Source organism: Hypanus sabinus, chromosome 5 (genome assembly GCF_030144855.1).
Source record: "Hypanus sabinus isolate sHypSab1 chromosome 5, sHypSab1.hap1, whole genome shotgun sequence".
Classification (NCBI taxonomy): Eukaryota; Metazoa; Chordata; class Chondrichthyes; order Myliobatiformes; family Dasyatidae; genus Hypanus; species Hypanus sabinus.
This window is the reverse complement of record NC_082710.1, coordinates 67,816,553-67,960,731: the sequence shown is the minus strand read 5'-3', so window position 1 is coordinate 67,960,731 and position 144,179 is coordinate 67,816,553. Positions and strand designations below refer to the sequence as shown.

General features: G+C 43.1%; 1 protein-coding gene and 1 long non-coding RNA gene across 8 annotated transcripts; both read right to left on the bottom strand.

Annotated features, from left to right (window-relative positions):
- Positions 1–21,339: 21,339 nt before the first annotated feature.
- On the bottom strand, positions 21,340–27,403 carry LOC132394221 (uncharacterized). 2 transcript variants are annotated; one of them, XR_009512225.1, is made up of 3 exons: positions 25,293–27,403; positions 25,074–25,208; positions 21,340–24,994 (listed from the first exon to the last, which is right to left on the bottom strand). It is a non-coding gene; the product is annotated as an uncharacterized LOC132394221 (long non-coding RNA). The 2 variants fall into 2 exon arrangements; XR_009512224.1 differs by having other exon boundaries at positions 21,340–25,208; positions 25,293–25,507; positions 25,647–27,403.
- A 19,915-nt stretch (positions 27,404–47,318) lies between these two features.
- Positions 47,319–137,892, bottom strand: mfhas1 (multifunctional ROCO family signaling regulator 1). Of its 6 annotated transcripts, none has more exons than XM_059970088.1 (4): positions 134,895–137,892; positions 95,532–95,624; positions 58,518–58,640; positions 47,319–49,085 (listed from the first exon to the last, which is right to left on the bottom strand). In XM_059970088.1, the coding sequence occupies exons 1-4, from the start codon at positions 137,746–137,748 to the stop codon at positions 49,081–49,083; spliced, it is 3,075 nt and encodes a 1,024-aa protein (XP_059826071.1). In that variant the 5' UTR covers positions 137,749–137,892; the 3' UTR covers positions 47,319–49,080. The 6 variants fall into 6 exon arrangements, with proteins under 6 accessions (XP_059826071.1, XP_059826072.1, XP_059826075.1 ...); XM_059970089.1 differs by having other exon boundaries at positions 58,578–58,640; XM_059970092.1 differs by lacking the exon at positions 95,532–95,624 and having other exon boundaries at positions 58,578–58,640.
- Positions 137,893–144,179: the final 6,287 nt, after the last annotated feature.

The window sequence follows — 144,179 nt, the reverse complement described above, 5'->3', positions numbered from 1 at the left end:
AAACAGAAAGCGGCGGTCAGGGTAGAAAATGAGTTATTGTAGCGGTGTGCTACACGCAGCGCTAAAATAACGACTCGGAGTCGGTAAACTGCAATTAAAGATGATTTTATTCGAACTTCACAGCCTTGCTTTAAAGCCTCCCCCATCCCGCCCTCCCTGGGCGCGGATGCTGTAAGGGGCACGTACTCACAAACCCCCGCAGGCTTTTTCCCTTTGTTGCGGACCTGGCCTTTGTGCCGGCGCGCTGGCTATTTGTGAGCCGGTTCGAGTGGGTCGCCTCACTATCACCTTGAGCATGTATTAACCAGGCGTAAGGCAAGGCTGCGTTGGCTCGCCGGATTTGTTCAACCTCTATGGAGAACAGATTTTTGGGGAATGAGACCATCAGAAGGAAGGTATTCCAATCAGAGACCGGAAGGTGGATAACATCAGGTATGCGGACGACACTGCGTTGTTAGCTGACAGCGAATGCGAACTGCAAATTATGCTGAATAAAGTGAATGAGAAAAGCCTTGACTACAGACTAAAAATCAACCCTAAGAAAACAAAATCAATGGTGGTAAGCAAAACAAACACTAAGGACTCATTCATGATGGTATTGTTACAAGGAATGGACAGACATTGAACAGGTGTGAAAGTTTGAATATCTTGGCAGCTGTCTGACATGACGGGAGATGTGAAGTTGAGATCAGAAGGAGAATAGGTCTGGCTAACACCCAGTTCATGAAGCTAAAAGATCTACTACTCAATCGGAAGGGAGATATCCAAAGTAGAATCCGCTTCCTCGAGTGTTACGTGTGGTCAGTGCTGAGGTATGGATCAGAAACATGAAGAAGGATGACATGAAACAAATTAATGATTTTGAAATGTGGTGCTATCAACGAATGTTGTAGATCAGCTGGGTAGGGAAAGTTTCAAATGAGAGGGTTTTGTCCGAAGCTGATAGACCACGGATACTGCTGGAGAAGATCATGAAGTTAAAAGTTGCTTAGTGTGGACACGTTACGCGGAGAGATGACACCTTGTCAGACTTGCTATATGGGAAGGTGGAGGAAAGAAAGGAAGAGGAAGACAAAGAACAACATGGCTGGATAACATCAAGGATTGGACCAAGCTGGACAAGACTAGGGATGTTGTGGACAAGAGCGGTGTGGAGGAAAATCGTCCGCCAACTGGAAATTCCAGATGCAACCTAACGACCATGACGAAGGAGGCATCAGATCTAAAGGCACATTGCTTTGTGGATCCAGAACTAGCTTGTCCACAGAAGGCAAAGAATGGTTGTAGGTGGGTCATATTCTGCATGGAGGTCGGTGACCAGTGGTGTGCCTCAGGGATCTGTTCTGGGACCCCTACTCTTCATGATTTTTATAAATGTTCTGGATGCAGAAGTGGAGGGATGGGTTAGTAAATTTGCTGATGATACAAAGGTTGGGGTGTTGTGGATAGTGTGGAGGGCTGTCAGAGGTTGCAGTGGGACATTGATAGGATGCAAAACTGGGCTGAGAAGTGGCAGATGGAGTTCAACCCAGTTAAGTGTGAGGTGGTTCACTTTGGTAGGTCAGATATGATGACAGAATATAGTATTAATGGTAAGACTCTTGGCAGTGTGGAGGATCAGAGGGATCTTGTGGTCCGAGTCCATAGGACACTCAAAGCTGCTACGCAAGTTGACTCTGTGGTTAAGAAGGCATACGGTGCATTGGCCTTCATCATTTGTGGTATTGAGTTTAGGAGCCGAGAGGTATTGTTGCAACTATATAGGACCCTGGTCAGACCCCACTTGGAGTACTTGCTCAGTTCCAGTTGTCTCACTATAAGAAAGACGTGGAAACCATAGAAAGGGTGCAGAGGAGATTTACAAGGATGTTGCCTGGACTGGGGAGCATGCCTTATGAGAATAGGTTGAGTGAACTTGGTTTTTTCTCCTAGGAGCGAAGGAAAATGAGAGGTGACCTAATAGAGTTGTACAAGATAATGAGAGGCATTGATCATGTGGATAGTCAGAGGCTTTTCCCCAGGATTGAAATGGCTAGCATGAGAGGGCACAGGTTTAAGGTGCTTGGAAGTAGGTACAGAGGAGATGTCAGAGGTAAGTTTTTTATGCATCAGAGAGTAATCGTTCCTATCCATCTAACTACCTAATGAGGTTTATAAAGTTTTTTTTTACTTATTCGTGGGATGTTCCATTCCTAATCTTTGCAATGTTTTTGCACTAGAATTCTGAAGCTGTTATGAAACCCACTAATACAGAACACTATATTTTATCTTGATGCAAGAAATGATTGTGTAGAGATAAACTAAATGTGAATGTACATTATTTCCATTCAGCTGGCTATTGCAGAAATGTTTGTCGCAATCATTCTATTGCTAGTGAAGTTCTAACCTCATTGACATTTTGTAAATAACCCTCTCACTGGGGTCCGTATACAAACTTGCCCGCCAGCTAACTCAGCTAACAGTCACGTGACTCAGTGATGAGAAGGTCACCTCCCCTAAGGAACACACATCTAGCGTTGGTATGATTTGGGTTCAGCTGAGCAGAGAAGTTGTAACAACAATCGTGAATGTTGTGTAAATACTGCCCCACGGAAAGTTATTGTTCACTAGAAAATAACAGATCATACACTGCACAAAATTTACAAAGGAAATATATTTACCAACATTTCAACTTTAATAAATTAACAGAAAAGAGAAAAGGGAAATAAAAGGCCAATTACTTGTAAACTAGTCTAGACGTGCACATAAGCTTGTCTCTGAAGCAGTAAGGATGTTTCGCTTTGATGACTCACGCACTGAACCCATGTTGTGTGAAAGACACCCACTTCCCCGGAGACGATTTTGAACAAACTGGCTAAATCAGGGGTATTATCACTTCCTCCTTTGAACCTTTCATCTGCGCAAAGCATTTCCAACATTCGGGTTTCCCCTTCGTGTGGGATCTCCTGAGCATCTCCCCTTGTGCTCGGCTCTGCAGCTCCTGCAAAAAGACCCCCAAACCAGAACACTGTCCTTCAGAAATCTGATCCTTCCCAGTTCTCTCAAATCTTCCATCACATCCCACTGGGCATCAAGTTACACCACATTACCAAGACAAACCCAGCTGGCTGATACAACATTCCTAAATTGGACAAAATAGCTCTTTACCTTTTGTGTCAAAGCCCGAACACCTTTAACAGCGAGGCAACTGCTTCTGCTAAAATAAAACTGCTGAAATAACAATACCTCACAGCATAGCAGTAGAAATCTTACCCAGGACATTAGGAATTCTGTGAGGGGAAAATAATTAGATTATCTACATCAAGTGGACAATCAAAAGGCTGAATAAATTAATATCTGGTTTAAAAAATATCATAGTTTCTTAAGTCACTTGCTTTAGCCTGAATATTGTAGGAAAATTACCTATGCAATCTTTAACTGCTTGCTTATGTTGGTGTTTTTCATGAAGCTTTGAGAGCAAGATGCAACCTTAGGAGGTCCTGTTAATTGTGTCAAATGGAAACTGGATTTCTGAGCTGTTTGCTGTCTGGGCATTTCCGGTTAAGGGCAAGGTGACTGGCAGCAACTGCTGGGTGTGATGTACCTACAATGGTTTTAGCACCTCAGGCTCCATTATCCTTACTTAAAATGCTTCTAATATAGGAGAAAGAGCTGAAAGGTGAACTTTGTCACATATACATCAGAGCATGCAGTGAAATGCAGTTGCTAGTGTCAATGACCAACACAGTGTGAGGATTATGCTGGAGGGAGCTCGCAAGTAGAACAGGAGTTGCTCTTTTCAGAGTATAACCAGAGAGAGTAATGAGGAGCAGTTGTTGTTGCTGAGTGCTGTCGAGTTATCATTGACTCATGCTGACCCTATGGCTGGTGTACGAGGAGTGATTGATAAGTTTGTGGCCTAAGTTAGAAGGAGTCAATTTTAGAAAACCTAGCACATTTAATTTTCAACATAGTCCCCTCCTACATTTACATACTTGGTCATGGAGCATACAGATCTTGGACCTCCAGAAAGTGTCCACAGATGGATGATTGAAAAGTTCGTGGCCTAAGGTAGAAGGAGATGAGTTATACAGCTCTCATTACATGCACATGCAGGTCAACTCTGAGTGATTGTGCAGAAAGTTTGAAGTTAATAACTCATCAGGGCTAATTGATAAGTTCGTGGCCCAAGGTAGAAGGAGATGAATTATTATCTTCAAATTTTCTGCATAATCACTCAAGATCTGTAAGCTCCACCACCGCTGGACTAAGTGTAAATCTCATTTTTGTGAGACTAATGATAATCCTTTATAACCAGGGGTGTTTGTACATGCTGCAGATTCCCCTTCCCTACCTTTGTGTTTGTGACACTGAACGTATTCAGTTCCACAAAGTCATCAGTATAAAAAATTATTACAGCTCCTTCGGAAATAATTTAAGACATTAAGAAATATGTAGATCAGCAGATTTGTAAGTTGGACGTTCTTGGAACAGCTGATATAAATGAATCTCTTCAAACTATTGGAAGGAACACAACTTGTTCATTAGTTCTTGACCCAACAGGCCATCTACATTGACACCGAAGTTCCTAATTTCTCACAGGTTTAATTAATTCCTGTGTGGCTGATATTTGTTGCCTTCAAAAGATCTCAATCCATGGTCTAAATTCAGGAGGGTAAAACTGATATTCTAATAAAAACGGAAATCACCCTAGAAACTATTAAACAGTGAAAGCAGACAGAGAATTGGATCAAACCTAGATTAAATTTATTGAATATAAAACTCTGCACAACCATCAAATACTGTGAATACAAACCAAAATGATACAATCACAGGTAATGGTCTGGTTTGTACTTTCTCAAATGGTAGTTGTCCTGGGACTGACTGGTTCTACCCATTATGGAAAATTGTCAGCCATCAGTTGGAGTTTCTACATATTAATGCTGATGTATTAAATTGTGTCCTTGGGAAAGAAACTTAAACTTAAATGTAGATCAGCATTATTTCTGGCTAAGAGCAAAATGAAATACAGAACTGGAACCAAAAGTGGCCCACAGTGTATTCCAGGCATGGGCAAACTACGGCCCGCAGGCCATATGCGGCCCATTAAGCTTTTTAATCCGGCCCGCAGAACTTGATGAAATTATATTACTAAACCTTGTTAACGTTTTTTCCCCGCAATTCTGGTGTTTTCCCAATAGATGACGCACTCTATATACATTGACCTTTGTTGAGGTGCAGCGTATTACTCCACATTTGCGCTTTACTCTTTGTTCGGCTCGACCTATTTGTGTGAACAGGCGTTCAGCGTCATGAACATCAACAAAGCCAGCCACAGATCCAAGTTAACTGACCAACACCTCAGATCCATCCTGAGAATCGCCACAACAAAACTAAATCCAGACTTTGATGTGCTGGCTAAAAAGGGAGACCAACAACACTGTTCCCACTAAATTAAAAATAAGTTTCTTCGTTGTGTTATGTAAAAAATGCATTTGAAAATATTTTTTTCAATAAGCCTTACATGTTACAGATCATTTCTGTTAAGTGATGGACATGAGTAGTGCGCAGGTGCACGTACGTTCTCAAAATAAAAAATGCGCTCCAGATCAAATAATGCGCTCCGCATACTGACGCGCTGTCACTGTTCTGTCCTTGTGCTGGTCGTTGTTGAGTTTTGGCACAGGGGACAATTGAATAAGAAGGAGCAGGACAAGTAGACCTGCATCTCCTACCGTTTTTGAAATAAAGACAGTCAGGAGGAGAGTGATGATGATAATATCTTGAAGGATAACAGAATTTTCAGTGCTTTAAAATAATAACTGTTACTATTTAAAAAAGCTGTATTTTATTCATTTAATTTTCAGTGTTTTAAAAGTCATTTCAATAAATAGCTAAATACCATGGGACTTCAAAGACAGATATTTTGTTGTAATGCATTTGTTCATTTTCAATTGAAATTAAAGCACATGTTTTCTACATATCCCATGATATTTTATTTTCTCTTATGAGATGTATTACCAAAACACTCCGTCCATCTGCTCCTGGTCCTGCCCCCCTGTCAAATTTTAGAACCCTTTGTGGCCCACAAGTCAAAAAGTTTGCCCACCCCGGTGTATCCTGTTGTGGGACTTGTACATTGTTGAATACGTCACTCATTATTGTAGAGGTCTATTACATAGTAATATTACTGTTATTTTCTTAAATGTTGTAATGGATTTAAGATAGGAGATAGCCAAGGCTTTCAGTAACCACACATCAATATCAGATCATCGTGAAAATGAGCCAGCGGTTTTTTTTTGTAATTAAACCTGTTCAACTCTAATGTGAAGTGAAACCCATTTGTATTGAATCCTTGGCTCCAGTACTCTACAGAACCGCACAGAGGGATGAACTTGAGACCTTCCTTCGAGTGTTGCAGTTGTTCACTGCTGTGATGGATCCAGTTTTATCCCGGATTTCAAAGTGATCTGAATTTTCACCTGTGAGATGGGAAGCAAAAAATCAACTATCAATCAACCAATGTAAACAGAAAGTTAATATTAAACTTCAATCGCACCCAGTCGGTCAACATAGGATCATGATTATCAGCAAGCATAGAAGTTGACATTTCTATAAATATCATTCGCGTGAGACTGCATGGATCTCTTGCACGTCTGTTTAGTTGGGTAAATCCTGAAAACTATGAAACCCGTGATCTGATAAGATAATATTAGATCATTACAAATATCAGATTTTTGCTATCTCAAGTAAATTTCATTTTGGTATTTGCACATTCACGATCTGATTAACAAAAAGACTGTCACTGTGATGAATCAAAAGCAAAGAAATCCAGAGCAAGTTTAGTGAGTTGGCAATTTCAGATTACATATGAACATAGCCCATCAGAGTTCAACTCAATCTGTTGGTGTCGACCATGATGACAATGTAAACCAAAACAACCCCTTGCATGTGGTTTGTAGCCCACTATTTCCTGTCGATTCATGTGTACATCTAACTGCCTGCTGACTCCACTGACTGTTGTGAATACCGACCCCTCTCTGTGGGTAAACAACAGCCTTTCTCTGTGAGTTTCCTTTTAAACTTCCTTTGACCTTAAAACGATGCCTTCTATATTAGATATTTCCATCCTGGGGAAAAGGCTGTGACTATCAACCCTATCTACACCTCCAGCAGTGAAAACACGTTCGCCCAGCCTGTCCTTGTGGATAATGCTCCCCAATCCATGCAACATCCTGCCTCCATTAAGCCTCCATATCCTTCCTATATTGTAGTCAGAATTGTACACAATACTCCGAATGTGGCCTAACCAAAGCTACATTTCATCTTCACTTTTATACTGATGAAGATGGACAAACTATATACCTTCTTTACCACTCTATTCACCAGTTTCAGGGAACTATGGACACACCCTAAAATCCCTCTGTATGTCACTCCTCCAAAGTATTCTGTCATTTGCAATGTATATTCCTCTTGTGATTGACCTCTGAAAGTGCTCTTTGCTGATCAAGATCTGTTTGTTTTATATTCCTGTCAAGAAAGATGTTGCAGTGAAATGGCCTCATTAAGTTTGTCTCTCACCTTTGGGGAGTAAGACCTGTTGAGTGAGCTGGCTTTCAATGTTTAATTCAGCAATGGAGATTTACTACATTTTTCAAACCTCAGCACTGGGACATATCAAAAATGTGATTGCAGTTAGTGCCCCAATAAATCTCTTTGCTTGCCTGCTTCAGAAGTCAGAACAGTGTTGTCTCACTCTCAAGACTCTCACCTCCAAATCCAGAGTCCGTAATGAAACCTGAGTGTACACTGTGGTAAGCAGCCTGCAATTCCAGAGCTGCCAGTACATCTTTAAGGACAGATTCTCATTCCAATTGATCAATTAATTTTACACACAACTCTAGTTTTTTGTACAGAATGTCTCCTTTCCGAAAGGCAAGTTTGATATTCTAGAGAAAATGTCCAACTTCCTGACTTGGAAGAGTGGAAAATATTTACTGCTTAATATTAGAGCATCTAGCTTTTTGCAAAACTTGGTGTTTTATGTATTTTTTTCCAATTAGAGTTAAGAGTTAGGAACTTAAGGTTCATGTGTTAGAAGCAGGCAACTGACAGTTTCTGCATGTTTCCATTTGATCCCATTTGAAGCAACATTGTCAACTTCAACCTGCACATTAGTAGTCGATCCCAGGGGATGATGGGTTTGAGCCTCTGGTGGACTGTGTCCTCTCCAGGGCGCAAGACTGGGCGGGAAGGTTTAAAAAACCCATACAGTGGCTTCCCCCTCTCTACGTCATTGATGTAGTCCAAGGGAAGGGCAAGCGCCGATACAGCTTGGCACCAGTGTCGTCGCAGAGGTTGCCAGAGTGAAGTTGAAAACAACATCCAACTGCCTTAGGGACCCCGGCTCCAGATTTCTTCCTTGGGGTTTACTCCCGAAGCCTTTCCCATGGGTGGGTATGGCCGCAAGGCAGCGGAAGTTTGAAATCAAAGTCTTCCTTCTCCTAGGCAGGCTGCTGCACATTACGCATCCAGGTATGTGACACTTACAAACATTTCAGCACGTCAATGTATTGCATATGTTTCCACTGTTATTCAATTATTACAGTGAAGACTATGTGCCTTTTGGATTTTACGATCTGCTGTTTTCAACTCACTTTAGAAAGTTAGATTCTTGACCCAAAGTGACCGGAACTCATTGGGCCAAATGGCCTAATTCTGCTCTTATATCTAATGGTCTTATGGCCTTCCAGGCTGAATCTCCTTTTTAATATTGTGCTGCAGTGCTTCAGTTTATGATACTCTGGCTAAGTAGATTCAGTCTGGAATTTATGAAGATCCTATATTATCCTAAAAGAACTGCAGGTGAATCTGTCTGTGTTCTGGCCAGCATTTCCCCCCCAAATGAAATCAGCAAAAACAGATTCTCTTTTTTTGCCCTTACACATTTTGTGATATAAATGCAGATCAAAGGTTTGGGATATGTTTCTCAAGGACAGGAAATAAACATCATCAATTTTTCTCTTTGGTCCTATGGGTGAATTTTATGATTCATTTCCTGAATAAAGTTAATGTGATGGTGCACAGTATTCTGGAGCGTGCAGGCAGCTTTTCGGTGCATTGAGTGATCATCTCCTACCTTTAGCTCTTCTTTGTTCACTGTTGTTCGTGGCTCTCTCTCCTTTATGAGCTTCTTCTGGGATGCTCATGGATTGTATTGAATGTTTCTCTGGTGATACTTTCTGTATCAAAAAGGCATCACAATCAGGTTTATTATCACTGATATAAGTCATGAAATTTGTTCTTTTGTGGCAGCAAAAATAAGTTACAAGAATAATATATAAAAGGAGCAATAACAAGGTCATGCTAATGAATCTTTCAGAAATCTGCTAGCGGAAGGGAGCTAGCTTCTCCTAAAATGCTGAGTGTGAGTCTTCATTTTTCTACACCTCCTTCCTAATGGTGGTAGTGAGGAAAGGGTATGTCCCGGATGGTGAGGGTTGTTACCCTTCCTGAGGTATTGCCTCTTAAAGATGTCCTCAGTGGTGGCGAGGGTTGTGTCTGTGTTGGAGCTGGCTGAGTCTAAAAGACTCTGCAGCCTCTTGTAACCCTGCGTTTTAGAGTCTCCACACCGGCTGGTGACGCAAACAGTCTGTTATCTTTTGTGCTAGATTCCTCCCTCAAGGAATCTTCCTACCTGTCTCTATTCTGTCAAGCCTTTGAAGAAAATGTTCCAATGAGGTCATCTGCACTCTAGAGAACAGAGGGCTAGCCTTCTGCATCTCCAGATTTATGGGAGATCCACCATCCCAGAGATTATCTTTGCTGCATTCCCTCTACACTAGGTGTATTAATCTTTAGGAGAAGTGACAAAATTAGTACATGTAAGGGGTCTCACCAAGGCCTTGTGTGACTGTAAAAGATACCTTTGTGCATGTGCTCATATCCTTGAGTAATAATATTTAACACAACACTTGCTTTCCTAATTGTTTCTAAGGTAATTGTTGAAAAAAATTAATGTAACTAGCTGGCTGTTAGAGCAGGCACAATACACAGCATTAAATCTTTAGCAGGAGCACTGTACTGGTCTACTTCTGAATATTGCTGAGCAGGAATTAGCAGTTCACCATGTGAATGATGTAGTCGTGTGAAAGAAAGGGGTACATTCTGAGTAGCTGTAAGCGAGGGCCAGTTTGAAAAGACGTCCTCACTCATAAGGAGAGCAATAATCACAGAATATCAGTGGTATACAATGAGTTCAGGCACCAATAACATTGCTCCGATGAGTTCTTCATCACAAATGCGTTGCCTGGGAAACCAGAATGAAGGAAGGAAAGTCAAGGGCATCCACCCTTTAAGGTTTCTAGCACTGTAGCAAAGCAGCGACCAAGAGAAACATTTATCCACTTCTATTTGTGCCATGGGTGGAGTGAATAGAGATTGTAAATTATGATTGTTTTTAGATTCCAGTCAATTGACGTACAATAACTACTCAGAATTTGAAAAGAAGTGATTGTACAACTATAATTCAGACAGTAATTGGAAAAAACCACACTTTCCAATTCTTCCCGGTTTTTACTGATTTTAATGGGTTAGCCCATGACATCAAAGTCACAGGGCAATACAGTAGTTGTCCGAGGAATCTGAAGGGTCTTGGTCACACAATCAGCCTATCCTGCAAATGACTCAACCACAAATTTATGTATTGGCATCTTCACAGTAAATCACCTTCCTGAGTGGGGAAGGAAATGACGGTGTTAATTACCTCATGATTCAATAAAGATGCTTTTAAAAACTATATTTTTAAATGTCAGGGTGAATAATAGGTTCCAGTAAGTCACTAACCAGCTCATGGCCTAATGCTGGTTTCCATTTCCCGCTGGCAATCAGACGAGCGTCCAAGTATCTAACAGAGAAACACAGATCTGGATTACTATTACATGAAGTGTCTTATTTATCATAGTTTATTTCACATTTCAATAGTATAATTTAACAGAAAAGGACAGTGGAAATTAAAACTTTATAGACAATAGACAATAGGTACAGAAGTAGACCATTCGGCCCTTCGAGCCTGCACCGCCATTTTGAGATCATGGCTGATCATTTACTATCAATACCTGGTTCCTGCCTTGTCCCCATATCCCTTGATTCCCCTATCCATAAGATACCTATCTAGCTCCTTCTTGAAAGCATCCAGAGATTGGCCTCCACTGCCTTCTGAGGCAGTGCATTCCAGACCCCCACAACTCTCTGGGAGAAGAAGTTTTTCCTTAACTCTGTCCTAAATGACCTACCCCTTATTCTCAAACCATGCTCTCTGGTACTGGACTCTCCCAGCATCTGGAACATATTTCCTCCCTCTATCTTGTCCAATCCTTTAATAATCTTATATGTTGCAATCAGATCCCCTCTCAATCTCCTTAATTCCAGTGTGTACAAGCCCAGTTTCTCTAACCTCTCTGCGTAAGACAGTCCTGACATCCCAGGAATTAACCTTGTGAATCTACGCTGCACTTCCTCTATAGCCAGGATGTCCTTCCTTAACCCTGGAGACCAAAACTGTACACAATACTCCAGGTGTGGTCTCACCAGGGCCCTATACAAATGCAAGAGGATTTCCTTGCTCTTGTACTCAATTCCCTTTGTAATAAAGGCCAACATTCCATTAGCCTTCTTCACTGCCTGCTGCACTTGCTCATTCACCTTCAGTGACTGATGAATAAGGACTCCTAGATCTCTTTGTATTTCTCCCTTACCTAACTTTACACCATTCAGATAATAATCTGCCTTCCTGTTCTTACTCCCAAAGTGGATAACCTCACACTTATTCACATTAAACGCCATCTGTCAAGTATCTGCCCACTCACCCAGCCTATCCAAGTCATCCTGAATTCTCCTAACATCCTCATCACATGTCACACTGCCACCCAGCTTAGTATCATCAGCAAACTTGCTGATGTTATTCGCAATGCCTTCATCTAAATTGTTGACGTAAATCGTAAACAGCTGTGGTCCCAATACCAAGCCCTGTGGCACCCCTAGTCACCACCTGCCATTCCGAGAAACACCCATTCACCGCTACCCTTTGCTTTCTATCTGCCAACCAGTTTTCTATCCATGTCAATGTCTTCCCCCCAATGCCATGAGCTTTGATTTTACCCACCAATCTCCTATGTGGGACCTTATCAAATGCCTTCTGAAAATCGAGGTACACTATATCCACTGGATCTCCCTTGTCTAACTTCCTGGTTACATCCTCGAAAAACTCCAATAGATTAGTCAAGCATGATTTACCCTTGGTAAAGCCATGCTGGCTCGGCCCAATCCTATCATTGCTATCTAGATATGCCACTATTTTATCTTTAATAATGGACTCTAGCATCTTCCCCACTACTGATATCAGGCTGACAGGTCGATAGTTCTCTGTTTTCCCTCTCCCTCCTTTCTTAAAAAGTGGGATAACATTTGCCATTCTCCAATCCTCAGGAACTGATCCTGAATCTAAGGAACATTGGAAAATGATTACCAATGCATCCGCAATTTCCAGGGCCACCTCCTTTAGTACCCTAGGATGCAGACCATCTGGACCTGGGGATTTGTCAGCCTTCAGTCCCATCAGTCTACTCATCACCGTTTCCTTCCTAATGTCAATCTGTTTCATTTCCTCTGTTACCCTATGTCCTTGGCCCATCCATACATCTGGGAGATTGCTTGTGTCTTCCTTAGTGAAGACAGATCTAAAGTACTTATTAAATTCTTCTGCCATTTCTCTGCTTCCCATAATAATTTCACCCAATTCATTCTTCAAGGGCCCAACATTGTTCTTAACTAGCTTCTTTCTCTTCACATACCTAAAAAAGCTTTTGCTCCTTTATATTCCTGGCTAGCTTGCGTTTGTACCTCATTTTTTCTCCCCGTATTGCCTTTTTAGTTAAGTTCTGTTGTTCCTTAAAAATTTCCCAATCATCTGTCCTCCCACTCACCTTAGCACTGTCATACTTCCTTTTTTTTTAATGCTATGCAATCTCTGACTTCCTTTGTCAACCACTGTGGCCCCTTTCCCCCCCTTTGAATCCTTCCTTCTCCGGGGGATGAACTGATTTTGCACCTTGTGCATTATTCCCAAGAATACCTGCCATTGCTGTTCCACTGTCTTTTCTGCTAGGCTATCCGTCCAGTTAACTTTGGCCAGCTCCTCCCTCATGGCTCCATAGTCTCCTTTGTTCAACTGCAACACTGACACCTCCGAGCTGCCCTTATCCTTCTCAAATTGCAGATAAAAACATCATATTATGATCATTACCCCCTAATGACTTCTTTACTTCAAGATCGCTTATCAAATCCTGTTCATTACACAACACTAAATCCAGAATAGCCTTGTCCCTGGTCGGATCTCGTACAAGCTGTTCCAAGAATGCATCCCTTAGGCAGTGTACAAACTCCCTATCCTGGGGTCCAGCACCAACCTGATTCTCCCAGTTGACCTGCATGTTGAAATCCCCCATAACTACTGCGACATTACCTTTGTCACATGCCAATGTGAACTCCCTGTTCAACTTGCACCAAATATCCATCCATGAACATCCAATATACATGGTGGCCTGTAGACAACACCCATTAGGGTCCTTTTGCCCTTACTGTTCCTCAGTTCTATCCACATAGACTCTACTTCTCCTGACCCTATGTCCCCCGTTGCAAAGGACTGAATCTCATTCCTCACCAACAGGGCTACCCTACCCCCTCTGCCCACATTTCTGTCCCTACGATAGCACGTATACCCTTGTATATTCATTTCCCAGGTCTGATCCCCCTGCAGCCATGTCTCCATCATCCCAACAACATCATAGTTACCCATTTGCACCTGAGCTTCAAGCTCATCTGCCTTATTTCTGACACTTCGTGCATTCAGATATAGAATTTTTAGCCCATTTCTCCTCTTTCTGTTTGAAGCTCTGCCTATTGTGCTTAACCCAGCTCCCTGAACTCCCATCAGGCTATACGCCCCTAGAATTTTGTTGTCCTTCCTAAATTTACCTATTCCTTCTGCACATTTAACTCCATGTTCCATCAGACCATCCCTCTGTACATGTGTCCTCCCTATCACTTGTTCCGCCTCTCCTTTCTCTACTACACACTTAATATTCCAGAACCGTGTAGTCCCCACCTGTCCTTTATTCTTCATCTCGCTATCCTCTCTCTCATTCTGGATCCCCGCCCCCTGCAAATTTAGTTTAAACCCCCCCCCCCCCCCAAGAAGCACTAGCAAACTTCCCTGCAAGAATGTTAGTACCACTCCAGTTCAGGTGTAAACCGTCCCTTCGGAACAGATCCCACCTTCCCTGGAAAACAAAGCCCAATTATCTAAAAACCTGAAACCCTCCCTCCTGCACCATCCTCTCAGCCACATATTAATCTGTATAATCTTTCTGTTTCCTGTGTGCTGTTTTTCAAGCTTTATTAATATGTTGTGGTTCAATGATAATAGATCCTTGGAATGAATAGTACAGGAAGAGGCCACTCAGAGCGCTGTGCTTGAACCTGCGAATTGATCACTGTTTTCAATTAGCTTCTGTTGAATTTACCTCAGCTGGACTTTCAGACAGAGTATTCCAGATCATCATCATTTGCTGTGAACTTTCTTTCCACAAAGTTCAAATAAATATATAGTTTACATTTTACTTAAGTTGAAAAAAGTAAACTTTATTAACAATTAAAGAATATATGAAAAAACGGAACAGTGCACAGTGTTTACAGTTATGGACATTACATCCAGTAACGTAAACCTATGTTTTCAGACCATTGCCCCTAATGTGACCCCTAACAATGAGTCATCCTTTCATTATTTGAGGAGTTTATCCTCCCTGCCCTGTAGGGGCAGAAACCCAAACTGGGGTTCTTCCTCACCCAGCCTATGCATTGGCTCCACATTGTTTGCATGTACGCCTGCAGCCTGGAACGTGCCAGTCATTCACACCAAGTTCACGTTCAGCTCGCTGTCTTTCAGCTGTACCTCCGGACCAAGGTGCACAACACAGTACCTATAACTCACACACAAAGTAATATTACCACTAGTAAATGAGGGTGCATTTGTGACACAAATTAAACTGTGTTATGACATTCACAACACAGCACCAGCAATGGATATTAAATTGAGTCAGGTTTTATAAAAAAACATAAACATTTATTAAACTCTGCTCAACAAAAGTGAAAAGTAAACAAATGACTAACTTAACCGGAAGTTAACTGCTATACGGCAATTTAACAAACAGCCAAACTCTGGAATAGTTCTTAAAGTGGTAAATTCGAAAGTCCAAGTGATTTATACAGTCAGTAAGGAGAGACTTCCCTGAAAACTGATTTCTTCGAAGACATGACGTTACTGCTGATCTCAGCCGAGCGATGCCTTGTCCAAAGGATTCACGACAAAGGAAATAAAACGGCTTAAAGGAACTAAACTTTTTGCTGGCGGGTGAACACTGCACAAACCTTCCTGATCTTGCAGGAGTTATCTCAGATGCAGGCCACTACTCCTGAATGAAGATTCAATAAGGTCGATCCTTTACAAAACTGGCGAACGACACTGACTTTACTCAATCCTTCGGGTTCCCGTACTTTGGTAAGGTCTTCACTCTCCAATACTAGACTGTAAAGGTAAAACAAAGGTGCAGCAAACCAAACCGGCAGCGACTGGCGAAACTGCCGGCACGACGGTTTTTACACCTTACAATAGAAAGTAAAACTCCACTTTAAAATGAAACTGCATCATGAGATGAATACGCAGCAAAACTAACTAACGAACTAACTGCGTGACAACAGGGGTTTCCCGTTATATACCTGTTGGAACATGCCATCACATGACCTCACACCAGCGGGAAAATTACATCATGCGACCTCACACTGGCGGGAAAATTACATCACCCCACCATCACAAGTCAATTACATCATGCTCACAAGATACTCAATTACATCATGGTCATAAGACAGTCACAGATACCCACGGGGTATGTAACAAATGCTACTGTCATTTTATACGTGATGAGACCTGGGTGGTGGCAGAGAGTTCAGTAGTCTTATGGCTTGGGGCAAGAAGCTGTTTCCCATTTTAACAGTTCTTGTCCTAATGCTATGTTAACTCCTGCCTGATGGCTGGGGTCAAAGAGGTTGTTGGACAGATGGGAGGAACCATTGACAATGCTTTGAACCCTGCTTAAGCAGCAGTCTTGATAAATATCTGAGATAGGTGGAAGAGAGACCCTAATGATCCTCACAATCCTTGGTCGCGTCTTGCGGTCAGATGCCTTGTCAGTTCCTGTCTCAGATGGTGATGCAGCTGATCAGGAAACTCTCGATGGTGCTCCTGTAAATATTGGTTAGAATGGGGGGGAGGGTGGTGCTCAACTCACCTCAGTCTCCTCAGGAAGTGGAGATGCTGCTGTGCTTTATTGACCAAAGGGATGGTGTTGAGGGACCACTGGGTGAGATTGTCTGATAAGAGAACTCTCAGAAACTCTCTCCACAGAGGACTTGTGTATGTCATCAGCCCACAGTCACCTCTTCGGTCTTGTCCACGCTAAGACTCACGATTCTACCAGCCGCTCTACCTCCTTTCAGTACATTGTTTCGTTGTGGTCATTGATAAGGCTGTTGTGCTGTCGGAGAGCTTCGGTTTGAACTGGGTCGAGCAGTGCATTCGTGCATCAGCAGTGGCTGAGCACACAGCCCTGGGGAGCGCCAGTTCTCAACGTAATGGAGCGAGAGATGTTTCTGCCAACATGGACTGCCTGGGGCCTTTCAGCCCAGGATCCAGTTACAGAGAGAGGTGCTGAGGCACAATGAGCACAGTTTACCCAGCAGCTTGCGAGGGAATGCCCCTGCCCATGGTCAAACTGGACTTCACTGAACTGGTCCCACAACCTATGGGCACACTTTCAAGGACTCTTCATCTCATGTTCTTGATACTTATTTATTTGTTTGTTTATTTATTTATTATTTAGTTTTGTATTTCTACTGCACATTAGTTGTCTGTCCGTCCTGTTGAGTGTGGTTTTTCATTAATCTAATTGTGTTTCTGGCATTTACTCTGTATGCCTGCAAGAAAATGAATCTCAGGGTTGTATGTGGTGACATATATGTACTTTGATTATAAATTTACTTTGAACTTTGAAATATTCAGTTTTAAATTTGTTAAATTGTAAGACCTAAAATGAAACAGCAGGGGAGTGGGAGCTAGCATGTGAATAATGGGCCAGCTGGCCTCCTCCTCCATGGTGTTATTCTGTCCTTCTTTAAAAGATCTTTTGGGATTCTTGATTAACAAGGTGCTGGGAGGTTGCCAACTATGAGTGGGAATGCAGGGTTCGACCCCTATCTTCAACATTTGAGCAGGCTGGTGTGGCCAAGTAACTTACTCCTGTTCCCATTTCATAAACTCATATCATGGTTTCCTCAGCTATAACTGCCCTGACTGTCTTTAACATCCATCCAGGTATTGTAGTCATATACAAATATTGTGCTACTTACTTACTGACTGGGGAAGATTCTCTGTACCATGGAGGTAAAAGGCTTCTCCCAGACTCTGCACTATAGGGCCAGCATATTCCTGACAGCTCGGTCCAAGAACCTGTATTTACCCTCTCAGGGAGGGGAGCCAGCTGGATGACTGATTACGATTTGACATCAATAAAACACATTTTATGCTGCATAGTTTAATGATCAATGAAGTGTTTTTTACTCAGCTTTAACTGGCAGCAACAATTAACAGCTTAAGTAGCTGACCACTTCTCTGTTGTTTAGATTGTGAATGACCTGTGGATGTGGGTGGGGTGCAGGCTAAATGAGTGAGAGAGGATCCTGCCAGCTAAATTGTTCCACGGTTGCTTGTCCAGTGTTTTGATCTTTCTGTGAGCACTCAGCTCAGCCATGAGGTGGAGCTCTTTACTAAAGGAGAGGCTGAAATGATGGCTCTGTTCAAAGTACATTTACTATCAAAGTGTGTATACTTTATACAACCTTGAGATTTGTCTCCTTACAGGCAGCTACAAAACAAAGAACCCAACAGGCCCAACCATTAAAAAAAGTAGATCATCAGACACCCAATGTGCAAAATAAAAGAACAGATCATGCAAACAATAAAATAACATTCACATTGAAGTTGACAAAATTGAGTCCACAGCCACGAAGCCAGTTGCTGATCCAGGAGCCCGTTAGTTGCGGGTCATATCCTCAGTTCAGCGCAGAGGTGAGTAAACTACATGGAGCAGCGAGCTGAACACCGGCCCATACCTCTCCTTTGGCCTTGATGCCCTGACCTTTTCAATCTGGACTGGCATATATTGGCCAAATCTTGGGTTGTTCCTCACTGCCAGACTCAGGCCCTATTGCTTTGATATGTACTTGGTCCCAGGCCCTGGCCCCACCGCCTGTACATGACCATTCCAATCAGGCTTGGCCCTTGAATCAACCTTCGGTTGTTCCTCATTCTTGGGCCCAGGCCCTGCCGTTTTGATATGCTCTCAAGCCCAGGCTCTGCTACCTTGATTTGGACTGCACCCAACCTTTCCAATCTGACTTGGCACTCAAATCAGCCAAACAGCGGGTCTTCCCTCATTCCTGGGCCAAACATTGGCTCATTCCCCACTCTTGGGGCCTGGTCCCACCACCTCGATTTGGCCCGTACCCATCATGCCGCAGCCATCTTGCACCTTCGAGACTTCAGATCACACTGCAGAAATGCCATGTCATACAGGGGGATCAAAAACCCATCCCCAAAGGGGAAGTTACAGGCTATTGACTGCAGTGATTGTTTCCAAGAAAAAGTGTGATTAATACAGTAATTTACGGTGCCTATAAAAAAAGTATTCAACCTCCCACCCCCTTCATGTTTTATTGTTTTACAACATTGAATCACAATGGATTTAATTTGGCTGTTGTCAAAACACTGATCAACAGAAACAGAGTGTTCTGTGTCAAAGTAAAAATAGATCTTTACAAAGTGATTTAAATTAATTAGAACTATAAAACACAAAATAATTAACTGCGTAAGTGTTCACTCCCTTTAATATAACACACCAAATCATCACTGACACAGTCAATTGGATTCAGAAGTCACACAAATAGTTAAATGGAGATCTGTTTCTGGAGACCTGTGTGCGGTCAAAGTGTTTCAATTGATTGTAGTAAGAATACACCTCAATCTGCAAGGTCCATCTGCTGGTGAGTCAGTATCCTGGCAAAAACTACACCATGAAGACAAAAGAACACTCCACGCAACTCTGCGAAAAGTGTGTTGAAAAGCACAAGTCAGGAAATGGATACAAGAACATTTCCAAGTCACTGAATATCCCTTGGAGTACAGTTAAGTCAATCACCAAGAAGTGGAAAGAATACGGCACAGCTGTAGATATACCCAGAGCAGGCCGTCCTCAAAAACTGAGTGACCATGTGAGAAGGGGACTAGTGAGGGAGGACACCAAGAGACCTGTGACATCTCTGGAGGAGTTACAAGTTTCAGTGGCTGAGATGGGAGAGACTGCACATTCAACAACTGTTGCCCGGGTGATCACCAATCACAGCTTTATGGGAGAGTGGCAAAGAGAAAGAAACTGATGAAAAAAACACACATGAAATCTCGGCTAGAGTTTAGCTGAGAGACTTTGAAGTCAGCTGGAAGTTTCTATGGTCTGATGAACCAAAATTGAACTTTTTGGCCATCAGACTAAAGGCTATGTTTGGTGTAAGTTGAACATTGCACATCATCAAAAACACACCATCCCTACTGTGAGGCATGGTGGTGGCTGCATCGTGCTGTGGGGATGATTCACTGCAGCAGGCCCTGGAAGGCTTGTGAAGGTGGAGGGTAAAATGAAAGCAGCAAAATACAGGGAAATCCTGGAGGAAAACCTGATGCAGTCTGCAAGAGAACTGAGACTCAGGAGATTTGTTTTCCAGCAAGAAAATGACCCCAAGCATAAAGTCAAGGCTACACAGGAACGGCTTAACCATAACGAAGTTAATGTCCTGGAGTGGCCAAGTCAGAGTCCTGACCTCAACCCAATTGACAATTTGTGGCTAGACTTGAAAAGGACTGTTCACTCATGATCCCCATGAATCTGACAGAGCTTGAGCAGTTTTGTAAAGGAGAATGGGGAAAAATTGCAGTGTCCAGATGTACAAAGCTGACAGAGACCTATCCACACAGACTCAAGACTATAATTGCTGCCAAAGGTGCATCTACTAAATACTGACTCAAAGGGTATGAACACTTATGCAATCAATTATTTTCTGTTTTATATTTGCGATTGATTTAGTTCACTTTGTAGAGATCTATTTTCACTTTGGCACAATAAAGTCTTTTTCTGTTGTTCGGTGTCAAAAAAGCCAAATTAACTTCCACTGAGATTCAATGTTGTAAAACAATAAAACATGAAACTTTTCTGGGGGTGGGGGGAATGAATACTTTTTATAGTCACTGTGTAGTTTTGATTGATACCAGCAAGTTGTTTCTGTACTTCATCAGCATCATCTTAAACAGGTCTTTGCCATGCAGCTTCACAATATATAGTCTGACTGCAGCACACTGCAAAAGCAGTCCAAAGATTCCACCAAAGCTGCAGGGAGCCACAGAATGTAATAGAGTGAAATGCTGTGAATGCTCAACAAGTCAGGCAGCAAGTAGAGCTATTGGATGCTGGAATCTGGAGCAACAAGTAACCTACTGGAGGAACTCAGCAGGTCAAGTTGAAACTTTGCATTAGCACTGAGAAAGGAGAAGCGAGACATTTTCAAAACAGAAAGGCAGCTCGGCACGGGCAGACATGTCCCATTCACAGATACTGGATGGTCTTCAAAATGATTTTGGCATCTTTGATTTTGCTTCAGATCTCTGGCAAATTATTATTGTTTGTTCATTTTTGTTATTTCAGTACACAAACTGCATTTTCAATGAACCCTTAAAATTGCAAATATCCTCTAATTGCAGAAGAGGTCACAGAGTGAGTGCCCCCTCATTGGACATGTCTATCTTTGTAATAGGCAGTGGTTGGTTCAACTGGATCTGGATGTTGATGGCTGGACCAATGTTAATTGCCTCTTCTGAGCTGCCATATAAGAAGAACAGCCCAAAGGTGTTGTAGTAATAGAGTCAAATATCAAACAAATTGGGAAAGATGCATGATTCCTACCTGCCTGCAGCCCACTGTTAATCCTGAACATAGAGCAACCTAAGGAATAGCTCTAGTCGAGAAACTCTTCACTGAAAACAGTTGTGTCTTCTTACAGATCCGCGCAGAAAGACAGGAAACCCCATTCTTGTTTGCAGTCAATTTAAAATTTATTGCAGTTGACACTGGTCAGACCTTAAGACAAGGATGAAATTGTATTTTTAAATTCATAGATAAATTTAATTATTATTTTGAACATGGAGTCGCTGTAAAAATACACTGTTATGATCCAGTTTACCTTCCATAATTAACTGTCTGCCCACAAACTGTAGGTGTAAGTTGTACAAAGTGGCAGAAGCTTATAAATCGCAATGTCCAACCAGTGCATAGCAGAATCAATGCAGCAATGGATGCTGAACTAATCTGTAATTGGTCGCAGTTGATGATATCTCAGCTCTCACATCATTGTCTCTCCCTGTTATGTTTTGTAACTTCAAAACAAAAAACAATCAAAATAAAAATGAGAGTCCAAAATGTGAGTCTGACTTGGTTTTTACTTTAAGTGAGGCAAGCACATATCACATGGTGGCGTGATGATGTATGCCATTTACATACTTTTACAAATAATTTGCAATGCATTATGTAAACAACAAAGAATGCTTAATCAAACAATACATTTACAATATTACTCAAATATTACTGAGGTATTAAACACACAACACTTCTTCCTGCTTAGCTATAAGCTCCAACTTAATAAGGAATGCATCTCAATTAATATACATATACTATAAATACCATATACTATATAATACAACTACTATATAGACACTCTGAGAGCATAGTAACCATTAAATTGTCCTGTTCAGGCCTAAAGACTTAATTGCTGTGGAGGATTTTTCACTCTTGTGGGATAATGTGTTTCCTGATGAGGGAGGCCAGTCCACTTGGCAGCCAAAGTGTGTGGCTGTGAAAACAACCTCAGATTCTGGGACCTCCTCATGGTGGTTGTAGGAGTTGACCCTGAGACTGCAGGAAGTGGCTCTGAAAGCTCTCAACACCTTTCTTCTCCATTCCTCAGCTTTTCTCTCTGGATCTACTTCGATCCTTGCTTCTTTCCTGGTGCCAACTTCTATATCTCTCTTTATCTCTTCTTTCTAGGATGTATATCATGATCTTGAGAAGGACTATTTAGTTCACTGGAGTATTCTCTTATCAATCCTTCTATTGTTCCTTTATGATGTGATCTCTCCTCTTGGTTTCCTTGTCCTCAACATCACCTGATGAATCCTGTTTCTCTATCTCCATTGACTCTTTTCTTTTTGGCCATCTGTTCATCCAGCTGGGCTTTGGTCTTTGCATCTACTTTTACAAGCAGATTTTTGTCTTCCACTTGAAGTTCATGCAATAACCTCAATGCACACAGAGTAGATTCTGGTTCTTTATACTCACAGAAGCTGAATGCTTGCAACTTTCCCAAAGCTCCTTGAGTTCTCTTCCAGCTTAAAACCAAGCCACATTTCACAAGTAACTGCCTGATTAACATATCAGAAGCTTTCTCAGATATGTTGCTGACAAAAACTGCTCTAGTCAGACCATTGCTTTCTTCACTTTCACGATTCCTTTGAGCAGCATAGTCCTTCCTTGGTCCAATATGCTTTTCAACCAAGGGCACAGAGGTTGGTACCAACAACTTTTTGCCCCTTGTTGGACAATGAGTCATGGTTTATGGCAAGCAGACAGTTATGATATCATCCAGTACCTTTCTTAATTTGCTTTCAGTGGACTCTTTTAGATGTGGCATGGTGGATGGATCTCCGATCAAGTTGCAGTCGTCTCAGCCAATCACACCCAGTTATGCTGGCCCTCTTGTTTTTACCACAGACAAGCCCAATGTGTCTTGCTGCTTGTTCCACTTCACTGTTACAAATCCCATTCCTACAGGAGTTATCTTTTCTCCAGTATAAGTTTTTAGCTGGCTATCTGCAGGTTTCAATTTAATAACATCAAAATACCTTTCAAACTAATTTTGTGGAATGACTGAAACAGCTGAACCAGTGTCCAATTCCATTTTAATTAATTTGCCATTCACTTCTGTGTAAGCCATATTGCTTATCTATTGTTAGTTTTCACATTATACATCTCAAGGCTTCTCAGTCCTGTATTACTCTCATCATTATCAGATTTTTCATCAACATCATGCAGATTAGTGTTCTGAAACTGAAACTTGACTTTTTAGCTTTTTCTCTTCCTTGTGCAGTCCATTTAGTTTTGTTTGCCTGGCATGCTCTTTGTCTGCCTCCTGCTTTGTTGCATTTTCAGCAAGTTTCACCTTTAACTCTGCATTGATATAATGTGTGTGAACCCTTGCATAATGGTAACACAATTTGTTTAGCCAGGCCAGTTCTGTTCAGACATTGTAATTTTGTTCAGACTCATTTTCATCCCTGACTACAACTTAATTGTGTCCATATCTGCAGTTTCCATTAATACAGCTATTTCAACTGCTCTCTTAAGGGTAGGTTGTGGTTCAGTTAGGAGCTGTTTCTGAATGTTTTCTTGTAAGATTCCACATACTTAAACAATTTCTCAGTGCATCATTAAGCCCATTTCCGAACTGACAATGTTCAGATAATTTCTTCAGTTCAGCTATGTATGATGAAATGGACTCCACTTCCTTTTGAATCTGCTTATGAAACTTAAAGAGTTCTTCAATCAACGATGCTTTCGGTCCTAAATATTTTTGCATTACTTTCACGATGTCAGCAAAGCTCATTTCAACTGGTTTGGTTGGACTAGTTAAATTTCTAAGCAAACTGTGTGCCTTTAAATCTATTGCACTCACTAAAGCTGTCACTCATTCCTCATTGGCTGTTTCATTTGCTTTAAAATACCACATGCTCTGTTCAGTATTCATATTCCAGTTATTTTTTGAGTAATCAAATGTGTCAATCTTTCTGATGCAGCCAACCATTTCAGCACTTTTTATGATTATTATTACTTGATAGCCACTGTTTATGAACCCATGAATTCTTCCATTTTCTGCCTTTTTTCACTCGATTGTCATTCCTTTTGGGAAGAAAGTGTGCTGCTTTGAAGAAAAAAAGCATGCTGTGTTTTTTTTAAACTTGACCGTTTCTTGCCATATTTTTTAAAAACTCAAATTTTTCACTGCACTTCAACAGGTAGGTAGTCAAAATGGGTTTATTTTAAAAATTACCTCAATGCCACTGTATATTTTGTAACTTCAAAACATAAAACTAATCAAAATAAAAATAAGAGAGGCTGGAATGCAAGTTTAACTTGGTTTTTACCTTAAATGAGGCATGCACTTATGATGTGGTAGTGTGATGATGTATGTCATTTACATACTTTTACAACAAAGAATGTTTAATTTATCAGTATATTTACAACATTACTCAAATATTACTGAAATATTAAATACACAACACTGCCCTTCTACACTGTCTTAAAATTCTCAGCTGTCTTGTCTGACATCCAGCACTAAATCAATAGGTCATTTCACCTAAATACTGGAACAATGAACGCCATTTGTCTCCACCGCCAAGTTCTACAATATTTCTTAGTTATTGACATGATCCCTGACAAGTCCAAGGGTGAAGCACACTGTTTGTAACAGCGATGTCTACTTGACCAGGAAATGAACTGATGAGCACATGAATGGCTCCATCTGAAGGCGATCACACCCTATCCTACCTCCACTGCCCGGCTCTACGGCTTCAGTTCTTCAGCTGAAACTCTCATCCACATCTTTATTGCCAGGCTTGATTTGGCTGGCCATCTTTCTTCCAGCGTCAAATGTTTTAGGATTTGGATAGAGTATCGGCCACGTGTGACACCTGGAATGAACAGTTTTCCCTTAGATATTGTAACATCTGTATATCATCAGTAAGTAACTGAGTCTGATACAAGGCCTACATTTATAAACTTCAAGTGCTGCTCCTCGTCCCATATTTGTAAGGAATGTACTGTTGTTTATATAGCACCTCATTTAGACATTCTTCTGAGCTAAGTTAAGTATTGTTGAAGAGTAGACACAGTTGAAATGCAGGCCTAGAACACAGTAAAAGAATAAATTGAGCTAATCATCATTACATGCAATATCACTTGATGTTAGTAGAATGTGTAAACCCTGACCTCCAGCCTTCAGGAGAAGTTGCCTGCACTGCCTTTAGAAGATGACATGGAATTTGTAGCAATTCACCTCAGTGCCTCTGAAGAGCTGTGTTGAGCTGGGCTGTCTGCTCAGTGCTGTTGAAGTTTTAGTTTTCTTAGAGAGAGATCATGCTTGTGTTTGTAACCCAGACTTCCTCTGCATTTGTTTGCATCATGGCTGCTGCATTGAACCTAAGCTAACAGGAAAGGAATGGAGGGTTATTGGCTGAGTGCAGGTTGGTGTGCCTAGGTGAGAGTAACCGTTCGGCACGGACTAGAAGGGCCGAGATGGCCTGTTTCCGTGCTGTAATTGTTATATGGTTATATTACTCCCACCTCTTATCTTTCTTTTAATCCATAGACTTTCATTCTTGCCTCTCTCATCTGCAGGAGAACACAGAACATCAGGAGCAGTGGGTTCACTGCCAGGGGCTGTGTGTCTGGAGATCTGAGCCTTTCTGGGGCTGATTCTCTGGGCATACTCGGAAAAAACAACAGAACAGACTTCTAACATCATAAATCAGCAAGTTGGTTTGCTATGTCTCACCTCTTTTTCCTTTATTAGGGAGAGGGGGAGAGCCTGTGGTATGTCGAACACTGGGTGAATGAGTAGTCTTTGGAGTACTGGGTCTTTATTGATGCTTTGAGTGCTTGGTGGGGGGGTGCCAATGTTTTTTTGCTGGTCAGGGAGGGGAGTGTCATTGCCCTATTGCTGCTTTGTGAGGGGGGGAACTGGGGGGGGGCTTTGGGGTTACAACGTTTAACTGTCCTTCATTCTTTGAGGCACACCTCTGTTTTTGCGGATGTTTGTAAATAAAAAGAATTTCAGGATGTATATTGTATACATTTCTCTGACTTTAAATGTACCCATTGAATCTATTGAATCCTGTTATCTAATTGTGTCAGCTTTCATTTCCTCTCAGTCTTGGTTGTATTTGTTTAGATCAGACTCTATCCCAGTCCAATATTTCTCTTTGGCTTCCACTCCATTCTCCAATGTACCAGTTAAAGAAGGCTGTGAGTTAAATGCATTCACTGCAATCCCCTTCCTTCCAACCATACCTCAGTCTACATCTGCACGTTCTTCCCACTGTAAGTTAATTACCAGCTTCCTCGTCTGTGGTTCCCCAGTAGTCATTTTATCTCTGCATCTGTTGCTTCGCTCAAACGACCCTCATTTATTTATTAGTGGGACCAGGACATTAATTACAAGACCAGTGTTTACTGCCCATTTTAAATTTCCCCTGAGAAGGTGATGCTAAGCCTTGAGGGGAACCTACAAATGATGGCAGTCCCACATGCTGCTTGTACTCGTCTCTCCAGGAGATAAATGTTCTGTTTAAAATGCTGGAGGAACTCAGCTGGTCCAGTGGCATACACGGAAAGGAATAAGCAGTTGATGCTTTGAGCAATGTCCCTTCATCACGACTGAAAAGGAAACGGTAAGAAGGGTGACAGGGTGGAGATATGTCTCTACCAAAGGAGGTTTAAAGTGCTGCTTCCCTCCACTAGCCTGCAGGTCACTCTTGGGCAGGGTGTGGCAAGGTGAAGGCATGGAAGCTGGTGGTGGTCAGTCGTATGAGCAGCTGGTGCAGATCACAAGTCCTGGTTATGTGAGAATTGATGCCAGGCAGACAATCTCTGAAGAGTATTCATAATGGCTGGGATGACCCGTATCGTAAAGACTCTGCTCAGAAAAAGGCAAATGATAAACCACTTCTGTAGAAAAAATTGCCAAGAACATTAACAGTCATGAAAAGAGCATGATCACCATCGTCATAATGAACGAACAAAGAAGCCAGAATAAAAAGGTGGCTGGAGGAGAAAGATACAACCTAGAAGGGGATAAATGAGGCCAGGTGAAGGGGAAGGTAGGTGGGTGGGAGAGGGGGGGATATATCAGAAGTTGTGAGGAGATCAGTGGAAAAGGTAAAGGGCTGAAGAAAGAATCTTTTAGGAGAAGAGAGGACCAAAGGAGAAATGGAAGGAGGGGGGAACCATGGAGACGTGATAGGCAAGAGAGATGACAAGAAGTAAGAGGTGAGCCAGAGTGTGCGGGGGGGGGGGGAGTTATCAACAGTTAGAAAAATGGATGTGATGTTCATGTCATCAGGTTGGAGGCTATCCAGTTGGAATATGAGATGCTGTTCTTCCAACCTGAGTAATGCGTGATGAAATGTCTGCAAGCTGATTAGCAAGCTCGGTGACCACTGCAACACTGAACAATTATAATTTCTTTACTTAATATTTATCTATCCTGAACAGCTTCAGCGGAGGGAGAGGCTGAATGAGGGGGTCCAGAGGAAGTCCATGACAATGATCCTGGGAATGGAAGAGTTAATGTATGAGGAGTGTTTGATGGCTCTGGGCCTGTACTCACTGGAATTTAAAAGAATGAGGGGCAGAATGTCATTGAAACCTATCAAATATTGAAAGACCTAAATAGAGTGGATGTGGGGAAGATGTTTCCTATGGTGGGGGAGTCTAGGACAGAGGGCACGGCCACAGAATACATGGGTGCCAACAGAGATGGGGAGGAACTTCTTTAGCCAGAGAGTGGTGAATCTGTGGACTTCATTGTCACATTTGGCCAAGTCATTGAGTCTATTCAAAATGGAGGTTGATAGGCTCTTGGTTAGTCTGGGCATCAAAGATTACAGGGAGAAGGCAGGAGAATGGGGTTGAGAGGGATAGTAAATCAGAGCAGACTTGATGGGCTGGAAGGCCTAATTCTGCTCCTTTGTTTTATGGTCTTATTTAATATGTACTTGCTTTGACTGCTGAGATTCTTCTGCCTGATGTCCTGCGGTTTCAGCCAGAACCCCGGCCAAAGGCAGTTGCTCTTGTGCAGGGTAGATGAAGATTGAGGAAGTAGCTCAGGCTCTGGCTGAGGAGAAGCAGTGGTGAGTGGCTGGCCGGTGGGTGAGAGGTTCCCTACGCCAACAATCCAGCAGTAATCAATATGGATCCTCATCGTTGCTACAGAGTTAAAAATGTGAAGTGCCCTCTGTTACCCTCTGGGTAACCTGGTAATATAGCCACGAAGTTCAACATTGGGAGGTATCACACTGCCTACTGTTCCCCCTTTCTTACTGCCCTGGTGGCTTCACACTGCTCCATCAGTGTTTCTTTGCTGTTTCCGTGTTCCTCACTCTCTGCTCTGTATTTGCTACCCCATCGTTGCCTTTGGCTCACTCACAGCAGCTCCCTCACTCGTGCCTCCTCCTGTTTCCTGTCTCTTCACTATAACTACTCTTCCCTCCCTTGCTCTGTGGCTCCCTCATCGTTATCTTCACTCCTCACTCCCACCGGCTCTGATGCCGATCACCGCTGCCCCTCACTGTCTCTGCTGTGACTGTTTATTTGCTGACACAGACGGCCACTCCGTCTCCTTGGTTCAGCACAATCATCTCCAGCTTCTTGCTCTTCACTGTCTCTGGTAATCCCTATTTCTTTCCTTCTTCAAACAAAATGAACTACGTATAAAAGCAGTATATAGGAAATACAATATATTCAATACGTCTTTCTTTACATTTCCTAGAGTCATCAAATTAATACATTTGTTGTGTTGTTAAATCATTCGATTAATACATTTGATTAACAAAACACCAGTGGCACTCTGTGAACAGTGCATCGGTTTGAGGGATTGTTACACAGAATGCAGCCCCTCAGTGTCCAGGGGCGGCAGCACCTTAGATTGCGGTCCTTTCTCACAGAGTCACCCGTTGTCCCTTATTACATTCTCCATGTGAGACATTGCATTTGCTTAAAGAGTTCGCAATCTACTGGAAGACCAGGTTCCAGGCAGATCAAGGTGTGTCTTTTACAAAGTCAACGATCTCCTAAAAACAGTTGCCATTTGTCCAGTGTGTGTCCCTAGGAACAGCCACAGACCAGGAACTCTGTTGTGCGTTTGCTCAAGATGGACCTTTTCCACAAAGGCACTGTCTACAAAGAGGTGCACAATTAGCTCATTTTTATTATGACCATCTTGAGGGCAGCATGTACTGGAAGTGAGACTCCGGCTGTGTCACATGATGAGGAGGGACACTCGCACTGCACACTAGTGAGGCCTTTGCTGAGGTAGTGAGATACTGTGCTCAGGAAACCACCTCACAGGTTCCATGGTGACCTTCTCCTGTTGGATCTCCAGGACATTCTGTGCCAATCACTGCCTGATAGACTTGTTGTCAGAAGTACTTTTCTGCAGAAAATTTCTACAGAGGATAGGTAGTGGGATTAATTCAACAGAATAGAATACTGCATTGCAAAAAATCGAGGTTCTTCCTTCACGACAGGCGGTGTCCCTTTGTGACACTTGGTGACTGTGTGCTTCAGTCCCATACGCTGCCTGATGCAGCCACACACAGAGGACTACCTTCAGGACAAGGGCATATCTTGGGTATGCTTTTACCCCTCAGTCTCTGAATAGTTATCCATCACAACCCAAAAGGTTCTTGCATGCCATTAAGAAGGAACTCAGCTCCCACAGTTCCATTTCTTGTTGTACCTTGGCCATCTGCTCCACCCCAGATCCCCAACATCTTCAAGTAGTGGGTGAAGGGAACAGAGATCATTCGGGCCTTTTGCCAAAGACACAGTCTTTTTCGTCCTGCTGCTGAAACTGGTGACTGCAGACTGACTACAGGTCCGGGCAGAAGATGATAACATTGTATTTGTACAAGGGGAGCATGTTCTGAGTGTTCATTCCCCGCTCCACTTGTAGACAATGACATTGTGGAACAACACAAGGCTGTCTGAGATTTTGCCAGGGTGGATCAGCTGTCCTTGAACACTTGATCCAATTGGCAGCAACCTTGGACATTGAACAATGATATGGGTGGCCAGTCTCTCTCTCTCCTTCTGCTGGTAGTTGAGTGTTGATGACCTTCCTTGAGGATTCTGGTGTGCTGTAGTCTGGAAGAATAACACTGTATGCTTCCATCAGGCCAGGGCCCATCCACATCCCACACACCAGTCAAATCCAGGAGATTTATTCCTCTCATGGGCTAGGGTGGAGCCTACGAGATCCTCCAGGATCAGTGACTGGTCCAAACTCTCCCACTTGCTATCATCTAAGTCCCCAGTTGAGAGATCATGGATTTCCCGAGCCTGTGCTGTCTGTGGCCTTTCTGTCATATAGACTGATGCTGAAGGATCTGCAGATCTGCTTATTATGCTACGAGGATGTTACTGAGACAGCCTCTTCCATAAGGTTCAGGATCACAGGGCTTCTCCGGTGAACCTTTTGGAGCAGAGTTCATCCTGTTGCCTTCTTTCTGTCTCATATAGTCTTTCTCATTTTACCTGCAACCACAGTGACTCCCTTGCTCTTTTTAAAGCTTCCTTCTTGTTGACCAGGGGAAAAACAATACAATCAATAATTGAATGGAAACTCGTCATTCTATGCTGAGTTCTAGTTTACAACATCCTGACTGGACTATTCATGTAAAACCCTTCCACCTGACCAAGCAACAATGAATAGTGAAGCATTAATAACGTGTAGAGCCATCAGACTTGGCTAGATAGAAACACTGAGCTGAGCAACGTTACAGCAGAATGTTCAAATGTAAAAACTGGCCTTGCCCTGAGCTGGTCTCTGAGATTAGTGCCATTCCTTTCTCTTTCTCCCTACTTTTTTTTCCTCTTGCCAAGACTTTATCCCATTCTCTTTGGTAGATTAGCAGTGAATCTGCTTCTACTGGTCTACCATCAGTATAACTTCTGTTTATATATCAATAAGCTGTGTCTCAAATGGTGAGAAAGTTCAAGCCAAACTTCTAATGTTCCATTAATTCAGTGAAAGCCTGATTTAACCAAAGGGATTGGAGATCAACAATAACAAAAAGACTTTTAAATGTTTTCAACATAAGAAGAGAGTCCGGGCAGAAATGACTTGTCACAATCTGTTCAGAAGAAACTTTTTATGACTAGCAGTCATTTTTGGAGAGACAAGTGACGGGGTTTTCTCTTCTCCAAAGTTTACGGTGCAGCTTTGGTTTTGATTCTTACCTTTGCAAGTATGAAGAGTTCCTTCTTCTGGGAAAATGAACCAAAACTTCCCCTGCATCGGGCAGCCATTTTAGGGAAGTGTCAACTCCTATTCCAATATGTCCTTCAGCTCCTGAGGAGATCGGCATCTCCAGTTGACTAAAATCTTAATGTGTATGTATTTCAAACAAATGTCTATATTTCAAACCATATGGTCAATATAAACAGACATTGCTGCACTGCAGCAGATTTCCTGGGTTCCTGAAAATATGAACTGACTAGGAGTGTGGGACCTTCAGATCAGCCTGGTTTGTTTTGGTTGTCATAGCAACAGTTTCTGAATCACTCACTTGCCGCAGTATGTCACCACTGTAGTGAGTCAAATCCAGCCAAAATCTCTTTGCCTGCTACTTTCAACCAATATTAATTAACACTGAGGTAAACAATGAAAGCTTGTTTTAGCTAAAATTAACTCTATATTTTAAGTACCATGAGATATTTTAAGAAGGCACTGTGCACTGGAGTGCTGGGTAATCAGGCCATGTTTGTAGTGGCGGGGAGGGTGAGAGGGGATTTGGGAGAAAAGAAAGGTAAATAAAGACTTTCAGCCCAAGGAGGTTTGGCTTGTCACTGAATACAACGATCTACAGATTTACTGTTGAAAGCATCCTGACTAATTGCATCAGTAATTGGAATGGAGAGGAATGTAAGGAGCTACAGGGAATAGTGAGCTTTGCCCTGAACATCAGAGACCAGTGGTAGTATCTACAGGAGACATCGTGTCAAGGGGGCAACATCCATCATTAAATATCGTCCCATCCAGGCCACGCCAGCTTCTTGCAGCTGCCTTCGGCAGAAGGTACAAGAGCCAAAAGTTCCACACCATCAATCCAAAACAGCTACTTCCCTTCAACCACGCAGTTCTTGAACCAACCAACATAACCCTGTTCATGGAACAGTACAGCTCTTACGGCCCACAATGTTGTGCCGACGTTCTAATCTACTCCAAGATCAATCTAATGTTTCACTTCTGAATAGGCTTCCATTTCTCTTGCATCCATGTGGCTATCTTTTGAGTCTCTTAAATGCCCCGAATGTATCTGCCTCTACTAACAACTCTGGCAGGGCATTCCACACACCTTCCACTCTCTGTGTAAAAACCTACCTCTGACATCCCCTCTAATACTTTCTTAAAGCCATCTCATAGCTATTTCTGCTCTGGGAAAAAGGCACTGGCTGTCTACCCTATCAACTTCTCTTATACACCTCCGCCAAGTTAGGTCTCACCTTCCTTTGCTGCAAAGAGAAGCCTAGCTCCCTGAAACTATCCTCATAAAGATATGATTTCTAATCCAGGCAGCATCCTGGTAAATCTCCTCTGCACCCCCTCTACAGCTTCCACATCCTTCCTATAATGAGGTGACCAGAAATGAACACAATACTCCGTGTGGTCTAACCAAATTTTTATAGAGTTGCAACATTACCTCACGGCCCTTAAACTCAATTCCCAAACTTAATCACCCTATCAACTTGCGCATCAACTTTGCCTGCCGACACAACAGGTCAACAGCAGTGGCCATTTCATTGACTCCTCACTCCGTTCAGGAACACCTGGACAGTGAAGATGCATACATCAGGATGCTCTTCATTAACTACAGCTCAGCATTCTATACTATACTCCCCTCAAGATTAATCAACAAGCTCCAAGACAAGGGTCTGATACTCCTTGTCCAACGGGATCCTCGATTTCCTCACTCGCAGACCCCAGTCAATATAGATCAGCAACAACATTTTCTCCACAACCCCCATCAGTACATTGAGCTGTGTGCTTACCCCCTGCTTTAACCAAGAGGACATGACATGAGTTGAGAGTTAGGCGGCGAAAGTTTAAGGGTAACACGAAGGGGAGTTTCTTTACTCAGAGAGTGGTAGCTGTGTGGAATGAGCTTCCAGTAGAAGTGGTAGAGGCAGGTTCGGTATTGTCATTTAAAGTAAAATTGGATAGGTATATGGACAGGAAAGGAATGGAGGGTTATGGGCTGAGTGCGGGTCAGTGGGACTAGGTGAGAGTAAGCGTTTGGCACGGACTAGAAGGGCAGAGATGGCCTGTTTCCATGCTGTGATTGTTATATGGTTATATGGTTTACTCAGTTTATACCTTTGGCTCTGAGGCAAATGCCATATTTAAGTTTGCTGACAACACCATTGGCCAAATCAAAGGTGGTGATAAATCAGCATATTGGAGGCAGATTAAGAATCTGGTTGAATGGTGGCACAACAACAACCTTTCACTCAATGTCAGCAAAAACAAGAAGCTGATTAAGGAAGAAACTAGGAGCCATGAGCCAGTGCTCATGAGGGAATTAGGGGTGAAGAGGGTCAGTCATTTTTAAATTTCTTGGTATTATCACTTATGAAGATCTGATCTGGGGCCAGCACATAAATACCGATGCAAAGGAGGCATGGCAGTGCCTCTATTTTGTTAGAAGTTTGTGCAGATTTGGCATGCCATCTAAAACACTGACGAATGTCTTTAGGTGCACAGTGGAGAGGATCCTGACTGGCTGCACCGTGGCCTGGTGTGGAAACACCAATGCCCAGGGATGGAAAAGCCTACAGAAAGTGTAGGATGAAGCCCAGTCCATCTCAGGAAAAGGGCTTCCCACCACTGAGCACGTCGACAAGGAACAAGAAAGCAGTATCCATCATCAAAGACACACACTCTGCTGCCATTGGGAAGGAGGAACAAGAGCCTCAGGTCCCAAAACACCAAGTTCAGGAACAGATTTTACCTTCAACCATCAGGCTCCTGAGCCAGGGTGGAGAACTTCACTCACATCAACACTGAACTGATTCCACAACCTACAGACTCACTTTCAATGACTCCACAACTTATCTTCTCAGCATAATTTATTTACTTATTTAGTTATTATTTTTTGTATTTGCAGTTTGTCCTCTTGCACGTTGCTTGTTTGTCAGCCTTTGTGTGCAGTTTTTCATTGATTCTATTGTTCTACTCTGAATACCTGCAAGAAAATGAAACTCAGGGTTGCATTTGGTGACATATACATACTTTTATAATAAATTTGCTTTTAACTTTGAACTCTGACGAATCTTTGTACACGGAACCCAAAATTCCTCTGTTTTCCACACTGCCAAGAATCCTGTAATTAACCCTACAACAGGCTAGAGGAACTGCTGAGTTCCTCCAGCGTGTTGTACGTGTTGCTTTAACCACAGCATCTGCAGTTTACTTTGTGTGTTCTGTAATCAACCCTCAAGTTTGACCTTTCAAATGAATCACTTCATAATTTTCCAAATTGAACTCCACTTCCCAGCCCAGCTCTGCATCCTATCAATGTCCCATTGTAACCTAAGACAATCTTCCACACTATCCACAACTCCACAAACCTTCGTGTCATCTGAAAACTGATTAACCTCACCTCCTCATCCAAGTCATTTATAACAATCACAAAGAGCAGGGATCCCAGAACAGACCACTGTGAAACACCACTGCCCACTGACCTCCAGGCAGAATAAGCTCCATTTACAACCACGCTCTGCCTTCTGTGGGCAAGCCAATTCTCAATCTACACAGCCAGGATTTCCCGGATCCCATGCCTCCCGACTTTCTGAATGAGCCTACCACAGGGAATCTTGCTGAACACCCTCTATAATCCCCATACCTTGGACCTTTGACCTATACATCACATCCACTGCTCTACCTTCATCAGCTGTCTTTGGCATTTCCACAACATAGGACCCTGGTCAGACCCCACTTGGAGTACTGTGCTCAGTTCTGGTCACCTCACTACAGGAAGGATGTGGAAACCATAGAAAGGGTGCAGAGGAGATTTACAAGGATGTTGCTGGATTGGGGAGCATGCCTTATGAGAACAGGTTGAGTGAATTTGGCCTTTTCTCCTTGGAGCAACGGAGGATGAGAGGTGACCTGATAGAGGTGTATAAGATAATGAGAGGCATTGATCGTGTGGATAGTCAGAGGCTTTTACCCAGGGTTGAAATGGCTAGAATGAGAGGGCATAGTTTTAAGGTGTTTGGAAGCAGGTACAGAGGAGATGTCAGGGGTAAGTTTTTTTTTACGCAGAGAGTGGTGAATGCGTGGAATGAGCTGCTGGCAACTGTGGTGGAGACAGAAATGATAGGGTCTTTTAAGAGACTCCTGGATGGCTACATGGAGCTTAGAAAAATAGAGGGCTATGGGTAAAGCCTAGGTAGTCCTAAGGTCGGGGCATGTTCGGCACAGTTTTGTGGACCGAAGGGCCTGTACTGTGCTGTATGTTTTCTATATTTCTATGTAAATCAATCAGGATTGTGAGACATGAGCTGCCCCTGTTGAAGCCATGCAGACTGTGATGGAGAGTGCTCTGTAAACGCAGTCTGTATACATGCACATTTACATCCACACACACACCCACCCACACACATCCAACCACACACACACCCACCCACACACATCCAACCACACACACAGCCACACAGACACACACACACATCCACATCCACACACCCACCCCCACACACACACCCAACCACCCACACACACACCCACCCACACACACCCACATACATCCAACCCCCATCCAACCACCCACCCACACACATCCAACCTCCATCCAACCACCCACCCACACACACACACACATCCAACCACCCACACACACACACCCACACACATCCAACCAGCCACACACCGACACACATCCAACCACACACACCCACCCACACACATCCAACCACCCACACACACCCACACTCACTCACCCACACAAAGACACACGCATTGCCTTTTCATTCTGCTGTTGTTGCCGTGAGTTTGCAGACGTCAATGTCTTCTCCCTGGTATGTTCCAATAATGGGTCCTAAAGAGTTTGGCTTTATGGCGCCTTTCCCACCATACACAATGGAATATTCTATTTCTTTAGTAATGTAAGTACTGTGCAGAATGTGTTAGGTTAACTCTGTGAGTAATTAACGATGGTATGTTCTGTTGCCTAAAAAATGTGACAGATTGCCATCAGTAGAGGGAGAGGGAGATTAAGCAGCTCAGTGTTCACACTGAAAATAGTTGGGGCTTTTTATTGTGCTTTCTAGTAGATACCTTTTGTAAATATTGGCAGTTTTCTTTTCACTATTTTCACTAATTTTTCTAAGTTTGATTTTTTGAAACACCAAATAAACATCCTTGCATAGACGTGCCAAGTGACTCCAGCCATCTTTTCTTCAGTTAAAACCCATATGTGTAACACTGATTATCCCTAATCAGATTACACTTCCCAAATGCTCGTAAATCCTGTCTCTAAGAATCCTCTCCTAAGTTTCCCTACCACTGATACAGGTTTAAGATACACTGGTCAATAATTCTCAGGATTATTCCTATTAGCTTTCATGAACAAAGGAATACTATTTGCCACCCTCTAATCTTCTCGTATTACTCCTGTGGCCAGCAAGGCCTCAACAATCACTGCCTATGGCACAGCAATCTCTTAGTAGTAATCTTCCTGTGGTAACCCGGGGTATATCCCATCCAGCTACTGGGACTGAGCTAAACTAATGTTTTTCAGAAGTTCCAGCACATCCTCTTTCTTAACATTGACATGTTCTGCACATTAGCCGGTTCTGTGCTGACCTCACATTTTTCTAGGTCCCTCTCACTGGGGACTTTCCATACCTCCTCTGAATCCAGCCACATGCTTTCCCTTTTACCCCTGATCAGACCTACCCACACTCTAACCATCCTGTTCTTCATTCAACCATACCTGGATATAGCATTCCTCCAGGGCCAAGGTGCAAAACACATTACCAGCAGCACCCAACAACACATAGCACACATGGTTATAACACCAGAAAAACAGTAAAAAAAACCCAGAGCCGAAGTCCCGGAGAGGCATAGCCTGCAGATTGATGGTGCATGGATGTTGTCCTGGTGCTGCCTGTTCTTCCACTGAGCAAACACTGGAGGGCAGCACTGACAGGAGAGGGTGACCCCAAACCTGTATGGATTCTGCTCTCTCCCACACCTCCTCAGGCTTGTCCTCCCCTGGGTGGCCACAACAGGGAATTCCACAGTCAAGTTTCTGTAATGTCCACAATGTCATAGTTCTATGTTCAGTGGATTCTGCTTAAATGGGATACATCAGGATTACAATTAAGTGACTATTCCAACTGGCTGAAATTTTATGGAAATAGATAAAAAGGGTTAAAAAGACAATCTGAATAACAAATTATGTATTTAAATGAAATGCATAACAAATTAGAACAGTGCCAACAGACTGTATATCAGTTCCTAATAGTTATTGACGGAGGAATTTATCTGGTGTAAGCAACGAACAAAGTCAGCATAGACACTTAGTGCCGATAATGGACTGCCTCATACACTGCTATCGATGATTGCACCCTCCAAATCTTCATTTTCATCGCAATATTCAAGATGATTGTCAATTCCTTCAAATTCTTCATAGTTCCTAAATTTTCAAAGTAATGAAATTGTTTCATTTTCACTCCTGGCTGTTTCTGGCATCTCCAAGCCTGAATGCTTGAAAATGCAGTCAGCAAAACAGTTCTGAATTGTCTTACTGCTTATTTCTCACGAACTAGCAGTGACAGAAAAATCACTGCTTCTTGAACACAAAGACATGCAACTGACACTATTTAAAAACTGCACTCCAAGCGAGGTGTAATGTCTAATGGCCACACAAGTGCGTGCAACTGACGCCAGTTAGAACCTGTTCGGCAACAGTGTCCTGCCCCAATTAAGTGACATAAAGGGACTCATGACAATTTTCTCAATTAGTTTTCGTTCTTTAAGAGTTGTCCCAAATAAGTGGCTGCCTCAATTAACTGATGGCCCAATTAACTGGAGTCCACTGTAGTACTTAATCACTATAGCTCAGCAATATTATGATAGCTCTGACCACTTTGTATGAACATGGACTTCTATTTGCCCTAATTGTGTTCTTTCTTCGAATTTATATTTTTCTAGTTTATGCTACAGATATGTGCCTATGATGCTGCTGCAAGTACGTTTTTCATAAAATGGACTTGGGCTTATGACAGTAAAATCAACTTTGAACTTCTAAACTTTCACTCTGATGATTACACTGGCTCCCAGGCAATGCCACAATTTTAAAATTCTCAAACTTTTGCTTAAAACCATCCATAACCTTGCCTCTCCAAATCTTCTAGAGACCTGAAATCATCCAAGACATCTACACTTCTTTGATACTGGCATCTTATCATCTCTAAGTTAAATTTGTAGCTGTACTCTCAGCTACAAAGAATTAAGTTCTGCATTTGCTATAAGATCTTTCTGTCCCTTAATCTCCTTTTCTAGCTTTGTTAGGTTTTTAGGTTTTTGATGATCTGATCTAAGATTTCCTTATTCGGCTCAGTGCCTTTACCTTATCACGGTTCTGGAAACTGCCGGAGAGCAGTTTTGCCGAGTTAAAGACACAATATCATCGGAGGCTATTACTCAACACACAGGGTACGTCTAGTGCAAAAATTCTAGTAGCTCTGCATTCCAGAGATTGTGATTTCGTTTCCGAAAGGTTTTCTACATACAAGAGGAATTCCCTTACAATGAGTGCAATGGTACCAAAGTGCTCTGAGCTGGTTTCTCTGTCCACACAGGCTGCAGAGTATTGTCTGCATTTTAGGTTCATGTATTTTAGTCACCATTGCCACAGGCTGCAGATTTCAGTTTGTTTTTCATTCCTTTGAAAATCAGACTTATCACTCTTCTTAAATCAGGAGAATAAACTCAAATGGAAACTGGGTTCTCACACAGAAAGCGTTATGGATTTTTGTATTCTTCTCTGTCCAAGGGTGGATTCATTAACCCCTCCTATGTTAGCTCATTTTGGAGCTTCTGAACAAGCAGGGGTGTCACTGCTCTGTACTGTGAGCCTCTGTCTACTCCTCTGAGAACTACTGTCTCAGTCTGCTCCGCACAGGGTATGCTCTAAGCCCTACTGCTGCATCAAAGTACAAAAAGAATAGAGCCAGATGGCCACTCGGTATTAATCAGTACATCCAGACCAGGTTCAAGCTGTGATCTTTTAAAAATCATTTCAGGATTAAATTCAAGGCTCAAGGTACATTTATTATCAAAGTATGTACGTGGAATACAACTCTGAGATTCAACTTCTCCGGACAGCCACAAAACAAAAAAAATCATGGAAACTATTCAAAGAAAAACATTAATGCTCCCCCACGCACAAAGCAAAACTAACTGTGCAAACGGCCACTACAACATCAACCATCCACGTGCAAAAATACAAATCACGCACACAGCAACAAGAAACAAGAACATCAAACCCCAAACACCTCTCCTCACACAAAAAAACAAATTGAACAGACAGAATCAAGAACTTCAAACCCCATGCCCCCACCCCCATGTACAGAAAAACAAACTATGCAAATGGTAGCAAGAACATCAAACCCCCAAACACCAAACACTGCCCCCCCCGTGCAAAGCAAAATACAAGTACAAACAAACCATGCAAACAGCAACAAGGAAGAACGAGATGAAGACAGAATATAAAACACAAAACTGAAAGAGTCCAGGAGAACCACAGTGCAATCCATAAATCGCAGACTCCAAACTTCAGTAACATCCTCTGACAACACCAAGGGGGGGGGGGGGTGGCATTCAAACACAAGCACCCTTCCTCTGGAGCAGCGAACACAAGACCATCACACGCAGACAGCCTCCTCCAGCAGCAGTGAGCTTGAGGCAGGTAAATGACACTGAACACTTGCCTCAATGTCTTAATCTTCCTCAATCAGCGAGATCGGCAAAAAATGGGGTCACACCCCATATCTAAGCTTCCAAGCCTCATGACCGCTCTCCTTCCGGAATCTCCACGGAGACAGAAATGCACCAGGTTACCCAAGTGATCGTCATGCTGTAGATCAAAGGCCCCAACAGAACCAGAAACACATTTAAAATAAGAATGAAGATGTAGAAGAAGTGAAAGAAACAGTTTCATGGACTATCTGGACTTGTCACCCGAGGAAGTGCTGTTCACGGGTTAAATACAGGCCCTTGTCATGTTCACTGAATCATGTTCAGTTGATGTCTCAGATACCCATTTGATCTTTGGTTACCACTGGCCCAGTGAAAGATCATATCCACCATAGTGATTGGCGCACACAAAATGCTGGAGGAACTCAGCAGGTCAGGCAGAATCTATGGAAATGAATGAACAGTCAATGTTCCATCCAAGTTCCAGTATCTGCAGAATCTCTTATGTTTATAGGCATTGGCACCTCTGGAAGTTCTAAGAGTTACACCCATATTCCCATGGTATCAGATCTAACAAAGGCAAGGAAACCTCTAGCTCACCACCTTCTGCCCAGCCCTGCTGCAACTAATGAAATGCTTGATCCTGAGCACATATGCAAAAGGAAAACTTATGGGGATGACAGCACTGGGGTCATTTGTTTGGCAATGATTACAGAGAAAGGGAAGGATAAGACATGGTACTTGAAAACAATGATACAAGAACCAGAATTGTAAAATTGAACCATTGTTCACATAGTAAGAAAGACAGTGATAATAGGTAAAATTAATCTAGTGCTGATTAGAGCACAAGCTCAAGAAAATTAGAGCAGGAGTAGGTAATTAGTCTACCACATCATTTAATATGATCATGGCTGATCTAGACTGTCTTCAGTTCCTCTTCTATGCCACTTTTCCAGACCCCTCTATTCCGTGACATAGCTCAAGTTCAAGTCTCATTGTCCTAAATGAATACCCTTAAATACAGCGTTACTCTGGGACCAAGGTACAAAACACAACAACAACAGTCATACACAGCACAAGGCACATAGAGCACATAGAAGCTAGCAAGCATATATAAGAAAGCAGAAAGATACAGTCACACAAAAGTATATAGCCCAAGTTCCTGAGTCCATGAACGTTGCAGCAGTCTGCAGTTGAACATAATATGGCTTGTCTTCTGCCAAGCAAACATGGGGCAGTACCGACTCCAATGCCTCTGGCTGTCCTGGATGGATGAAAATAGCTTGAGGCGCAGTCCTCTCTACAACTGAGGCCGGGCAGCACCCATTATCGATAAAATATTTATCCACCTCCACTTTAAGTACTTTGTATGATCCAACTTCCACCATCTTCTGGGGCAGAAAACTTCAGAGTCATCACCTTCCAAAATTTTGCTGCCACTGTCCTTGCTACAGTCTTCCCATTTAAGCAATGGTTTAGTTCTAGAATTCTTGTCTTTTTATCTGTAAGAAATCATTTCTACATACCTCAGTTTTAAATAATTGGAACCTTATCTTGTCGTTGTCCACTTAATCAGACTCTCCCACTAGAATCTAACAGCTCTGTGAAATTCCCTCAGCATCTTATATATTTGATAAACCCATCATAATTCTAAGCTCTGAAGAATAAAGGCCTGAATTATTTAGAACATAGAACAGTACAGCACATTACAGGCTCTTTGGCCCACAATGTTGTGCCGACCCTCAAACCCTGCCTCCCATATATCCCCCCCCCCACCTTAAATTCCTCCATATACCTGTCTAGTAGTCTCTTAAACTTCACTAGTGTATCTGCCTCCACCACTGACTCAGGCAATGCATTTCATGCACCAACCACTCTCTGAGTAAAAACCTTCCTCTAATATCCCCCTTGAACTTCCCTCCCCTTACCTTAAAGGCATGTCCTCTTGTACTGAGCAGTGGTGCCCTGGGGAAGAGGCGCTGGCTGTCCACTCTGTCTACTCCTCTTAATATCTTGTACACCTTTTAGTCTCTCTTGGTAGGACAAATCTTTCATGCCAGGAATTAGCCAGATGAATCCCCTTTTGACCCCTTCCAGTGTTCCTGTATCATTTCTTTCAGATAAAGGGACCAAAGCTGTACGAGCACTCTCGGTGAGGCTTCACCAACAGACTGCACAGTTGCAACAAAACCTTCCTATTTTCCAATCCCTTTGTAATGAAGGGCAAAAGGCCCTTTGCCATCAAACTATTTGTTGGGAGTGTTAGCGTTTTGTGACTTGTGCACCTGATCTCCCTGTACTTCACTTCCTTTCAGTCTCTCTCCGTTTAGATAATAATTTGCTTTTTGATTTCTCTTACTGAGGTGCACCTTGCCACCTATCTTTGTGTCAACCTCACATACTGTTCCAGGTCACTTATGTAAGTTTTGAACAATCACAGGCCAAGAACTGGTCCTCGTGATACTTCACCAGTTATCCCCTTTCAGTCTGTAAAACACCGAATTACTCCAACTCTGTGTGACAGCCAGTTCTCAATCCACTTTAACACACTTCCTCTAATACTGTGGGCTTTTAATTTATGCACCAGCCTCTTGAGTGGCAAGTTATCAAATGCATTTTGTAAATCTAAATCTACGACATCTATTGTTTCTCCTCTATCAACTCTCCCTGTTATATCCTTGTAGAATTTGAGTAAGTTTGTTGTATTTACTTTCATAAAACTCTGTTAACTATGTTAATTATATGCAAATTTCCTAAATAAGTAGTTATTACTCTTTGATTATTGATTTACTAGTATCTTGACAATAATAGATGTGAAACCAACTGCTTTCTACCTTTCTCCAGTTATGAACAAGGGAGTCACATTGGCTGTTTTCTGATATTCTGGTACCCTCCCGGAGTTTAGTGTGATTCAAAAACTTTGAACCAATCTTTGCAGCCACTTCCTTTAAAACCCTTCTGTGCAGTCCATTGTATGCTGGTGAATATTAGTCATCTTCTCCTCCTACCTAGCCACAACACCCCCAAGTCTCTTATTCTCTGATGAAAAAAACGTCTTAATACGCCAAACAACTTCTCATGTATATCCATAGAGACTTTTACTGCTATTTTGTATACGTACTACATGCAGGGGTTTCCTCTCAAAATTAATTTTCTCCCCTCTTATTAGCTTTTTCATTTAAATATAGAACATAAAAATTTACCGCACATTACAGGCCCTTCGGTCCATAATGTTGTACCAACCATGTAAACCCACTCGAGAGACTGCCTAGAATTTCCCTCGTGCATAGCCCTCTATTTTTCTAAGCTCCATGCACCTACCTAAGGTGCTCTTAAAAGACCCTATTGCATCCGGTTCCACCACTGCCATTAACAGTGCATTCCACACACCTACCATTCTTTGTGTGAAAAACTTACCCTTGACATCCCCTTGGTACCTATTTCCAAGCACCTTAAAACTATGCCTCCTCATGTTAGCCATCTCAGCCCCGGGGAAAAGCCTCTGGTTATCTGCACAATCAATGCCCCTCATCATCTTATACACCTCTATCAGGTCACCTCTCATCCTGCATTTCTTGTTAAATTCTAGAAACGACGAGTTCCTCTAGTCAGCTGTTGCTCCTTACCACTTTGTATACACTTATTATTTTAACATCATCCTTGACCTCCTTAGTTAATCAAGGATTTTTCTCATGGATAGTTTGTAGGATCAATTCAGAGTAAGGGTAAATGAAGTTATCCATGCTGGGCCAGGAGCCTGATGGTTGTAGGGTAATAATTGTTTCTGAACCCGTTGGTATGTACGTACCTCCTTCCTTTTGGCAGCAGCAAGAAGAGAGCAGGGCCAGAAGGTGCAAGTCCTTAAGGACAGATGCTGCTTTCTTGTGACTGTTCCATGTAATTGTACCCAATGGCGGAGGGACTTGCCTGGGACGGATTGGACTGTATCCACCACTTTTTGATCTTGGGCATAGGTGCTTCCTTAACAGACCGCTGCAACCTGTTTGCATTTGCAACAAAGAGGCGCAGCGGAGGGTATCCAATGTCCATTCAAATAAAGATATTACGTTTTGATTTTTTTAAGTTGCTATTAATGTTTGATTTGCCCCATTTTGCATATTTTCAAATAGAATCACACGAGACTGCCAGTTTCCAGCTCACTATCCTGGACCACTGCTTTTTAATTTTCTCCTGATGTACTAAGCTACCCGTTTATCGACTTCTCTCCACTCCCAGCTAGTGTAAAAGTCCAGATTCACCAGTCTCCTGTCCCAGAACAGTTCTGGTGGAGTCCATAACAAGAGAAGAACTCTTTGATGCTAGTATACCAGGAGTCAGATTCTATTTCTCACATACTACACTTTGAGCTCGCTAATCCTGTTTATCCCTTGCCAACTTGCATGAAATAATCCAGAGATTTTACCTTTGTCTCAAGATCCTGGTAATCCTTTGGGAAAACCTCCTTCCTCAGATCCTGGTAATCCTTTGGGAAAACCTCCTTCCTCAGATCCTGGTAATCCTTTGGGAAAACCTCCTTCCTCAGATCCTGGTAATCCTTTGGGAAAACCTCCTTCCTCAGATCCTGGTAATCCTTTGGGAAAACCTCCTTCCTCATTGAACCTACGTTGTTTGTAACTATGTTGGCCACGATCACCCTTCCATTCCGAGTTCTCTGAATCAGCAGAGATGCACTTAACCTTAGCATCAGGCAAATAACAGCTTTTGCAATCTGTGTCTGTTCTCCTAACCATGCTCTCTCCTAGCTGAGTGACATTAAATCTAAGGACAGCCCAGATGGGCTTTGGAATAGTGAAATCTAGTTTCAGTAGCCAAAGACCTGAACGAAACAATCATATTAAGGAGGGAAATGGCTATGAAGTCTAAAACTCATGTAACACTGAGTATGTGAACTTTCTAGCAAAGTGCAATCTGCTGGAGGAACTCAGCTGGTCCAGCAGCATCCGCAGAGGAAAAGGAATTGTCAACGTGTCAAATTGCAATGCTGCATCAAGACTCTTATCCAACCTCCCTGCCACACACCCAGAGTCTGCTTAACCCATGGAGTCCTCCAGCAGACTCTTTGTTGCTCCAGATTCCAGACTCTCGAGTCTCTGCTGCAAGCTCTCTAGTTCAATTCCATACTGCGGACCCAAAGGGGAATGGAGTTGGTATACAAATATGTGACTGGAGTAGAAGACAATGTCTTCCCAATACAGCATTTGGTTTTATTCTGGTTCTTTCAATTCTGGATGACAGATAAACAGTGGAAGTGTAGAAAGAGATGGCGGTGACATAAAGCTGCTGAGGTCAGTGAACTTGTTGAGAGTCATAGAACACTACAGCACAGAAACAGGTCCTTTGGCCCCTCTTGTCTATGCCAAACCATTAAACTGCCTAGTCCCACACCTCGATCATTGCCCTCCATACCCCTCTCATCATGTGCCTATGCAAATTCCTCTTAAACCTGCATCCACCACTTCCACTGGCAGCTTGTTGCACACACTCACTACCTTCGGAGTGAAAAGTGAATAAATCCCCTCAAGTTCCCCTTAATCAATTACCTCTGGTTTTAGTCTCACCCAACCTCAATGGAAAAAGCCTGCTTACATATACCCTATCTCCACCCCTCATAATTTTGTATACTTCCATCAAATCTCCCCTAATTCGCCTATGCTCTAAGGAATAAAGTCCTAACTTATTCAAACTCAAGTCATAGAAATCGCCTTAAAATTTTTCTCTGCACTCTTTCAATTTCATTGATACCTTTCCTGCAGGAATGTTGCCAGAAGTGCAAAGAACACTGCAAATTAGGCCTCACCAACATCTTATACAATTGCATAACATCCCAAATGTTTATAAATCATAAACTTTGATTTATGAAGGCCAGTGTGCCCAAAGCTCTCTTAATGCCTACCTACCTGTGACACCACGCTTAATGAATTATGGACCTGTATTCCCAGATCCCTTGGTTCTACCACACTCCTCAGTACCCTACCATTCACTGTCTTCCCAAAGTGCAACACCTCACGTACCTGCATGAAATTCATCTGCCATTTTTTTCCAGCTGGTCTAGATCTCGCTGCGAGCTTTGGTAGCCGTCTTCACTGTCCACTACATGCCCCAAACTTGGTGCCATCTGCAAATTTGCTGAAACAATTTACATTATCATCCAGATCATTGATGTAAATGCCAAACAACAAAGGACCCAGCACCGATCCCTGCAGCACACCACTTGTCACAGGCCTCCAACCATTTACTACCACTCTCTGATTTCTCCCACAAAGCCATTGTCTAATCTAATTCACTACCTCATCTGAATGCCCAGTGTCTGAACCTTCTTGACTTACCTTCCATGTGGGACCTTGTCAAAGCCGAAAAAAAATGGGAAGTATCAAAGATAAATCCTTAAAGGATTCCAGAAGCAATGGTGTGGGTATAGGAAATTAACATATTAGCTATATTCCAGTAGTGCACTGGGTAGTTGCAATTTGAATAAGGTCAGTTAGTTAAAGGATTGTAGTTAATCATGCCAAGACTGCAGTGCAGGCTGATTGAGAGGTCAAGGAAGGACAACACATACAATGCCAGCAACTCTGATCAGAGCTATTCTAGTACTGACAGTGCACAATAGGTTCACCAACCTAACTCATCCTCACTAATCTACTTGTTGCTGACACATCTTTTAACAACAGCATTATTAGGTGCGACCTTGGTAGTTTTTCTGGAGACTAAATCTAAACTCCACACAAAAGACACAATGCACTAGAATCAGGAGTAGAAGGAACTTGGTAGTGCTTCAGGTCACGCAGTTTGAAAGGGGATGATAACTGAGACACGTTTGTCCCAGTTCTCAGTAGGATCATGTTCTCTGGGCAGTGCCCTACAATAGCTGCTCCCAGAAGTTTATTTTACTATAAGTCAATTTAAGCTTAAGTAAATCAAGTTATTAACTATTTCTTGGTCAAAACATAGCAGTGAGCAATCAGATTGCTAGGGAAATATCTTAAAGTTTTCTAACAATACAGGCTCTACCATGGTTCCATTTCAGTGAACCATTTGTAACGCAGTTACGACTCCCACGTGGCAGAAGATGTCCGCGGCCCCACAGCAGCTAAATCCATCCGTCCTGTCTCCCAAACTCCTGTTCATATATACACAAATCTCGCAGTTGTAAACTGAGGAGGACCTGTTCAACTAAACTCAAACTATACTCAGTCTTTGACCATTATTAGCAGACTCCATGTTAGAAAATTAAAACAAAAACTTTTTCAATTGATTCTTTTAATAAGTGTTAAATATCCAAGGTGACTGATGTGCAAACGTTTCAGTTCCATTGCAATACATGTTTTATTAACAAGACTTTAAAAAATAAGATATTTGTAGGCTGCACTGATTCTCCTTCTGCCTCCTTTTAGATTAATTGATATCAAGGAAAACACTTTAATTCAACATACACAGTCTACAATTTCCTTTGGAGCGGAGACAGCTTGTCTTTATGTACTGCCTTATCACGCTCTCGGGATGTCCCAACACGCTTCACATTCAACAGACCACCACCTGAAGTGTCATCAGTCTTGAGTAGGCCACCTTGTCCTACGTTGTTCACACAGCAAAATTCCACAACCACCAAAAGAATGAGCAGTTCGGATTTTTTGTTTGGCAGAAGGGAGAAGTGTTCTCCAGCATACCAAGGAAACTTCCGTTCTTCGAGGAACACCATGGGATTGTCTCCACTCATCCAAGAGGATTTTGTATATCATTTGGCAAAAGGCAGCTCTAGCATGGCTCTGTCCTGTACTGCCCGTTAGAGTTGGCCTGATGCATACGCTCAGCTCTCTGAAATGGCACTTGAACCCGTAAGCTTCTGACTTGAGGACGGAGTGCAATCATAGAGATGAGCTGAACACGAAGGACCCATACCTCACCAGGGTGCTTTGGGAAGGGGTGTTGCCAATGAAAATGCAGCTTTTGAGATATATTTTTGTTAAAAAATGTAACTTTCAAATAAATGTTCCCCAGAATTATATTGAAATTAATACCTCCCAATAAATATATAGAAACAATTTACTGTTGATATTTCAATCCAATTTTTCACCCCCAGGAAGATCATGGAGGTTAATCATGGCCAATTAAGAGCCTTTATTAAAACTGGTTCCAATGAAGGGGAAGAAAGAGGTGTGAATAGATTGTTTTGTCACAAAACTGCAGGAAGTTTAAACAAAACGGTGATGATGCCCAGTTATCTGAGCCCAACCAAGAACAGACAAATTACTTTTGGCATTTTATTCCTACAACACTAAGTATGGCTTTTATTAAACACTGCAAAAGAAAATCCCTGAGGAGCCACTTGTTCCAGAAATAGCTGGTGGAACTTGCGTGTCTTTCTTATGAGTTATTCATTTCTAAGGACGTGGGCATTGCTGGCAATGCCAAAATTCACTGCGTAACTTCCACTGCCCTTGAGAAGGTGGCGGGGAGTCACCTTCTTGAACCAGTGCCAACTTTCTGGTGAAGGTACTCGCACAGTGTTGCTAGACCCGGAGCTTGAGGATTTGCATCCAGCGATGATGAAGCAACAGTGACTTACTTCTAAGTCAGGAAGGTTGGTGACTTGCAAGTAGAATCTGCAGATGTTGGTTTGCCTATGTGCCTCTCCTCCTCATTGGTAGTAGTCACAGATTTGGAAAATGTTGTTGAAGTGGCATAGGTGAATAACTCCTGTGCATTTTGTAGATTGTATACACTGTATTTATCCATCAGAAGAATTGATTTAGTGGGTCCATCTGCTATCAAATGATAAAAATCCACTGTTCCTCATCCAAAGGAGGGTACAGACTCTTTCTAGGTGTTGTGTAGAGACAGTCTGTTGGTCAGGTCCAAGATCCTCGGTGAACTGTGCCTATTGTGGAGCCACTTTGAATCTACTGTAAAAGAGAATCAGTTCTTCTCTTCACATTTCCAAGGACGAAAGGACATTCCTCTACTGTTCACAAAAGCCTTAGCTGAACGTCAACCTATTGACAAGAACAAAAAGATGAATTATCTCATCATTGGGAAGCCTTCTATCTAAAACAAGATATTATTACAGTAGTTCTTGGATTGATACAAATGTACCAGGACTTCCAGCACAATAACAGGCCAATTATGGAATAGGAAGGCACTTAAAGCCTTGTTAGTTCACTCATGCAGCAATATCCAAAAGCCTCTCAACAGGATTGAAATGACTCCTTGGCTTTTGGCTCCAGGCAAAACTACCTCACAGGTGGCCCGATGGCCTCACAGATGATGACTGGTGCAGGGTTTGCACTGCACTTGATACAGAATCACAACATTGTAAGAAAGTTACAACACAAAGAGGCTCTAATTTGTCCCTTTGTATGTGTAAAGGGGGTTTCTTTTTTCTCTTTGTTACTGTTGGGAAAGGGTTTCCTTTTGTTAACTAGCAGGAATGCTAATTTACTGATAACGAGAATGGTATTCCTTTGTAAACCAAATGGGGATTAATGTTCTTTCTTCTGAGTCTGTAAGCTTTTGTTGACGGGCTTTTGGGCAGATCGGCGCGAGGGGGTCGAGAGAGAGGACGCAATGCTCTAAGCTGGGCGAGGATCGGACCCTAAAGGGGGGTCCGAGGCCGGGAGATTCTCCGAGGGGGGGGGGGGATGAAGCTAGATGTGCTTGGTTGACCACTCGGAGGGTCCTGAGCTGTTTGGAGAGTCGAGGAGTTAGGAGGGTCCTGAGCTGCGAGTCGAGGAGTTCGGAGGGGATTGAATGGTGGCCAGAAGACTTCAGAAATTGAGCTCCAACGGTTGTGCATGAAGTGGTTTGGACTTTGATAAGTTTGGCGCCTTTTCTTTATTTTTTTCTCTTCATATATACTGTATCGTTATTAATCACTTAGTTATAGTAACCTTTATAAATTGTACTCATTTAATCGCATATGGTGTACTGTCTGTTTGTGGGCGAGGCGGGGACATCACACAGCATCCACACCAGCTGATTACCCAGTTTGGCGGGGCTGAAGGCTGCTCCCCCTAGACAAGAATGAGCTGAGCGAGCCTGAGGCGACCCAGGGGGTTACATATGTTTGTGCCAGTAAAAAAAAGCTCTTTCTATCCCACCTTCTAGCACTGGGTCTGGATCTTTAAAGGCAAATTAAATTAATTTAAAATGCGACAAAGTTCATACACAGATACTATTACTGGAAAGCAAAGCTGCCTCTCCCCGAGGCACTAGGCGAAAAGTGCTTCATTTCCTCTCTTATCCAACTAATTACGATTCGATAACCACCGTACAAATCGTACAACTGTAAGATTGTAGAGGGAAACTTTGCTCTATACTTCTCCCTACCTTAGGAAAGCATCCAACATAATCAAGGACCCGTGCCGCGTTATCATCCTCTCCTATTCCTGCCAGAAAAATCGAAGGCTTGAGAACGCCCAGAGCCAGATTGAAGGACAGCTGCTCCACTGCTGTTATCATCAACTTCTCATGTAATGGAGACGACTCGTGACCTGTCGTGGAACCTGCACTGTGTCTGTCTGTCCTGCACCTTCTCTGCAACTGTAACACTTTACCCTGCATTGTGTGCATTAGAAAAGTAACACTGTCCGGCTGACTGACATACAATCTAAGCCTTTCCTGCAGATTTGTGCACCTGACAAAAACAAACCAATACCGATCCAGGACATTTCATCTTTTACTATTTTCCTTTGACATGAAGTCTATGAATCCATGCTAAAACTCAGGGCACTCCCACTCCCACTCGTTTCCCTCGCACTCATTCTCTCAAATGCACAGCAATGTAGACAAAGGAGAGTCAGTGGATGTTGTTTACTTGGATTTTCAGAAAGCCTCGTGACAAGGTGCTGCACATGGAGGCTGCTAAACTAGATAAGAGCCCATGGTATTACAGGAAAGATACCAGCATGGATAGAAGACTGGCTGACTGGCAGGCAGCAGAGTGGGAATAAAGGGTGCTTTTTCTGGTTGGTTGTTGATGACTAGTGATGTTCTGCAGTGGACAGTGTTGAAACTGCTTCTTTTCATGCGATGTCAATGATGACAGAATTGATGGCTTTGTGGCCAAGTTTTGCAGATGATGTGAAGCTAGGTGGAGGGGCAGGTAACAGTGAGGAAGCAGGGTGTCTGCAGTCGGAGGGGCAGATTAGGAGAATGGGCGATGAAGTCGCAGATGGAATACAGCGTAGGGAAGTATATGGTCACGCACTTTGGTAGAAGGTATAAAGGTGCAGATTATTTTCTAAGTGGGGAGAAAATTCGAATATCAGTGGTGCAAATGGACTTGGGATGTCCATGTGCAGGATTCCCTACAGGTTATTCTACAGGTTGAGTTGGTGTTGAGGAAGGCAAATGCAATGTTAGCATTCATTTCAAGAGGACTAGAATAAAAAATCAAACATGTGATGGTGTGGTTTTATAAGGCACTGGGGTCAGACTGCACTTGGGAGTACTGTGAGCAGGTTTGGGCTGCTTGCTTTAGAAAAGACATGCTGGCATTGGAGAGTGCTTAGAGGAGGTTTACGAGAATAATCTTGGGAATTAAACAGTTAAGGTACGAGATGGCTCTAGGCCTGTATTCTCTGAAGTTAGAAGATTGAGGGGGGATCTCATTGAAACCTATTGAATATTGAAAGGCCTTGATAGGGTAGATGTGGAGAGGATGTTTCCTATATTGAGGGAGTCTAGAACCAGAGGGCACAGCCTCAGAACAGAAGGATATCCCTTTAGAACAGAGATGAGGAGGAATTTCCTTAGCCAGAGGGTGGTGAGTCTGTGGAGTTCATTGCCATAGACTGTTGTGGAGGCCATTTGGGAATATTGAAAGCAGAGGTTGAAAAGGACAATAAATCAGCCAAGATGGAATGGCAAACCATATTTGATGGGCTGAATGGTCTAATTCTGCTCCTATGTCTTATGGATATTACACCCTTAAAAGTAGAATAACTCACTGACATTTATAAAGCATTTTCCACATCCTTAGAATGTTTTGAAGTATCTGAATCCCTGTGAAACTGTTTGAAATGTACCTGTTGTTTGTTGGAACAATGACAGCTGATTTAAAGTTAAAAAGTTACCAATTCAAGCTCAGCAAGATTGAACAGCAATGAGAAAGATAAACAGTTAAGCAGCTCCTTTGTTGAAGTGGGAACACTTGCAGATATGTTGGAGAAGTTTATGGGGGGGGGGGGTGGACAGGGAGCTCTTTCAAAAGCAGGCAAAGGCTTCGTGAATCGCCGGCTTCCATTTCTGCAACAAGATTTTGTGATCATCTTGGTACATTGACAGGGTTGGCCCTCTGTTCACAGGCTGCAGCTCTTTGCAATTATTCTCAATTTTCAACTTACACTCCCCTTGAGCTTTTAATGAGTTTTGTAAATTGGGGATGCCCAAGATGCACTTGATGGTCGGGGGACCTAACACCCATGTTCCCTGCTCATTCCGTTGTCAAGTGACCTAATACATCTACACCTTTGTTCCTTCTACCAAAGTGCATGACCAAACACTCCCCAACACAGTATTCCATCTGCGACTTCATCGCCCATTCTCCTAATCTGCCCCTCCGACTGCCTACACACCCGTGTTCCCTGTTCATTCCGTGGTCTGGTGAGCCCACACACCTGTGTGCCCTGTTCAACTGCCATGCATTCAGTAGCCTGGGAAGGGCTATTCTCAGTGCGACTCCCAGAATGAGATCTACAATCTGTAACACAAACTATTTTAAGAAAGTTGAGATGGGGATTTGATTCTCAACCCTGTGAACTTGAAGGTATTAGCTTATGCAGTCCATGAGATCCTGCAAGGTACGGAGTGCTGAACCTCTGCTCAAACCACATTCTCTATAGGAGTACAGCTCTGGTTAAATGACCGAGATGCAACCACTGCTCAGCCCAGTACTGAGAAGCTTCAGTGAAATATTGATACTTTGGTTTATGAGATACTGAAACAGCGATTACTCACATACTGTCAAAATATTTATATGATACAAGAGAAAATCTTTGCCTCTCCAACCTGTAGTTACATCATGTAGTTAAAATTCTCTCTGTGGAATTGCCCTCATCTTCTTCCAATTATGGGCAACAAACGCTGGCTTTACCGCAGAATATCCACCCCAAAAACTAATTAAAAATTTACACAACACACACAAAATGCTGGTGGAACGCAGTGTTGCTTGAATTTCCAGCATCTGCAGATTTCATGTTTGCCTTTTAAAAATTTACAGTAAGATTTCCTCAGCTGACATTTATGAACATACATTTTGAATGACCCAGCTGTAAACTTAGTCCAAATGAATGTATTGTGTGTCATTAAGATATGACTGACAGGCTAAGATCCAACTCTAAAAGTCACAGTCAATTCCAGAAGTTTCTTCGGTGTAGAGTAGTGAAGTCATCTCACTAATTTACAACGATATGGGTCTGTAGTTCATATTGAGGAACAGGGTGGTAGGAAAGCTTTATCCGAAGTTCGGCCTTCTACTCACACACATCCGTAAATCAAAACTCAGTCCAAAGAAATCCCCGCTGGGGAGGAACTGCTTTTAAAGTCCAAAAAATCAAATGGAATAACTTTTGATATTTACATTGAAGTAATGTATTTAACAAACTTGTGACAAGCTGAAATAAATGATGCAATGTTGCAGAAATTGGTGACTCATGGTATAGCTTCACAGTTACAGGGAGGTTCCTTGTTGAAAAGAACAGAAATGACACAGCTTTTAGCCTAAGAATTGTGATGAATAGTCACCAACTTGAAATGTTAACTGTGCCTCTCCTCACAGACACTGCCTTTTTTATGTGAAATGATAATTATATAAATTAAGCTTCAGTAATGGACAGTTTACTAGAAGAGCTCATAATTTATGATGGGCATACTTAGATTTGATTAAAAATTAATCAGTAGGCTCACTGTCCACTGATCTTTTATAAACCTACTGGTTCTCACAGCTACCTTGACCTGACCTCTTCCCACCCTGTGACTCGTAAAAATCCTATTCCCAATTCTCAGTTCCTCCTCTCAGCTGGATCTGTTCTCAAGTTGAGACTTTCCATTTCAGAACATCTGCGTTGTCTTCCTTCTTTGAAGAACAGGCTTTCCCTTCCATTACAATTGATGCTGCCAACGCGCACATCTCCTCCATTTCCTGGGCATCTGTCTTCATCCTACTTCCTACACCGTATCAGAGCTCCCCTTGTCCTTACCTCACACCCCACAAGCCTGCACATCCAGCACATCATTCCCTGTAACTTCTGCCATTTTCAATGGGATCCCACCACCAAATATAACTTGCCCTTCCTGTTCTCCACTTTCTGCAGGGATATCAGTCTCTACAGAACGTCCTTATCCACTCACCCCTCCCACTGATCTCCCTCCTGGTACTTACCCCCGCAAGTGGGACAAATGATACACTTGCACTCCTTCCTCACCACCATTCAGGACAACAAACAGTCCTTCCAGGGGTGGCAACACTTCAGCTGCAAGTCTGTTGTGGTACATCCTCTGTACCTGGGGCTCCCAGTGCAACCTCCTCTACAATGGGGAGACCCAACATACTGTAGATTAGGGGATCACTTTGTCAAGCACCTTCACTCTGTCTGCAACGGGCAGAGTTTCCTGGGCCAACCATTTTAATTCTACTTCCCATCCGCAATCCCAGTCCATGACCTCAACTACTGCCACGACGAGGCCACTCTCAGGTTGGAGGAACAACACTTTATATTCCGTCTGAGTAGCCTCCAACCTGATGGCATGAGCATTGACTTCTCTAACTTCCAGTAATTCCTCTCTTTTTTCTGCTCTCTATTCTCACTCCACTTTGACCCCTTCTTTTCTGCCCACCATTTCCCTCTGGAGCCCCTCCTTCATCCCTTACTCCCATATTCCACTCTCTATCAGAGTCCTTCTCCTTCAGCCATTTATCTTTTCCACATATTACCTCCAAGCTACTCCCCTCATTCCCCTTCCCCTACCCACCCATCTACCCCCTCACCTGATTCCAGCTTGTACGCCTCCTCCCCCACCTTCTTGTTCTGGCTCTGTTCCTTATAGTTCTGACAAAGGGTCTCGACTCATAATTTATTTCCCCCCATAGATGCTGCCTGATCCACTGAGTTCTTCTGGCGTTTTGTGTGTGTTGCTCTGGATTTCCAGCACTTGCAGAATCTCTTGTGCTTAGATTCAAAATTAAGATGGTCACTGACGACAGAGGGGAGTTATTGTGACCAGGGGTTTGGAACACTATTCGAGGATCAGCGCTGGACCACTGTGTTGTGATTTGGCTGAAAATGCAGACGGGCTGTTTAGTACATTTGCAGATGACACAAGGGTTGTCACAGTTGTGGATAATGAGGAAGATTATCAATGGAAAAACACAAAATGCTGGCAGAACTCAGCAGGCCAGACAGCATCTGTGGGAGGAGGTAGTGACGACGTTTCGGGCCGAAACCCTTCATCAGGAGTCAAAGGATTCAGCAGACTGTAGACAAGAAGGAAAGACAGACATAGGAATGGCAGACGGATGGGAGTTGTTGCACATTGGGAGATCACATGTAAATGTATACAGCAGATGACACTATCACTGGAAGACAGGGGAATCTCCAGACACAAGCCTGTAGCTCCCTGGAAATGGCATTACAAGCAGAAAGGACGGTAAAGGTATACAGTGTGCTTTCCTTCATCGGTTGGGATGTTGAAGCTGCATAAAATTCTGTTTAGGCCTCATCTAGTGTATTGGGTGCTGCTCGGGTCACGGGAAGAATGTGGAGGCTTTGGAGAGGGTGCAAAGTTTACCAGGACTTTGCCTGGATTAGACAGCATGGACAGAATAGGGTTGCCTTCTCTGCAGAGCTGGAGGGTGAAAAGAATATAAAATTATATACTGCAAGGATAGTCAAGAGACTTTCTCCCCAGGCTGGAAATGTTAAATACTAGAGGTGATAAGTCAAAGGTGAGAGGGGGAAGTTCAAAGAGGATTTATGAGGTAAGAGAGTATAGAATATGCTGCGAGGAAGCAAATCAAATAGCAAAATTTAAGAGGAATTTAAACAAGCACAGGACTATGTAGGGAACGGAAGGATATAGACCATGGGCAGGCAGAAAGGATTAGCTTAAACTGGCATCATGGTCGGCACAGACGTTGTGCTGAGGAACCTGCTTCTGGACTGTACTGTTCTACGTAATGTGAAGCCACTGAAAGCCAACTACGCTTACAGATGCAGTCAACAGGGGGAAGGACAGTAATAGATCAGTTGGCAGAATGGGCAGACAAGTGGCATATTAAATACAATACAAAGTAAAATGTAATGCATTCTAACAGAATGGAGGAGCAACAACATGGACTAAACGCAGTGGGGGCAAAAACAAAGGTCCTTAAAGGCCTCTGCACATTGATCTTTAAAGTTATGGAACATACTGAGAACATGGTTCATAAAGTGTAAGTTTCTCTGCTTGAGTATTACAGCCAACAGGTTATGTTCAAACTTCAAAAAATACTGTTCAGTCTACAGTGTAAGGATTGCATCCAGTTCTGGTCACCACGCTTTAGAAAAGAAGTGAAAGTCCTTGAATGTGCAGTGGTTGCAGTGATTAAGTATTTCAGCAAGAAGGTTAGGGTGTGATAGATAATAAAGATTAATTGTTTTCATTAACAGATAGTTCCAAGATCAGGGGACTGTGATTTATTGTAGTTAACAGAAGATATGGGGAGGATGAGAGAAAAATTTAATTGCCCCAGTGGGAGTTTATGATCTGGGACTCAAAGCCCGTAAGGGTCAGTCAAAACTTTCAACTGAGTATTGAAATGAGATTTGAGGAAAAATCATTTTATAGGACTTGGGGAAAAAGAGGGAAATTACTCAGTTGTTGTGCAAGCAAAGTACACAGTTGCAATGGTACATGGTCTCTATGACAAGGATGCCTAACTTCAATAGTAATAAAGCAAATAATAAAAGTAAGGATGAAATTTCTGTTAAAATGCTAACAGAACTAAATGCTCACAACTTTTTATCTAGAGTCAGTTTCCTTATGTTCTCAAACTTTACTAGAAATATGCTTTTGAAGATGGACTTCTAGTAGGATTGTGAAAGAAAATTGGTAAAGACTCAGATGGGAGATGAGGAGATCATGTTGGTTTTAAAAACATTGCAGCTTGTTTGGGTTAGTTTGGCAGTAAAGAGCTGAGAGAATCACTAAGTCAAGTAGCAAGTTTAATTAGAAGTCAGGGAATACCTCTGTTGATTATCAATCACATAGAGTCGAAGGAACTTTCTACAGGTGGAACACAACTGAAGATATAAGGCAACACAGGAAGCAACCATTTGGTGCATTAAGTCTGTGCCAGCTCTCTATAGAGCTGGGGTTCCCAATCTTTTTATGTCATACACCATCACCATTAAGCAAGGGGTCCGTGGACCCCAGGATGGAATCCCTGCTCTAGAGCAATCCCAGCCAGTCCACTCCTACACTTACTCCCAGTAGCTCTCAAGATTTTTATGCTCTTAAATGCCTGTCTAATTTCCTATTAAAATCATTAATTACGCCTGGCTCTACATGCCAATTCCAAGTCACTACCCTCATTCCTCATATTTTTATTAAATTTATTGTGCAAAACCTTTTATCTGTGTTCTTCTCTTGTATCAGACGCAATGTCAACAGCTACCCTATCCAAACTTGTTCCGTCTCTTAAGTGGGGTGAGCTGACATGTCCTTGCACCAGCTGTGACAGTTCACTCATGAATTCTTGCATGTTTTCATCTTGTGGTCAAAAGAAGAATGCGTCAGAATGTTTTAATCGAACTGGGTTTTTATTTAATTAGGTGTTTATTGTTCTTGCCTGTCCAGTGATTCTGAATGTCTGTGACATTAAGCACCATCCCTGGTGTTCACAAACATGAAAAAATCTGCAGATGCTGGAAATCCAAGCAACAGGCACAAAATGCTGGAGGAACTCAGCAGGGCAGGCAGCTCCTATGGGAAAGTCTTGATGAAGAGTCTCTGCCCAAAATGTTGAGTGTTTACTCTTTTCCATAGACGCTGCCTGGCCTGCTGAGCTCCTCCAGCATTTTGTGATCATTGGAGGTTATGTTACAGAAAGACATGATGCATTGGCTTCTCTTTCCCTGTGCTTTCTCCAGCTTCCATTTGTACTAATCTTGTCTGATATTTCGGCACAAGAAAAATCATCCATCTGTGCTTGTTTGGAAGATCTGCTCAAATAAAACTCACATCCATTCTATGCGATTCATTCCACAGGGAGAGCCACACGAAGTCTTGAAAGGGTAATTGGTCAAAGCTTTCATTTTAAGCAAACATACTGTCTACTTTACCTTATTCTTGCTAAATAAAAAACTGCTGTCTGCCAAACACTTGAACATAATTTTGAAGGTTTCTCTTCTGAGGAAGACCAGCAGGCTGGCCTTCGGCTCACTTACAGCAGGGACTGATCACAGTGGGGGTCGGGGGATATACCAGGGCCACATCGACAAGCTCACCCCCATTTTTCGGGCAGATAATCTCAGTCACTCCTTCAGGCCTGGACTGGGTCAATAGTTCCCCTGTTGAAAGAGAAAGAAAGAGAAGAGATGAATTAAGAGTAATTTAATTCGTCAACAGCAGCATTCAAATAAAGGTCTAAAGTATTAAAATAATTTGCGAGCCGAATAGTGAGTTGGACAGTTTCTGCAGATTGCACAACTCTGAGAAACAAAGGGTTTTGGCTGCTCTTGTGCACCATTCTCTAATGGCTTTACATGCAGGTGCAGCAGGTAATCAGGAAAGCTAAGAGAATGCTATACTTTATTATAAGTGAAATTAAAAACAAGAGTAGTCAGCTTACACCTGATCTGGAACACTCACTCTTGATCTGGAAAAGTGTGTCCAGTATTTGTCTTATTTTAAAGAGCATTTTAGTGGATTAGAAGCATTTCTGTTTAAGGCATTGATGGGGCCTAATTTGGAGTATTGTCTGCAATTTTGGTCACCTAGCTGCAGTAAATATATAAATAAGGTTGAAAGAGTACTGGTTTACTGGAATGAGTGTGCTGTCTAAGGAATGGTTGCTGGAATAGATGGTTTTGGGGGACTTGATCAGGACACGTGTTGAAGGTGCTTCTTCCTGTAGGAGATTCTGAAGCAAGGGGTTTTTGTTAACAATAAAGCGTTGATATTTATGACAGAGATGAGGCAAAATGTTACAGAGTCATAGGGAAGTACAGCCCATTTAGTCTGTGCCGAAATATTTAAACTGCCTAATCCCAACATCCAGACCATAGCCCTCCATACCCCTACCATCCAAATACCGATCCAAACTTCTCTTAATCATTGAAATCGACTCTGCATGCACTTGTGCTGGCAGCTCACTCCACATTCTCATGACCCTCTAAGTGAAGATGTTTCCCCTCATGTACCCCTTAATGATTTACCTTTCACCTTTAACCCATGGAAAAAGCCTGCTTGCATTTGTCTTATCTATACCACTCATAATTTTGCGTACCTCGTATCAAATCTCCTCTCAATCTTCCATGTTCCAAGGAATAAAGTCCTAACCTATTCATTCTTTCTTTATAACTCAGCTCCTCCAGACCCGGCAACATCCTTGTAAATTTTCTCTGTACTCTTTCAGCTTAACTTACGTCTTTCCTGTAGGTAGGTGACCAAAACTGCACACAATACTCCAAATTAGGCTCCAATGTCTTATATAATTTCAATATCACAAGATGGTGGTGCGACGCAGTTTGCAGCGGCCACTCCAGAATTGATATCTGTTATTTGTCAAGTGGGGTGCCATGCACAATCCTAATCGGATGAAAAATGGACGTGGGAGCATGGAGGAACATCTGGAAATCTCCAGGAAGGCCTTTTTCGTGCTGCTGCTGCTGTGAGGTCCGGGTCTCTGCTGAGAAGACCAGGCCCCCAGTCCTCGGGGTCGTGTTGCCAGTGGCCGGTGGCGGGGGTGTCGTAGTGCGCTCAGCAGAGGATGGTGTTCAGAGAAGCTGTGCTGGAGGGGATGGTCAGAGGCTCAGAGGTTCGACAGACTCGGAGTCCGCTGCAGTTGGGGCACTTTCACTGTGTGCTATGTCTGCGAGGCTGGGTCCGACGGAGCTTTCACTGTGTGCTGCGTCTGTGAGGCCGAGTCCTGCGCCGTGGAAGTCCCTAGCGGGGGTATGTCCTTCTACCACCTGCGTGGGATGACGAGTCTATCGGGACCCTGAGGACTTGTGGAAACTGTGTGGTGGTTTTTTTGAACTTATATTCTCTTAACATCTTTGGACTATTTTTACTGTGTCCATCAATTATAGTATTGTCTGCTCTGTTGTGACTATATGTTAACTATATGTAACCATGTGGTTTTGTGTAGGTCTTGTAGCTTTAGTTTTTGGTTTGTTAGGTGGTAGAGTTGGTCTCCTGACTTGGTGTGTCTGGGTAGTCTTGTTTCGTCTGGTGGATTTGGAGCTCCTTTCCGGGGAATGCGCTAAGATGGTAGTGCGATATTAATACGCAGCAGCCTCTCCAGACTCTAGATTGGGGATTGCCAAATGTTATGTGGATTTTCTGGTGTAGTCTGTTTTGTCGTGTGCTTTTGTGATATCATTCTGGAGGAAGGTCGTTTCATTTTTTTAACTGCATTGCAGTTGTGGTTTCTAAATGACAATAAGCCAAAATTCAATTCAATTCATAACATTCCATCTTCTGTACTCCATACTTTGATTTATGAAGGCCAATATGCCAAAGCTTTCTTTACAACCCTATGACATTACTTGCAATGAATTATGTACCTGTACTCCCAGATCCCTTTGTTCTACCACTGCTCAGTGCCCCACCGTTCACTGCGCAAGACCTACCCTTGCTGGCTCTACCAATGTGCAACTCCTCACACTCATCTGCATTAAATTCCATCTGTCATTTTCAGCCCATTTTTCTAGCTGAGGCAGATCCCTCTGCAGCCATGACAGCCGTCCTCACTGTAATACAGTCTTGTCCTCACTGTCCCTAATCTTGGTGTCATCTGCAAATTTGCTGGTCCAGTTTACCACATTATCATTCAGATCTTTCATATAGATGACAAACAACAACGGACCCAGCATCACTTCACTAGACAGAGGCCCCAGACAGAGAGGCAACTATCTACCATCACTCTCTGGCTTCTCCCACAAAGCCAATGTCTAGTCCAGTTTAACCTCATCTTGAATGCAGAGTGACTGTATCTTCTTGACCAGCTTCCCATGTCAAATGCTTACTAAAATCTATGTAGACAACATCCACTTTCTAGGAATTCTCTTCCTCAAAGGGTTGTTGAAGGAAGCAGAGTAGCTAGATATCTTTAAGAGAGGTGTAGGGAGATATCTGGGCCGGCTGGTGGTGTACTGGCACCAGCACTGGACTTTGAGGCAGATGGTCCTGCGTTCAAACCTGGGTAGCAGCAGTATCCGTGTGGCAGAAAGGCCTGGCAATCTACTTCTGTATCTTACCATGAAAACCCTATGGTCCATGAGGTCATGAGGAGTCGGACTCAACAACTGAACGCCAACAACCACAGGAAGATACTCGATCGTGAGGGTGAAGAGTTACTTAGCAATATGGAGCTGAGGTTGGAACTCAATCAACTGTGATTTATTAAATGGCTGAGGGCCTCAGTGCTCAGCCGCCTAATTTGCATGTAAATATATTTCCACAACCCCCAGATCAATAAATAAAGCCAAACTCTCCTAAAAAGATAACATATAAATTGGAAATAAAATTAAAGCTGGAAAGAGAAGGTTAAATATGAGAAAATCAAAATAGAAATATGGGGAATAGCAGATGAAGGATTCACTTTTGTATAGACAAAGATTCTGGAATACCGTGACTGGATGGGTGATTGTAATAATTGGGATAGGGCAATTAAAAGTGAAGCATTTTCCATGGGCAATTCCCATTTTGACGTGACATGAACAAAGCACCTGCATTGCCGGTACCTCCTGCCCTGTTGATCTGCTTCCTGGTTAACATTTAAAAACTCATCAGGAAATTGTTTTTTTTTTAGGCAGATTAAAATTGCAAGATATAACTTAGTGATTTTACATTGAGCATTCATTGTGTTTCTCACTAAATACAGCATTTTCCTATTTGACTTTATTTCTGGGAAGAGTTCTCATTAATAAATTGAAAAGGACACTGCTATTAAAAGCAGCCTCCTTTCTGGGCAGATTGTAAGGCTCACAAACACATGAATCACAATATTTGCAACCAGTAATTATGTTATCAAAATAACCAATGCCCTTTAAATGATGCAGGGTTAAAATCAGCAGAGCAAAATGCCAAAGTCTGCTTTGACCATGACTCACGGCAGTGTCCCTTACCTCACAGTGTTAGCTTAAACGTGCCAAGGAATAACTGTAGGAATAGAGTTTTATAAACTTTTGGACCGAATCGCTGCTGCATACCAACTACAGACATACAAGTGATGTCAATCATACTAATCCAGAAATTACTTTTATGAAAAACTGTCCTTTGTAACTTGTTTTCCTGCACATCCCTTTACTTTATAATTTACATTTTAAATACATGGTAAATGCTTCTGAAGGCGGAGTGTGTGGATGTGTTTTTTAGCAAGCTGTGAATGTGGATTTTATGAAATGACTGAGATCGTGGCCAACGAGGTGAGATGCACTCTCTAGAGAGAGGTAAGCAAGTAGATAGAGAACCAGGAGCTGAGCAATGAGAATCCAAATGTGGTTGGAAGTCACTAATTAGCTTCCTCCTGCAGCTGGGGTAGCCAATTTGAATGTCACCCTTCAGCAAAAGAAGCTTGTTGATGGACCAAATCATTTGCATAGATTTGTATGTAAATGAATATGAATAATTCCCAACAAGGCAAACTGATCGCAGCAGAGCTGGTGCTGCATTCAAGCATGTACATTTTACACTACCGGAAGATTAAAAATTTTCTACATTACATAGTAAATCATCAGATCTCAGAGGTGGGGCATCCCTCCCATATGAAGCAGTGATGACCCCTGTTTAGATCCGGACACCAGCTGATGGATTACACACAGTCTAGTAATGTCTACAATATTTCATGTTTTTAGAGGCTGTTTCTATCTGGTACAGACTGCACTGAGTTAACCCTGTGTAAATCAGTGTGTTCATGACCTGTCAGAACATAAAGTTCTTACAATTGTTTTGTTAGGAAAATGCAACAAGTACAAAATCCTTTTAATCTAAACATTCACAGCAAGCAATTTTTACTGAATTCATGCAACTAAGTGAAGAAAGAGTGATTTGCTGTAAAATATTTCAACCTGTGTCTAGTCCTAATACCAGGTTTACAATACCTTACAGACCAGAGCAGGTAAGGAGGCAGAATGCCAGGTTTTAAACCCCGATTATAAACACAAGGAACATAACTTTCTAAGAAATAAAATAATAATTTTAACTCAAATACATAGACACTCAACAGCAGACAGAAAGGAAGAGTTCTTCATCCATGAGAGCCCACCAAATTGATGCTCCTGCCACTCTGATACAAGGAATTTAACATTTTGGTAAGTCCTTCATAACCTGAGCCCCCCCCCCCCCCCCCATTGCATTTCACATATTATTAAAGTACGGTCAAGTTAGGAAACACTGTAACCAATATTCCCAGAGTAAGGTCCCTCAGGAGAAATGATCTATTTTAGTGTCATTGATTGAGGGATAGATTTTGGCAGGATGCTAGAAGAACTTTATGCTTCTTCTTCACTGACAGGCAGACTAGGCTCTTCCTGAATGTCTCTTGTGAAATATGATACCTCTGACATTGTAGCAAAGAAAAAATATCTTCCACTGGCCTAACAAGAATTCAACCGAATCCTGCATTTGGTTAAACCGTTGAAGCTCACAGCCTAAACCTTGCCTTATTCCAGCCCTGACCCGAGTCCACAGCTGAAGACTGGGACCAACACTTTGCAATCCTGGCACTGGCAGTTCAAGGCCAGCAACAACCACATTGAGATCTCCTGGCACTGGCAGTTCAAGGCCAGCAACAACCACATTGAGATCTCCTTCACTGAAATTGTCTTCTTCGGCTTGACAGGTATCAAAGTGTAGAAGTGAAAATTCTGCTTCATACAATGAACAGCATCTACTGAGCAGAATTTCCCCATTCAGCCTTTAGAAAATTTCTCCCACCCAGTGTTCTCTTCCACTTGCAGAATATCATAAACAGAACAGTATTTCAGAAATATACTCTTATTGGTGTATTGATTGCTCTTTAATAAGTTTCAGAGAATTTGTTATACTGTCACTTCTGCAAACAGACAGACATACCAAGATCTCAATGCATTAACATTTCAAGTATGCTTTAGATTTTCAAAGTTCAGAGTTGACAGAAATGCTTTGTTACAAATGCAGACTTGTTGGAAAATGTGAGGACAAGTTCAGCCTGGTTGCGGAATGGCATCTACTGCTGGCATTTTTTTCCCCAACCCCAAGCATAAATACATTGACCATGATGGAATTGATTAAAAGGGCGAGCACTCGTCTAATCTGTGGCTAAATCCAGCAGGGTCAGTTAGATAAGGATGTAAACACAAACTCTAGACATGAGCATGGCTGTCACTTCAGAGAGGCACAGCACTGCTGAAGAAGAGCTCTCCTCCAAATGACATGTTAAACAATGAATCCGTGAATGACTTCTCTGGATACTGTTTAAACAACAGTAGGGAAGTTCTCCAGGTACCCTAAACATTAATAACGACCATCATTAAAACTAATTCTCTAAGAATAACATTTCTAGAGTTACATTTCTAACCTTACGATCTTCAAACGGTTTGTTCAATAACTTTAAAGTGTCACCAGTAGAAAATATAACCAATTTGCTTATGTGATTTCACAAAAAAAAGTTGTTTCACGCGTTACGAGAGTAAACTAGGATACTGGAGTGAAATTCACAGCTCTTGTTTTCGGTGAGGCACCTTCTGTTCATTAAAGGCTTCATGATTAATGTCTTATCTAAAAGAAAGCACCTGCAGTTGTACAGCACTCCCACTGCAGCATACTCAACCGCCAGCCTGCATCATGACTCCAAGCATCTGGAGGCTCCAGCCTTCTGACTCAGAGCTGAGACTCCACTGAGCTGTGGCAAACATCTGCTGCCTCAGCCCACATTTACCACTAATGTCTCATCTAAACTTAAGTGGAATGAATGCTTAATCATGCTATCAGAAACAGAGCCATTCACACTCCTCAAATTTTTTTCAGTGCAAAGGTCAGAAATTTATTACAGATCAAACCAAGGAGGATGCTTCAACTATGAAAAGTACAGAAGAGAAATCTGACTTATTAAATATAGGCTAACAAATGGAATATGATTGAAAACAAGACCCATGCATTTTCCACAGTACATTTTACTTGATGGCTCAGGATAGACAATAGGGTTCAGTTGATTTCAACAGTCACTGTGTTTCCTCCAAAAAGGTTTCCATAAATCACTGGCCACTGCCCCTACCACCCCACAAGTTCCCGAGGTAGAGAACTGGTGAAGGTAACAACATTGACTATAAAGGAAAGACTGTTAGAATCTCTTTTGCTGAAAGTGATTGTCTGGCACTAATAAATCAGCCCACCTCTGCATGGTACCCATGTCTTCCTGCACACAAATCACCACTCCGTTTACTAAGGAGCTCAGAACAGAATTGGAACTGTCATCATCTTGGAACATCGGAAGGAAGTTTAATGAGGAAAGCATTGTCCTAGAATGCTCTTCTAGTGGCCAACTGACTATAGCAACCACAACTGTCTAACATCTTTTTTACCTTCTATAACTTTCATCAGGGCTGTTTGATGCCACATTCAGACAATAACTTTCTTAAGTCAACACCTCCTAACTAGAATTCAGCTTTTTGGTTCACGTTTAGAGCGTGACTGTAATGCAGTCGCGTGACCCAGTGAAACTCCGAGCAACAGATTAGCTGCATGCCAGTTGGCAGCATCAGATATCACTTTGCTGGTGGCTGAGAGGGATGGTGTAGTAATAGTTTGATTTCACGCTGTCTCTAGTGGTCAGGGTAGTTCTTCACTGTCTGCAGAGTTATGGACACAGCTCAGCACATCACAGAAACTAGCCTCCTTTTCCCAAACTTCGTCTACTTCAGTAAAGGAGCCAGCATATTCAAGGACCTTAGACATCCTCTCTTCTCTGCCCTCCCACTGGACAGGAGATACAAAAGCCTGGAAGCTGGCTCCACCAGCTCAAAGACAGCTTCTAACACTTTGTCATCAGACCACAGAGTGGTTCCTCAGATTCAGATCCCGTATCACATATTGGTATCAAATGCAAGCTGGTGATTATGCACATTTTATTTCATATCTGTACTTTGAACATTATTTTTATATAATTCTTTATTCATTATAACTGTTGAATGTTGTTTTTTGTTGCATGTCATGCCAACACACCACAGCAAATCGCTTTGATATGTACAGCATATGGAGGGAATAAAGTTGGCCCATGACCTCTGATTTACAGTGAAATGCAGAAAGAGCCAACACACCTGGGGGGCAGTCTGCAAGTGTTGCCACGCGTTCCAACACAGAAAGAGCGTGCCCATAATGCCCGGCAGAACAGCATAGAACACGAACACCAAAACAACAAACCCCATTCCTCCTGCCCACCCACACAGACCTCCAAACTCAGAGCAGGCTGACTTTGGCCTCCAGTGGACGTGAATTTGCAGACATCGGGCTTCAACAGATTTCTGGACTTCTGCCTGACCTTCGTGCTTCGATCTCTGTCATGGACCCCAGGACTCGCCAATTATGATAACCCTGGGTGAGGACTCTGAACACCAGGCCTCGAAATCTCAACTCACTGATGATGGGACCGTGAGCACCAGGACACCAAGCTTTGAACTTTGACTTGCATATTCAGGGCTTAACTGGCCCTTGTGCCTGCTGCCCGCGTGGAACTCTGATCCTGGAGGAGATCTACAGCACCATCTGTGTCCTCCAAGCCACTCACCCTGACGGTCTCTTCATTGCTCTGCTGACTTCAATCTTAAAAACAGTTCTTCCAGAGTTCCAGCTCTATACATTCTCTCTTCTGTTGTGAAGTTTAGCATGGTAACTTCACAACAAAAGAGAAAATGTACAGAGCAGGTCTGATATCAACATTTGTGGCACACCCTCAGATACTCAGATCACATATCCACAGACAGACCACTGGTTAAATGAGTACAGGGACATCAGGAGCAGGCCAGAAGGTGCCACCTCAGCCCTACAGGAATGTTTAGAAAGCACAGACCAAAAACAAGTCCATCCTGCGCGTCAACAACACTGGTGCTTCCCATAGGCTGAATCTCTTCTATGTCCCATTTGATGCAATGAAAGCCCCTTCTCCCCCTGAGGAACAGGAACCCTGTCTGGCCACAGTTGAGGTGAGGAAGGTCCTAGCCAGGGCCAACAACATACTTGGTCAGGTGCTGAGGGATTGTGCAGCCAGGTAACAGAGGTCTTAACAGACATCTTTAATATATCAGTCCAGGTTTCAAGGCAGCCACCATCTTTCTGGTGCCTAAGACAGCGATGGTAACTAGCCTAAACAATTACTGCCCGGTGGGGCTGACCTCAATAATCATGAAGTGCTTTGAGCAGCTGGTAATGGATTGTATAAAACCGACTTTTCCAGTTCACTTACTATTCAAACCAGTCCATTGATGATACCATTGCCCCAGCCCTCCAATCTGACCTGTCCCCCTAGAAAATGTTGCTTTAGACACCACTATGTTGTTCATCGACTTCAGCTCGGTGTTCAACATGATCATCTCTCAGGAGCCGGTGGGGAAACTGTCCTCGTAGGGACTCAACACCCCTCTCTGTAACCAGATCCTTGGATTTCTAGACAGAAAGACCCCAGTCAGTCCAAGGGATGAGTGCTGGTGCCCCCCCACCACCCCCCAGGGCTGTGTGTTCAGCTTGCTGCTGTTCACACTGCTGACTCACGACTGCACTGCCGTTTCCAGCTCACGGTGAGGGGGTAGAGAGGATTGTCAAATGCTGCTAGACCAAGAAACAAAGTCTCAATGCGGACAAGACAAAAGCGATGACTGTGGACTTCAGGAACACACAGGAATACCCTTGTATTCAAGAGCCTGATGGCGGAGCTGCAGTAACAGTTCTTGAACACATTCAAGCAATGACTAATGGATGCACTCAAATAAGACTCAAAGGCTAATAACCTGGACCATCTTATTGGACGAGCCATGCTGTACAAAGAACATTTCTTCTCAAAAGGGAACCCATTAGCACCAGGGGCATTCTCAGTAGTGCCTACATTCCAGAACGAATCAAACCTTTGATTATTCAAAGCTACACGAAATAGTGCCGCTACCTTTGAAGAGGTGAGGTGAGGTGAGGTGAGGTGAGGTGAGGTGTGAGGTGAGGTGAGGTGAGGGGTGAGGTGAGGTGTGAGGTGAGGTGAGGTGAGGTGAGGTGAGGTGAGGTGAGGTGAGGTGAGGTGAGGTGAGGTGAGGTGAGGTGTGAGGTGAGGTGTGAGGTGAGGTGAGGTGAGGTGAGGTGAGGTGAGGTGTGAGGTGAGGTGAGGTGAGGTGAGGTGAGGTGAGGTGAGGTGTGAGGTGAGGTGAGGTGAGGTGAGGTGAGGTGAGGTGAGGTGTGAGGTGAGGTGAGGTGAGGTGTGAGGTGAGGTGAGGTGAGGTGAGGTGTGAGGTGTGAGGTGAGGTGTGAGGTGTGAGGTGTGAGGTGTGAGGTGTGAGGTGTGAGGTGTGAGGTGTGAGGTGTGAGGTGTGAGGTGTGAGGTGTGAGGTGTGAGGTGTGAGGTGTGAGGTGTGAGGTGTGAGGTGTGAGGTGTGAGGTGTGAGGTGAGGTGAGGTGAGGTGAGGTGAGGTGAGGTGAGGTGAGGTGTGAGGTGAGGTGAGGTGAGGTGAGGTGAGGTGAGGTGAGGTGTGAGGTGAGGTGTGAGGTGAGGTGTGAGGTGAGGTGTGAGGTGAGGTGTGAGGTGAGGTGTGAGGTGAGGTGTGAGGTGAGGTGTGAGGTGTGAGGTGAGGTGAGGTGAGGTGTGAGGTGAGGTGTGAGGTGAGGTGAGGTGAGGTGAGGTGAGGTGAGGTGAGGTGAGGTGAGGTGAGGTGAGGTGAGGTGAGGTGAGGTGAGGTGAGGTGAGGTGAGGTGAGGTGAGGTGAGGTGTGAGGTGTGAGGTGTGAGGTGTGAGGTGTGAGGTGAGGTGAGGTGAGGTGAGGTGAGGTGAGGTGTGAGGTGAGGTGAGGTGAGGTGAGGTGAGGTGAGGTGAGGTGAGGTGAGGTGAGGTGTGAGGTGAGGTGAGGTGAGGTGAGGTGTGAGGTGAGGTGAGGTGAGGTGAGGTGAGGTGAGGTGAGGTGAGGTGTGAGGTGAGGTGTGAGGTGGTGTGAGGTGAGGTGTGAGGTGAGGTGAGGTGAGGTGAGGTGAGGTGAGGTGAGGTGAGGTGAGGTGAGGTGTGAGGTGTGAGGTGAGGTGAGGTGTGAGGTGAGGTGAGGTGAGGTGAGGTGAGGTGAGGTGAGGTGTGAGGTGAGGTGTGAGGTGTGAGGTGAGGTGAGGTGAGGGGTGAGGTGAGGTGAGGTGAGGTGAGGTGAGGTGAGGTGAGGTGAGGTGAGGTGTGAGGTGAGGTGAGGTGAGGTGAGGTGAGGTGAGGTGAGGTGAGGTGAGGTGAGGTGAGGTGAGGTGTGAGGTGTGAGGTGTGAGGTGAGGTGAGGTGAGGTGAGGTGAGGTGAGGTGAGGTGAGGTGAGGTGGCCCAGCCATGTAGTAAGGCTTCTGGATCCCTGGATAGAAGATCTGTGAAGATACGTACTATTGGAGAACCCCAATGGAATCCCTTTCCTTTACCTCTACCAGCTGCGTTAACGTTTAGCAATCGATGTAAATATAAATCCTACACATGCAAAATAACTTGATGTTTTGCTGCATGCTTGAATGCTCGGTGGGGGGTGCAGATGCTTTTTTGCTGGTGGGGGTGTCGTTACTTTGCAGCTGCTTATGCATGGGAGGGGTAGTTGGAGGGGCTTTGGGGTTCTAACATTTAACTGTCATTCATTCTTTGGGGCACTCTGCTTTGTGGATGTTTGCAAAGAAGAATAATTTCAGGGTGCACGCATTTCCCTGACATTCAATGTGCCCATTGAAACCTACTGAACTTCATTCATTTAGCAATCCCACCACAATCAGTACAACTCAATAAATTCAATTTGACAAAAAGAAATTAGAAGTGCGCTAAATAAAACTCATGCTTTCTTTGAAATTGTTCATTTTATCAGAAAAATACTGTTGAAGGGGAGATAAAAAATGGATGTAATTTCACTCAATAGTTAAGATCGATCCATCTGGATAGTGAGAAGCTTGTTCCAATATGCGGCTGGAAGGCACCATGTTTAGTCTATGGAGAAATGCTGGGAATGACAGGGTGGGATGATTTGAGGTGGGAGCTTGTGTTGTTACGTCTGTGGCCCCCTCCTTTTTGAGAATCGCAGGATCGCTATTGATTTGGGTCAGGAGACCCAAGAAATGAGAGAGAGACACGCAGATTCCTCAATGTTTGGAATGTGTCCTGGGCCTCGTTGAGACAAAGCCACGGTTAGCGGCCATTATCTCTTGGAGACGAAATTGTGTATTGAATACTGTACGATTCATCGAAGCCCCCAGGCAATGAACCGAGGGGGGGGGGGGTTGGTGGAGGGATTGCATCATCCCAACCTGATTGACATCTAAGACCCTGTGAGTCAGGATAAAAGAGGGTCTGGGGAACAGCCCCTTGAGAGGCACCAGAAGAAATGCTCGAACTCCTGTAACGAAATAGCGAAAGCCGGTGGAAAAGCCCACGTGCGTCCTTTTCCATTTGCCTCGGAATTGGTGGGCCTTTACCACGGAAGCACGGCTTTAGCTAACAACAAAGGGGAAATCAGCCCCCAACGACTCTCGACGGATTGACATCATAAAAGGAATGGGCAAGTTAAACATCCGTCTTTCTCTCCAACCAAAAAAGCTGCAGCTTGAATGAACTTGAGTGACTTTTATATTTCCATCGGACAATACATTATCCCCTAGACAACGATAGAGCTATTTCTTATTGATTATTATTATTATACCCGCGCTTTTAGATTTAGTATTGACGACGTATATTATCTGTATGTTTGCATTGATATTATTTTTGTGTATTTTTATCAATAAATACTGTTAAAAATAGTACCATCAGACTTCAACGGACCTCTCTATCTTTGCTGGTAAGTTATCCAGTTACAGGGTACGTAACAGCGTGATGAAATTGGCAGGAGGCCGAGATCTGGGAATGTTTTCTTCATAATCTTAATGGACCACGTCCATCCTTCAAGAGCAGTGGATGCTCAAAATTTAATCTTACAGCTAACAGCCCCATCACCCTCATTTTACTAAGCAAAAGAAATTGGGCTTGCTTAGGCCCTGAATTACATCGATCCTAGGGCTTGCTTAGTTCAATTAAATGGCTGTGGGGTCTGCCAGGGCTTTTACTGACTCTTCCAAAGTCAGTGGCCACAATCCAGCAATACGTCAAGTATTATTGATCAGTATAAATTATTAAATTGAATTACAAATAGTACAATGCAAAATTGATCTACAAGAACAATAAGCAGGTTAATGGTGGGTGGAAGTGGAATTCCAGGGCTTGGAGAGAATAAATTTCAGGGAGCCAAGTTCTGCTAGTGACAGCATTGAACAGAAATGTTCTCATCCCAGTGGAGTTCTGATGCAGTGACCCAAGGACCTTCTCCCAGAATCTCTGAAGTCATGACTATTTCCTTCTTCCCACCAGAATTGAGATTACGAAGATTATACAGCCAGGGTGAAATTAAACTGAAACCATGTTTTGGTTTTTTAAAAATACTGAAAACTCAAGTGCTTGGATTGTTAATACAGGTTTTGGAACCGGTGTTAGAGCGTTTCTGGGGATAGCCCATAACTTCAGTCACCAATCTTCAGATTCACATATGAACTGTGGATTAAGTCTAAACTACAAGTCTGAACCATGATTTCATGAGGACACAAAGCAAGAACAGACAACGCTGATTGAAATTTGTGACCAGTGACCTGTGCAAAAAGGGAGGTGTGAGGGTGGTATGTAGTTCAAAGGAAGCATTGTAAATATGGAATTGTCCTGAATTTTTCTTTGATCTTTAGCATATAAAATGTCATTTAGAGTTTCTTCCTCCAGAAGGGTCTCCATTTGACGCCTGCTTTATCTACCAGCACTTCTCTCCAGTGGCTTTGTTCACACTCCAACAACCTGTTCTAAAAAAAGTATGAATGGTAACGAGTACAGGAGTCCTTGAGAACAGTCTGCAAACTGATTTCTCAATAAGTCAAAAGGATGCTTGCCCAAAAACAGTGCATGAAAGAATTAAGCCTCTCCTTCCTGATGTAATTCTTCATTTTCAGTCACTGTATATCACATTGATGCCGTTTTCTGTAGCTACCCGTGTTGTATCATGTTGTAAACACTAACTTCCATTTCTAACCAAACACTACCCACGATTAAACTAATGGAACACATGCTCCATCTGCTTGTTAATGAAAACTGTGAAACACTTTAATATGATCTGTTAAAGCATTTACTTCAGAATGTAAGCAATCAAATAGTATTTTATTATTTTGCTGTGGAGTAGGCCCTTCCATCCACACTACCCTAGTGACCCCTGACGACCCTGATTTAACCCTAACCTAATCACGGGACAATTTTACAATGACCAATTAGTCTACCCAGCAAGTCTCTGGATTGTGGGGGCACCCCGGGAGATTCCACACACTCTACAGGGAGGACATACGGAGACTCCTTACAGACAGCGCCAAAAATGAACTCCAACGCCCTGAGCTGCAAAAGCATCGTGCTAACCGCTTTGACGTACGCCATCCTTACACAACCTTCTTTGTTGTCGGCTCCACTGTTCTACAATGGCACTCAGAGCTTTGCCTTTCACTGGATATGTCTTGCCCTGATTCAAATTCCCAAAATAAATAACTTTGCAGTTGTTTTGAGTTAAATTCCATTTGCTGTCCACTTTCCGACCTGGTCTAGATCCTATCGTGACCTCACAGAATGTTCTTCACTGTCACCTACACCATCAATTTGGAAACTTAATTACTGTGTCATCTACAGTCTCATAGTAATTATTAATATAGATGACGAACAACAGTGAACCCACACCAGTCCATTCAGTACACCATCAGTCACTGCCAACTGTTTTCTAAGGAGCATTCCTTCACAACAATTCTCTGCCTCCTATATCTAGCCAATTTTTATTCCAATTCGCTATCTCATCCTGAATCTCATATGATCTAACTTTCCAGACTACCTATCATAACGTACCTTATCAAAAATCTTGCTAAAATCCATATACTATCTTACCAAACCTTTTAGTCACCACTTCGAAGAACTCAAATCTGAGAGACAATTTCCGTACAAACAGAGAGAAACATAGAGTGATGAGGGATGGTCAGCATGACTTTGAGTGGCAGGTCATGCCTCATGAGCATGACTGAGGTCTTTGAGGAAGTGACAAAGCACACTGATGAAGGCAGTGTAACAGATCTGGAGTGTATGGACTTTAGTAAGGTATTTGACAAGGCTCCTCATGCTCAGAAAGTCAGGAGAGTCAGAAACTTGGCTGCGTGGATTCAGTATTGGCTTGCCCACAGAAGGCAGAGGGTGTTACTCGATGGAGAGTTGTGCTAGGAAGCTGGTGATCAGTGGTGCTCCACAGCCTTCTGTTCTAGCACCCCGGTTCCTCGTATTTTCAAAAATGATTTGGATGAGGAAGTGGAGGGGTGGATTAGTAAGTTTGGAGGTGACACAGAGAATGGTTGTGTGGTGGATAGTGTAGAGGTGGTGGTAGGTTACCACAGGGCACTGGATACAGAGCTGGGCTGAGAAGTGGCAGATGGAGTTTAACCTGGAAAAGAGTGAAGCGATTCACTTTGGAAGGTTGAATTTGAAGGCAGGATTTAGGGTTAATGACAGTATGGAGGAACAGAGGAACCTTGGGGTTCACATCCATAGATCTCTCAAAGCTGCAGCACAATTTGATAAGATGGTTAAGAAGTTGCATGATGTGTTGGCCAGCTTTAGGGGATTGAGTTCAAGACCAATGGGGAGTTCAAGAGCCACAAAGTAATGTTGAATCTCCATAAAACTCAGGTTAGATCACACTTAAGAGTTTTGTGTTCAGCTCTGGTCACCTCATTATAGGAAGTATGTGGAAGCTTTAGAGAGGGTGCAGATGAAACTTACCAGGATGCTGCCTGGATTAGAAAGCATGCCCTTGGTTCAACGAGCTAGGGCTTTTCTCTTTGGACAGGAGTAGGGTAAAAGGCGACTCGGAGGAGTACACAATGATATGAGGCACAGATAAGGGTGGCTTTTCCACAGGGTGGAAAGGACAATCTGAGGGGCCATGATTTTAAGGAAGGTTAAGGGTGGGTGTCAGAAGCAGCTGGTGTTGTGTTGTTTTTTTTCAGAGAGTGGTGGGTACGGGGAACGGGCTGCCAGGGGTGGTGGGTAGAAGGGACATTTAAGACTCTTTGAAAAGTAAATAGAAATCAGAAAAATGGAGGGAAGGGTTAGATTGATCCTAGAGAAGGTCAGTACATTGTAGGCTGAAGGACCTGTACCATGTTCATTCATTTAAGAGCACACCCATCTCCCATGGCTCCTCATACAGATATTAATAATAATACCCACTTGGATCTATTCTAACCATTTTGATCTTAATATACTTAACAGAATCTCTTCAGGATCACCTTCATCTTATCTGCTCAAGACACCTCATGCCCTCCCTCCCCACTTTTCCTTCTAAAGTACCTCATTCTCCACATGCGATTTGCTTGATCCTTTTACCTGGCACACAGCCCCACGTCCCTGACCACCGCTTCAACGTTCCTTGTCAGCCAGGTGTCCCTAACCATGCGGACTTAGCGCTTCAGTTCAACAGAAACGGGTTTCCCTGAACTCACTTTTCTGCTTACAGCCTCTCCCCTCTCTCATGCAACTTGTTTCCAGCATTTTCTGTTTCTGAACTTTACAACGTTGCTATGACTAGTACCCAAATCTATGTATTCTGGTTCACTACTAATAGAAAGATCCAGCAGCAATTTTCTTTTTAACTGTGTACCAAAAAAGCAAGTTATATATGTTGTAATAACTAAATTTCCTCTTCTCCTTGTTTCTAATAGTTTGTGGGAGCAGCTGAAATTCCTCTCTTTTGTCTAAGGCTGACTGTTACATTGTTGATTTGCCTACAGAGTTCACACCTTCCACTCATTTGACAGGGAATTTACTTTCACTTTTCTGCTAACTACAGCCTTGTATCCCAGAACAATTACAGATACTTCAACTCCTTTCTTCTTTAGTCACCTGTATTATTCTCCACATATCCATGTCTCAGTTAATCTGAATCCTCACCAGAAATCTGGCCCCAGATCATCGTTTGAAGAATGTTTATTGTCCCTCCGTTTGCCTGTATGCCAATTAGCACAGGTTTGGATAATAATCCAGAGACTTTGATGTCAACTTCCCTTTCCAGTTACTACCTGTCCTGGCCATGTCCACCTCTAGTTGAAGCCCACTCTCAATTTGTTTTGTTCTGTTCCTTTAAAGGTTTTTTCTGGGGGGTGGGGAAATCAGTTGAATTGGGCTAGTTATTTAAGTTCCCTGGCTGCCCATTCGTCTCCCTACATCTTAAAATGTCCCTTAGTCTGTCATTCTCTTCCTCAGCACCTCATTCTTTAAAATCCCAACAGGTTATATTCCACTCACTCCCCATTTTCTCTGTTTGTCCTCTTGTCTAACCCTACTCTCCTCACTCTTGAGATGTACCATCTCTCCTAGTCTAATTCCACATTTCAGATTCCATTTCACATCTTAAATATTTCTCATTGACTAATCCCATCCTCCTCTTCATTGTTGTCACTGCTTATTATTCCTTGCTTTCAAAATGGCTTGTCTTATTCTTTATTATTATTCCTTTCGATAACAACTGGTGCCACAGAAAACCAGTTTAACTACCTTGAATACAAATGAAGATTTTTAACTTCTTTAATTCCTCTTTTGGAGCCATCTAAAATACATCAACTCCTATCACAGCCTCAGCATCTAGTAGAATCTCTTATTTAATTCACTGCAACCTCAAAGTCTCAACTTTAACTTGATACTCAAATGAGAAACTTGTCTCTTTTCCTGACTCCTTATCCCTGCAATTTTATGCATTTTTTGGAGGATGCTAACACTGCATTTGTGACATGTGGAAGTATTATATGGCATAAATGCTCCTTATTAATTGAGAGAAATGATTAAGTTAAAGACGGTACTTAAGGAGTCCGTTTAGAATGTGCTGACACAGAAAGAACGTGCAAAGCAACTTGCAGGGCAACGTATAAACCAATTTGCAAAATCAGGATGAAACAATAGCTTGCTGATTAAAGAAGCGATACGGGTAACGGGAAGACATGCTTAACGGTTGAACAATAACGGTGTTAATGCGCTGAGGCTGATAAGTGGGCCAAAGGGTAATCACATTTGTAATTTTGTAATGAGATTAAGGAAGAATGTCTGCACCTCACATGGGTGCAACTCACAAAGTCGTAAACAAGTAGGGTATAAAAAACTGTGCAAAGTGTAATTCGGCACTCAATCTAGCAGGAGCTGGTTGGGTCCGACTCTGCAGACTCGAAAAATAAAGTTTACCGTTTTGCAAATTGCTGAGACTCAGTGTGTTTCTGACAACGTGGGGGCTCGTCCGGGATCCACACTCCGGCCGCGGTGGACACGAGGAAGGACATCGGAGACGGTGCACCCCGCCGAGTTTGGCGGTCCCTGACTCCTTGCTCGTCGCCCCGTCGCGGCTTGAGCGAGTGATATCCGGACAGCGCAGAGCGGTAAACGGGGAGAGTACCTGGTACTGGAAGTCCCCAGGACGCACCGGGTAAGTGCCTACTATTATAGTAGAAGGGTGCAGGAATAAGTAAGGACGGAGAAGACCGGGATCGCTACCCGGGGGTCCTCCTGATAAAAGTCCTTGGGACGCACCGGGTAAAGTGCCTACTGTTGCAGTAGAAGGGTGCGGGATTAAGTAAGAGCGGAATAAGATGGGAGGGGGTGGCTCTAAAAAGAAAGAGGAAACGGAAAGACCGGGACCATACCCGGGGGTTCCTCCTGATAGCCCCCTCGGTAGAATGTTTGAGAATTGGGGATGAAAGGGAAACAAAAAAAAAATGATACAGTACTGTTTAATTTGGTCGAAACAGCCGATAGAAAAACCTGCGGTCTGGTGGCCGCGGCTTGGGTCTGAGGAGGATTGGGTACGACAAGCCTTAAACATTTACGTTAATTCAAAACCAAATGTAAAACCGGAAGAAATTGCTCTTGCTTTTTGTTGGGCACCCTGGCCAGGAGTAACAACAAAGAGTTTTAAATTGGGCATTAAAGGGGAGCGGAAGTGGGACCCACTCGATCATTTACCCCCTCCCTATGTCCAGCCTTCTGCGCCTCTTGCGGGAGCAGAGGGAGGACGTGAAGAAAGTGAAGGAACAGAAGAAATAGACCCGGAGAGGGATGTTAGGGAAAAAGCAAAAGCAAGGATCGAAACAAGGAGTGTGACAAGAGCAGATAAGAAAAAGAAAGACGAATTAAAAAAGGAAAAGGTACAGCTGTGTCCCCTTCGAGAGGTTCCAATGGGAGGAGCACGAGGAGGGACAGGATTTGTAAACGTCCCTCTGACAAGTACCGAAGTACGAGGATTTAAGAAAGATATGAAAACTTTATTAGAAGATCCAATGGGACTGGCAGAACAGTTGGATCAATTCTTAGGACCTAATGTTTACACTTGGGAAGAAATGCATGCGATTATGGGAACGCTATTTTCTGCACAAGAGAGGCAAATGATACGACAAGCCTCAATATCAATTTGGGGAAGGGAACAGCCGAATGAGTTACCGGGGGACCGGAAATTTCCAGTAAACAACCCACAGTGGGACAAACAAGCAGAAGAGAGAAGACGGCAATATCCCATTGCCATGGAAGGGAGGAGGGAATTACAACCTGTAATTGAGACATTAGTATCAGATGGACTCCTGGAAGAATGTATGTCACCCTTTAATACCCCCATCCTACCGGTCCGAAAGCCCGATGGCACGTATCGAATGGTTCAAGATCTGAGAGGCTTAAATGCGGTAGTCCAAACACGATACCCGGTAGTGCCTAACCCCTATACATTAATGAGCAAAATACCTCCTGAACATGAATGGTTCAGTGTGATAGATCTAAAAGATGCCTTTTGGAGTTGCCCGTTGGAGGAAGGTAGCCGAGATATGTTCGCATTTGAATGGGAAAATCCCTTCACTGGGCGGAAGAAGCAACTCCGGTGGACCGTCTTGCCCCAAGGGTTCACGGAGTCCCCAAACCTATTCGAACAGGTACTGGAGCAAGTATTGGCTGGATTCCATTGTACCGAAAAGAACCAACTATTACAGTATGTCGATGACCTACTACTATCGGGACCAGCAGAGGAGGTAGTGCGAGACGATACTATAAGACTCCTGAATTACCTAGGAGAAAAAGGATTGCGGGTGACCAAGAAGAAACTGCAATTTGTCGAGAAGGAAATAACATATCTCGGACACAGAGTCAGTAAAGGGCACCGCCAAATAACCCCAGAAAGAATAGCGGGAATAACTAAAATACCGCTTCCCAGGACAAAGAAGGAAATAAGACAATTTCTGGGCTTAGTGGGCTATTGCCGGATTTGGATAGAGAATTATACCTCCCTGGTGAAGTTTATGTACGACAAATTGGCAAAGGAAGACCGAGGAATAATCAGCTGGACCGAAGAAGAAGAACAGAAGTTCAGGAAAATAAAAGGGCAACTAATTCGGGCCCCGGTATTAACACTGCCAGCACTGGAAAAGCCCTTTCAGCTGTATGCAACAAACAATGAAGGAACTGCGTTAGGAGTACTAACCCAAGAAAAAGGAGGAAAGCGGCAACCTGTGGCCTTTTTATCAAAAATGTTAGACCCGGTATCCCGGGGATGGCCGACGTGCATACAAGCCGTAGCGGCAGCAGCCGTACTAGTAGAAGAAGCACGGAAATTAACCTTTGGGGGAAGAATGACGGTGTATACCCCGCACTCCGTTAGCACCCTCTTAGCCCAAAAAGCTCAGCGGTGGTTGACGGACTCTCGCATACTGAAATACGAAACCATTCTGATGGTCGGGGATGATTTAAGCTTTGAAAAGAACAATAGTTGTAACCCGGCACAGTTCTTATACGGGGAATCAACAGGGGAGGAAACCGAGCATAACTGCGTGGAGCTAACAGACCTTCAGACAAAAAGTAGGGAAGATCTACAAGAAGTTCCCCTAATTGAAGGCGAGGAACTATATATCGACGGCTCCTCCAGATGCATCAATGGGGTACGACACAGTGGATATGCTATTATAAACGGGAGGACTAGGGAGATGGTGGAGTCCGGCCGGCTCCCGGGTAATTGGTCAGCCCAGTCTTGTGAACTATATGCCTTGCAGAGGGGACTGCAACTGTTAAGAAACAAAATAGGCACTATATACACCGATTCTAAGTATGCCTATGGAGTGGACACACCTTCGGAAAGATTTGGAAAGAACGGGGGTTGATAACAGTCAGGGGAAGGGAATTAGCTCACGAACAAATGATAAACATGACTCTGGAAGCCCTAACACTACCTCAAGAAATTGCAGTGGTTCACGTTCCAGGACATCAACGAGGAACAGCCCCGGAAGCAATAGGAAACCGGCTCGCAGATGAAGAAGCCAAACGGGCAGCAATGAAAAAAACGGTCCGACTTCTAACCCTGATACCAATAAGGGAAGGGCTTAACAAACTACCAGTCTTCACCCAAGTAGAAATAGACGCTATGAGCCAGCTGGGAGCCCGACAAACATCAGAAGGCGAGTGGAAGACCCCCGACGGACGGCAAGTACTGAATAAGGAAGTAACTCGTCATATACTGCAACAACTACACCAACAAAGCCATTGGGGAGTGCAAGCTATGTGCGACACTATCCTAAGGGACTATGTTTGTAAAGGGATATTCACACTAGCTCAACAGGAGGTGTGGGGCTGTTACACCTGCCAAAAGGTAAACAAGAAAATGATGCGTGCCACCCATAAGGGGGGACAAACACTAGCCGTCCGACCGTTCCATCGGATCCAAATAGACTTTACGGAACTACCACAAGTTCAGAGATGGAAGTACCTGTTAGTAATTGTGGATCACTTCACTCCGTGGGTGGAAGCATTCCCAACCACTAAAGCAGACGCCCCTACAGTGGCACGGATCCTATTAGAAAATATAGTCCCAAGATATGGAATAATGGGGTCTATTGATTCAGATAGGGGAACACACTTTGCCTCAAAAACACACCAGCTAATCTGTGACACCTTAGGAATCCAGTGGAAGCTGCACACCCCCTGGCACCCTCAGAGCTCAGGAAGAGTTGAGAGGATGAACAGTACCTTGAATTCGCAATTGACAAAACTGATGATGGAAACCAAGCTACCCTGGACCAAGTGTCTACCCCTGGCCCTACTAAGAATCCGCACGGCTCCTCGAAAAGATATAGGAGTATCCCCTTATGAAATGTTGTTTGGCCTTCCATATTGGAACAAGGTGGAGGGCTATCCTTCCCTGCAAGGGGGAGATGTCTTTGTAAGGGACTATTTACAGGCACTGTCTCGTTCTTTTGCAGAATTGCGCAGGAAGGGGTTACTCGCACAAACCCCACCTCTGGACTTCGCACTCCACCGAACTCAGCCCGGTGACTGGGTCCTGATTAAGACTTGGAAGCCAGAGAAGTTACAGCCGCAGTGGGAAGGCCCATTCCAGGTGCTACTGACCACCGAAGCCGCAGTAAGGACAAAAGAAAAAGGGTGGACCCACGCCGCGAGAATCAAGGGACCCGTAAAGCCCGAAGAAGGTGCAGAATGGACTTGCGTCCAGGGAGAAGACCCGATGGTGCTAAAGCTCAAAAGACGGACAGAATGAACTTTGGGACTGTAATGTATATACTGCTGCTTAAAGATAGATGACAACGGAAAGGTGGTTCAAAAAATATCAGATAAAATAAGGAAACTGGCCCACGTGCCGGTACAGACCTGGAAGCCGCTGGGGTATTGGGACTGGCTGGACGGATGGTTGAAAGGAGGCTGGTGGCGAACCGCTTTAGGGGTTATAGGAGGGGGATTGATGGTCCTCCTTCTGCTACCATGTCTGATCCCCTGCTTGCGGGAGCTAGTAGCTCGGGTGGCAAGACAAGTCATGCAACCAGGGGCCCCAGCTGATCCTGTTCAGGTACTCCTACAAAGGGAAATAGAGCTAGAGGAAGAAGCCTATGTAAACCCGTGGCAAAAGCCCAACTGATAGCACATTCTAAAAAGAAAAAGGGTGGATTGAGAGAAATGATTAAATTAAAGACGGTTCTTAAGGAGTCCATTTAGAATGTGCTGACACAGAAAGAACGTGCAAAGCAACTTGCAGGGCAACGTATAAACCAATTTGCAAAATCAGGATGAAACAATAGCTTGCTGATTAAAGAAGCGATACGGGTAACGGGAAGACATGCTTAACGGTTGAACAATAACGGTGTTAATGCGCTGAGGCTGATAAGTGGGCCAAAGGGTAATCACATTTGTAATTTTGTAATGAGATTAAGGAAGAATGTCTGCACCTCACATGGGTGCAACTCACAAAGTCGTAAACAAGTAGGGTATAAAAAACTGTGCAAAGTGTAATTCGGCACTCAATCTAGCAGGAGCTGGTTGGGTCCGACTCTGCAGACTCGAAAAATAAAGTTTACCGTTTTGCAAATTGCTGAGACTCAGTGTGTTTCTGACATTAATGTATCCAAATACTTTGATTCTCAAACCAAATCCAAATCTCTCTTCAATACTTCAATTAACTCAATACTTCTGATCCAGGAGTCCTCTGTCAGTAAGGGGATGCCCCATGCCAGCTAGCCACACAGCTCATGACTGTGGAATGTGACTTCATTCACAGACATATCCCTCACCTTCTCAAGGGGTGATCGAGTGGAAAAAGTAAAGTGACACACAGCAAACTGCTCTACCTCACACTGCGTATGAAACTTAATTATAAGTGCACCAAACTTAACTATATACCCAGGTTCCCTTATCATCTAGTGACAAAGAAATGGGCTTCACGTATTGTACTGTGTCAATTGCGGCAGTTGTTCCTGGTGCTGTCTCTTTATACTTTAGTCTATTTATTTACTTACTGAGATACAGTGCAGGGTAGAGTGTGAAGTGAGAAACACCTACCACGTGAAACAAGAAGTGTGGAGTCAGCCCTCCTGCCCCTTCGAGCCATGGCACCCTTGATATAACCCAAGCACTGATTACAGGACAACTTACAATGACCAATTAACTTACCGACTGGTACATCTTTGGGAGGAAGCCCCACGCGGTCACAGGGAGTCCGTTCAGACTTCTTACAGGGAGCAGTGAGAACTGAACCCGAGTCGCTGGTACTGGAAAATGTTGTGCTAACCACCACACTACCGGGCCGCCCCACATCTCTGCAGTCAGAAGTCTGACCTTTGCCAACTATATTTGCAGATGCTTTGCACATGTTAACCCACGTTATGTCAATGACTCTTGATGCATTTCCCTGCAGTGATGAAAGGGTGGAGCAGGGATCATAGAGAGGGCACACAAATCCTGGCTAACTGACCTGTGTCCACAGGGACTTGAAAATATCCGTCGGGTTCTGATCAAGCTGGGTACCAAAAAAATATTGCCCTCAACTTGGGTCGCATCAGGCTGCCTCTCTAAATATGTGCACAGAGGCTTCGGATTTTTAAAAAATAAATGAGTCTGCTTACCTGGCCTCAGTCCCATTGGGAGTAGTCTGTATGTGTTGGATTAGGAATTTTCAGGCTTACACTGGGTATGGATTAGCCGTGATTGAGTTAAAACATAGTTTGGTTTGTACAATGGCCAATTGTAAACTGTGCTCAAGTTTAAAGTGCATTCACTTGAAAATCTAAGGCCAGCATGAGATTCCAAACTTCCATTCTCGAGGTCAATTGTGCAAAGTGCCAATAAATGTGTTAATTATGGACAGATTGCACTCGTATTCTGGTTCAGTTGCAAACTGCCAACTATCTGCTATTCATCGTTCAGCATGCTTAATCCAACGTCAGTCCAAACCCACCATTCCAGACTTTTTGACAAACACACATAGATACGTGCCCACGCACCCCACTTCATCTCGGGGCTCCTTGTAATTTTAGCAGGATGATGCTAGAAAGATTCCTCCTAGGCCACGTGGCTTCCCACCCCGCTGATCAGCAGCAAATTATTTGTGCTGTGTCTCCAAGAGCAACACCAAGTTTCCTTTACTAGACCTTTGTTGGAAGTGTTGAAAATCTCAACCTTTTTGCTGGCTTTCCTCCCGACAGCAAATCTTTAATTTTGTGCTGGAATATGACTGCCCGTAAGATGAAAGTTCATTAAGATCACCTTCCCTTTTAAACCCATATTTCTCCAGAGCATTGGGTTTTGTAACTTCAGCACATTAAACAAATTGAAGGAAAAACAAGGAGTCGAGAGATAGAAGTCTAACTCCAGCTTTCAGTTTAAGTGCGGCGTGCACTTATCATGTTGCAGTGTCATGACATTTATAATACACATTTTTACATATTACCTGTGATGAATTATTTAAATGAACAAGAATGCTTAATCAAACAACATGTGTATATTACTGAAATATAAAATATGCAACACAGAATACGCAGCAGCCATTTCTATTTAAACATGAAATCGATATACTCTGTAACTCGCCCTGTCTCTACAAGTTTTGAGGCAGAAGGGGTATTCAAAGCTTTGTTTCTCTGGCAATACCACACTCTAGTCATTAACTGGCAGATCAGTAACACATGTTTTCCCTCAAAAGAATCCTATAAAGTTTTGAACATCATCAGATCACCTCTTGGCTTCAGTAAGCTAAGTTTCTCAATCTGTTCCTGTAACTAAAACATGTGGAAAAAGTCTGGTCATACAAGACCATAAAATATAGGAGCAGAATTAGATCACTTCTCCCATCAAGTCTGCTCCGCCATTTCATCATGGCTGATCCATTTCCCTCTCAGCCCCAATCTCCTGCCTTCACCTTGTATCTCTTCATGCCCTGACTAATCAAGAATCTATCAACCTCTGCCTTAAATATACCCAATGACTTGACCCCCACAGCCACCCATGGCATTGAATTTCACAGATTCACCACTCTTTGAGTAAAGAAATTACTCCTCATCTCTGTTCTAAAAGGATAATCCGCCATTCTCAGTCTGTGTCCTCTGATCCCAGAGCCATCAAACACTCCTCATATGACAAAGCCTTTCAATTCTGGAATCATATTCCTGAACCGCTTTTGAATCATCTCTAGTGTCAGCACATCCTTTCTCAGATATGGGGCCCAAACTGATCAAACTACTCCAAGTGAGGCCTCACCAGTGCTTTATAAAGCTTCAGCATTACACCCCTGCTTTTATATTCTTGTCCTCTCAGAATGAATGTTAACATCACATTTGCCTTCCCCACCACTGACTTAACCTGCAAATTTACTTTAAGGCTCCCTGCATGAGAACTCCTAAGTTTCCCTATATTTCCCATGACTTTGTCAAGACGGTGAATGTTAAACTGGTTGTGGAAGCCCTGTTATATCAGAACAAGGGTTCCCAACCTTTTTTATGCCATGGACCCCCACCATTAACCGTAGGGTTCGTGGATCCCAGGTTGGGAACCACTGCACTAGAATATATCAGAAACGAACACGGACGAGGATCAGTGATATTCACCGTAATTCATGGAAGTCAAAAGATAACACACCATGACAAAGCCACAATTTCAGCAAGAAGCTTAGAGCATGTAATACATCTCAAGGACAATTAAAATCTATCTTTCTGAACTCAGATACATATCCAGGATTATTTCTTCATTAAGATGAAAGTGAACAGAAAGGAGAAAATGAGCAGGACTGGGTTTTCTGTAGAAAAGGCAGTTTGCCCTGGCTGGAATAGAGCACGTGAATCATTTTGGAAAGCATGGATCATCTCATGACAAAGAACTTAGCTGAGCATGGAATCGGTTAGGAATTTAGCACCGGGGTAGGGGACCAGGCTCGCCTTCACAAGGACTATCGAAACCTAAATGTGAGAGGTCTCAATCTATTTGTAGTTAAGAATTTAATGAAATGACTATTGTCACACTGCTGGCTGGCCTTTGAGAACCCAGTCAGGAAAGCCTCAATGTAGGCTACATGCACCATAATCCACAACCAGTATCAGGCATGCATCAAAAAACAATTATTTGGCTTTCACAGAAGAGGATGAAGCAACCAGAACAAAGCAAATCCTGATGACAGAAATATAAAATTTTAAAATAACCTTCGCCCACGTAAGACACTGGACATGGCATTTGATGAAATGGTACAAAAATAATGATTTGGGGTAGAAGATTGATCAACTTAAATTCCTTCTAACAAACTGTAGAAAATACACAGCTCTATAACTTCTGTAACCATGTAAAAAGAGAGTGGAGAAAAACTGACATCACTTCTGGTAAAATGAATCTTACTATCTTAACTGGAAACACGAGGAATAAACCCAAGAGGCCTGCTGAGTTCCTCTAGCATTTTGTATGTATTGCAGGAATAAGCCCAATTGGATTCAGGTTGCAAAACTACAGTGACTTTCACATTGATCGTCCCAAGTTGCTTCAAGGCCAAGGAGCATTTTTTTGTTGTTGAATTATTGAATGTTTGGTAGGCAAACATGTCAGTGAATGGGCACATTGGAAGATCCCATAAAAAGCAAAGGTTCATTTTAATGAGAGGATAAATGGGGTCTCAATTTCTGGGTGGTATGGTGGCACAGCTGGTAAAGCCATTGTCTCATGGCTCCACCATACTGGATTTAATCCTTACCAATGATGCTACCTGCCTTAAGTTTGCACAGTCTCCTGATGACTGAACATTTTCCTTCAGGTGTGCCTGTATCTGCTCTCCCAAAGGTGAGCAGGTTGCTCAGTTAATTGTCTGTGAGTGGTAGAATCTGGGAGCATTTGAAAGGAATATAGAGCAAATACAATGGAACAGTGTAAATGGGTGCCTGGTGGTCAGCACGACAGACTTAAAAGCGCTCCAGCAAAGTCATTTCTTGCTCACTGAGCACCACTTTAGGAACTGCCATCCATAGCCCTCCCTCTCAACTGGAATTGATGTATTACTAATCATGTAACAAAGACAAAAAACTTTTAACCTTCCACTGTTTTGCCTCCAGTAGTGTCCTTGGGATTAATCTTTGGAAAGTCCAGAGCAATCTTTGACTATTGACAACCCAGTGGAACCAGCCACAACCTTATTTTCCATCACCTCAAACTCGTCTTTGCCCTGTGCTAAAACTAATTGTTGGTGATACAGAGTGGAGAGTTGTGTTCAGAACATAGAGCTGGAGCTAAATGAAAGACAACCAAATACAAATACTGGAATCTGGATACAAAAGCACAAGACATAGGAGTAGAGTTAGGCCATTTGGCCCATCGGGTCTGCTCCACCATTCTATCTTGGCTGATTTATTATCTTCTCAACCCCGTTCTCCTGCCTTCTCCCCATAACCTTTGATGTCCTGACTAATCAAGAAACTCTCACTTCCGCTTTAAATACACTCAATGCCCTGGCCTCCACAGCTGTCTATGGCAAAGAATTCCAGACTCACCACCCTCAGGCTAAATTCTCATCTCAGTTTTTAATGGACACCCCTCTATTCTGAGATTGTGCCCTCTGGTTCTAGACTCACCCACTATAGAAATCATCCTCTCCACATCTGTCCAAGAACTTCAATATTCAAAAGGTTTCAATCCCAGAATCATTCTCGTGAACCTCCTCTAGACTCTCTCCAGTGCCAGCACACCATTTCTTAGATAAGGAGCCCAAAACTGCTTACAATAACCTAAGTGCAGTCTGGCCAATGTCTTATAAAGCCTCAGCATCACATCCTTGCTCTAAGGTTCCAGTCCTCTCAAAATAAATGCTAACATTGCTTCTGCCTTCCTCACCACAGACTCAAGCTACAAGTTCGGGAATCCTGCACAAGGACTCCCAAGTCCCTGTGCACCTCTGATTTTCAAATTTTCTCCCCATTTAGAAAATAGCCTACACCTTTATTCCTTCTACTGAAGTGCATGACCATATACTTTCCACACTGAAATGCATCTGCCACTTCTTTGCCCATTCTCCTAATCTGTCCAAGCCTTCCTGCCAACTCCCTGCTTCCTCACCATTACTGCCCCTCCACCATATCTTTGTATCGCCTGCAAACTTGGCCACAAAACCATCAATTCCATCATCAAAATCACTGACCTATAATCTGAAAAGAAGTGGTCCCAACACAGACCCCTGCGGAACACTACTTGTCATTGGCAGCCAACTATAAAAAGCCCCCTTTATCCAACTCTTCGCCTCCTGCCAATCAGTCACTCTTCTATTCATGCCAGTATCGTTCCTATGAAGCAGCCTCGTGTGCTGCACCTTGTCAAAGGCCTTCTCAAAATTAAGTAAACAGTGACGACAACAGAAACTTCTTTGTCCACCTTGCTTGTTATTTCCTCAAAGAAAATGAAACCATGTTGACTTCGGCCTACTTTATCATCTGCCTCCAAAGACCCTGAAAACTCATCCTTAATAATGAACTCCAACATCTTCCCAACCACTGAGGTCAGACTAACTGGCCTATAGTTTCCCTTCTTCTGCCTCTCTCCCTTCTTATAGAGTGGAGTGATATTTGCAATTTTCCAGTCCTCTAGGACTATTCCAGAATCTACTGATTCTTGAAAGATCATTACTAATGCCTCCACAATCTCTTCAGCTCCCTCTTTCGAACCCCTGAGGTGTAGTCCATCTGGTCCAGGTGATTTATCTACCTTCAGACTTTTCAGCTTCCTAAGCACCTTTTCCTCAGTAACAAGAACAAAACTCACATCTGTCCCTTGACACTCTCAAATTTCTGGCATACTGCTAGTGTCTGCCACAGTGAAGACCAACACAAAATACTTACTATGTTCGTCAGCATTTCTTGGACCCCCATTGGCCCTCTCTAGTGTCATTCCCAGCGGTTTGTTATCCACTCTCTCCTCTCTCTAAATATCTGAAAAAAAACTTCTGGTGTTCTCTTTGATATTATTGGCTAGCTGATCCTTGTATTTCAACTCTTTTCTCCTTATGGTTATTTTCAGTTGCCTTCTGCTAGTTTTTCAAAGCAACATAATAAACTGCATGAAGTACTCAATAGATCAAGTAACATCCAAGGATCGAAGGAATGGTCGTTCTCTTCCACCAAGACCCTGCAACAGACACACTCGACTGAGAATGCTGACCATCTCTTTGCATCTGCAAATTCTGCCTGACACACCGAGTTCTTCCAGCAGTTTATTATTTAGAGATTAATGAGTTTGCATCTCCTCCGATCACCACCAACTGTGAAAACCAGCAGGGGAGGCAGCCATGTTGTACTGTGTATTACAAGCATAAAGAATCTTCTCAGCAGGAAGGATTCACACAATTCATGGAGAAGATAAATGATTAATGGGTGCTTTCTGTTGAATATCTCAATTTCCTGGTAACATTACATTAATTTATTATAAAGAGCATGAGCTTCAGTACCTTATAAATTCCAAAGTTGAACAGGCAAAGGGAAAGAATGAGAACTGTTGAAATGTTTTGATAGTGGAGATGGAAAAAGCACAGATTGTTTAAATGATAATCCACTAGAATCTCATTACTTCAGATACAATATTTTGCTTCCTTACCATAAAAAGTGCTCTACTCACATCCTGTTTCTGCTGGGAATTCTGCCAAAAAATTCAAAATATGCAAGAATCTTTTGGAACTTCTTTGTGCTTTCACTGTAAGCATACAGGACTTGTTTGCCTGCATGTTGGGATTTTGATTAATTATAGCAAATCGATAAATTCATATAAATGCAGTAGCTATAACAGTGCCTCTAAAGATGATTCATTTTAAGCAAAAACCATGGTCAAGATTAAATTATTAACAAAAATACTCCACTATTTCCTTGGACCAGATTTACAGATACTTTTAAAATCATGATTAGGTTTTCAAACTTGGGGTTCAATGTCCATCTGTAATTGCTCTCGAGAACACAGACTAGGCTGTCCCTTGTACTGGTCTGATACAACTATGTGGTGAAGTTAAAAGGACAAAGTTCTGATATGAAAACAAAGTGGTCTGCTCTCCTTCGGAGAAACCAAACACAGCCTGGTGATTGTTTTCCGGAACTTTGGCATTCAGTCTGAGTGAGTGACCCTGACAATCCAGTCTGTTTTTCACTTTAAAACACTATCACTCTACCCAAAGTCTCCTGTATCATTACACGAGACCTCATGCAAGTTCAAGGAACAACATTTTTTGCCTGGGTGTGTTATAGTCTGCAGGGCTCAGTAGGGAGTTCTCCAACTTCAGGTGACAACACTTTCCTTTGTACTGTGAGAGGTACTGATAGGGAGACTGAGACCAGAACGAGAGGTCACAAGTTTAGAGTGAAAGGTGAAATATTTAAGGGGTCTCTGAGGGGGAACTAATTTACTCAGAGGATGGTGAGAGTGTGGAACGAGTTGCCAGCAAAAGTGGTGGATTGTAACAGTTCAGAGCAGTTTCGATTGGCGTATGGACGAGAGAAGTTTCGATTGGGACATGGACGAGAGAAGTTTCGATTGGCGCATGGACGAGAGAAGTTTCGATTGGCGCATGGACGAGAGAAGTTTCGATTGGCACATGGACGAGAGAAGTTTCGATTGGCGTATGGACGAGAGAAGTTTCGATTGGCGTATGGATGAGAGAAGTTTCGATTGGCGTATGGACGAGAGAAGTTTCGATTGGGATATGGACGAGAGAAGTTTTGATTGGCATATGGATGAGAAAAGTGTGGCAGGCTATGGCCTGGGTGCAGGTAGATGGGACTAGGCAGGAAACCATCCTAGCATGGACTAGACGGGCCAAAGATCCTGTTTCTGTGCTGTGTCACTGTTCACTGCTTCAGTAAACTAACAGGGAGTGCACGACTGGCACCTCCACTGGTTTCCCGTACATGTCCTCTGAAAGGGTGGGACAAGCTATGGAGCATGAGAGACACTCCATGCACACATCTCAGAGACAAAGAAATCCGACGCATCCCAGGTTTAAAATGGAGCCTACTTTGGGATCGTGCACATCTGCTCCATTTATGCCTCTCCCTGCAAATGCTGCGGGAGATCAGCCTGCAACATTACTGAAAGCAGTGCAAGCATGCACTCCTAGAAAGCACCACAGTTTGCACCTTTTACAATTACAATCTCATTCAGCACAATTCCCCCGATCGCTTTAAATTTCTCAATTCGTCCCTGTGGTTCACCTAACTCCCATTTTCACAGGAACTGCAGAGTACAGAATAATATCAACTGAAAGTTTCAACTAGATATAAAAGAAAAAAAATTAAACTTTTTACAACACTGATTCTTATAATTAGGATATTTAACCTTTCTACTTCCCACAATTAGGCTATCTATAAATGTAACATAATCTTAACAAGCTCTGTGCTTCATCAACTCTCTTCTCCATGATAATTGTTCCACTGCCTCCAACAATTCCTATTGAATGTTTAAACCTAATGCTGACTGCAAGGGTACGGATCAAAGCAAGGGTTCTCAAGCTGGGGTCAACAGACCCCTCAGTTAATGGTAGGGGTTCATGGCATAAAAAAGGTTGAGAAACTCTAGATTAAAGCAACAAACACCCCTTCAGTCATTTTACCACTTGCTGAAGCTGCATTCAGTAACATCCAGTTAATGGGAGCAGACTAGTGGCTCGTGTCCAGTAAGGGGTTAAAAACCTAGCACATCTGTAAACAAACCATCTCTTTACAATCAGAGGAATGAAGATAATTTATCAATGAGAATGTGAACAATCCATTGAGAATCATTGCCCCAGAGACGGTGCTTTGGCCCTCTCATCATTATATTAAATACCCCCAGCTTAAACACTAGAAATTTTGCAGGTGCTGGAAATCCAGAGCAACACACACAAAATGCTGGAAGGCTCAGGAGATCACACAGCAGCTATGGAGGAGTTACCATAGCTTCCTTTAAGGGACACGTATATATGCCTTTATTACCACAGTTACATGTTACACACTTGTTTCATCTGCCCATCTGTCAGTCTGGAGCTTGTTGGGTGTTGTAAGGACTTGGAGATTGTTTAGCCAAATGTCCTCCCCACCCGTATAGTGTGTGCGTGTAATATGCACTTAAAGACAGACAGACACACACACACACACACAGTGTTTTTTAAATCCAATGTAATTTTAATTTGCTGCGTAAATTATCTCATGTATCCCACACAGGGCCACTGAGCAGATACTGACAACATATGAAAAGAAAGCTGTGCACACAACACTTAAGCAGTACGTGGGCACAGGGGCTGTGTTTAAATATTACCATAATCTATACTGGATATGGACTTTGCACATGAGGACTGTGTTTTCAAAATACTGCAAGTTATGTTAAATAAAGGGCCTCACCTATATAGCTGGTCACAATAATGAATAGCCACAGCTTTAAAACGAATACTGACAGAGGTCACAGCTTCTAGTATGCATGATCACGTCAAAGGCCATTGCTCCACGTGCATTACGAGTGTGCTGCACTTACAGATGCTGCACACAAGGCAGCGACAAACTGTGCAAGGCTTAAAGCAAATTCAGTAAAACCCAACGAGGGAGCTGGAGTAGCTTTTCTCTCTTTGTATACCAACCAGACTGTCAACAGCATCAGGCCAGTCTTGAAAGTCTGCATAGAATAGGCTCAAATTATTGGAGATAGGCCACAGTAACTATTTTTGTTCTCTTTTGGGATGAATAAATAAACTGAAGCATTTTACCAAAATGATGGAAGCATGTTCCTAGGAGGGCATTCTGTAGGTCATGTGAGATCAAAAAAAATAGCTGAAGCAGCTCTGAATTAATTTCACAATTTTGGGGAAGGGATAATGGGGAGAGTAATCTTTTAAACATTTCTGAAGATAGATCTACAACTGCTAATGTAGTCTTCCAAATAGTTTCAACAGGAATAGTCTGAGCCTGAGGATAAATCTTGTTGTAGGCTATGTGGTGAATAATTATCAGACTGGGCGTTTCCACCCCCTCACAGCTAGGCATCATCTTTCTTTGACCTGCTCACGTGATTGTTGTTTCACATGGAATGCTTTCACCCGATACTGTGTACGCAGGGACTCAAATCGCAATTGTTGATTCAGTTCAGAAACTAGGATGAATTTCTGCAAGGCCCGTGAGCACTGTCAACACTATAAAATACCACCACAGTCAGGCAAGTGCCACAGCTTGATTGTGGAAAGGGTGTTGACTGTGGTGCAGATGTACAGAAGTACTGCGCTGTGGTTTGGAAGAGATGTAACGTGCTGTGTGCTGGGTGGGGGGGGTGCTGATGCTTTTTGCTGGTGGGGGTGGGGTGTTTGTTGCCTTATTGTTTCTTGTGTGAGGCTGGGGGAGTTGGGAGGGACTTCGAAGTTCTAACGTTTTAACTATCATTCATTCTTTGAGGCACTCCTCTGTTTTCGTGGATGGTTGTGAAGAAAAAGCATTTCAGGATGCATATTGCGTACACTTCTCTGACATTAAATTGTACCTTTTGAACCTATTGGTCCCAGGGGAGAGAGGATTCAATATTGCTCAGAAGCATGATTTCAAAGAACAGAATGGCCCAATGGAGAGAACCCACTGAATACCTGGATCTTGTGTCCTACAGCAGTGACTCCTGGGACTGGAGGTGGAAGACACTGAAGATGAGTGCAGAAATCACTGTAATCCATCTCTTAAAAAAACCGGAATATCCACCATGGAAAACAAAGGCAGGTGAATGGACTGCTGTAGTAAACCAGGCACCCCTGCACCGGCTTCAGTACCCGAACACTGTACAGCCTGCGTCTGACCACAATTCCTTATCAATCAATGCTTTTATGGGAAAACAGCAGTTTTATCAACACTCTGCGCAGTGACATGATTCCAGAGGCAGAAAAAACAGCTAACATTCCCCAAAGATACTGTCGAAGCAAGCCTCCAAAGCAAGCAACAGGTGGGCCTCAGCTCCCTCTGAGCACCCTCCGAGCTGGCATGCGCTGGCAACGCACCTTCTCCGCCGGGGACACTGCCTGCGGGAGGGCACACGAATCCCGGCGGATGGCAGCAGCTGTGCCACTCAGAGGGGACTACCCCACCTACCCCACTTCTACCGGGTACAGGTCTGGCCTCATCCAGGCAGGGTGCTCCTGTGCCGGACGGTGCTCTGGCTGCTGGGGGACTGACGGTGGCTGTCGGGAGAGTGGAAGGGTTCCGGTTGCACTGCCACCCTTCCAGAGCAACTGGTCAGAGCCAGGCCTTGGGAGACCACGCGGGAGTTGCCCCGCACAATGTGAGCCGTCTCACGGGGATGCCCACCGTGCCCTCCCCCGACGCTCCAAAGCATTCCTTGTACACCTTACACTTCCTCGCCAGCGATACTTGCTTTAGCAGTCTGTTTTATCATCTGCCAGTGGGAGTCTCTTTATGCACGGGTCCTTCCCCCGTACACTGGGGAGCTGGCGTGGAAGGCGTTTCACAGGGCAGTACTGTGCAACAGGTCTTTAAGCAGGATCACTGACACCCCTTCCCCCTGTCCATTCTGTGGCTGGGAGAAGTCAGTGTACCACACTGATATGGAGTGTGAGAGGTTGCAGCCCGTGTGAAGGGGCTGCTGCTCAGGTTCTGGTTGCACTTTAGCCCCTGCGCACCTCATATATGGGCACCCAGTACGGAAGGAGGCGGATCTCCTGGTGGGCATGCCACTGGGCCGGGCCAAGATAGCCATTCACGGGTCCAGGCGGCAGAAAGTGGAGGACTCTGCCCAGGCCGACTGTCTGCCCCTCTTCCTGAGGAGACGTTCGTGCCCGGCTGTCACAATAAACACATTGGGGGGCAGTGTCACCCCCCTGGGGTATTGATTGCCTAGTAGAAGGAGGTAACCGTATTTTAATTTGAGTATATTCACTGTCTTGTAAATAGTGAATATCTATACATTGTGTATTTGTAATGCAAATTAACTTTTATAGTTTTGTAAAAAAAGGCTCATATCCCTCTTTGAGCTCTTTGGACAAATAACCCTGCCACGTTGTTCAGCCGAAAACAAACACTGGGCTGTTTTCACTATGACTCACGATTATTATTGACTCCCCAAACATGTTGCTGGAAAGGTTTTTTACCATTGCCGCTGGCTGTAATTTAATAGCCTAGAAACATCACAGGCTCATCACCAGTCAAGTGACCTTTACCCCAAGCGTCAGCAAATCTAGATGCTAGTTCGAGCCTTCTATGAAGGCTCCTGCCCGGCATCTGACCCAGTTTTTCTGAGCCAGCCATCTCCCCCACTCCACCCTTATTCACTGAATCAATCTACCTGCCACACTCATCTTTGTATTGCCACCCACCCATATCAAATCCAAACTTACCTCAGCACAGGATGTACAGAAAGTGCTCAAAGACCGAAGTCCAAACCCTTGCTGCACCCACCGACCCCGTAACTCTGTCTCGGAGGCTAATGGCTGTGTTTGAGGATGGTGAACCCACGCAAGGCGGCAGGACCCAACAGAGTGCCTGGTAAGGCTCTGAAAACCTGTGCCAACCAACTGGCAGCAGTATTCAAGGACACTTTCAACCTCTCACTGTAACGGGTGGAAGTTTCCACTTGTTTCAAAACAGCAACGATTATACCAGTGCCCAACAAGAGTAGTGTGAGCTGCCTTAATGACTGTCACCCGGTAGCACCATGGTGATGAAATGCTTTGAGAGTTGGTCATGACTAGAATGAACTCCTGCCTCAGCAAGAACTTGGACCCACTGCAATTTGCTTATTGCCAATAGGTCTACTGCAGATGCAATCTCAGTGGCACTTCTCACAGCCTTAGATCACCTGGACAAATCAAACTCCTACGTCAGGATGCTGTTTGTTGACTATAGTTCAGCATTTAATGCCATCATTCCCACACTCCTGATCAATAAGCTATAGAATCTGGGCCTCTGTACCTCCCTCTGCAAATGGATCTTCAACTTTTAATCGGAAGACCAGAATCTGTGCGGAGTGATGATAATATCTCCTCCTCGCTGATGATCAACACTGGTGCACCTCAGGGGTGTGTGCTTAGCCCACTGCTCTACTCTCTCTATAACCGGTGACTGTGTGGCTAGGCATAGCTCAAATGTCATCTGTAAGTTTGCTAATGATACAACCACTGTTGGTAGAATCTCAGATGAGAGGGCATAGAGGAGTGAGATATACCGTCTAGTTGAGTGGTGTCACAGCAACAATCTTCAACACAAGACCAAAGAGCTGATGTGGACTTCAGGAAGGGCAAGGTGAGGGAAGATAAACCTAAGAGGGATCAGAAATGGAGACAGTGAGCAGTTTCAAGGTCCTGGGTGTCAAGATCTCTGAGGATTTAACATGGTCCCAACATATCAAAACAGCTATAAAGGACACAAGACATTGGCAACATTTCATTAGGAATTTGAAGTGATTTGATTTGTCAACTAAAACACTTAAAAATTTTTACAGATGTACCATGAAGAGCACTCTGACAGGCTGCATCACCGTCTGGTATGGGGTGTGGTTACTGCACAGGGCCGAAAGAAGCTACAGAATGTTGTAAAATTAATCAGCTCCACCTTGGATACTAGCCTCTGTATCCAAGATATCTTCAAGGAGCGGTGCCTCAGGAAAGTGAGGTCCATTAACAAGGGCCCATCACCCAGGACATGCCCTCTTCTCACTGTTACCATCAGGAAGGAGGTACAGAACCCTGAAGGCACGCAAACAGTGATTCAGGAACAGCTTCTTCCCCTCTGCCATCTGATTCATAAATGGGCACTGAACCCACGAACACAACCTCACTTTTTTAAAATATATTGTGGCGAGCCTTTGGTGCATGATGACAGGCCAGTAACTCAACAACCACTTTTATTGTGATAAGCACAAAAACAGACTGGACGCCATGACCTAGGGAGAAAACTCCGTCACATACAGACAGGAGAGGTGATTATTACACACCCCAGATACAGTCCGGGTGACCCACAAGCGGGTAACTGGATAACTCAAGCTAAAATGTAACAATAAATGAACTGGAGCTTCCCACCATAATCCCACGAAAGCATTTTAACACAAGAACAATAAACAGCGCTGGTCATTAGAAATGCAAGGGCAAGCTATCGACAACGCCCCCTCTCCCCGGAGTGTCACTGTATGTTATTTCAGTTTTTGCACTAATTTTAATCTATTCTATAGATGCAGCTGTACATATACACACATATGCATGCATAAATACATTCACATACATATTTACACATTTACTGTAATTCATTTATTTTTTCTTTCTATATTATCATGTATTGCTTTGAACTGCTACTGCTAAGTTAACAAATTTCACGACACAAGCTGGTGTAATAAACTTGATTCTGATTTTATAACCTTGGATGCTTACAGCCGCATTAACTTCCACCACATCATTAGGATTTCTAGACAATAAGCATCCAAATAAATCGAAAAAGGAACTTTTTTCTTTATTAAGATAAAGCTCTGATTTATTTTCCAAGTTCCTTGGGGCAGTGCTTTGCAGATTTATCTTGCTACAACATCTAATTAATGTTCACAATGCATTGTTGCTGTCACTGTTGTACTTGGACATCCTGAGAGTGTGAAAAGGATTATACACACACACTTCCCTGTAATACTAAAACAAAGCTTTGAAAGGGAAAAAAACAGCAGTTCTAGGAACTGCAAGCATCTCAATTGTACTGCACTGATGAGACCGATGGAAATTTCTATGTGTGAGACTGAGAATAAAGCCAGGAATATAGGCAAGAAGTCACATTATTTCAATATGACTGTATGACAGCTCAAAGAGACCCCGATTGGCAATCTATGATTCATTAACACGAATTGAGGAAATTTCTACTGCTGATGGTCCCAGAGAGAGAATATATGAGCCAAGACATGAGGACAGATGGGTAGTTTTACAATCTGGAAAGCACACTCCTTTTGTACTGATGCAAATAGAGTATGCTTCTGTTATTTTTAAACCTTTAGCTGAGAGGGAAGTGAGAGGCAGTAATAATGTTTATGTTGGACAAGGAACACACTGGATAGTAATCTGAAGGCACGAGAATCAGAGAGATTGTGCTCCATGTACCAGGCTCCAGGTAAAAAAGGCCATTGGAAATAGTGAATTGTTGAAAAATCCCAGACGCTTATGAATTACCTTTTGTGTACTGACTGGCACCCACATGAAAACCAGCAGTCTGAAAGAATTAACAATGGGCAGAAAGCAGTGAATATTCACTTTTATAATGACACAAGATCATCTCTTGTTGCCATAAAGTAATTTTACAAGACTGTGATTTTAAAACAGCTGACCCACCACTATCATTCATAGAAAGGAACCAGTGGCCAATGTACCCTCTAAGGTGGCTGTGCACACAACTTTTGCTACTAACTCACAAAGGAATTTAAACTGTGCACTAAGTGTTGTCACCCTCTACCTTGTTGGTATGTTAAGTATATTTCATGATCGCACACAATCACATTTCCTTTTCTGGTTTCTGATGTGGATGGTGTTGACAACGTGGAGTTTGCAGATTTTAATTATATTTTACTGCAATTAAATTTTAATTGCAGTTTTAATTATATATATATTCCTTCTACAGCATCAAGACAGTGCGACTTTGCCTTGGCAATAGCCATTCCTGCCTGAGTTAGAAAATGTGACATTCAAATCTTATTGCAGACCATCCTGGCAAATGATAACCAAACCTCTATCATGGAATTCTGTATTCACATCCTTAGGAATTTTGCATCTCTTCAGATGCCCCACTCACTGTTTGGGTTGTAGCATTCCATAAAACTTTTAGGAAAAATTACCTCAGGGGCTGATTTAGAGATGCGTTTGTCAAGGAAGGAGTTCAGCTCTTCAGTTCATCACCCACAGTGCCTCCGGAGGTAAAAAAAATTAACACCTCATGAGAAACAAGACTGGCAACTGTAGGGCAAGGGAAGACTTTTATTATGTAACACTATGCTTTGGCCTTGAAATGGAAGTTGACTATTAATAAATGGTCCTCTAGAATTGCCCATGGCTCCCTGGAATTAATCAGCAGGGTACTGGTGTGAGTAATCTGAGTAAAATGTCACTGGGGCTCTATGAAGAACTAAGCCATTTCTTTCTGCCCAATATTGCAGCAAAGCATTGGAAACCGTGAGCCGTTTCAAACTCCTGGGAGTGCCCATCTCACACAACCCCTCATGGCTCTAGAACACATTCTCCAAAGTAAACCTTATTTTCAAAGTACATACAGGTCACCATATACAGCCTTAAGATTCTTTTTCCTGTCGGCATACTTAGCAGATCTACAGACAGAAACTATAACAGAATCAATGAAAGATCAATTAGAGTGCAGAAGACAACAAACTGTGCAAATCTGGATAAAGCAGGCTATTCAGAGAAGAAGATACTTTGATAATAAATGAACCTTTGAAATGCAAATATAAACAAATAGCAATAAATAATGAGAACATGAATTAACAAGACAAGGAATTCTTAAAGTGAGATAAGTGGCTGTGGGAACATCTCAATGGATGGGCAAGCGAGGGTAAGTTATCCCCTTTGTTCAAGGGCCTATTGGTTGTGGGGTAGTAACTGTTCTTGAACATGGTGGTGTGAGTCCTGAGGCTCCTGTCCTTTCTACCTGATGGCAGCAGCGAGAAAAGAGCATGGCCTGGGTGGGGGCGATCTCTGATGATGGACGTTGCTTTCCTATGATAGTTTTTCACGTAGATGTGCTCAATGGATTGGGGGAGGGGGGGGGTCTTTACCCATGATGTGCTGGGCTGAATCCACTACAGTTTGTAGGATTTTCTGTTCAAAAGCATTGGTGTTTCCATACCAGCCAGTTAATATACTCCACTGCACATCTATAGAAGTTTGTCAAAGTTTATATGTCATGCTGAATCTCTGCAGATCCCTGAGGAAGTAGAGGTGCTACCTCCTCAGGGGTCTGCGGAGTTTCAGCACGACATCTAAACTTTGACAAGTTGCTGCCTCTACACATCAATACTCATGACCTTCGGAGAGCACAGCACACCTCCTGACTGTGTGGTACGGAGACTGCTCCACGTGGACAGGAGGGCTCTACGAGGGTAGTTAAAACTGTCCAACCTCAGCAGCACCAGCCTACCCACCATCAAGGCAATGTACACAGAAAGATGCCGGGAAACGCCCAACAAGATCACGAAGGATCCCACCCACCTGCTCATGGACAGTTTGTCCCGCTCTCATCAGGGAAGCGTTCACACCAGGACCAGTAGACTCAAAAACCGTGACTTCTTCTAAGCAGTCAGGCTGATCAACACCTCCACCCATAAACACACCCCTCCTCCACTACCTACACATTAGCCACTCCCCTCCACACCCCACACTCCCCATGCCCCCACCCACCGCCACTTTACCATTACAATCTAAACACACCCCTCCTCCACTACCTAAACGTCAGCCACTCCCCTCCACACCCCACACTCCCCATGCCCCCACCCACTGCCACTTTACCATTACAATCTAAACACACCCCTCCTCCACTACCTACACATTAGCCACTCCCCTCCACACCCCACACTCCCCATGCCCCCACCCACCGCCACTTTACCATTACAATCCATAAACACACCCCTCCTCCACTACCTACACATTAGCCACTCCCCTCCACACCCCACACTCCCCATGCCCCCACCCACTGCCACTTTACCATTACAATCTAAACACACCCCTCCTCCACTACCTACACATTAGCCACTCCCCTCCACACCCCACACTCCCCATGCCCCCACCCACCGCCACTTTACCATTACAATCTAAACACACCCCTCCTCCACTACCTAAACGTCAGCCACTCCCCTCCACACCCCACACTCCCCATGCCCCCACCCACCGCCACTTTACCATTACAATCTAAACACACCCCTCCTCCACTACCTAAACGTCAGCCACTCCCCTCCACACCCCACACTCCCCATGCCCCCACCCACCGCCACTTTACCATTACAATCTAAACACACCCCTCCTACACTACCTACACATTAGCCACTCCCCTCCACACCCCACACTCCCCATGCCCCCACCCACCGCCACTTTACCATTACAATCTAAACACACCTCTCCTCCACTACCTAAACGTCAGCCACTCCCCTCCACACCCCACACTCCCCATGCCCCCACCCACCGCCACTTTACCATTACAATCTAAACACACCCCTCCTCCACTACCTAAACGTCAGCCACTCCCCTCCACACCCCACACTCCCCATGCCCCCACCCAACGCCACTTTACCATTACAATCCATAAACACACCCCTCCTCCACTACCTAAACGTCAGCCACTCCCCTCCACATCCCACATTCCCCATGCCCCCACCCACCGCCACTTTACCATTACAATCCACACCTTATAGCTACTGTACACCGACATGGTCACGGTCCGACTGTGACATTTTCTCTGCTGCTACCTAAAAGTGTCCCTCTCACCAAGAGTCTACGTGTATAAAATAAACTCATGTACATACAGCCACTCAAACAGTTACAGGTACGTTATGGTTTATAGGATTGATTTTATATTTATTCTGTATATTTGTAAAATTATGTTCTTTATGCTCATTGTGTGTTTCACACTGCATCAGATCTGGAGTAACAATCATTTTGTTCTCCTTTACACTCGCATACTGATAAATGACAATAACCAATCTTGAATCTTCAATGAGGAGAGAAGACTTGCTGGGTTGGGAGGAGGAGAGAGGGGGACAGTTCTTTTAGGTGAGAAACCTGCTAGATGAAGCATAGTTCATGACAGAAAGTGCGTCCCCGTAGGGCTAAACTAAATCAGTGACATAGTGCACACAGCATTAGTAACACACAGTGTAACCGTTGCAACGAAGCCTGAGAGGAATAAATGACTAATAACAGATTAACCAACAAAAGACTTCACCTAACCAGTGTGCTACACAAGGCCAGAGCTCTCAAGTAGGGAATCTCCTCTAATAACTCGTTCCAAATTCCATTAAGCAACCAACCTATTAGCTGACATAAGAAACCAGAGACTCAAGTCAATCAGAGCTTTGCTCCTGGTGTCACTTACAAATGGAATGTAATTTCCTGTCAGATTTTCCAAAGGCATTAAACATTAAACATTACAAAAAGGCTTTGAGTCACTTCATCTTAACAATTAAATTTACTTGGGCCATCAATGATAAAAAGGCATGCCCAGCAGCCTGAGATCAGTCCTGCTATCAGGTTAACACTAACGAGACCTCACACTGGGGAAAATAAAGCAACATTTTCAGCCAATAACTTCATTCAAAACATTTCACATAAAATAACAACCAGTGTTCAAGTTAATCTCTATTCATTATCCTTTGATTTCAGATATGTAGTTAGGTAAACACTGATGAATCGATTATCATTATTAGCAAGAAATGAAGTTACACTTATTTGGAAAGCTTCCCACCCCCATAGAAGTTTACAGCTAATGAGATGGTTTTGCAATGGTGGGATTGTTGCCACACGAAGAACCACGCAATCAATTTTTCAGAGCAAAATCACACAAAAGTAAATAGCAAATTGATAAATTATCAGCAGGACATCTGTTAAGAGTCCTCTGTACTTTTTTTAAGTCATAGACCATCTAATTTGACAGGAGTGGCTCAGCTTTGGGCTGCAATGCTACTGATGTGCATTTTTCACTGTTCTGCAGAGGAACTTGCCAGCTTTGAGACACAGACAGCATGGTGTTCTCTGAATGAGCCACCCGTGAAGGACTTACTTCAGAATCGGACACCGCAGCATCACAACTGACAGCCAAAACTTTTAAATCAGTTTAGGTACCAAATCATGTTCACTGATCTACTTGGTCTTGTTAATTTGAGAATCAAGAATCGAGGTTCGGAGATGACACAGGTGAAGGAGGACTCGGGGCTCCCGAACACAAGTCATTTGGAATTTACATAGAATATAATATTTCCACCGCGAGTTTCAGTTTTCCCACAACCACACCATGCAAAAAGATGATGCAAGATGTCCCACCAGCACGGGTGCTGTAATGGTAATACTGGCACCTTGAATGGCAGCAGATGGCTACAGCACGAGAAGTTGGTATTGGCAGAACGTAAACAAATCCGATGCTACACAAAAACAACAATTATTAGCACAAGAATAAAGGAATTTTGTGTGTGTGGTATATACACTGAATACTTATGCACATGTCAGTTAAATGCTAGGTATTGATCTGATACACTGGCTCCCATCCACAGCCTAAATAAAAACGATCCTGGAAACGAGACTACCAGGGTAGGTTTATATTTAGCCTTCTGTGGCTACCACTACTTACAAGCAGCAAATCTCATCAGGTTGGAGAGGTTAATAGGAACTCAGAGGTTAATAGGAACTCACATCCTAAACTTCCTATAAAAGGAAGAAATAACTTGGTCTGTAACACATCACACAGACAGCTGCAGAGCACAGTCAATACCGACACTGTGACAATGCGCAAGTTCCCCTGGAGAGAGAGGAAAAACACGCAGTTCAAAGGGGATGCCTGAGTAAATGTGTTATTTTTCTGCTGTTTTTGATGATACATGTTATGAACAGCAGCAGATGCTTTCAGATGCAGGTACATGATCTTAGACTGCCAAGATAGAGTCAGATGCTTTCAGATGCAGGTACATGATCTTAGACTGCCAAGATAGAGTCAGATGCTTTCAGATGCAGGTACATGATCTTAGACTGCCAAGATAGAGTCAGATGCTTTCAGATGCAGGTACATGATCTTAGACTGCCAAGACGGAGTCAGATGCTTTCAGATGCAGGTACATGATCTTAGACTGCCAAGATAGAGTCAGATGCTTTCAGATGCAGGTACATGATCTTAGACTGCCAAGATAGAGTCAGATGGATGGCTCAACAATCAGCTTTCATGATGGTCCCTTTTGTTTCCCTTCTTGTTTCCCTCAAATTTCTCTCCTCTGCTCATTCCCTTTCTTCGTCCATGGATTGAAATGACCTGCTTTTAGAAGCAGCCCCAAGATGCACCTCCATGAACCACTGTCCTCGGTTCCTCAGGGACAATGAGTGCGTTTACTGAAGCATCCAGCTGGAAACAGAGCAGTGTGAAACTGCACAAGTCGTAAGAAATGGCGGGGTTTCTCACCTCATAATTATCCTTCTGACAGATAAATCATCCCTCAAAAAGCAGAATCAGGCCCTCATCTGGTAGGTACGTTATTCATAAAAGGGAAAAACGTTTCAGTAATTTATCAAGTGTAGAAGTACATCTCTAATTTGATCACAAACAAGAGAAAATCTGCAGATGCTGGAAATCTGAGCAACACGCACAAAATGCTGGAGGAACTCAGCAGGCCAGGCAGCGTCCATAGAAAAGTATACAGTTGATGTTTTGGGCCGAGACTCTTCAACAGGGCTCAGTCCTGTAGTCTTTTCCAAAGGTACTGCCTGGCCTGCTGAGTTCCTCCAGCATTTTGTGTGTTTCCTCTAATTTGATTCAGATTTATTTACTGTGTGCCCATTGAAACAAAGTGAAACGCAATGATTGCACGAGCAACCAAGGGCAGCCCGCAAATGCCACTGGACGTTCGGGCACCAACACAGCATGCCTCAGTGTTCAGCAGAACAACACAGTCAACTGCAACAACAGAAGAAACAAGATAAGCCTCTTCCCCACCCTCCCATCCACTCAAACAGGCTTCCAACGCTGGGACAAATCACCTCCAATTCTGACCCAGACTCGCAGATGTAGGGGCTTTGACCTCTGACAAGCTGACCCAGAGACTTCAGTCAAGGACTCACCGACCATCAATGTGACCTTTAGACCTCAACCCCTGGACTCGTCTATCAAGGGACTTCCAGAACTTGCATGGACCTCCGACCCTTGTGGCCCCTGCCCATCCCGACCCTGACCCCCGTGATCCCTGCCCATACAGACCCCCCCCGACCTCCATGACCCCTGCCCATCCAGACCCCCAACCCTTGTGACCCCTGCCCGTCCAGAACCTGAACACCCGTGACCCCTGCCCATACACTCCGACATAGGGATTGCTGGTCTCCTTGGTGCCTGCCAACCCAATGTTGGCCCTCCACTGTGGCGTGCTCCAACCTGCTCTCCGAACATAAGCTCCAGCCTGACATTTCATTTACTGTCCCCGGTCTCTAATTCACCCTCATCCCTGTCCTTTGACACCAACCTGGAACACAACCAATGTCTGTGTCATGACAGTGACGACTTGGCACCACCTTGCCCAGAGCTCTCCAGCAACCATTAGTTATGAACCATGACCTGGAAGCTCTCGTGCAGCCTAATGGGTGTGCCGATGTCTGCTCTAATTGTGAAGCAGCCACTGCGAGCTTCAGTAGTAGTGAAGGAGTGCATATACTAATAAAGAAAAATATGAGCTGCCATGTCAGAGCAGGAAGAGGGTTGCAGTGACCAGAGCCCGAATGAATCCTAGAGAGTAATCACCAGAATAAATGGCTAGCGTGGCCGATCAAGGTTGGGGAAAGGAAGGAAAGGGTACGGGGTGTCCCAAAGACAGATAGATAAAGTCCAAAACTGTGGCCGGCCTTCTTTTCCAAGGATTGTTCAAGAGTAGCTGCCATAGGGACATCTGGATTGACTTCACAGGCAGACATACTTTATTGATCCCGAGGGAAACTGAGTTTTGTTACAGTCGCACCAACCAAGAAGCTTGTGTCTTCTTGCACAAGGGACCTGGCTGGTTGAATTCCCAGATGGAAATGCAAAACTTTGGAAACTATCCTGAGCACATGATCTGATTTCTAAGCTACAAGCATGTGTCTTTGGGAAAGTAAAATGAAAATACTTTGAAAAGACACAGGAAACCAAAATAAAAAGACTGGGCCAAAGGAGGAGATGCTATTATCCTCCGACTCTCAATAATTCACATCGAACACTTACTTTGCTCAAACTCACAAGACTCCTGCTCATTTTTTCCTTTGGGGGGAGAAAACACATTTGCAGGTTTATGAACGGATGCTTCCCTCCTCTTTGAATTTCAGAGTGACAGTGTAAACCTTTGTGGATCACTGCCCATGAACAATTCCATCTGTCATAGCTTCAAGAAACAGGAATTTGAACAGCAAAATTCTTAGCTCGACTGTTCCTGCTCAAGATCTATAAACATGATCTTCATTAGTGATATATAACCACAGTGAATGATGGGTATTTTGGGCAGGAAAAGGAGAGGTGCGGTATTACTCTGCAAAGCAGGCCAGTTCCATTGTCAAGCATCCTCCAGCATTTTGTGTGTGAATGTGTGTTGCTCGGATTTCCAGCATCTGCTTGTGAAAAGGTTACAGACTCCATCAAATTCTCTGAGTCTCAGCGTTGTCAGAGCTGGGAATAATTGGTCTACAATGTTGTCTCCTCCCACATCGATGGTATGGTGGCTGCTACATTGCAATGTCTCCTTGCATTGCCTGGGCGGGGGAGGGTTGTGCCTTTGTCCAAAGAGAGGCTGGATGCATACATGTGTGAAGGAGAGCAGCTTCTTGTGCATCTGAACACATGGAACACAGGCTTTTGGGACGTATGTATGCTTGGAAAGGTCTTGTCTGTGGAGCCTACCCCTGCCCCAGTACTACCCACGGTGTGCAGGGCCTCACCAGTCACCTGCTAGAGAACTCAGTGATACAACTGGCCCCTCACTGAGTATCGTGATCACCCTTGGGTCCATGAGCACACTGACACCACTGCCCCACATAAATGCAACCAAATTCTCAGCTGTCCAGTCTGCAGATTTTTAAAAATTTGTTTCTGGGGACACAGTTTTGACTTTTAATGTCCCGGCAGAATGATATTCGACCTGGTGAGATTAGAGTCAGAGCGAGGGATGAAGATCCCTTAAGAATATCAGGAAATAGTGAAGGTTTTTAATGAAAAACCACTAACACGGGAGATCATTTTACCCTCTCACCAGCTGGCAAACGATCAGATTATTGAATTCCATCTCGCATCCAGTTGTAGTGGGATTGAACATCTGACCTCTGATGACAAGTTGCCTGCATTCCCATGTTATTCAATCAGCACATTAGTGTTTGCTACTGAGAGAAACACACGAGTGAGCTGCACCAGATTCCAAAAACGCACACCACTGTTTTTACCCACACACAGCAGAATGCCATTGGCTGACAACAGAATAGTCCTCTGTGGATTCAAGGTGTATCATACAGAGGGCACTAGATGTGTGTATATACGTATGCCAGTGCAGTGTTGATGACCCGTGTGTATATGTCCCATCTTAAATCTGAGCTTCCCACCAAACCATACACCCACCTCCAGTCTGATCTCCAGCCCATCCATCCTTCTTCCAGATTTCTCCTTGCACCTTCAACCTCCACCCAAGCCCACTCCACTATCTCCCCAACCTGCCCAGCTCGCTCTGACTTTCTCCCCAAAATGCAAGGATTCCCTAATTACCAATATTTCACCGGCAATTTGTCTTCACTACAATCTCCCAGCACCCCCAATCCTAATCATCTCTTTATGCCATTCAATCACCCTGTGCTTTTCTTTGTTCACAAGGAATGGCGAGGGCTTGGCATGCAGTGCCAGGTGTGGTGGTTTAGACAGATACAAGAGTTATTTAGGAGGCTCTTGATTGTGCAGAGAATATGGATCACGTGCAGGAAGGATGGATTGGATGTCTTTAGTTTAATTAGCTTGGCACTACACCATGGGCCAAAGGACCAGCTGCCATGTTGTACATCTCCTGGAACTCTGATCACATCTACCTCTCTCTCTCTCTCTACAACTATCTTCTCACGATCCCCCCGCCAACACCACAATGTGAGACATGACTTACCACACGGTTCCTAAGCAGATACACGAGGAAGGCCCAGAATGATCAGTTCAATTAATTTTGAAGCCTTTATTACCAACTGGTGCAGGATCCCCTCCACAACACAAAATGAATGGGGAAGTTTCAACCCACTATGTCTAATGGAAATTGCCAAAAAGTGGAAGCAGGTTGCTGCAGTCCCCAAGTATTTATTGACCACTGACAGCAATCTAGAATCAAGCTCAAAGTACATTTGTCATCGCAGTATTTATACATTACACAACCTTGAGATCTGTCTCCTCATAGACAGCCACAAAACAAAGGGACCTCAAAAGATACAATTAAAAAAAACGTCAAACACCCAATGCGCAAGAGAGAGAGAGAGAGAGAGAGAGAGAGAAAAAACACAAATTGAGCTCAGAAAATAGCTTCAGAACTGAAATTTTATGAAAGACAGGAAGCCAGGCATTACTGCAGTTTGAGTAGGTTCAGCAGGGAGGTGAGCAGCTGCTGTAGAGCAGCGAGGTGAACCAGCCCTCTCGCCCTGCCTCCAGTCCTGATACCGTGCCGTTCTGAATCTGGCCCGGTGCTTAAAAGGGATGTCCAGAGGCAAAGGGCTCCAGTGTACCCCGCAACTGTAATACAACCAGAATATTTGTGTGTAATCTCAGAATACTACCAAAAATGGTTAAATTGTAATCCGTGAAATAACCTGCCACTACTATCACTACAACAGTCGTCAAAAACACTCTCATGAAGGCATCAATCACCACTGATCAAATAAACATGGGCCATAACACAAATAAATTTAGTCAGACTCCAAACAGGAATTTGCATTGCTTGTCTGATTGAGGAATCTGACGTAAAACATAATTGTTTCTCATTTGGCAAGAAGAATAAATTAAATTCTTTCACAGTCAACACACACAGAATTTAACCCAATGCAGACTGTAGATGAAAGTTATGACCACTGTTTCTCGGTATATTTTGAAGTACATGTGATAAATAAATGAATCTGAGCCTGAATAATCAAGGCTTTACAATAAGGATTTTAATAAACTTGTTAAAGAGAAAATCTGCACGTGAACTCTAGAATAAATGGGCACAATCTCAAAAGCCAGTGAGCAGCAAAATTATGAAACATTTTTTCATATTAAGGGTTATTGAAATTCAAACATTTTTTTCTCCTAAAAGGTCTTTGGATTAATTGATAAACACAAGAGATTCTGTGTATGCTAGGTATCTTCAGCAAGCAACACAACTTGCTGGAGGAGCTCAGCAGATCAGGCAGCATCTATGGATGGGAATAAGCAGACGATGTTTCAAATAACGTTTTTAAAGGGAGTGATTAACTTTGTAAATTGGGCCATATCCCAAGAACAGTGCAATCAGTAAATAATTCTATGTAACAACTCCAATTGACAGTACTGTCGCCAGTGTTTCATGAACAAACAGAACTACCTTGGCGGTGGCAAGAGAAAACCCAAAAAAGGCAGATTTTGATCAGAGGACACTGTCTAAAAAGTACAGTGAGCTGATTGTAGGATACAGCAGACGACAGAAGTATGAAATTGCACATTCATCATATTTCTGAAGAAGTTGAGGAGCTGCAGGCACTGCCCGCCACATAAGATTAATAAAATCAAAAACTGCAGATGTTAGAAATCTGAAATAAAAATAGAACATGCTGGTTCATAGCACCCAGGGTAATTCCTGAAGAATTGTAGTGTAAGAGAATGGGGCTATTTGATTGGGCTTTTTTCCAACCAGACAACGTAGCTATGTTGAAGGAAGGCTTGTCTACTCAAAGAGACACCTTCATCGTATTAATTGTGTACCTGGAAACTCTGTCTCCAGAAGCTTTTAGACCATTTGTGTGAAAAGGTATCTGAAAAAAAATCACACACGTGAAATCACCCAAGTGGCAGAAAAACAGTCTAAATGTTAAAGAGCAGCCCAGTCTCATTAGGAATGGTTAAGGAACGTGAAGAAAAATTATAGAAACATGGGGTGAACTAGAATACATTCTTCTAGCTTTGATTTCTGTGGCAAATGATTCATAACATATAGGAATTGTACCCGTGTTTTAGAAATTGTTTGTAATTTGAAACTCTTTTATAGGATAAAACAAATTTAAAACTCAAAGGTTTTTTAATAATTTTGTCTGGATTAAACATATATCACTAAAAATAAATGAACTGTGTTTAAACTACTTTGTTAGCTGGAAGTATCTTCGCTTTGGTAGGGAGGAGGGACCCACCACTCAATAGAGGGTAATGGCAGCTGAACTCACATGGAGGATAAACAGAAGTGAACTAGTCTTTGAAGAGTAGATAGCTGTAGTGTAAGCACCCCTTAGTGAGGGCACCTGTAGTTATCTGTATCGGATAGGGGTTACGATCTTCATTAGAGTTTAGAACTTCGCAGTCAGCAAACCTAATAGCATCACAGGAGGTACGGAATGGTAACAGGTTACTTAGTCAAAGAAATAAGGAAATACAGCAAGAATATTTTGATGCTCAACCGCGAAAGAGCCAATTTCTGTGATTTAAGATGAATGGAAGATGTAAAACAGCAGAAGAGTAACAAAGGGCACTCAGGGAAGTCTGAAAAATACACACTGGGCATATTCCAAGAACGTGCCTGGAATAACAAAGAAAATAACAATTAAAATAAAACAGAAAAGGAAGTTCCATGCAACCAGAAGATTAAAGGAAAAAAACGTAAGATGTTCAGTGCAGGAGGCAAAGTAACAAGAAGACATGATCAACAGGTAACAATAATGTGGATGCTAAACCCGCCTCCAGGCAGGAACTAAAGAGGGCCGATGCTGCAGAGATATTTTCCACCCCCAGAGAAGGAGCTGCTTTCTCAAAGTTTAGTTTGGGTCCATTGGACCTCGGAATGATTGAACTGTGGTGTAGGGAGCTGCATTAAAAAATCCGCAGAATGTGTAAAACTTGGTAAAGTAGCAGGTAGTAATGAGAATAGTTCAACTTCAGGTAACAAACAGAATGTGGAACAGGCACAGAGATTGGATGGAGATCAATCCGTGAAATGCTACATTTGGGAAGAATAAGGAATTTACTATAACTAGGCAGTTTTTGAAATGTGTGGCCTGTCCACTTTCACTTGCCCTTAGGCTGCGAGACAGTTTGATGTGTATATGGATTAATGAGATTATAGACAGAAGATAGACAAGGACTCTGGAACATGAGAGTGCAGAGTGGGTGGCAAATTATACTGAGTGTTTTCTCTTCCAACAGAGGATAGTTGACAGCAATCTGAAGTGTTTACATATTAATTTGGAAATTCAGGAGTTGCTGTGACAAGAACTGAAGTGCAGTAGCCCTCTGTGTAGGGAGGGGGCTCTCTGCTCCCGATGGGATCCATTGCTGCAAGAATCAGCAAAGCAATCAGCTGATACAACAGCATCCCTTCACACACTAATGTCATTGCAACAGAAAAACATACAAAACCAATGACACTTTTTAAACACCAAAAATGGGGAGGAATGTTTGCAGATCAGTCCTCAAAACTGTGTTGGTACCTAGTTTAAGGTGTAGACTTAACTCTTCCCACTAATAACTAATAAATTTGAGAAAGTGACCTGAAAAAAAGGCGAATTTTAGAATGATTACTCCTTTGAAAAGGTGAGATAAAGGTTTTAATTGTTGAAATGTTCTATGATGTCCTTGTCATCTCAGACATTAGGATAGAAGGATGTTCATAAGCCATAAGATATAGATGTGGAATTAGGCCATGCGGCCCATCAAGTCTGCTCCGCATCATCATGGCTGATCCATTTTCCCTCTCAGCCCCAATCTCCTGCCTCCTTCCTGTATCCACGCAAGCCCTGATCTATCAAGAATCTATCCAACTTAAATATACAAAGACATGGCCTCCACAGCAATCCTTGGCAGGGAATTCCACAGATTTGCCACTCTTTGATTAAAGAAATCCCTCCTTATCTCCATTCTAAAAGGATGCCCTTAGATTCTGAGGCTGTGTCCTCTGAGACTCCTCCACCATAGGAAACATCCTCTCCACATCCACTCTATCAAGGCCATTCACCATTCAATAGGTTTCAATGGGGCCACGCCTCATTCTTCTGAATTCCAGTGAATACAGGCCCAGAACCATCAAACACTCCTCTTATGACAACCTGTTTGATCCAGGAATCATTTCAGCGAACCTCCTTTGAACCCTCTCCAGTTTCAGCACATCTTTTCAAGATAAGGCACCCAAAACTGCTCACAATAGCCCAAGTGACGTCTCACCAGTGCTTTATAAAGTCTCAACATTACATCTTTGCTTTTATATTCTAGTCCTCTTGAAATGAATGCTAACATTGTATTTTCCTTCCTCAGCACCAACTCAACCTGCAAGTTAACCTTTAGTGAATCCTGCACTAGGACTCCCAAGTCCCTTTGCATCTTAGATATTTGAATCTTCTCTCCATTTAGAAAATAGTTAACTCTTTCATTTCTTCCACTGAAGTGTGTGACCATAAATTTCCTGACGCCGTATTCCATCTCACAAACGAGAAAATAAGCAGATGCTGGAAATCCAAGCAACACACACAAATTGGTGGAGGAACTCAGCACGCCAGGCAGCATCTATTCCATCTGCCATTCCTTGCCTATTCTCCTAATCTGTCCAAGTCCTTCTATAGCCTCTCTACTTCATCAAAACTACCTGTCCTTCTACTTATCTTCATATTGGTTGCAAACTTTGCAAAAACCCGCAACAATTTCATCATCCAAATTGTTGCCACATAAAGTTATAAAAAACAGTCCACTGTGGAACACCACTAGTCACCAGCAGCCAATCAGAAGAGGCTCCCTTTACCGACCCCCCTGGCCCCCTGCCAAACAGACACTGCTTTATCCATGCCAGAATCTTCCCTGTAATACCATGGGCTCATAGATTGTCAAGCAGCTTCATCTTGTCAAATGTCTTCTGAAAATCCAAGCACACAACATCCACTGATTCTCCTGTCTATCCTGCTTGTTATTTCTTCGAAGAATTCCAACAGATTTGTATAAGATAAGGTCTGATATGGAGTATTGTGCACAGTTTTGGTCACCCACCTACTGGAAAGATATCAGTAAGATTTAAAGGGCCAGGTCTCAAGATGGCGCTTATGGAGTAAACCGCTTTTGGCTTTGCTCCAAACCTTTTACGTCTTTTTAACCTACAAACACCCCTTAAATGATCTTTTTTTACTTATTCTAAAGGGGTTTAAATATATAGAATTTTTCTTGTTAACTATTCGATCTATTTTCAACTCGCTGAAATGTCTAAAGCAAAAGAATCGAAACAGATGAAAGAACCGATAACTTTAGAAACTATTGTAAAGCTTATCGAAGATAAATTTGCGGGTCTGGAGAGAAAAATTACCGAACAGCTTTTTGTGTTTGATGAGCGTTTAAAAACATTCGAAGGAGATCTTAAAACGCTTTCAGTGGAACTACAAAAACAACAAGCAAGTATTTTGGTACTTGAAGAAGCCGCTCGGAAGAAAGAACATATTATCGAAACTTTGAAACAAGAGCAAGCTTTGACTTCTCAACAGATGGATCGTTATAAATCTAAAATTATTGATCTTGAAAATCGCTCTCGAAGGCAAAATCTTCGGCTAATTGGGATTCCGAAAAAGTTTGAGAGCGGTGATCTTACCGTTGTCTTTTCTAAACTTCTAATGGATGTCTTCGGTTCTGATGTTCTGGACTCTCCTCCAATAATCGATCGTGCTCACCGTATCTCTCGCTATCGTTCTGATTCAGACAAACCACGGCATGTAATTCTCCGGATCCATTACCCTCATATCAAAGAGCGACTGATTCGAGCCGCTCGGAAAAAGGGTATGATTAACTTTCAAGAATTCAAATTTTGTATTTTGGAAGATTATAGCCCTGAAGTTTTAAGGGCAAGAATGGCTTTTAGACCGGTTATGTCTAAATTTCACCAGGAAGGCTACAAGCAAGCGTTGTTATTTCCAGCACATCTGAGAGTTACTTCTGGAGACGGAACTGTTCGGCTGTTTAAATCTCCAGCGGACGCTCAAAGTTTTTTGGAACAATGACACTCTATTGCATTGACTAATGTAATAATTAGTCTATAAATATCGATCTCTTACAGAATGATGTTTTTTTTTAGGTATGGCTGACATGTATTTTTTATATATTGTAAAAGTTCTCTTTTTTTTGGTCTATTCTGATTTTATTTTTTTCATATTTTACTAATCTATTAACCTTGAAAATAACTGATTAGGGTTCCTTTTTTAAGTTTGTATAAGCTTTTTTTAAATATTTTTAACATTTAAATATTAAGATTTTTAAAAAAAAAATAATAAAATAGCGTTTCTTCTTCCTGACAGACTTTAGTGCCTGGAATGTCATATTCGTTTTGATGAGTTTGAAAGTTTTAAATTCTCATTTAAAATACTATTTTAGTAGTATTTATTTATGGGTTTTATCAATTTAATTTTTTTAACCCTTTTGTTATATATATATATATATATATATATATAAAATACTAATTTTATATTTTAACTTTTGTTATATTAACCCTTTCTTATAATATGGGTTGTTTGAATTTTTTTCTTTTTTTTTTGTCTTGAGTTGCCGTCCTGAGACACGGGGGTAATTTTAGTATTAGATTGCCTGCTTGCCTCTTTTTGGCTTTTTTCCTGGGGTTTCAAGGGTGGAGGGAGGGGGATTTTTCTTTTTCTTTTTTCTCGTTTTGCTTGCTTTTTGCGTAGTTTTATTTCATGGGCCTATATGAAACTACAAAAATGGTTGCAGTGCCGTGACTTCCGGTTTCTCCTTGAACTCACTTCCTTCTTCCGGGTTCATGAGTTCACTTTTTTTTAAACTTATGTGTTAACTGTAATAAACATTGTCAATATGGATAGGACTATTAATTTCGTTTCCTGGAATACTAATGGTTTAAATCATCCGATCAAACGGAAAAAAATATTCAAAGTATTCCATAGAATGAATGCCAATGTTATTTTTGTGCAGGAGACTCATGTAAGGAAGGTGGATAGTCAACGTTTTTTTAGGTTTTGGAAGGGCCAACAGTATCACGCAAATTCGCAAGCCAAAGTAAGAGGTGTTTCTATTTTTATAGACTCATCTACTTCTTTTATACATCATGAAACAATTTCATATCCACAAGGTAGATTTTTGCTTATTACTGGTCTACTTTTCAATCAAAAAGTTGTTCTAGTTAACATTTATGCTCCAAATACTGATTGTCCTGAATTTTTTAAATACTTATTTACATCTTTTCCTAATCTGAATCAATATAGACTGATAATGGGTGGGGATTTTAACTGTTGTTTAAACCCTGTGATGGATAGATCCAAGCCTACCCAAACTCTTCCGAATAAATCGGCTTCTCTTATTAACTCTTTTATGATTGATTCAGCTTTTGTGAAATTTGGCGTTTTCTTCACCCTAATGACAAAGAGTTTTCATACTTTTCCCATGTTTATCATAATTACTCAAGAATTGATTACTTTTTCATTGATCACCATTTACTCACAGATGTTATTGATTGTAAATATGACTGTATTACCATATCTGACCATGCACCTCTGAAGTTATCTATTAAAATTACGGATTCATATGTCAATACTAAATTTTGGAGGTTTAATCCTATTTTATTGCAGGATTTAGATTTTGTTAACTTTATTAAACAACAAATTGATTTGTTTTTCGCAACAAATTCTACAGTAGAGATCTCTAGTGGAATTTTGTGGGATACTTTTAAAGCATATATTCGTGGACAGATTATTTCATACTCTGCTGGAGTTAGGAAACAAACTAATTCTAAAATATTAACATTAGTTGATAAAATCAAAGCAATTGATAAAATTTATTCAATGACTCCAAGTAAAGAACTTTATAAAGAAAGAGTGGAACTTCAAATGGAACATAGTTTATTATTATCCTCTTCGATTGAAAGTCAGTTAATTAAATCAAAAACTCAATTCTATATGCATGGAGATAAGTTTGGTAAATTATTGGCTAACCAATTGAAAATTGTTTCGGATAAACGACAGATTACTAGAATTCGTAAACAAGATGGTACTCTGACGATCGATCACAAAGAGATAAATAGAGCCTTTCAAGATTTTTATAACTCCTTGTATCAATCAGAATTCACTAAGGACTCTTCTATAATAAACAAATTTTCAAAGAAATTGAATATTCCTAAAATAACTGTTGAGGATAATGTAATTTTAGATACACCTATTACGGAATCTGAAATAGAAAAGGCTATTTCTTTAATGAATTCTGGTAAAGCTTCTGGTCCAGATGGTTTTCCTGTAGAATTTTTAAAATCTTTTTCTTCTATACTTTCTCCTTGGCTTTGTAAAATTTTTGAAGATGTATTAATTGTAGGTAAACTACCACAATCTTTTTATGAAGCTTCTATTTCCTTAATTCTTAAAAAAGATAAAGACCCTACTGAATGTGCATCCTATCGACCTATATCCTTATTAAATACGGATTTTAAGATTTTCAGTAAAATTTTGGCTATTAGATTAGAAAATATATTACCTTGAATTATTTCTGAAGATCAGACTGGATTTATTAAAAATCGCTATTCATCTTTTAACATTAGAAAATTAATTAATATTATTTATACTTCTTCATCTAAAATACCAGAATGTGTTATGTCTTTAGATGCTGAAAAAGCATTTGACAGAGTTGAATGGCCATATTTATTTACTACAATGCAACAATTTAATTTTAGTTCAAAATTTATATCATGGATTAAATTAATATACCATAAACCTTTAGCTTCAGTTTTTACCAATAATCAAAGATCCCCTTTTTTTCAGTTATTTCGTGGTATGAGGCAAGGTTGCCCTTTAAGTCCTTTACTATTTGACATTGCTTTAGAACCGTTGGCTATAGCTATTCGGGAATCACCTAATATTCTGGGTATTACCCGTGGGGAGAGGACGTATAAAGTATCATTGTACGCTGATGATTTGTTATTATATATATCTGACCCTGAAAAATCTATCCCTGCTATTTCGTCTTTGCCTGCTCAATTTAGTAATTTTTCTGGTTATAAATTGAATTTTAACAAGAGTGAACTATTTCCATTAAATATGCAAGTTCCAATTTATAAAGATTTACCATATAAAATTGTTAGATTATTTTACTTACCTAGGTATTAAAATTACTAAAAAAGATAAAGATCTATTTAAGGTTAACTTTTTACCTTTAATTGATCAAATTAAGCAACTTGCTATTAGGTGGTCTCCACTATCTTTCTCATTGGTTGGTAGAGTTAATACTATTAAGATGATGATACTACCTCAATTCTTATATTTATTTCAAGCATTACCAATTTTTATTCCTAAAGCTTTTTTTTGATACTATTGACTCTAAAGTATCTTCTTATTTGTGGCAGAACAAAAACCCTAGATTGGGTAAAAAATATTTACAGAAGTCTAAGAAGGAGGGCGGCTTGGCTTTACCAAACTTAAGATTTTACTATTGGGCAGTCAATATACGGTATTTAATATTCTGGACACAAGAATGGACTATAGCTACTTGCCCACAATGGGTAAATTTGGAATGTAAATCTGTGCAAGATTTTTCATTGATTTCAATCTTAGGATCTTCACGTCCTTTTTCTTTATTCAAATTGAATAAACAGATAACTAATCCTATGGTCAGATATACATTACGAATTTGATTTCAATTTCGTAAATTTTTTGGTTTGAATAAATTTATTTTATCATGTCCTATAATATCTAATTATTTTTTTCGGCCTTCATCTATGGATCAAGCTTTTCTTTTACGGAAAACAAAAGGTATAACATGTTTTCGTGATCTGTTTCTGGATGATAACATTATGTCCTTTGAACAGCTATCTAATAAATATAATTTACCTAAAACCCATTTTTTTAGATATTTGCAAGTTAGGAATTTTTTGTGTAATGAGTTACAGTCTTTTTCGAAAGAATGTCCATTGGACATTACAGATAGAATTTTAGCTCTTAATCCTTATCATAAGGGTTTAGTAGCCATCATTTATAAGATGATCATGAATTTACAGTTAGATGTATCAGAAAAAATTAAGAAGGAACGGCAAGAAGAGTTGCATTGTCATATCTACTGAGCAATGGGAAAAAATTTTATTATTGGTAAATTCGTCCTCTATCTGTGCTAAACATGCTCTAATACAATTTAAGGTCGTACATAGAGCTCATAAGTCTAAGGATAAACTGGCTGGATTTTACTCTCATCTTAACCCAACCTGTGATAGATGTCATTCTGATGTTGCTTCATTGACTCATATGTTCTGGTCTTGTCCTTGTTTACAAAATTATTGGAAAGATATCTTCAGTATTATTTCAAAAGTCTTAAAAATTAATTTTCAACCACATCCTCTTACTGCAATTTTCGGTTTACCAATGACAGATAATAACCGTTTATCCGCTTCATCTCAATGAATGATTGCATTTGTTACATTAATGGCTAGAAGATCTATTTTATTGAATTGGAAAGAAATTAATCCTCCAACTGTATTTCAGTGGTTTTCTCAAACTATTTCTTGTTTGAGTTTAGAAAAGATTAGACGTGTGGTTTTTGATCCTTCAGTTAAATTTGAAGAAACTTGGAGACCTTTTATTCAACATTTTCACATGAGTTGAATTGTCTTTTCCTAAACCTTACTTATATTATCCTTAATCGATTGGATGGAGGTTCGGAGTTATTGGCACTACTGTATATGTACTTAATATTATTCAGTGGCCCATGTTGGTTAGTGTTTTTTTTTCCTCTCTTTTTTGGGGGGGTTTTTTCCTTTTTTTTTTCTTTTTACTTCTTTGTTCATTATTGTTCAGGGTTTGAGAGGTTATATATTTTTATTATTACATATCTGAATGTCTATTTAAACTATTAATTATGTACTCTCAAACATTTTGTATTCATGTTTCATTTATGTTTGTTTAAAACTAATAAAAAGATTTAAAAAGAAAAAGATTTAAAGAGTGCAGGAAGGATCTACAAGGATAGTGCCAGGAGTTGAGAACATGGAGGTATAGGGAAAGGTTGAATAGGTTAGAACATTAGCCCCTGGAGCATTGGAAACAGAGGTATACAGAATTATGAGGGGCATAGATAAGGTGCAAGCAGGTTTTTTTACACTGAGGTTGGGTGAGACTTGAACTAGAGGTGATGGGTTATGGGTGAGAGGTGAAATGTTTAAGGGGTACGTGAGGGGAAGCTTCACTCAGAGGGTGGTGAGTGTGGAATGGGCAGTCAGCGGAATTGCTGGATGTGATTTTGATTTCAACAGTTGAGAAAAATCTGGACAGTTTCATGGAGTTATGGAGGATTGTGGTCTGGGTGATGGGACTAGGCAGATTTATAGTTTGGCAAAGGTTAGATGGGCCAAAGGACCTGTTTCTGTGCTGTAGGGCTCTATGACTCTATTCTAATGAGGGGTTACTAACAATTGTTTACAGAAGTGTTTACAATTATGAGAGACACAGATAAAGTGGATAGCATCAGACTTTTCCTCAGGGCAGGGGAGTCCAAAAACAAGAGCGCAGTTTAGGGTAACAGGATTAAGATTTAAAATAAACCTTAGGGGTAACTTTTTTTTTTGCATGTAGAATGTGGTGAGTATTCAAAGATTCAAGATTAAAAGTATACTTATTATCAGAGTATGTATAAATTACACAGCCTTGAGATTTGTCTGCTTACAGGGAGCCACAAAGCAAGAAACCTGAAAGAATCCAATTTAGGAAGAAAGACCAGCACCCAATGCACAGAGAGAAATAAACCAAATCACTCAAACAACAACACAAGCATCAGGATTCAGAACAAAATCCAGTCGATAAACCTGAACCCGAGATGCGACTGTGACACAACACAGCCTCAACGCCGATGAGGGTGGAGCAGAATGGGCTGAGCCCTCGCTTTTGGTCCCGACGCCAAGTCATTTCAGTCCATCTGGTGGTTAGATTGCCCAAGCACCAGGTTGTGCCCCATACTAGGACCTGGGCCCCCGCCGCAGCGATACACTCCGGGCGTATTCCCACATTTCCGCCCACGATCAACCCTTCTAAATCGGCTTGGCATTTAGATTGATCCAACCTCCCTCCCAGTTCAGGTGGACAGGCTCTGAAACAACTCTGCCCAACTACCTCTCCAATTCCAACAAACTTGTCTCGACCTCATCCAGCTACTCGCACATGCTGCAACTACGCTCCGACTCCATCTTGCACCCCCACACCTCCACTCTCACATCAGCATCACCTTCGCTTACCTCTTCACTGTTTGTGGCAATCGCTTACCACAATTTTCCACATTAAAAACTGTTACGAATAGAATATTCAGTTGTATTCCTTGCTTCAAAAGCTGCCAGTAAGCTGTCGCCCACCTTCAGTAGCAGTATCGTAAAGGGAAATTTGCTGTGATTGAGAAAGTGGTTAAGGCAGGTCTAACAGAATCATTTCAGTAGCGGTGGAGGGGTGGGGCTCCTTGGGATTTGGGCCAAATGCAGGAAATGGGGACTGGCGGAGTGAACATGGTCTGCACGGATTGATTAGGTTGGCGATTCTCTATCTGTTTTGTACTGTTCAACGGGACTCAATTTTAGACAGTCCGTCCAGGACAATAACTTGATTTCTACAGGTGTGGATTGAACCGATGAGGCTAATTGTCAATAGTGGGGGTAGAAGTTGCTTGATAGAGCAGGTAGCTGTACAGTCTGAGATGTAATGTGCTCCTTCTATTGCCTACAACTGCTACTCCATAGTGCTGAGGACTAACAGTTGCCTGTGCTCTTCTATTCCGAACAACAAAGTCAGCATCTCTCACTAACCAGTGATGATTCTCTTCACAAAGCTTCTGGAAACATCCTTGAGAGACTATGCTATCCTCTTAGCAAGCTTGGATTAGAGTTTCTGTCTTTGCACTCTGACTTGGGCCATGACCGTGGGAGCTCGCGAATGCAATTAGACCCCCAAAGCTGGGCCATGTAGGGTTGGTCAGGGACCCCAGTATTGCCTCCCTGTTCCTTCCAGTGGATGTGGAGGATTCTGAGGAGATGTTGATGGGGGAGGAATCTTTCAAAAGTCCTGGAGTGCATCTCTATGTCATCGGCCTCACAGTTAGCTCCTGCAGAAAATCTTACTAACCATGATCTTAATCTGCAGGTCCACAACATACCCAATTTTAATGCAACATTTTTCTCAATGTTCTCACTGCATTGCTGGATGTCACTCTTAGAAAGCTTTCCCCGAGAGCAGAGCTACTCTGTGGCACAAATGGGAACCTGATCACTACATTCACTCCACTCCAGAACTAAGGTGGCTCCAGCTTCAGCTATATGGTACACAAATCATCCTTACTTGTGGATTGGTTTACAAGGTGCATTGCAGGTGGGGCACCCCTCATCTGAAATGCTTGGGGGCGAGAAGTGCTTCGCAATTCAGAGTACGTACATAATCAGCGAGCTTGGGATCGCCAGCTCTGTGCTGCTGGCAAGCTGGCTTTGTCCTACACTTGCTCTTCACACATAGGTACTGGGGCAGCCAGTTGCCCCAGCTGTTACATTTTCATTGGCAATCTCATCAACGAATTTCTCTGCTGCTTGAGATCAGCAGACGCTTCACCTTTAAAAGATTAATGCCGTAACCTTTTCATAAATTCCTGCAACCAGCCTGCCAAATATTCACTATCACCTTCAAATTTCAGTTTGTTGTGATAGATCCTTGCTTGTTTCGTGATCAGCATTCTGTTAAGCAGCACATGCTCACTCTGACGCTGACGAATCCACTCTTTCAATACACAATCGAGATCTTCAGATTTGCTCTCTGCTGTGTTTTTCAGCTTCACTAACTTCTGTTCACTACACTCTCCGAACTGTCTGTGATGCTCAGAGACTTGGGCGTTGCCTGGGAACCTTCCCAACACCTTGTGGAATGTTCTATTTGTGACATCATGTCAGCGCTGAAAAATATTTTGGAGGTTTTTGGTACTCAACCTGTATTGTGTTGTTCACTAAGCTTGCCTGAGAATTGTCCTTACACTCAGCATCTGCTGTTCACCATTCCACCACCACAGTATTACAGTACCAATGAGACCCTGGGGAAAGTGGACTTCTCCCAATACTTTAGGAATGACCTCTCAAGGAAGTCATGTATCAATGACGAAATTCACCGATGCTGTCAGCCTGGAAAAAGAATGTTAGAAGATCAAACTCCAGGTCTGACACCAAGCTCATTGTTTACTGGACTGCAAACGTCCCTCGCTTCTAGTAACCGATGAGCCATCACAGCCAACTTGAATATACAGCCACAGTGAGTCACCCATTTTCTTTAGCAATGGCAGTTAAGGGATAAATACTGGCTGAGATTCTGAACAATCAAATGTTTGCTTCACACTCACCTAAGAAGCTGCACAGTATCTCAAATTAATAACACAACTGTAATTCAGACACCCCCTCCCCCAGTCATCAACCTGAACATTGTACCAATGCGTCGATTATTTCTTCTGTATCTGGAGTGAGACTAACTCATTAACAGCTTCAGAGGCAAGGGCACCATCAACAAACTATGGCTGATACGTTTAACTGAAGTGGCATCGCACAGCGGTGATTGAGAGCTGCATAACCGAGTATGCAGCAATTCTACAGACACAAAAGCAAAGTTGAGAAGACAAGATAGAACGAGGTTCCCTTATCTGCCTGGAGGTAGTTTGTGCTGCTTTGCTTATTTTCAATAAAGCTGTTGATCTGGCTTTCTCGTGCCATGAATCTATTTGCACAAAACTCATACATCAAAGGATTCTGAAGACTTTCATCTGCCCATCAAACATAATTGCACGCAATCACCATGCCTCATCTGCTAAGATAATCCTTGCCAGTCTAAGGGTACTGCCTATTCCTGCCAAGCCTGACCTCCATCAAACTAAATCCAATTCTTTAAGTTAGTTCCATCGTGGTCACTAGCCTCCCCACTGACGATGAGCTGAAACCACAGCTGCTTTCTCAAGTACGTGTCAAGATGAATGCAGAAAGTTGCAATATACTGCATTTGAAACAACTGTTTGTTTATTTATTTATGGAAGGCTATTTTTAAAACCACTGTTCTGATCAAAATCTAAATAAAAGAAACACAGCCACTGGAAATTTAAAAGGAAAGCAGGAAATGCTAGAAAAACTCAAATGAGGCTGCATCCACTGTAAGAGATACATTTATTTTGGTCAAAAACCCTTTATCAGAACTGAGAACAAGAGAAATTAAGTCACTCTGGGTAGCAGGGAAGGTCAGTGTGGAACAACAAATATCTGTGGTGTAGGTCAGTTCAGCTCCTTTTGCAAATGTTGTAAATAGCTTTGATTATGGAAAATCTACTCATTTGTCACAAAAAGTGTAATATTAGATGCTGGAAAAGCAAAAGGAATTTTTTTTTAAAGTACTGGAAATGCTTTAAGTCGAACAATATCCGTGGAATGAACTGAATTTAACTCTCTCTCTCTCTCCCCATGAAGCCCATCCTGCTCAGCATGGACAGCACTCCCAAGCTGTATTTACTCCAATCTCCCATTTCTTCATAGGGCTTCTCCATGATCAGTGACAAGGTACCATACTTCTTTGCTGTAATGGCTCTGAGAACAACCTGAAATCATGAAAAGGCTGCACATAAATGTAAATTATTCCCTTTTTTCCTCTTTGTACTGGACCGAAATTTCCTCCAAAATGTCCCTTTGAAAGAGCCAGTCGCAGTGTCGTGAAAGATTTCTCCATACTTGGGTCAGCTTTTATGTCAATCTATTCTTCCATTCTTTAAGCAATGAACATTTTTAAACAAGAAGAGCATGTAAACCTGCAAAGTGATCAGAAGAAAATTCTGTGCCCGGTATTTGGAATTTTTTTACATTCTAGAACTGGGAGGGATTGTGTACAGATATTCGATCTTGGCTTTGGGTGGAATTGGCAACAATCTGTTCCTCTCCCCACTGTCAGCGTTTGCATGAAGAAGAAAGAGGCTCAATTTAATTAAATTTCAACTATTTCTATGCTAAGAGCTTAAGTAGCGGTAAAGGTACAGGTCACCCCAAGACAGTGAAAGTGGATTTGTTGAGATAGGTCTCCTATTTATATTTCAAAACTGGGGAAATTAGGAGTTTCAGCTTAGATTGTGTCTGTACCGAAATATGATGCCCCTTGATGTTTGGCCGACCCTTCGTCAGGACTTACTGATAGTAAGAGATTTGAAAGTAGGAGGGGAAGGGGGGGATGCGAAATGATAGGAGAAGACTGGAGGGGGTGGGGTGAAGCTGAGAGCCAGAAAGGTGATTGGCAAAAGGGATACAGAGCTAGAGAAGGGAAAGGATCATGGGACGGGAGACCTAGGGAGAAAGAAAGAGGGAGGGGAGCACCAGAGGGAGATGGAGAACAGGCAGAGTGATGGGCAGAGAGAACAAAAAGGGGAGGGGGAAAAAACAAAAAAATATCAGGGATGGGGTAAGAAGGGGAGGAGGGGCATTAACGGAAGTTAGAGAAGTCAATGTTCTTGCCATCAGGTTGGAGGCTACCCAGCCAGTATATAAGGTGTTGTTCCTCCAACCTGAGTGTGGCTTCATCTTGACAGTAGAGGAGGCCATGGATAGACAAATCAGAATGGGAATGGGACGTGGAATTAAAATGTGTGGCCACTGGGAGATCCTGCTTTCTCTGACAGACCGAGCGTAGGTGTTCAGCGAAACGGTCTCCCAGTCTGCGTCGGGTCTCAACAATATATAAAAGGCCACACCAGGAGCACCGGACCGAAATAAGATTATCTGGTCATTAACCTTACTGGGACTTGTGGAATCTAGCACCGTGCAAAAAGGCTGCCATGTTTCTGACATTACAGTTGTGTACAAAGCAAATATTCAGACTTACAAAGCTCTTTTGCCATCTTGAGGTTGCTCAGCTGAATAACTCAATCAAAATCATCCCACGTAATTATCACACACCTTCCAAATGAGGTGTAATGAAGAACAGGATTCTCACAACATCAAGAACTAAATTGTTAAAGAATCACAAACGGCAAGAACAGACCCTGCAAAGAGCACAGGAATCCGAGTGGTGGCAAGAAAGAGCCAACAGCACAAAAAAGGCAACACATTTCTGGCAAGAGCTCCTGCTGGGTAGTTTTCATTTTAAGATTCCTTGAATTTCTCATCTGGGAGACAGGAATTAAAGTGCAACAGATTTAAAAGATTGAAAAAATCTTTAGAGATTAACAGAATTCATACCAGGAATTGTGGAAGAGAAGTAACAGTCCAGTTCCATTTGGTGATCTTTCTAGGGATACATAAAATCTACATAATCTTTAAAAAGCAGAACATTAAAATAATACTTCACAGGATGTTATTAAGTTCATCATGACAATGCTCACCCTGTGAAAGATCTGACTGGTCTCACTGTCTTGCTCAGTTGCTTAAACAAAGCAGTGTTCGAGCATTACCCAGCGCCCAAGTGCCATTACGAAGAAAGCATGCCAGCTCCTCTACTTCCTTACATCTTTGCAAAGATTCAGCATGGCATCCAAAACTTTGACACACTTCTATAGATGGATAGTGGAGAATATATTGACTGGTTGCATCACAGCCTTTGTTTGGAAACACCAATTCCCTTGAACTGAAACTCCTACAAAAAATTAGTGGATACGGCCCAGTCCATCATGGGTAAAGCCCTCTCCACCAGTGAGCAAGTATACAGGAAACCAGCATCTATTATCAAGGCCCCCCCACCTCCTAGGTCATGCTCTCTTCTCACTGCAGCCATCTGCAGGAGCCTCAGAACTCAAACCATCTCGGTCAGGAACAGATATTACCCTCAACCATCAGAATCTTGAACCAGTAGGGATAACTTCACTCAACTTTTCCCCACAACTTATGGACTCACTTCAAGGACTCTTCATCTCATGCTCTTGATATTTATTACTTATTTTTTTCATATTTGCTCAGCTTGTTGGACAAATGTGGACACACAAGGTCAGCATGGGTATTAGGACAACTAAACAGGATCAGTGGGTCTGTGCAACAGTCAGCAGCTCAAGAAACAACATAATAAAATGCAAATCACACTATAACATTTGAGACAAAATCTGTGCAGTTCTAGTGAGGAAGCTTGTCACAGGTTACAATAGGATACAGGTTGGAAAGCTGAGTGGGAAAATAGCGGATAGAGTTTAATCTGTTAAGTATTGCATTTTGGGAGGTTGAATACAAGAGGAAGGTGTTGTCTACAGTAAATGGCAAGACCCTTGGGAGCATCAATGTACGGAAACAACTCCATAGTGCCCTGGAAGTTGCAACAGAAATGGCTATGGTCAGAAAGAAGGCATGCATTCATCAGTTGGGGTGTTGAGTATAAAAGTTGTGTGTTCCTATTACAGTTGAACAAAACTTTGGTTAGGTCACGTGGGTGAAGTCCTGGTTGTCACACTACAGGAGGGCTGTGGACGATTTGGAGAAGGTATAGAAGATGTTCTCCAAGATCTTGCCTGGACTGGAGATTATTAACTACTAAGTATTAGCTCCAAAGAGAAGTCTGACAAACTCAGATTGTTTTCTGTGGAGCTTCAGAGGCAGAGAAGTCACCAAATAAAAAGTACATAAAGAGATGGAATTACATCTCAAATGGCAGGGCTAGGCACCTGTGGCTGACAAGGGAAGTTAAGGACTGCATAAAAGCCAAGGAAAGGGCATGTAATGTAGCAAAAGTGAGTGGGAAGTTGGATGATTGTGAAGTTTTTAAAATCCAACAAAAGGCAACTAGAAAAGCTACAAGGGAAAGGATGAAATATGGGGGCAAACTAGCCAATAATATAAAGCAGGATACTAGAAGATTTTCAATTACATAACAAATAAAAGGGAAGTGAGAGTTAATATTGGACCACTGGATAATGATGTTGGTGAGGTAGTAATAGGGGAATAAAGAAATAGTAGATGAACTTAATAAGGACTTTGCTTCATTCTGCACTGTGGAACAAATTAGCTAGATGCCAGAGGTTCATGAGTGTCAGGGAGCAGGAATGATTGCCATTGCAATTACAAAGAAAAAGTGCTTAGACAAACTCAAAGGTCTAAAGGTAGATAAGTCACCTGGACTAGATAGACTATAATCCCGGAGTCCTGAGAGAGGTTGAAGAGATAACAGATGCAGTGGTCATGATCTTTCAAGAATCACTTGATTTTGGCATGGTCCCAAAGGACTGGAGAATTGCAAATATCACTCCACTCTTTAAGAAAGAAGGAAGATAAAAGAGAGAGGAAATTATAGGCCAGTTAGCCCAACCTCAGTGGTTGGGAAAGTGTTGGAGTCTATTATTAAGGACGAGGTTTCGGGGCACCTGGAGACTAATGATAAATCAAAGTCAGCATTGTTTCTGTAAAGGGAAACCTTGCCTGACAAATCTGTTGGAGCTCTTTGAAGTAGTAACAAGCAGGGTGGACAAAGGAGAGGCAGTGAATGTAATTTACTTGGATTTTCAGAAAGCATTTGATAAAGTGCCTCACATGAGGCTGCTTAACAAGACAAAACCGTGGCATTACAGAAAATATACTGGGATGGATAAAGGAATGGCTGACAGGCAGGAAACAGCGTGTGGGAATAAAAGGGACCTTTTCTGGTTGGTTGTCAGTAACTAGTGGTGTTCCTCAGGGGTCAGTATTGGGACCGCTGCTTTTCACATTGTTTGTCAATGATTAGATAGCGGAATTGATGACTTTGTGCTAAAGTTTGCAGATGATAGGAAACACGAGGAAATCACCAGCAGGCCAGACAGCATCTATAAGGAGAAGTACAGTCGACATTTTGGGCCGAGACCCTTCGTCAGGACTAACTGAAAGGAAAGATAGTAAGAGATTTGAAAGTAGTGGGGGGGAGGGGGAAATGCAAAATGATAGGAGAAGACTGGAGGGGGTGGGATGAAGCTAAGAGCTGGAAAGGTGATTGGTGAAAGTGATAGGAAGATAGATAGAGGGTTAGGTAGTGCTGAGGAAGCAATGCAATTGCAGCAGGACTTAGACAAATTGGAAGAATGGGCAAAAACATGGCAGATGGAATGCAGTGTTGAGAAATGTATGATAATGCATTTTGTTAAAAGGATCAATAGTGCAGACTATTATCTAAATGGCGAGTAAATTCAAACCCCACAGGCACAGAGGCACTTGGGAGTCTTGCACGAGGACTCTGAGAAGATTAATTCACAGGTTGAGTCTGTGGTAAAGAAGGCAAAGGCAATGTTGCCATTTATTTCATGGGGTATAGAATATCAAGTCAAGTCAACTTTTATTGTCATTTCGACCTTAACTGCTGGTACAGTGCATAATAAAAATGAGACGTTTGAAGCTTTGAAAGACACTAGGCAGGCCACAGTTGGACTACTGTCTATAGATCTCAGTCCCATATCTCAGAAAGGATGTGTTGTCATTGGAGGGAGTCCAGAGGGGGTTCATGAGGATGATTCTGGAAATGAAGGGGTTAACATATTTGGAGCATTTGGCAGCTTTGGGCCTGTTCTCACTGGAATTTAGAAGAATGCGTGGGGATCTTATTGAAATTTACTGAATGTTAAAAGGACTAGATAAGGCGGATATGGAGAGGATGTTCCCTCTGGTGGGGGTATCCAAAATTGAAGGGTAACCTTTTAGAACAGAAGTAAGGAGGAATTTTTTTAGCCAAAGAGTGGTGAATCTGTGGAATGCTCTGCCACAGAGCGTGGTGGAGGCCAAGTTCGTGGGTATATTTAAAGTGGAATGTGATAGCTACCTGATTGGTTGGGGCATCAAGGGATAGGGTGAGAGGGCAGGTGTGTGGGGTTGAATGGGTTCCGGGATCAGCCATGATGAAATGGCGGAGCAGACTTGATGGGCTGAATGGCCTAATTCTGTTCCTATGCCTTGTGGTCGAAGCTGCTATTCCCACAAAACAACACAGACCCACCAGCAATCTGTGGTGATTCACAATTCTCAGTTTCTCTCTTCCTCAGTATCGGCTGCTGGACAAAATTGCATCAATAACAAGGCACAAATCTCAGGTATCATTAAATCTTCAGCACCATCTTGCAATATGTTCAAGTCTCTGGATTGAAGGTCGAATTCTGAAATGCCCTTGTACTCTGCATACCATTTAAAAGCCCTGTAACTATGCACCTGGTTCTGACTTGTGACCACAAGGAGTGCTTTCATGCTCGAAGTTTTCAACACATACCAAAAATGTTGTCAAGAGTATTCTACTAAAACTGAGGTAGCTGATCATTTTTCCAAAGGAATGTCAGTATGAGTGGAGCCTCGCTAATGAATTCCTCAGGAGAAAATGAAGCCAGACACCAGACAAAGCACGTGGCAAACCACTGGATATCAGCAGCTGTGCAGAGGGTGGGGTGGCAGAGGGTGAACAAAGGAAATGGGGCTGTGCAGCTCAAGGACAAAGTACGTTTGCGACGAGGCAGTGTAAGGAGGAGACTGCATGAGGTGTAGCACAGACAGATCTTGCAGCAAGGATACCTGTGAATACTGACTGCACTGCATTATCCAAATGCTCACTCTGAGAAACACCCACTGCACAATAACAAGCAGTGAGCTTTGGACATCATTGTAGCCAGCAGCTTACTAGCGTTGAGCTTGTGATCATAACACTCACTGGCTCTAAATAAGGAAATACAACATGTCTGAAAACCATTATTAACCTTTGCAGGTCCCTCCTGGATCAATTTGCCCAGAAACTGAGGCCATGGGGTGAAGGAAACTGATCAAACCCACCCAACTCTGCCCGATCAGAGCACCAGCACAAATTGGTCACAGTTCCAGGTGACTGCCGAGATGGAAAATTGAAACCCAACTCACACCGGAGAACCTCAGCTAACCTGAACGTAATGAGTATTTTTTCCTGTCATTCACTACTGAACCAGACCATCAGTGTAAAGACAACAAACTCAAACAGGCCCTCAGCACAAAGGGGGTAAAAGATCAGGTATTGATCTAGAAATACAACATGGTAAGAGTAATCAAACATATCAACCTGGATAAATGGACTGAGCCAAGCAGCACAATTCAGAATAAACCGCTGACCCAATGCCAGACACACACGGGCTCCGATCACTGCAGACATTCACATCAAACCAAGCAATGTGGGCACCACCGTACCACAGCAGTTAGCACAACACAGGCCAGAGTTCAGAGTTCAATTGCCTTCGCTGTCTGTAAGGAGCTTGTACTCCCTCCCAGTGAACATGTGGGTTTCCTCCCACACTCCAAAGTTAGTAGGTTAGTTGAACACTGCAGATTATCCTGTGGTTAGACTAGGGTTACAATGGGGGTTGCTGGATGGTACGACGCAAAGGGCTGGAAGAGCCTGGACCACACTATATCTTGAAATAACTTATATTCACAAGTGTACTGGAATACAGCAGGTTTACTGAAAGCTGCACAAAGTCAGTATACAGCCACTGAGGCATCAGTATTTAAAATGTATAACTTACATGGACAAGTTTTAGACCCTGGAATAACTTGTACTGAGATCCAGAAATCACAGGTACAGAGAGAGGGATGGTGGGAGCTGGCATTAGCTGGACAAGGAAATAATGGGAGCAGCAGTCCTGGCCGGGGGGGATTCTGTAAACTGTCAGAGTTGTGTTTTCAGATGTTGAGAGCGCGAGTTCAAATCAGGGAATACAAAGACTTTCATGCTGGGCTTTCCTACTCCCACAGAAGCTGCCTTGGCTTTGTACCATTCTACTAGTGCAGTGATGGAGCCAACTTCCACCTCTAAATCTTCCTCCATCTGAAGAGTCACAGAGTCATACAGCACAAAAGCTCCACTGTCTCCACTGAGTCTCCACTGAGCTTTGAGCTTCAGTTACAGCAATCTGACCTACTCCCATCCTATGCAGCTCACTTCCCGATCAGCTCTCCATCAATTCTCCCACTCACCTACTTCAAGACGTGACACCTCCATCGTTAAAAACCCTGACCATCCAGGACATGGGAGCAGGCACAGAAACTAAAGACCCATACTCAAGGTTTTAGGAACAGCTTCTTTCCCTCTGCCATCCGATACCCGAACTACCCACGAACACTCTGACACTATTTAGTTTTGTAACTTCGAGTCACCTTTATGCCTCGCACAGTACTACCATCACAAAAGAAATTTGTATCAGTGATAACAAGTGTTTGATTGTGGAGGTTAACCAGAACATCCAGGGGAGACCTACGTGGTCACAGGGAGAGTGTGCAGAGCAATCACGACAGCAGCAGAGTCAGGCCTGCACCCTGGCCATTGGAGCAGAGAGGCAGCAGCTCAGCGAGCAGTTATCTGCAGTCTACAAAACCCTGGCCTGGATAACATCACAGATTGTTTTCCACACTCTTCAAACTGGTGCAAGCTAACTTTTGAACGATGCGCAAGTACGTAACTGAGAAAAGAAGACAAGTCTGTGGTGTGTGCCTATATCCTGCACTTGCTGGACCTTAGGCAGCCTCACAGTCTTCCCTCTTGAAAGCACACGAGGGAAGTCAAGATGTCTTAGGTGCAAGCCCGTCACTGAAATGTCTGAGAATGCACCACACCAACAAAGGTGCAAGTCTGTTTAACAAACGTGGCTCCATCTGCCATTTCAGGGGCATCACTCACAAGGTCTGAAGATTAGCCAGTTCCAAGTATCCAAGGCCAACACTCCTCCCTGAAGCAACAGCACCAAAACAAATCAATCCAGTATCTTTTGCATCTTACATGACATTTCTGTGGTCATGTCTCCTGGAGTGAGTGGGTGCTGCACAATAACTCATTCCCTTTGAAGTACCTCAGGTCATTACACAGACAATCCAATTTATCTAAATGTAGAGGCACATAGGTTTGCCCACGGTATGGCTATAGCAACCATGTATCTGTTTTCTATCCCAATTCTATTTTGTGCTGTGCATTATGTTTATTGTGGTAGTTAGTCACGGGGTGGAGGCATGGTAAAAGCAAAGAGTTTTATTTACGTATTCTTGATTTGTCTTTAGTCAGTTAGCGTTAGAGACAGCCGGAAATGATATCTTTTATGTTGACTGCTGAATGATGCTTAATTTCGCTTACTCATTGCTTAAGTTCACTTAAAACAGCTTAATTACGTTGAAGAAAACTTAAGTACGTTTATCACGCTAAGACTGTTTTGTTAAATCACTAATTTTAGTTTCATTAGTTTTATCACTTCAAGATTGTTTGTTTTACCAGATGCTCGACAAAGAAACGAATATAGTTCTTTGAAACCTTGTTATTGAATTTGAATGGAAGGCGCGTCATACAGGATTAACCACACAACCCCCGCCCCCACACCCCATGCTTAGTCTACAGAGTTGAATCCTGTGTTAGTAATACAGGCCAATATACCTACTGCATCGGGGAAACTTTGACAAACCTATAGTTGTGTGGTGGACAGTATACCGACTGGCTGAACTGCAGCCTGGTATGGAAACACCAATGCTTTTGAACAGAAAATCCTAAAAAAAAATTGTGGATACAGCCCAGTCCATGATGGGTAAAGCCCTCCCAACCACTGAGCTCTGAAATGTTGTTGCAGGAAAACAGCATCCATCGTAAGGGAACCCAACTACCCAAGGCAGGGTCTCTCCTGGCTTACAGCAGGAAGGTGGTACAGGAGCCACAAGGCAGAGGAACAGTTATTAACCATCAGGCTCTTGAACCAAAGGGGATAACTTCACTTGCCCCATCACTGAAATGTTCCCACAACCAATGGACTCACTTTCAAGGACTCTTCATCTCATGTTCTCGATATTTATTTGCTCTTTACATCTTACGTCTGTGGTGGAGAAGGTGTTGGTAAAGATTCTTAGAGATAGGACCTATGGGCATTTAGAGAATCATGATCAGATCAGGGACAGTCAATATGGCTTTGTGAAGGGCAGATCGTGTCTAACAAGCCTGATAAGAGCTCTTTGAGGAGGTGACCAGGCATATAGATGATATAGATCACAGTGGATGATCACTACATGGATTTTAGTAAGGCATTTGACAAGGTACCACACGGTAGGCTTATTCAGGAAGTCAGAAGGCATGGGATCCAAGGAAGTTTGGCCAGGTGGATTCAGAATTGGTTTGCCTGCAGAAGGCAGAGGGTCGTGGTAGAGGGAGTACATTCGAATTGGAGGGTTGTGACTAGTGGTGTCCCACAAGGATCTGTTCTGGGACCTCTACTTTTATTAACAACCTGGATATGGGGGTAGAAGGGTGAGTTGGCAAGTTTGCAGATGACACAAAGGTTGGTGGTGTTGTAGATGGTGTCGTAGATTGTCGAAGATTGCAGAGAGGATGCAGAAGTGGGCTGAGAAGTGGCAGATGGCGTTCAACCTAAAGAAGTGTGAGGTGCAAACACGAGGAAGGACAAACTCCAAGGCAGAGTACAAAGTAAATGGCAGGATACTTGGGAGTGTGGAGGAGCAGAGGGATCCGGGGGTACATGTCCACAGATCCCTGAAAGTTGCCTCACAGGTAGATAGGGTAGTTAGGAAAGCTTATGGGGTGTTTGCTTTCATAAGTCGAGGGATGGAGTTTAAGAGATGCGATGTAATGATGCAGCTCTATAAAACTCTAGTTAGGCCACACTTGGAGTACTGTGTCCAGTTCTGGTCGCCTCAGTATAGGAAGGATGTGGAAGCATTGGAAAGGGTACAGAGGAGATTTACCAGGATGCTGCCTGGTTTAGAGAGTATGCAATATGATCAGAGATTAAGGGAGCTGGACTTCACTCTCTGGAGAGGAGGAGGATGAGAGGAGACATGATAGAGGTGTACAAGATATTAAGAGGAATAGACAGAGTGGACAGCCAGTGCCTCTTCCCCAGGGCACCACCACTCAATACAAGAGGACATGGCTTTAAGGTAAGGGGAGGGAAGTTCAAGGGGGATATTAGAGGAAGGTTTTTTACTCAGAGAGTGGTTGGTATGTGGAATGTACTGCCTGAGTCAGTGGTGGAGGCAGATACACTAGTGAAATTTAAGAGATTACTAGACAGGTATACGGAGAAATTTAAGGTGGGGAGGTTATACGGGAGGCAGGGTTTAAGGGTCGGCATAACACTGTGGGCCAAAGGGCCTGTACTGTGCTGTACTATTCTGTGTTCTATTTTTTATTATTATTATTGTTTCCTCTTTTTACATTTGCACAGTTCGTTGTCTTCTGTGCTCTGGCTGATCGTCCCAGTAGGGCGGTCTTTGGAGAATTGAATGATTAAATTCAGTTATAGTTATTATTCCATAGATTTGTTAGACTTATCCACAAGAAAATGAATCTCAGGAATTGTATATGGTGACATATGTACTGTACTTAGACAATATATTTATGTTGAAATCTAATTGCATATCTGATTGTTAAAGTTTGATTGGAAAGCAGCGTTGAGTACTTGGTACAGAATGGCATGCACTGTTAGTAAATCTCTGCTAACTGCAACTTTTGATGCCTCTTATGAAAGGGCATGCATCAGAAAGAGGATTTACCAAATATAATCAGGAATGGGCCACACTGAAACGAAATTAAACAACATGACATTGGCACTATTTCCACTGGGTAGGAAACACCATGAGAAGATTTGACAAAGATTGTCATGAATTTTGATGGAAGTCAAAGATACCGTATTTTTCTCGAATCAATAGAAAATTAAAAGAAATCAGTGAGAAATGGTGTCAGGGAACTTACTTTGCAGGTTGTTAGCCAATGGAATGTGTCATAAAATGGAATGGTTAAAGCTGAGAACCCTTGAATCTTGGCATAGTACTGGAGAAAAAGTTGGAATGGGATTGCTTCAGCAAAATTCAACATGGCCACAAAACCTCTTATGCTATAAATTTACTATTTTGTTATAGAGGTTCCTCATTTCAAAGTTCCTACCAACATGCTTCACCCACAGGGAAAGAGGTGCCATCATCTTCACTAAATCCATTGCAAAATATTTCACAGTCCAGTTGATTTTAGCTTCCTCTATAAACGAGGTGATTCTCAGAGGTCTTAGTCAGCAGAGACCCGAGATGAATATAAGGCAGTGAAGATTCACTGCTTTCAACAGCCCTGTAGCTAAGTTAGATGCTCCCTGTGGAATGACAAGAATCTTTTGGCTACAAGCAGCCCACAGACCAGTCACTTATTAGATTCTGCTACATTATCAACCACCTCCTCACTACAGACTAGAATCCTGCTTTAAATACGTATCTGCCCACACAGACAGTGACACAAGCACGAGTCACCCACCAGTCTTCCTGCCCTGCCTAGATTGACCAGACGGAACGTAACAACTGGTGCATAGCCTGGGTCACCAATGCCCCAGATTGCCCTCCCAGGGAACTTCCTGACACTGAAAGTACAAAATTCTCATCTGTATATGGACCATACTTCCCTCTTCTCCTCCAGTCCCTAACTTCACACAAGAAACATTAGTCTAAGCTTTTCAGGAAACCTATGCACGTCCCCTCACTGAACCATGATGTCATCACATGATCCACTTCATCAACCAATGCTCCTTTGCAACGTACTTAACATCCACAATAAGAGTAGTTATCAAATCAGCAGGTCCGACCACATGCAAAATTCCTCTTCTGAGCCAACCTTAATCTCAGGTATTGGAACACAGCACAAATACACAAATCAGGTGCACGGGCTTATTAATCATGTAGGTATATAATATTGAGGCAGCTTACCTGGAAAGGTGTGAGGATTTGACGACCCTCTCTTAAGGCACTTGGAACACAGGACATGCACAGAAAAGAATAATCCCGGCCATTCTTGGAGCAGCATATTCAGTTCTTCCACCAAAGGGATTATGGCTTGCCATGCAGTCCAAATATTAGGCAAGGTGGCGTGACTGGCAATAGATAAGGTGTCCGCTTGCAAGCAGCTTTCAGACGGTTTATAGCTGATGACCACTGGGACCTTGCCCCGGTAAGCAAAGATCTGGTATTTACCATCTGAGCGGTGAACAATATGAGAGTTGATCTGGACGCTGTATCTCGCAAACAGCCCTGGCGGGAACAGAAAGGGGAAACTGTACTCCACCTGCAGCTGCTCGACTGCGATGGGCTGCCCGGAGAGATTAAAACCGTTGATCCACGCCTCAGCGTGGGGGACCTCATTTTTCACATAGCACGGGAATTTGAACCACACCGTCGCCCCGTTCACGGGCGTCACCTTGGGCTTGTTGAGGCAGTAACACAGTCCCATCTTCTCCAGCAGCTCGAGGATCAGGTGCAGGTCCTGCTGTGTCTGGATGTGAGGCTTCAGCAGCAGCCGGACAACGTGCAAGGGGAGGAGGCCGTGCAGCAGGAAACCCTCCACAAAGTGCTGCAGCTGGGCCACCCTCAGCTCGTCGAGCCGGGTGTCCGCCAGCACTTTGCCCAGCAGCAGCGACGCGTCGCGCTGGAAGAAGACATTGAGGATGTCGATCAGCTTGGTCAGGTTGTGAAAGACGCACTCCTTGAGGGTCAGGCTGTCCTCGAAGTACAGCAGCTTCCCGCTCTCGTGTAGGTAGGACAGGGCGCTCTGCAGGCGATCTTCGGTGAGCCCGGCCTGGAGACCCAGGCGCGCCGAGTCCCACCACGACAGCCACAGCTCCTGGGGCTTAAAGTGCAGCTCCTCCAACCTCTGCCAGGACCTCGGCAGCACCCTGTGCAGGTTGGGGAAGATCTCCCGATGCTCGGCCACCGACAGCAGCTTGTCTTTCACGCGGCCGATGCCGGCGAGGTGTCCACGACAGCTGACCGGGATGACCGGAGACAGGATCTGCAGCCGGTGGTTGAGCAGGTACTGGACGTGCGCCTTCCTCCTCCGCAGGTTCTTGTCGGACACCCCGTAGAAGGGAGCGTGCGGGCTGGTGGCCCGCAGATCCGAGCCCTGGCCCTGCCTGAGAGCCGCGTCCACCTTCCTGGCTACCGCCTGCAGGCAGTCCACGTCACGCTTCTCCTGCACGGCGATCTGCTGGTGGATGTCCAAGCATTTCTCCTCCACTTCCCTGTCACTGCACTCGTCCACCTGTGCCCCCACCACGCACACCACGCCGTGAGGGACCCTGGCCCCGAGCAAGTGGAGGTAATAGCCCACCTGCTCGTAGAAGCGACGGGGCTCATAGGCTTTTAAACTGACCACCAAGACGTAGAGCGCGCCAGGAGAGAGGAAGAACGGGCGGATGGAGTCGTAGTTGGGATCCCCCGCCAGATCGTAGACAATGAAGGTCAGGTTGTTCTCGGCATCGGCCACCCACTGGGTCATCTCGATGCCGTTACTATGCGCGGCAGGGGTTGGGGGAGTGGGCTGGCTTCCAACCAGGCACTGTCTCAGCGATGTCTTGCCCGAGCTCTTCGCACCCATCAGCACCAGCTTGAGCCGAGGTTTGAGTGCTGGCTGTGACAGGGCCAACTCCTTCTGATAGGCGGCTATGTAGGGGATGCCTTTCATGCAGACTTCGTAGGGTGGCTGGATCAGAGGGTTGTCTTTGATCTTCCACAGGCTGACCTTGGAGAGCTTGCCGAACGAGTCGGGCAGGATGGCAATCTGGTTGCCCTGAAGTACCAGCTCCTCCAGGTGGCACAAGCTGACGATGGAGTCGGGCAGGTAACGCACCTTGTTGTTGTCTAGCCACAGGGTGGCCAGCTTGGAGATGTTCGAAATCTTCTGCGGGATCACGGAGAGCTTGTTCCTGCTCAAATACAGCTCCTCCAAATTAACCAGCTCCAACAGAGCACTGGGGAAGTTCTCGAAAAGGTTGGAAGACAGGTTGATCATTTTGAGCTTGTCCAAGCGGCCGAAACTCTCGGGTAGGGAGTGCAAGGTGTTGTTGTCCAACATGAGGCTCTCCAGCTCCGTGAGTTGGCAGAAGGTATCTGGCAAGTCCGAGAGCCGCAGACTGCTCAGCCACATGATCTTCATTGAGCGCAGCTGCATGATGTCCTGAGGCAGGGCCTCGATCTTGTTGCCGGAGAAGTCGAGCTCCTCAAGGTTTCCGAGGCGCAGGATCTGCTGCGGGAAGGTGGTCAGCCGGTTGTGATCCAGGTCCAGGGTCCGCAGCTTCTGCAGCTGCCCGAAGCTGGGCGGCAGCTGGCTGAGCTCGTTGAAGCTGATGTCAAGCTCCTCCAGGCCGTGCAGGGCTCCGATCTGCAGCGGCAGCAGCTGCAGCTTGTTGTGGCTCAGGCAGAGTTTCTGGAGGCGCTGCAGCCGACCCAGCTCGCCGGGAAGCTGGGCCAGGCAGTTGTGCGCCAGGTCCAGCTCGGCCAGTTGGTCCAGCGCGCAGATGGGAGCGGGCAGGCGGCACAGCCGGTTCCTCCGCAGGATCAGCGCCCGCAGCCGGGTAAGGGAGGCGTCCAGGCCGTCGGGCAGCTCCCGCAGCGAGTTGTTGGCCAGGTCCAGTATCTGTACCTGGCCGATGTTGTCCGGGAGCGCCAGGCGCTGCTCGCTGGCGCTGCACAGGCTCAGCTGCCGGAGGTTGCGGCGGAGTTTCCTGCAGCGAAGCGCCGCCTCCCGCCACACTTTCACCGCCCGCACGCTGCCACTGCTCTCGGCCATGACGCCGCTCCCTCAGTCGACATGGTCAGCCGCAGGTCCCGGCTGGCGCCATCGCAGTGTCCCGGACGCCCGCCGCCTCCCGGCCCCGACCGCCATTCGCGCGCTGACGACGGAGGGAGGGAGGGAAGCCGAGCCCCTCCAGCCCGCCGGCCCGCCGCCGCCGTCTGTCTGCCCGCCGCTGTCCGCCGGCCCGGGCGAGCGCGCACGGCTCCGCCCCTCTCTCTCCCCGCAGCCAATGCAAGTGCGCCGCAGGCCGGCTCCGTGCCCCGGGAGCAGCCGCCGCCCCTCCGCGCGCGGCCGAACAAAGGGCAGCCAAACACCGGCGGTGGCCCACCGAACCATTCCCTTTCTTTCCCATCGGAATATTGAGTCATATTGTTAATTTGTGACCATAATAGATCAATTTCAGGTTATAATTCGGCTGTCCAGTTGTGGTTAATGACTGCATAATCTAAAGAGTTAATTACAGGACCAGGTTTGGAAACAGAAACTGCGCTCCGAAATGCGATGGATAAAAAGCACTAATCGGCCGTCATCAATCATTCACCACCTCGCCGCGCCCCTTTGTTGTCGACCGCATACTTTTTGAAGGTTTTTCCCCTCCGTAAATTAGTCGTAGCTCACCAAGGATATAGTCTTTCTGATACGGTGTTGTTTAAAGGAATACAGCTTGTGATTCAGTTTTCCACGACAATGTGTTTTGCTGCGGAAAATTAGACGTATTATTTCATAGTTTGGGAATATAATAACAAAAGTAGGCAATTTAAATAAATGTTGTAAAATATTATTTTTGCAAATTCTACTAATTCATTGGAGAAACATAAACTTCAGAGGCAAGGCTTTGTATTCAAAAAATGACAGCTCCAGATTAAGTAAATATGCCTGAAATAGTCCTGCCAAAGGGTCTCAGCCCAAAACGTTGACAATTTACCCTTTTCCATAGATGCTGCCTGACCTGCTGAGCTCCTCCAGCATTTTGTGTGTGTTGCTTGGATTTCCAGCATCTGCAGATTTTCCCTTGTTTGTAAGTAAATTTGCCTGGTGGCGTTAGTGCTACAGAGAGCTGAGGGGTTGTTTGGTTAAATTAGAGGATTTAATACTACAAGAAGAGGGATGCAAAAAGATTACTAGGGCATAAGTAACCCTGAACAATGTAATAAAATAGAAAATAAATTTATTATCAAAGCATGTATATGGCACCATATACTATCCTGAGATCTTCTTGCTGTAGAACAAAGAAGTACAATAGAATCAATAAAAAATGACCAAGACTGAGCAACCAATATACACATACACAATAACAATAATGACAGTGTAATACTTTGGTTTCAGGCCATGCTTTATTGTATTCATACAGTTATGCTGTTGGGTATTTGAATTTCTGCAGATTTTCTCAATATGCAATGTGTTCCTGGTATTTAATTTTTTGCTGTTTAAAGTAATAATTAATTTGATTATGTTAGGCTTGTTGTGATAGCCAACAGGATTTGTCTTGTTAACATTTTGTCCAATATGATACCCCGGAACATTCTAGAGGGATTGGGGGGGTGGGTACCATTTTCTGGAGAGGGTGCAGGAGCTTTGGAGGTAGAAGAAGAAAGATGAAAGAGTGGAAATGGATGACAGACGTGAGTAGAGAACATGCTGAGATTGTCACAGAACTCATTTGGAAGGACAGATACTCCTGTTGGGAAATCCTCATGCAGGCAATGGTCTCACAGAGAATGCACAGAAAACTTTTAATTAGCTAGTTATCACAGGACCTTGGAGAAAGTTTGACACCTTGTTGTTGGACATTGGGTGTATATTTATTTATGTTTCGTTTGGGCTGTGTTGTCAGGCAGAATTGTTCAGTACCGTGAGTGTACATTGCAGTCATGGCTAGCACAAGAGGGCATAGTTTCAAGGTGCTTGGAAGCAGGTGCAGAGGAGATGTCGGGGCAAGTTTTTTTACTTGCCCCTGGTGGTGAGGGCGTGGAATGGGCAGCCAGTGTTAGTGGTGGAGGTGAATATGATAGGGGCTTTTAAGAGACTCCTGGACAGGTACATGCTCAGAAGAATAGAGGGCTATAGGTAACCCTAGGTAATTTCTAAAAATAAGGACATGTTCGGCACAGCTTTGTGGGCCAAAGGGCCTGTATTGTGCTGTAGGTTTTCTATGTTTCTATGTTAAACAAAGTGAAGCAAACCTGATTGCTTATACAACAATGAGCTCCAACGATTATGTGCACACTACAGTCTAATATATATGTAATGGGCCCTTTTGTCATGGCTTAAATATTTTGTCATTACAATTTCAATTTAAGCTTATGCAGGTGTGAGTTAAACTCTTTGCTTCCTGGCGAACAGTAAATTTGCATGGGTGTGTCAGTGTTCATATAAGTAACAGTCCAACTTTCCCTTAAAGAAACATTCAAAATGTTATGTCTTGTGTTTCCTCAAATCATATTTCCCCTAGATGTGTTTATATATTGGATGGCCTTTTCATCATTTTTCCCCATGCACTGTACAGTTATGTTACTGTTACTATGCATTACTAGCTAACTTATTGCAAACCTGCTGAGAGATGATTACAATAGTCATAATAATAATTCTTAAATAATATTGAGAACATCAGTTCTAGAATCCTTAAAAGTGAGTCCATAGATTGTGGAATCAGCTTAGTTCGAAGTTGGTGAGTGAAATTATCCACAATGGTTCAGGAGTTTGATGGTTGAAAGATGATAACTGCTGCTGAACCTGTTAGTGTGGGGCCAAGGCTCCTGTACCTCTTTCCCAATGGTGTCAGTGAGAAGGATGATGGGAGCCCTTGATAGTGGTTGCTGCTTTCTTGCTACATGTGAATGTACTCAATAGTGGGGAGGGCCAGTTGTTCGCTTTTGGAGAGAAATGAAAAAGGGGGACAGTACATGCACAGTGATAATCATTCATGGGATTCAGGAAGAGGGCTGGGTGATCAGTAGTTTGAGTGAAAAGGATCAAGGAAGCATGAGGTGGGTCATACAGAAAAGATATTAGGTAACCACAAGAGGTACAAGTTCAGGGCAAGAGAGGTCCTTAGAGAAAGATTGGCATGGTTAGATTGAAAGAATGAGTGAATTAGCAGAGAGAGAGAGAGAAACAATGTGTTCAATCACAAGGAAATCTGGAAGCACTGCATGCCATTTCTGTTTCAGATCTACTTTCTGTGGAGTGGTGATGTAGCTATACAGGGTATGAGAAAGGATTAATAGAAACTGGGGCTTCAACATTGTTAATAGCTGTAAAAATCTGATGATTGGAGGGCCAATTATGAGATGGATATTTTCCAGTATTGTCATGGAAGGAAAAATAGAACTAAAAGGGGAAAGAGTGCAAAGCCTTGATCCACAAGTGCAATAAAATTTGATTTCCATCTCTTATCCCTTCTTTAGAATTCAGCTCTTTGGGCACTGTTCAAACAAAACTGGGCATGAATGGATTATTGGCAGGGAGGTATCATTTGATAGAGTCTTTGATGACGCACTCAGTTGATTGAGAGTAAACTGATTAATTGCATGGTGATGGTTGGATTTGATTTATCCTGATTTTTGACATATTTGGACAGCCAATCATATGGCACCAACTCAATGCATAAAAGCATGCAGGCATGGTCAAAAGGTTCAGTTATTGCTTAGACCAAACATCAGAATTGGGAAGGAACATTATCGAAGTAACTTTGACCATGGAATGATTGTTGGTGCCACACAGGGTGGTTTGAGTATCACAGCAAATAGAAACATAGAAAATAGGTGCAGGAGTAGGCCATTTGGCCCTTCGAGCCTACACCACAATACAGTATGATCATCCAACTCAGAACCCTGTACCTGCTTTCTCTCCATACCCCCGATCCCTTTAGCCACAAGGGCTATATCTAACTTCCTTATCAAATGCTGATCTCCTGGGATTTTCATGCACAACAGACTCCAGATTTTACAGATAATGGTGCGAGAAACAAGAAACTGCCACTCACTGGATGTTTTATGAGCAAAACTGCCTTGTCAATGAAAGAAGGCAAAGGAGAATGACCAGAGAGATTCAAACTGACAAGAAGCAACAGGACCTCCAATAACCATTTGTATCAAAGAGCATCTCTGAATGCAGAACACTTTGAATCTTGAATCAAAATCAATATTACTGGCTAATGTCATGAAAGTAGTAGTTATGCAGCAGCAGTACATTGCGATACATAATAATAAAAACTGTGAATATAGATTAAATAAGTAGTGCAAAAATGTGGTGAGGTAGTGTTCATGACTTCAATGTCCATTCAGAAATCTGATGGCAGAGGGGAAGAAGCCATTCCTGAAACACGAGACTCCTGTACCTCCTCCCTGATGGCTGCAGTGATGTGGATATGTTACAGCAGCAGAAGGCCACACAGGGTCCCACTCCTGTGCTAATAAAGTGGACACCAAGTGGATGTCATATATATTATCTAGTGTAGACAACAGGGCCAATTAACAAGCAAAACAAATGTCCACATAACTATCTGGGTCAGGCTAAGCTCACGTGTTAATGATATTATGGCAAGAACAGGTGCTACTGACTAGTTGCAGATTCATTGATTAGTGATTGAATAGTTAAAGTATAGTGAAGGAAATCGGTCCAGGAAAAGTGAAATTACAGAGACCAGATGGAATCTTGCTTTTCTGCCTCTACCTTATTTGGAGAGTTGAATTCAAAGCCTCCATCTGACCTTATTTTTTTGGACTGACTAGTAGTGGCCTTCCCATCTTGCCAAGAGAAGTCCCTGGAAGATCACAGTAGAAGTATAACCAACCCCCTTCAGGAAGCCAGATCTCGCTGGACTGAAGAACCTCGAAAGCAGCCATTGAAGCTGCTTTGAGGGGTCCGACCAGGGGAGTGAAGAGGCATCAGCACCATCTGAGGCAGAGGTCCCCGGGCTCTAGGAGCCCAGTAAAGATACTTGTCACTGGCCCCAAGCATGATGGCTAGTTATTGAGACTTTACAGATCTTTTTTCTGGCATGTCATGAATCTTTCAAACTTGTTCCCTGAACTTTGGGTTCCACCACCATTGGGAGAATCTGTTAATCATCTGTTGAACTCCACTGTATTCTAGGGAGTGTATTTGCTGTGCTAGATAAGGAAGAAACTTAGTTGGAGCTACTAGTCAATGACGTGCTATATCTCCATACTCCACTACTGTATAACTTCACAGCATTCACCATCCAGAACTACTTATCCTGTCTGGAGCATTGCATTTGCATCTCTTGGACATTCTGTGATACAGAGTTCAACTTCATTCTCATAATCCCAGTTATCATTACTGAGGAACCATCAGTGTATAGAATCAGATCTTTGATGGAGCAATAACCAATTGTTGAGAGACCACTGTTGGTCTCTCTGTTCTTCAGTTAAAACTCAGTCATGTGTTCCTCAATGACATACAGGGTAAATGGTATATTGCATCAGGGACTCTTAATGAAGGTGTCACCTTTAAAGTTTGAAACTCCTTCAGTTGTTCTTCATTGAGAATCACAGTGTTATCTGAGCACTTACTGCCCTTCAGCAGATTGTTGAATGATTGAGCAATCATTGATGGATCTGTCACTATCTTGTCAATACATTGATTAACAATGGTTTTATCTTCAGTCCTGTGTGTCTTCCCTCCCTTATCTTTATTGGAGCAAGCTGTGACATGGCTACTATTCTTATTGTTTCAGCACCGTCATCCTCACTTGAGTCGCTAGGGGCCATGTCCATCCTGTAATTCCGTGGGATTCAGATAGTGTTGCTATTCCTGGAGTCTGTCTGATGTGAGCTGTAATTCTCCAGTCTAAATGGCAACATTCTCTAGCGAAGCACTTCGATGTGAGCTGTAATTCTCCAGTTTAAATGGCAACATTCTCTAGCGAAGCACTTCGATGTGAGCTGTAATTCTCCAGTTTAAATGGCAACATTCTCTAGCGAAGCACTTCGATGTGAGCTGTAATTCCTGGTGCTGAGTTTCAGAAGCAGTGTCCTTCAGGACTGCCCCTTGAAGTTGCGTTCACAATTTACCATTTTGTTTCAATTCATCTTGAAACTCTGTACAATGCACTTCGGTTGAATTACCATGTTGTTCTTTGCTCATTTGGTTAATGCAAAGATTTGCCCTTTAGGCTATTTACTGTCTCTATCATGCTGAAATTGTAGTTTATCACTAATTTCATGATTCCTTTGATTAGTTAAAGACTTTACTCATCCCGTTAACTTTCACTCTCTCACACATTCGATCAAGACTATGTGGTCTTATCTCTAGATCAGTAGCAGACATTTTCTTGATTCTTATCCCATAATTTCTCAATATCATCTGGGAGCCACATTTCATTAGATTCAACATTAATCGTATATTTCATCTGGACTTTTTCAATAATCTTATCAAACACAAATGTTTCATTTAGGTAA

What these genes read in the sequence shown, in the direction of transcription:
- mfhas1 (XM_059970087.1), bottom strand. Translation starts at nt 137,748, where the DNA reads ATGGCCGAGAGCAGTGGCAGCGTGCGGGCGGTGAAAGTGTGGCGGGAG. An exon ending in AAATCCTCACACCTTTCCAG is followed by an intron (nt 95,625 to 134,894) that starts GTAAGCTGCCTC and finishes GATCCCTCTTAG; the next exon opens with GTTTATCTTCCCTCACCTTG. An exon ending in TGACACCACTCAACTAGACG is followed by an intron (nt 58,641 to 95,531) that starts GTATATCTCACT and finishes CTCTTTCAACAG; the next exon opens with GGGAACTATTGACCCAGTCC.